This window comes from Phodopus roborovskii, unplaced genomic scaffold (genome assembly GCF_943737965.1).
Source record: "Phodopus roborovskii unplaced genomic scaffold, PHOROB, whole genome shotgun sequence".
In the NCBI taxonomy this organism is placed as follows: Eukaryota; Metazoa; Chordata; class Mammalia; order Rodentia; family Cricetidae; genus Phodopus; species Phodopus roborovskii.
This window is the reverse complement of record NW_026126448.1, coordinates 11358637-11502520: the sequence shown is the minus strand read 5'-3', so window position 1 is coordinate 11502520 and position 143884 is coordinate 11358637. Positions and strand designations below refer to the sequence as shown.

Below are 143884 nucleotides of genomic sequence, written 5' to 3'. Positions count from 1 at the left end.
GCTGGCAGACACCTATAATCCCAGCCCCTGGAAGCCGAAGCAGGATGATCGCCATTAGTTGAAGGCTGACCTCAGATGCCTGCTGGGTTCCAGCCTGAACTACACACAACTACAGACTCTCCAGTAGCAGCCTGTGTAGGGGCTCTGCTCCCCAGAGCATGTTCTAGCACCCAGCTACGATTCGGATGTTGACTCTGCCAGCAATCTCTGCATTTTCATCCCTTTGTAAAGTGGTGGTAACACAATACCTGGCCTGTTTAAGGGACCTTTATGAAGTGCACGTGTGTTTAGCCCACAATGCCCGAAACAGTGAGTGCCCAATGGAGTGTAGCCTTGACTAGGGAGGCGTGCCTTGCCGGATCCAGCCTGGCTGTCTACTGACTTCCAGGTTGGTCTTAAGGATTCACACCCTGGCAGAATTTTCCAGTCCAGTGGGAGCAAGACAGTTACAGGAGGGATGTGTCACAGCACAACAGGGACACTGAACAGACTGGTGCCACCCACCTCACTTCAGATCTCAGCCTGCCCTTAACTGCTTCCCTCAACTGTAAAACAGAGCTAATAATAGCAGTGGCTCCTTGGCTCCTCTGGGCTGTTGTGAAGTCTGAGTTAGTATGGCTAAAGATGCCTAGGATGGTGCCTGGCAGCAAGTGCTGTGGAAGTCCCCTCTAGTGTAATGTGTAAGCTGACAGTGACCACAGAGCGAGGAAAAACCATGCCGACAGCCAATTGTTGCTTTTGAACTGTGTGTGTGTGTACACATAAATACAGGTGCCCTCGGAAGCCAGAGGTGCACGGTCCCTCTGAAGCTGGAGTTACAGGCTGTTGTGAGCTGCTTGGTGTGGGTGCTGGGAACCAAACCCCGGTCCTTTGCAGGAGCAGCCAGTGCTCTTAACTGCTGCGCCATCTCTATATCCCAAGGAAAGCTTTTTCTATAGAGAGGGCATGAAATCTCAGCCTTGGAGTGTGTGCAGGTGCTCACTAGGCAAAGAATAGGGGACCATTGTAGTGAGATAGTCCTTCTGTAGCACTGACCACGCCCATTGGGGGTGGAGCCATGGGCGGAGGTGACCTGAGGAAGGAGGTCTCTTTTCTGGCATGACTCGGACAGGAGAGGATCGGGTTGAATTTCCTGGTGTTCATCTGTCTAGGTTGTAAGTTATTTCTCCCTGAATAAACATCTATTCGGCCTATTTGTTTATCCTGATCCTTATTTACCGCAATAGACCATGGCACTTCAAGTGACACAAACAGCTGGAGCCATAACTGAGACAGAGACTGAGTGGAGCAAGCAGACACTGACCAACCAACCTGGGAGGTAAGATGGAGGCATCATTTCTGGCCTTAAAGTGTTCAGTTGGCCTAGTCAGACCTTGCCCTCAATAAGTACCGTGAACTGACAACTACCATAAATCAACATGTTAGCAGCATTCACAGGGTTTCTCCAATAAAAAATACATTTAATTCATACCTACTGTTTGCTGGACACCGCAGTAACAAGTGAAGGTACTCTTCACAAATGGGCCCCGCTTGATTCTTACAATGGCCCCTGGAATGGAGAGAATTCCATTTTGTACATTAAGAGGCTACCTAACAGTTACACACAGAACAGATTAGGGAGGAGTGTGTTCAGTTCCAATTATAAGCAGTGGGGTTTCCCCCTATAAAAGAAACCCGGGGTAGTCATATCAGAGCTCAGTTCCCATCCCCCCACACCACCTCTTCAGCGCCTTGTTGGTTGACCAAAGTTTAAGGGCTTCACATTCCTATAATGTTTTTATTCTTCAATTTCCACCAGGCAGGACTTTATCATGTTCAACTTTTTGAGATAGTTGACAGTGATCTTTCTCTTTCTGGTTTGGATTTCTGAGACAGGGTTTCTCCATATAGCCCCAGCTGTCCTGGAACTCTCTCTGTAGAAGGAACGGCCTGACCTCAAACACAGAGGTCCTCCTGCCTCTGCTTCCCAAGTGTTGGAATTAAAAGCATGCACCACCATGCATGGTTTATAATTTCACAAATAGAAAAAAAGAAAGGGAGGGAGGGAAGGAGAGAGGGAAGGAGGGAGATAGGAAGAGTGAAAGAAATTGGCCCCTAGCAAGTTAACAGAGGCAATTCACTAAACAAGTCTGGAATTTAGTTTTCTATGATACTGGTTTAGTAAAGGCTACACTCTGTCTACCCAAATCTGCTTTTCTCAGTTCTTGGCATAGGACTTGGTTCATTTCTCAGTCTCTCTGGTGGGTAGGGGTGGCCACACGGATGGACAGTGAGCAACGGGCAGTCTGGCAGGGGACCCTGCAGGGTCCCAGCCTTCAGGGGGCCAGGCACACCACCGCCTCTTCTCCCTTTCCCTTCCTCCTGGCTGGGACCAGTGATGATGGGCTTCAGGCACAGATGACGACAGTGCTCCAAAGGATGCTGGAGCAACCCGATACAAGGAACCTGTGTCCTTGAATGACCACCAGGAGCAGAGCTGCCCCACTGACCTGGTCTGCTCTCCTCAGAGAGGCTAACTCAGAACCCAGAGCTGTTACATGAGGAAGAATGAACGCTTTGTTCTTTAAACCACCGCATTGTCGAGTCTCTTTGTTACAGCAGCCTAGCCTTTTGCTTTAACTAATACAACGGTGCCCCTCTCTTTGTGAATATTTAGAATGGCTTTACAAATGGCCAGTCACCATTGTAGAAAACTGTATCGAAGTAGGTCCCAATCAAACATGAAATTCCTGCCTGTAGCTACCACCCACTCCGACTTCCTCAGCTTGTGTAAAGACCATTTACTGGTTGAAACAGACCACTTATGTTAAGACTCACTTAGCTTCTATGTAAGTGACTCAATAAGCATTTGACTATTTCTCCATGCTGGGGACAGAGTCACTGTATTCACAATTCACAAAAGCTTGTTTGTGTGTGTGTGTGCATGCCTGTTGTGTTGTTAGCTTCTAATATGTTATGATTTTTTAGTTTTACTTTTTTTGGTTTTGTTATGTTGTGGCTCAAACCCAGGGCCTTACAAGTAACAGGCAAGTAATTCCAGCAGTGCACCTTACCCACCCCTCCAAAGTTTGTGTGTGCTGTGTTTTAACTGGAAAGTTCTTGTGTTGACTGTGGAAGGAGACTGTGTACAGATAATTACTGAGCATTGCATAGGAGCACACCAGGGGTGTAGATCAAAAAATCAGAAAGACGAACTCTTTCTGATTAGGCCCTAAAATATCGTTTTGTTTTTTGTTTTTTGTTTTTTTTTTAAACTTACATTTTAGAGTTTCTATCTCCTTGTATATCCATGCTCCTCCAGGTATCCATGTGGAGATCTGAGACAACTGGCTCTCCTTTACCTTGAAGGTCCCAGGAAATGAATGCTAGAAGTTGTCAGGCTTGGTTCAAGCACACTTACTGTCATCTCACAGCAAAAGCAAGACAGCCATAGAGTAAGAACTCAACTCTCTTCAAAGTACTTTAAATTTTTTTTAAAAATTTATTTATGTATGAGTGTTCTATCTGCATGTATGCCCGCATGCCAGAAGAGGGCATCAGACTCCATTACAGATGGTTGTGAGTCACCATGTGGGTGCTGGGAATTGACTTTAGGATCTCTGGAAGAACAGCTAGTATTCCTAACCACTGGGCCATCTCTCCAGCTCCAAAATACTTCTTTTTAAAAAGGATTTTTGTGACCGTGGGCATACATGGAGGTCAGAGGACTTTTCAGCTCTCTCCTTACACCTTGTTTTTTGAGGTACAGTCTCATTATTTCAAAAAATTAAATAAAATGGGGGTAGGGGGCGCTGGAGAGATGGCTCAGCTAAGACGATGCAGGGGACATGCTCACATAGTGATGCTCCTGATGACCTATAGCTCCAACTCCAGAGGCTTCAACAACTCTGGTCTCCCACATCATCTGCAGCAAAGTGTAAACACACACACACTTTAAAAAAAAAAAAAAAAAAAAAAAAAAAGCCAGGCAACGGTGGTGCACACCTTTACTCCTGGCACTCGGGAGGCAGAGGCAGCGGATCTCTGTGAGTTCAAGGCCAGCCTGGTCTCCAAGAGCTAGTTCCAGGACAGCTTCCAAAGCCACAGAGAAACCCTGTCTTGAAAACAAAAAACAAAAACAATTCTTCTTCTGCCTCCTCCTCCTCCAAGGAAGACGAGTCTAACGGTTCATTGTGTGCTGGAATTAATCACTAATCACCAAAGGCACTCAGACAACACTGCTGGTGGCGAACAGAAGCGACCTGGATGAAGGACTCTGCTTGTCTAGGATTAGCTAAAGGCCAGATGGTGCAGTCTGAGCAAACAGCTCACACTGTCTCAGTCCTTTTCGGCTAGCCAGACGTTTGCTGGGTGAAGAGACCCCAGGTGCCCTGGCTTCCCCAGACTTGCTGTGACTGGTCCACCCATGTTCTCGGCTCAGCTTCCACCTGTATAAAGGCTGACGAGTCTCTCATGTCTGATGAAACCTAAGGGCCAAAGGCTATGTACCTTCCCTGCCTTCACCAGAAAGTGGCGGGAGATGCCTGTGTTCTGCCCACGCCAGGCTTTTCTGCTATTGCTATAGCAATCTCATCTCTGATCTCACTGTTTCTAATGTGAGCAGTGGACTCAACCACCGTGCCCTGAACTTAGCAGACACCTAACAAAGCCATTAGACACTGACTGACGGGGTAAGGGAGGAAGAACATTCTCAGATTCCAACACAGAGGTGAGTTCACAGAAGTCACTGCTCCGGTATTTCAGAGGGAAGGATTAAAGGCTTTTTGAGGTAGAATTAGTAAAACTTGTTTTTCTTGATCGTCTGCTGACATTTCTAAAGCTTTAAAATATATTTAGCAACCCAAGTGAGGCATTTCAGAAACTAAGCTTCCTCCCCAAACAAAGCCAGCTCTACACAACACTCAGCAGCTAGAATCTGTAAGCCTCACAGCCAGCCCTGCCCTGCCCTGCCCAGCCCTGTCCCAGCTAGCTGGCTAGCTACACTCCTCCTGGGCCTTTATCTCCCACAGATTTCAGCCTCTTGTTCCAAGGCTGTCGGAAGATAATGTACCAGAAGTGCTTGGCACTGTTTGGCTCACTTTAAGCTCCCCAGCCTGCTAATTCCTCAAGTAGGTAATACACTGACTGGGGAATCAACGAGAACAAGATGGCAGCATGGGTGCATGGTTGGCTTCTTTGACAGGAGAATATACTTATCAAGAGGCGGTCAGTACTTTTGCTAAGAGGTCAAAGTCCTTCACTCTGATTTCTATATAGTGTCCAAAGCACATATGCCCTTCTATTTTGTGTATGTATTTGGGGGCAATGTATATGTGTATGTGCATGTGTGGGTTGAGGCCAGAGAAATGACCTTAGATATCGCTCCCCCTCAGGCACCATTTATCTTGTAGTGTGTGTGTGTGTGTGTGTGTAGGTGGGTGGACACCTGCATGTGCATGCATGTGGAGGCACTCTGCCTTTGCCTTTAAAAAAAATAATTATTATTTTGTAGGTGTGTGTGATGTACGTATGGTGGGGGACACATAGTAGCCAGAAGACAACTTTTGGGAGTCAGTTCTCTACCTCACTGAGCCAGAAAATACCTTGTTTGTGCATGCCATGCACTCCAGGCTAGCTTCAGATGATTGTCCTGTCCCTTGCTCCCATCTCTCAGGAGTTCTGGGTTACAGATGCCTACACTAATTACATCCACTTTTTAAATTTTTTTTTCACATAGGTACTTTTACCTGCTGAACAATCTCACTAACTTTCTATCTTTTTTCCCCCTCCAGACAGGGCCTCACACTGAACCTGGAGCTTACGGATTGGCTAGGCTCCAATAGGTCTGCGTATCTCTGCTCTTCCCTCTGTATCCCATCTTCCCACCTGCTGCTGAGGATCAGAACTCAGGTCCTTGTTCTTCAAAGAGAGTACTTTACTCACCAAGTCATTGATATTTTGAGACAGGGTTTCTCTGTGTAACAGTCCTGGCTGCCTGGACCTTGCTTGGTAGACCAGGCTGGCCTTGAACTCACAGATATCCGCCTGCCTCTGCCTTACCACCTTATTTTTTGCCAGTGTCTCTCACTTGCCTGCTAGCAGTGTATATGCCAGGCTAGCCAGCCAGTAGGCCCTAGATATCCTGTTTCTACTTCCCAAGCAATGAGATTAGAAGCATACTGTGGAGCCGAAGAGATGGCTCACCAGTTAAGAGCGCCTGATGCTCTTTTAGTGGTTCTGGATTTGATTTCCAAGCAAACCATACAACAGCTCACAATCATCTGGAACTTAAATTCCAGGTATGGCATGAAAGGCATACTCATGGTGTGTAGACATATATAGTAGGTAAAACAATACATGTAAAAGATCATCTTAGGTCTCATGTCAGTGTGCCAAGTAATATACAAACCAAACTTGTTCACGGTTTGCTATTGTGTGGGGGTTGTTTTGATTTCATTATGTAGCCCAGGCTGGCCTGGAACATGATTCTTATTCTTATTTTTTTTTTTTTTTTTTTGGTTTTTCCAGACAGTGTTTCTCTATATTGCTTTGGAGCCTGTCCTGGAACTAGCTCTGTAGACTAGGCTGACCTGGAACTCACAGAGATCCAGCTGCCTCTGCCTCCCGAGTGCTGGGATTAAAGGCGTGTGTGACGCTCCTCACTGTGTAATAGCCCTGGCTGTCCTCAAATTCAGAGATCCATTTGCCTCTGCATCCCCACTGCTGGGATTAAAGACGTGTGCCACCATGTCAAGTTCAAGATGCTCCTTCTTGCATGATTCCTTCCTCTCCCTTTTACACTGAAATCTGCAGCATCTCCGACCTTCAGTACTTGTTTATACTGGCTGATTGCAGGAAAATTTCTTAAGATTCCCCGAAAGCAGAATGACTCCCATCTCTGTGTTCCCTTTGGCTCACTCCAGAGTCTCTCACGTAACAGATTTGTAAAAATGCATCTGGAGAATTACAGTTTCCTGGGTGTAGAGTTCTCTAATGGGATGATGAAAATATTTTGAAAATAGTAGTGATGACTAACCAGCATTGTGAATGTGTAATGCTGAATCACACATCCAAACACACTGAATTCTATGCTAAATACAAATGAGTAAAGGTACTCCCAGAGACAGGGCTTCAGTTGGAGGTAACAGGACCCTCAGGGGATCTCTGAGGAATGTGAGTGTTCGGATACAGCCACACCTATGATGAATGCAGAGTTGGAGAAAAAAACTAACTCATGAGAACACAGCATGCCGTGTATAAAGTAGAGGGCTTTTACAAATCTTTTTATTTACATTTCAAAAGAATGTATAATTTCTGCCCTAGAAAGACAGCAGTGGCAGCCATTATGCACAGGAACAGACTCAAGATTCTTTCTCTAGTCTTCAAGACCCAGGTCACAACCACCTCAGCCTGACCCCTCTCTGCTGTGGAGCTCGCCTAACCATCTCTCAGGGCTGCTCCTTCCTGCCATTCTCTCACATCCAGAACTCCTGACTGTGCTTTACAATACTTCAGTCATTTACAAAAGCATCTGGAAGCGAGATATTTTTAGCCAGCAACAGGGACAAGAACTCTTTTAAAGGATGCACTGAATCTTGGTATTCACCACGAAAAAAGATCCTCAAGTAGAAAATGTGCAATCTGTGCCTCTTTCTAAAATAAAACCTTTAAGGTTCAAAGAAAAAAAAAAGCCTCCCACCCTGAACTGCATCATTACCAGACACAACACCCATACAGGAGCTGAAAGGCCTGCTGTTTCCACCACAGACCACACCAAAGAATAAAGAAGACTGGGGGTGGGGTGGGGCTTCTGCCCAGCCTTCCTCAGCCCAGTAGGCTACGGAGACCAACACTCCCCTCCCCTCCTGGACTTTATCCCCACATCTCTGCAAAGGCCACTAGGCATGTCTCTCAAACTCTGGCCTTCAACTCTTGATCTTGCTGCCCTGGGGACTTCCCCTCCTTAGGTTCCGGGTCATAGTCTGGGGAACTACTTTGGCTTCCTAGGGCAGGGACAGCATCTGAGTCCAACTTTCTTCTTTTCTTCAGTTGGTGCAAGTGAGATTTGGATTTTATATGTGCTGAAAAGACAAAAATCAAATAAACAAAAAGCCATCAGAATTTTCTAGAAATAATCCTAAAAAGAACAAAAATAAAACAAAAAATAATTGAAAACCCAAACCAACCAAACATTTAAATTTAACTATACAATCTTTTTCTTTAACTATTAATAAGTAACAGAGTAGACATATGTTTGCTGTTGTTTGCTTGAGACAAGGTCTTGTTATGTAGCGCAGAGTGACCTCAAACTTAAGTCTCCTCCTGCTTCACCTCGCAGGCCTTTGCTACACACTGGCTAAGGCTCTGCTGGGCAAGAACGGCAGTGAGCTCAGCCCACTGCTGCATGAATGTGCCGCTCCTCTCATTCTTACCCAACGACTACTTCATACAGGCTCAATTTTACTATCCTGGGAACATCTAAAAAGAGGCCACGCTACTTTAAATTTATTTTACTTAATTGTGCATGTATGTGGGCTAGGAGACTGCTTGCCAGCAAGCTCTCTTTACCCACAGACCTAAGCTAAACTCTTGCACACATGGTAAAACTGGCATTTTTTTTTTTTTTTTTTTTTAAAGGTTTGGAAGTGTAGGTATGGAAGAGTTTAGAAGCTGAGGAAATTTGTGTGGGAAGAAGAGGAAGCTTTATCTTCCAACTAGAGCTTAAGGCAAACCTGGGCTCTGGGCTGCTCTCCACCGCAGCAGGAGACGGGAGCAGGACTGACAGATGGCACTATAGAAGGCTCACACAGCCAAGCTCACAAAGGCTCACAAATGCTGCTTCTCTAAGGCTCTCCCCAAAGGACATTCGACAAATCGAAGCACTAAGTTTCCTTTACAAAGCAATCAGACACCCTCTCTCTTCCCCTTTCATCATTATATACCAACAACAATCAAGGCTTCTTCTGCTCAGGCACACAGCCGTCCCCAGTCTCTGACAATGGGGTTCATTTTGCCAGAGATGTCAGTTAATAGACCTAATCATTCTATGGGTTGATATGGAGAGAAACATCTACTCTGAGAATCCATGTGAAGCAGTACTCTGAGAAGGCTTCCTGTGGCTGGGTCTGGCTAGCTCAGGCTAGCTCAAGCTAGCTCAGGCTAGATCTCACAGCTTTTCATCACAGTTTGAGTCACTCACTGATTCAACAACTTAGCTTGAGAGCACTGCAAAGGCCCCTGGTTTCTGAGGACCCTGGGTACATTTTTTCATTCCCTCCCTCCCTCCCTTCCTCCTTCCAGCTGTCCCTTCCCTACAGCTGTGCTGCTGCTCAAAACCAGCTTGTAGGAATTGCCTGATGCCTCTATTTCTCTGTCCCACAAGTGAATTCTAAACATAAAGGGAGAGGGAACTCCTCTTGGTATAAAGCTCCTATTCCAGCTGCAGCTAACGTGCGATGGTCTAGGATTCAGGGTATAGTGACAACTCCTAGTCTGGAAAAAGTTCGCAGGAATCTGTCTGTCCTATTACAAAGCTGACTCCAGCATTCAACTAAGTTTTAGGAAGTGTGGCTCCCCACCCCCTGCCCACCCTAACATTGTTCCCATGACCCCACACAGTCCCATCTACACTCTACCTGCCCACTCCCGGTCCCCAATGATGATCCGGTCACAAAGATCACACATGTGGTAACTTCTCTTGTTCTCAGTTTCATTATATGGCATCTTCATTGGAGTAGCTGTAGGTTTGTGACCCTAAGAGAGCCAAGGGAGGGATGTTCAATTCAAGGAGATTTGGGGACAATTCTCTGATATTAAGGGGAATACGATTATCCCAAGATTCCCTTTTCATCCCCCAGACAGCAGGTGGGCTGTTAACAGATTTTAGCAACAACCTTTCTCAATGTGAAAATAAAAACAAGCTCAGGGGATCTAAAAGCAGCCAGTCCCAATGCTTTGCTCTACTGAAATGAGATTTGGCTCCCCAAATTAGCAGCAGAAGTGTCAATAAAAGAAAGCACTCTGCAAACCCAACATAGGAGCATGCCTCCTTAATAGTCACCTGGATGAAACTTCGTATTATATTGAGAGCAGGTTCCAGAACAGACTCCTCCCACTTTGAAACATCAGATACTTCCAAGCCATATACTGGGGGGGCACTGGGACCAGGTCCTAATGATGATAAAGAAAAATTGTGAGAGCCTGGTCTATAAAACCCAATCTATTCTGTTTCTAGGACTCTTAAAACCCCCCAGGGATACACAAGGCCAAAGGGGTGACATTTTGACCAAGCTATTCATTCTACTATAAACATGAGCAACAATCCTAAAGACCTAGAAGCTTGACTCATATGCAGCCAATATGCCTGACCATGTAAACAGGGACTCAGGAGCCCAAAATGGAATAGCAAACAGCTCTGGTGATCAAGGTGTGAGCTACTCTGATACCAGCAACACTTACAGGAGGAACTAAGCTAAGTGCTTTGATTGAGTGCCTGCACTAAATTTTATGTCATCTTAAAGTATGGTTCTCTGTGGGAAGAGAGTTCACATTCCTTGATAGCATTTGACAACCATAGTCATTAACCAACATACCACTGAAGTCAGAACTAGTCCTGGGGCTGGTCATGTTCAATCTCACTCTGCCCACCATGCTTTTTGAGTCAGACTCAGGTGGCCCAGGCTGTCCTCAAACTCACTATGTACCTGAAGTTAGTCTTGGACCCCTGATCCTCCTGCCTCTACCTTCCAAGTGATGGGATTACAGCAGTATAGTACAATGCCAGACTCCTAACACCTTCCAAGAGCCATATCTAAAGAAAGAGGATTCAAGCAATACTGTGGTAAATACTTGTGAACGGACATGTGTCATGGAGGAATAGACAGCCACCCACTGGGACAACTGTGTGGCAATACTTCAGCTTCAGTTGGCCTCTTGCAGACAGATACATCGAACTGCCCTCTACAGCCAGGTGAAGTCAGTTACTTGACAGCAAGAAGCATTGTTCCACAGACAAAAGACATCAAAGGCATTAGGATGCCAACGGCTGGCAGGTGCTGGCCCTTTGAGTGTGCCAACCACAAATAAGATTCTTCATAAACCGGACTGGCCTACACCTGCCATCACATGGAAAGGTGAGACTAGGAGGCGCAGGCAGCACCCACAGCACACCTGGCCTTAGTTAAGCTCTGCACCTGTTTCTAGGCCACTCTACATTTTCCTTTCTCCTCTAAGTCCTTTGTTGGGCCTCTGTGCCCTGTCTAAGCACCTTTCAACAAGTTCTCGGCTCCCAGCTGCTATTTTTGGCTTGGGTCCAAGGCCAAGCTGGGGTGGGGAAGTCCCTCTGGCTCTCTGCCAGGCCATGTCCCAGAAGACTAACCCTATCCAATCAAATGTGGCTCCTGACTTACAGGGCAGCTGCTCCTTTCTCTCTGGCACCACGACTGTGCCTGCACAGAATGAGGTGCAGGCATAGGACACTGTGCCATTAACCCCTCCTACCTCAGAGACAGAGTTACTATGGCCTTACCACAAGAGGAAGTTCTAAACCATCACAAAAAAAGCCTTTTGTTTCAGACTTACTGTCAGACTCGAGAAGGGAAGTGGCACTTGAAATCTGTGGTCCTGAACATCCAGTTCAGCTGAGACTAAGAAGGGAACCCTGCTACTTATCAAGAGAGGAGACAAAGGAGTGACACCATAGGTCAAGGTGTATATGGTCAAAGGCACCAAAGGGCAGGGATAGAAGCTCTAACTGAAAGCAGAAGTCTATTGGAGATGATTCAGAAGTGTATTTTAGAAGTGTTCACAAGATAAGACCGGAGTTTCACTACACTTAAATATATCTCCTTTTAGCTCCTAAGCACACAACTAGAGACGTTAGGGCCAATATGAATGCTGGCTAGCTAACAGTACAGCTAAAAGAAACAAGAGCCTAGACTTCTAGCTGGGCGTGGGGAAAGGGGGAGTTACTGGACTTCTGCTAGGTCTTCACATTCTTATCTGCAAAACCCCTTCACCTTGAAGCTCCAATACGACTATACATAACACAAAATTTAGTGACAATGAGACAGTGTGAGACTTTCCTTCCTTTTCCCTTAAGTTCTGTCCAATTAAAGTGTCAGATGAAACAATTTAAGTACGATGTATCTGACTGCAAAGATAAAGGAAAGATAAATAGTGACTGTTTTACCCTTTTTTTATTAAAGATCACCAAACCCATGACTATTTTAGCTAGGAAAGCTCCCTGCAGATTTCTGCCTGCTCTCCAGGTATAAAACTGAAGTTGGAATCACATCTAACATCCAGCCTGCTCACATGTTGCTAGCTTGTTCTTACCTCCTGCTTGTAGCCACCACCATCTGTTCAAGGAATAGGGAAAATCTTCAAGGGAAACTTAACTGTTATTTTTTTTTCTTCCTGAAACTTCACCAGAAAACACCACTGAATAATCATCTATGCGAAAAACCCACCTGTGGTCTAAATTCCTAGGACACATCTAGAGACTAATGTTCATTTACTAAGTGAGCAGAAGACGTCAATGTTTTCAAAAATGGATCCAGAAGAGGAGAAAAGTGGGACTTACTGCTCAAAAATCGGTTTTTAACCCATCGGTTTTGCTTCCGGGCGTACCTCTTAGTTACTTGTTTCAGAGCCTCAATACCTGGAAGATACAGCAGACACGGGCATCCAGGTGAGCACTTTCATCAAAAGACAGCCCCTCCCAGTTCAAGAGCAAAAGAAATCAGCACACTGTTAGACTTCACAGATAACAATCTAGGTGTTTAGCTGAGACTCTTCTAGCCTCAGTTCAGACTATCACCCAAGGAGTTCAAGACTAGGTTAAACGGAGGAATCCACACCTTTCTTTAGAAGCTGGTTACTAGTCTCTGGTGTGCATTTTCCCTCAGAGATCAGGTACTCGTGAAATTCCTTGAAGCCAATTGACTGGAAGATACCATGTTGATAGTCCTGGCTGGGAACAGGAGAGCATCAGCAATGAGCCACAGCTTCTGAAAGCTAGTAAGGGCCTCTGATGTTATCTTGTTGATGAGATTCTGAACAGTTACTGATAGAAATTCTCCCTTTCCCACCCCATCAGTCCCCAGGTTACTTCCTTAAAAGTAACTCCTGGGAATGTCTGAAAGAAAAGCGAATCACCCTTATAACAGGTATATAATAAACCTCCTTCAGCAGGTCTTGCCAATGCCAAGGCCAAAGGCTAGTAAGTAGATCCAAAGCTAGTAGTATGTCTATGGTCTTGCAACTACAGACAAGCAATGGAGGGTAGGTCAGAATAGCAGGCAAAGCCTCACCTATTTCCTGAACTGGTCTTAAGATTATAGCACCTGTGAAAGTCTCTCAGCTCTTCCAAGAGTCCAGCAGCAAGCATGTCATCCACTCTCTTATCCAAGCGTTTGTCTAGAACTTGAGTTAAAAAAGCCCATGAATGAGCAGCATGTGGCAGGTGCCTACTACACACTCACATGGTGAATTGAACAGGCTGCCACAAAGAAGGGTTTTTATCCAAATCAATGTATTCAGATTTCAGAGTATATGAAAATTCATATTGCATTTACTTGCACCTTGGAACTGTGCAAGAGCAAAGCAAAACTGAATGAAACATATGCCTCCTTATTATTTAAACAGCATATGACAGCTGGAATGAGGGGTGAGTACTTTATTGTGTAGCCTGCATACCTACTGCTTTTCAATCGGCTGAGGGTCCCCTGGTTGACTTTTCTTTTCTCTTGTCTTTTTCAAAACAGGGTCTCACTATGTAGACCAGGCTGTTCTGGAACTCACTATGTAGACTGGGTGGCCTGTAACTCACACAGATCTGGCTGCCTCTGCCTCCTGAATGCTGGGATAAAAGGTGTGTGACACATCCAGTGGGTAATTTTCTTAACTTTTGTCATATTTTTTACTCTAACTTTGTGTTCCTTCAATTTCAGAATCCCCAGGTGACGTCCTGGTGTGTACTGAACTACCAAGCTGAGTGGGACAGCATCATCATCCAGGTGCAGCAGCCAGATACAGCTCTGCCATGAGTCAAAGCCATTAGCTTATACTGAACTGTAGAGCAAGGTTTGACTCAAATATTTCATTATAGAAAAGTTACATTTTTCCATAAACTCTTAACTGAGGGCAATTTAAGAGCAAATTATCTTTATGATTCTGATTGCCTGCTTCAAATCTTTATTGTTGCTGTTTCTCAGTCTCTAATGAACACAGCTCCTTTTCATACCTTGCTAAAATTTGTTTACTGAGGACTGGTCATGTATGAAGCTCATTGCAAGTACTCTGAATTCCACTTATTTATTCATTTATTTCTCAGTGCTAGGAATTGAATAAAGAGATTTGTGCACATCAGATAACTATTCTACTACTAAGCCATATTCTCAGTCACGCAACTTTGTGTAATGTTAGTTTATTGAATAGTAATGGATACTATGAAATATGTATATTATTATCATTTCTATTTTATAGAAGAGTTGAAATACATAAAGGTAAACTAATTGGTCTTAAGAACTCACAGAACAGCCAGGCAGTGGTGGTATTGCATGCCTTTAATCCCAGCACTGGAAAGAGAGGCAGGAGGATCTCTGTGAGTTCAAGGCCAGCCTGGTGTACAAAGTAAGTTCCAGGATGGCCAGGGTTACTTACACAGAGAAACCCTGTCTCCAAACACCAAAAGAGAAAATAAATAAATAAATAAATAAATAAATAAATAAATAAATAAATAAGAGCTCATAGAATAAACTGGGCAGTGGTGGTTCACACCTGTGATCCCAGCACTCAAGAAGCAGAGGCAGGCAGATCTTTGTGAGTTTGAGGCCAGCTTCCTGGTCTACAAAGTGACTTCCAGGACAGCCAGGGCTATGCAGAGAAACCCTATCTTGAAAAAAACCAACCAACCAACCAACAAAAAACTTCACAAAACTGGGAGACAGAGAAGCAAGTGTCTTAAGTTTAATAATGTCTTTGAGCCTGGGCAATTCACCACTGTACTGCATTGCCTGCCCAGGTAGCCATTTTGTTTCCCTAATCCCCAAAGAGTGTTCATCATCTCTTTTCTTAGGTCCACAGCACTCTGAGCCGATCCTCTGTTGCAGCCCTCTCTATCATCCCACCGTCCAGGAGATCTGCAAGGGCAGGAATTCTTACTCCTTTCTACAGCACAGCAACCACAGAGTATTTGGCGCTTTATCAAATGCTCACTGAATATTTGCTGGCGAAACAGACAGGGCATCATAATACTTCGGCAACAAATGCTACCAGTTAGCTAACTAACCGTCCCACCTATTTCTCAGGCCAATTGGTAACCCAGCCTTCAGTCAACCATGAGGTCAGACCTCCATCCATGGACACATTCTCTCATGCTCATCTTTCAACCTCTTCCAAACAGCAGTCTCTTTCCCACTCTACCCATCCTACCCTACTCTGGTATCTGAGAACCAGCATTCTCTTCCATTCCTTTCCAGAAATACTTAAGGGAACAGAATAGAGCCTAAGTCATTATGACTGCCACAATAAACCTAATAGCATATTTTAGGGTTCAGTATCAGTCATGGTTCTAAGCACTAGATACACAAGAACCTAGTACTCTACGTTTTACCTTAGATGGACTCTAGATGGAAGGCATTTTACCTTTCTGGTCAGCATGAAGCCAGAGGATGCATGGGTTAGGGAACTTGAGAGGGCCTCCAAGTGGACCACCACCTTCTTCTGCATGTTGACGATGAAGAAATTCACTGTGAGAGATTCCTGTTTCTTCAAATACTTGTAAGCTCCTAAGTTGTTTAAAATAGGAGGTGGGAACGGAAACCCATTAGGAAATATTCATTCTTAACTGGAATAAAGAGAAAGACCATCTTACAGAAAGCCTCATTTGTCAACTTCATGTATAAATTCCCAAACCAAGAAGTTCCAGCTTTACTCTAATCCTAAAGCTGTTCAGAAAGGCACCTAAACTCTGGGTGAGAAATAACACTGTTCTTTTAAAAATACATTCTAGAATCAGTTAAATGGGCTCAGAAATAACAGGTTTCCTCTATACAAACAGAAGGAGACTCACTTTCAAGTGAGTAGTGAAAGCTTGTTTGGGACACTCTGTACAAGCCAGCAAGTCTGGTCTCGTTGGAGTGCCTTTCCCACAGTACTAAAGTATGCCGTACATCCAGCTCATCCACTTTCTTTTTAAATATGTCTAAAATTAATCAAGAACGCTCCTGGCTAATCCAGTACACTCTCATGGAACAAAGACCATCGAAGGCAGAGCCTCCATGCTCACTCGTGACCGGATGCCTATGTCTGTGTATACTCTGTTACATGACAACACCAGGTAACTGAGCTCCCAAAGCCACACTCTCCACTCAGGTGAGCACAGCTTTTCAGCTGGAAAGTGATCTTTCCCTTCTGACCCACTTCTGTTCCTGAAACCCCAACACCAGAGTGGGACCCCTGTCCTTCAATATCCATGGCCACTTAGAGCATCGCAAAGGAAAAACCTGGCAATACCTCACTTATCTACGGGAAGAATACAAACACTACCCCAGAGAGATGATACAAGGTTCCCATCTTCCCTGGAGCTCTTGCTTAGAACCCAGGGACTTCCTGAGGCAAAGTTCTCAAGCAGCTCAGGGGGATGCTGTAAGAAATAACGATCTGATCAGGAGAGAAAAGTAAAGGCAGGCTCTAAAATTACAGTACACAGAACTGTATACTGAATGTTCACTATGTCCCTGTGTTAAAAAAAAAAAAAAATGAAAATACTGGATTGAAATAAAGTTTGTGGAGTCGGGCATGGTGACAAATGCCTGATTCCAAGCACCGTCACACAAATCCAAGAAGACCAGGAGTCAAGGCCATCCTCAGCTAAGCCAGTCAGGACTACATGAGATCCCATCTCAACAACAGAAATAAAGTGTGCTACTTAGGCACAAACAACATTTCTCTTAGAATATCATCCTTACCAGGGTGATAATGCATTCAACAAGAAGAGAAGCACTTAAAATAGAATGTGATCCTCCAAGGACACCTCTGTATAAAAGACCTTTCTCTTTTAATGTAAAATTTCATAGGGCACAATGGGGCAGGGGTATTCTTAAATGGCTCTTTGAAGGCAGAAAAATGGAAAAGTATAAGAAACACAGGTATTAAAATATCTTTTGAGTAGAATATTCTGTAAGCCCCCAGCACCAATGTTACCATAACAAGTGATATGTGTAGCTATCACACAATAAATCAATCCTGAGATGGTCTCCTGTGCCAAACACAGGAACCACTCCAAACACTGCAGAAAAAGAAAGCAACATGTGTAATTCCAACTGCAAACAATTCGAAAGAAGCACGTGAGAGTTCATTCACCACCTCTCTTCTCTACAATCAAGTTTCCATATGCAAAGGCGAGCCGACCTATGAGACAGCTTATAAACTCCACCTCCCACTGGGAAAGCTGCTGGGGCACAACCCAGCATTACACAATCAATTATGAAACTCAAGTCACAATGTAAACGGATTGCATGCCAGAAAATTTTATATGAAAACTGTTATACAAGCAAAGATCAAATAGAAAATGAAGCAAGATTACATAGGCCCTAGGGAAAAACAATATGGTACTATGCCTTTAAAATGTAACAACAAAGTAGGGTGCAACTGTTTATTGAGGGAGTTGGACTGAGGCAGGGCCTGAGTTTTAGGGCCTCTGAGCCCACTGAACAGAACAACATATCTATCTCAACTATCACCAAGCCAAGTGCTTTACTGTCTCCCAGCTCTAAGGAACTCGGGGTAATGGAGGTTCTTACCTGGCCACTTTGCGTTTGTCATGTGGGTGTAGCTTGGCAGCCATTTCTGGGTCCACCTGGCTTAGTCGTTTATGAAGTTCATGGCCATCTTCCTTCTCAAGCTCTACTTTCCGGTCAACCACTTGCCCAGTGCCCATCTCCTGGGGCTAGTAGTACATGAAGGTTTAGAATAAATTTAATCCAACTATTTATTCAATAAACATTGAGACTATAAATGGGCCAGACATCTTGCTAAGCCTTAGAAATAAAAAACAGAGGTGATTCTGAAGATCTTAACCATCCAGTGAGGGACAGATCATAAACCAAAGATTCCAATATGCCATGTAAGTACTGAGGCCACAATAAACAAAGAGGAAGGGCAGTTTCCCTTGTAGGAAAGTACTTTGCTGCTATGCTTGACTATTTTAACTGGGCTACCGTGTCTATTTTAACATATCCAGGAATGCAGTCCAGCCTCCCTCCCCAAGGAAGACCAAAGAGTGAACTGGAACGGTCAGCACACTGCCATTTGCCAAGTCTTGCCCTACACAGTAGCACCTCCATAAGGAAGGTCAATGTTGGACATCTCTGATATACACACTGTGCTGGCAGCCAGGAAACGCTGAGTCAGACTGATGTACTGCTAACTTACACAGGGATGCTAATTAATCCACACAGAGCCTGTTTCCCACACATAACCCTTACCCTTAGGCCAGTTTGGAGGAGCACACTCATATACGGAGGTGGCATTTGTTCAGAATATTAAGTAGGAAAATTACAGCTGCTGACTATAAGAAACAGGTAAGAGTCAACCTTCCTCCCACTAAAATTATTTGGCATGAAAAAAATAGGAACCATTTCTTTAGTGAGTTACAAGTGAATTAGACTGACTTACCTTGGTATTCACAAGAACTTTCCAGAGTAGAGACTCAATATAATAATTGGTTCCTCCCACGACAATAGGAATTTTGTCTCGAGCAAAAATATCTTCAATGTAAACATTAAGAAAGCTATTTAATATCAATAAGAGAACCCTGACTCACTTGGGAAGATTATTAGCAAGAAATTACAAATGCCAGCTTGTAGATGCATACCTCAGGCCACCACCCACATATGCATTTGTGCACATGTATATACACACACATACACATTCACATACACTAACAAGCACATATACCACACAGATACACACATGCACATACTCACACTAACAAGCATATATACCACACACACACACACACACACACACACACACACACGTCAAAAAAGGGAAACAAGAAAGGGAGGACATGAGACAGATGAGGGCAACAGAGGTCTGGAGAGACCGATCTGTGACTAAGAGCACTGGCTGTTCTTCCAGAGGACTGGGCTTAATCCCCAGCACCCATGTGAGGCTCCCAACCATCTGTAACTCCAGCTCCAGGGAACCCAATGTTTTCTGACCTCCTCAAGCACCAGCCACACATGTGGCACACAGACTTATATGCAACAAAAGAGTCATACAACACATAAAACAAGAAATCACATTTGTTTGGAGAGCTAAGATTAAAAGGGAGAAAACAAAAGGATGTGGTACTGCCTTTAGTGTTTCCTATAATTTCATGGAACCATTTTCAACTAGATCTGGAGAGACTTCCATAAACCAGACACAAAATCTGAGGATGGAGTTCAGTTGGAAGATTGAGTGCTTACCATGCAGAAGACCTCGGTTTAATCTCAGCACCACATAAATCGGACATGGTGGCAAGAGGATCAGCCCACCTGGGATATATGAGTCCTTATCTCAAAAACAGCAATAACAACAAAACAAAACAAAGCAAAGCAAAAAAAAAAAAAAAAAAAAAAAAAAAAAAATGAGGGGGCTGGAGAGGCGGCTCAGTGGTTAAGAGCGCTTGCTGTTCTTGTAGAGGCCCTAGGTTCAGTTGCTAACACCCACATGGCAGCTCACAACACAACCATCTGTAACTCCAGTTCCAAGGGATCCAATGCCCTCATCTGTCCTCCACTAGCACCAGGCATGCCCATGGTGCACAAACATACATGTAGTCAAAGCATTTATACACATAAAATAAAATACACTTTTTGAAATTTAGAAACAGAAAAGGTAAACCAGACATGAATCTACAATGGTACCTGGTTCTAGAAATGCCTAGGCCTTGCTGCTAAAACACTGTTTTGTTGGTCTTCCAATTAAGTTTAATAAGGCCAAGGCAAGGATGCTTGCCAAAGGGACATCCAGTGTGGGACTTGGCCTTCTAAGATAAAGCACAGGCTGGTTCCCCCACACCATAGTTCTCAGTCAGAGTTCAGCCACCAAGACCTCACCAGACCTCAATTTCCAGGGCTTCACTCCTGGGCAAGTTACTCAATCTACATGAGCTTCAGTTTCCTCACCTGTAAAACCCCCAGAGTGCTTTAACTGTAACAGTGTGCATCAAGCCTCTACTTAATGCCTGAAACTAGTAAGTACTTAATTTACTGCAGCCACTATTGTTCTTAAGAGTTCTACTTCTTGGGCTTCTCTTTAGAATCTCCGTTGAGCAGATAATTACTTGCTTTAACTAAGACTTTGCTTTTTTAAACAGAAAGATGACTTTCAATATACAGATAATCATTTCCTTATTCCTTCCTGCCAGCCAACCTGCAGTGTCGAACTAGGAGGATTCTATCAGGTAGAGTAGAACAAAGACAGAGAGAGAGAGCTGGCCTAGGCATAGCAAGTGCTGCATAGTAAGTACAGGACCAGCCAGGGCTACATAGACCTTACCTCAAAAAACAGTGGCTAGCAAGATGGCTGAGTTAGGTAACGGTGATTGACACCAAGTCTGTTGATCTAAGCGTGGGATAGCTTTGAACTCCCCATCTTCCCATTGGATTCCCGAGTGCTGGGATTCTGGAGCTCGTTAAGATGCTTTCAGTTTGACATTATGATTTTATTCTCTTAACTAAACTTCATAAATCTAGCCTAGAGCTGACCTGATGAAGTCAGCTGCTTCTGTTCTTGCAAAACATTAAACACTCTCTACTTTGTCAGTTCTTTATCAACAATCCAGTTGTCTTATAGCAAGATCTCATATTTGGTGATAGGATTTAAACTACAAAGGGCTTTCATATATATCATCACATCTGTCACAACAGCCCTGCAGAGTAGGCAGACCTGCAATTTCTATCTGCATTTCAATCTGTCCATTTGGTAGTCAAAAACATTATCTTGTTGCCTGGATTTGCATGTCCATGATTAGCAAGGAGGGCAAACCTTTTTCACATTTCTCACTGTACCTGTACTTGTTCCTATGTGAATTATAGACAAGGCCCTGTAAGACACGAGAGAGTCCTTCATGTACTAAGAACATTAGTCACTTGTTCTCTATGCTTCAGTATTTCCCCCTAAGTTTATACTGTTCTGTTTGTCCAAAGCTGGCTTCAATTGCTGTGTGGCCAGTGGCCTTACCTTCCATTCCTAGGTGCTGGGATTACAGGTGTGCACCACCACACCAAGCAGAGCGTTTGCTTTTGTAACTTTATAATAACATAGGTAAAAACAGACATGCAACCTGTAATTCCCAACATTATTTATAAAATTTTTCTGTGTTGACAGATGCACGTGGCTACAATTTATTCATTTTTACTGAAAAAAAAAAAAAAAACAAAACTCCTACATTGGTAGTGGTGGTACACACCTTTAATCCCAGCACTCGGGAGGTAGATGCAGGCAGATCTCTGACTTTGAGGCCAGCCTGGTTTACAGAATGAGGTCCAGGACAGCCAAGACTACACAGAGAAACCCTGTCTAGGAACTCCCTCCCTACCCCAAAAGAAAAACAAACAAGAAAAAAAAAAAAAAAAAAAAAAAAGACAAAAGACAAAAAACCTATGAGCAAAGCAAATTTTGTACATTCTTCTAAGAGTGAGAATGTGGGTGTTTTTACTGATACTAAGTGCAAAACTGAGATGCTCATTTAAGAAAATCATAAACCTTTTGTTTTATTTGTTTGTTTGGGGACAAGCTTTTTAGCATAGGCTTGCATGCTGCCAGGACCTTAATCCTCTTGCTTTCCAGAGGCCAGCCTGGTCTACATAGTCTGTTCCAGGACAACCAGGGCAACACAGAAACCTTGTCTCGAAAAACAAAACAAAAAGTAAAGTTCAACCATATTTTAAAATAAAAAAAAAAAATCAAGTAAAGTTTCGTAAGTGTGTGTTATGTATTTAACACTAAAATTCATCTGGAATCTCTAATGTTTTATTAAATACAACTTATACAAGACAAGCTAATTTCACTTTCTTCCAAAACAACATGCCAAAAATAATTATAATTCCTTTTTTTCTTTTCTTTCTAGAAAGGGTCTTTCTATGTAGCCCTGAAACTTGCTATGTAGACCAGGCTGAACCCAAACTCAGAGAGATCCACCTGCCTCTGCCTCTGCAGGGGCCAAAGCCCAGAACTTCCATTCATTCTTAACGATTCTGAAATGTGTGAGATAAATGTATACATTCATTTCAATTTACACTGTATTTTCTATTCTGTTACAGGCTTTATGTGTTTGCTTTGTGTGTATATGTTTTTCTGTGTCTGTGGTGTGCACTTTTGGGAATGAATTTTTCCTTCTCTGGGATCTGGTGATCAAATGTGGGTCATCAGATTTATATGGCAAATGGCTTTACCCCCTGAGCTGTCTCACCAGCCCCAGTGTTACAAATTCACCTAGTATTTTATAACTGCTACTGTCAATGCACCCTCAAGTTAATGGCTCAAGATTTTCTCCCCCCCCCCCCCCCCGGGATTGAACTAAGACCCCATTCATTCATATTGGTCAAGTGCTCTGACAAATGGCTACATCCCCCATTGGTTATTACAACTTTTCAATGTTTGTCTTAATAGCTGGCAGTTCAGGTATTAAAGACAATCTGAATTTTAAAATATAAAGCAAGCCCCTTATATCACTCATTTTTTGATTTTGTCTTTTATGCTTTTGAGATGGTGTCACTATGTATCCCGGGCTGGCACTGAATGTCCAATCCTCCTGTCTCTGCTTCCCCTATAGCTAAAATGATAGGTGTAAACTACTTCACCAAGTTCCTTTTCTCAAAAATGTTTTATCTTATCCAGAACTATTTTTCTGAATCTTTTCCTATCCAACAATCCCTTTGAAGTTTTCAGTGACTGCATTATCATTATAAATTTATAATATAATTACAGGGCAGGAAACTGAAGCTTTACCCAGCAAAAACAACATGGTCAAAAGAGGTTATTTCAGAATTAGAACATAGACTTCCTAAATCAGTGTCCCCGTCATAAAATGTTTTTTCCTAAATATCCTCAGGAATCATGTGTAGGCTGGTGAAATGACCCGATTGGTAAAAGCACTTGTCCAGCAAGCCTGATGCCAAGTTCAGTCCCCAGGGGACCACATAAAAAGCCAGATGTGGTGCACACAGCTACAATTCCAGCATCCACACTTCAAAACAGGAGACATCAACAGGAGACTCACTTGGAAGCTCATCACAGGTCAGACAGCAGGAGTACACAGGACAGCAGAAACAACAGAGACCGTGGCTCAACAAGGTAAAATCTTTCGAAATGATAACCTGTACACATAGACGTGGTACACATACAATAATAAAAATACAGGCCTCTTGTGATAGTGCAAACTCTAACTTAGTAGGTCTAGAGTGGAGTTCAAGAGTCAGCACTTCTAATGAGTTCCCAGGGAAACTGCCTATTGGGAGTAGGTGTCCTTGCTTAGAAGAAGGCGCCACTAGAAGCCCACCAAACCTGGGTGCAGTATCTCCTTAAGGATATCAAGGCAGTTGCCCTGTTCTTGAAGTCCACCACAGTGTAGCTGGTCACGAGGGGATCCACAAAGCTGATCATGTGGTGCCGGCACATCTTCTGCTCTTGGGCAGAGACCTTATTGGTGATGATGTCTAGTCCTTCATAGACCTACGACAAAGAAAATGAATGTGAGAACGTTATTGGCCTCCACATAATACTTGGCTGACCCCCAAACAACAGGTCTAGCTTGTGTCTGGGAGCCCAGCCAGAGACAAAAGCTAAGTCATAGAAAGAAGAAAACAGACCACTGGCTTGCTTGTCACACTGTAGTTGTTAGCCTGACTTAAAGATTAAGGAAGAATGTAAACCCATGCTAGGAGAAGGAACCCCACTCTAGGCTTCAACCTTAAGCATTTAAAAATGAACAGCTTCTTTATTTATGCTACTTATCAGGTCTCCAGAAAAGGAGACAATTTGCATTGTTCATAACTCTATTCCAAAAGACTCAGTAGTTCTTGAATTTAAGGAGCTCCAAAGGCTTTTAGGATTCATGTAAGATAGGTTCTGTTTTATGAAGAAGTGGCCAGTCTACAAAGATGCATAAAACACACACATCCTCACCACTGCCTTGTGGAGACATCATGACATGCACAAATGACTGCTCAGGTCAGCACTCATAGTCTAAATACTACGGGCAATATCCTGCCAGCAAGCTCTTGATCTGCCAATTCAACTAAAAAGTTCAAGCGTTCTTTGTCTGAACATAAGGTCTCAGATGGAGACCAGATTTGAAAATACTAGTTTTCGAACAGGAATAAATGTTTGGGATGAAATGCTCTCTCTGTAATCATTGAGTCTACAAGGAGCACTGAACCAACAAAAAGCAAGTTCCACAGAGCCCACAGGATGTTAAAAGCATTTTCTATCTCACATTCCCTTTACTTACATGAGTGTGGAGTAAGTAGAGGACAGTGTTATGGCCACAAGGAAGAGCCCTGGCGCCACACTGCCTCAGTCAGTCCCTGACTCTGTCACTTACCGGCTTTCATTCTTGGAGCACACACACACACACACACACACACACACTAACTTCTCTAACCTCTATCCCTCACAAGTGCAGTGGAGATAATAACACCACCTCAGAGGGTTGTGGGGCTTAAATTACTTAATCCACATAAAATGCACTTTGTTTTTACCCGGCACTCACTAAGCATATGAGGAGTGGGTCTTTATATATCTGTATTACTCCACTCACCACATCAACTTTCTATCAGGCACGTTAAAGGGCTAACCTTCCATCTTGGGATCTGCCTTTAGGTGGTTCTCAACTTTCCAAATGCTGTAGTGACTCCTAACCATAAAATTAACTTCATTGCTACTTTATAACCGTAATTTTGCTACTGTTATGAAGCACAACATAAATATCTGATATGCAGATGGTCTTAGGTGGCCCCTATGAAAGGACCATTTGATAACCCAGGGGAGAACCACTATTCTAGAGGCCCTTAAAATGGAAAGTTTAAAAAAGCAAACACAACCATTTGTGATGGAGTATACTTTAAATCCCAGCACTCTGAAAGCAGAAGCAGGCAGATCTCTGAGTTCTGGGTCAGCCTAATCTACAGGGCGAGTTCAAGGACAGCCAGAGCTACACAGAGAAACCCTGTCTTGAATTGAAAAAGGGCAAACACATAAGTGTAATTCCACACATAAGTAGCACCAGTAGGCCCATGCTATTATAAACAAAACGCCTACCATGCGGTACATAGTATATACAAACACCAGAAATACCAGGAAAAATGAAATCACAGTTTAACTTGTAGTTATATAGAGTTAAAAACTATAACTCATATAAATATTTCAATTACCAGTATATATTATCATCTTTAAGTGATTTGCTAATCCTTTGCCTCCTATAGCATCCTATTAATCAGGACAGGACATAACGATATTGCTAAGCTGAAGGTTGTGGCACTTACTCATAATCCCAGCACTAGAGAGGCTGAGGCTAAGGTGCAAGGGTCACAAGTTTGAGGCCAGTCTGCACTGCATGGAGAGCTCCTATCTCAAAGAAACAACTAAAGGAATACATGAAATGATGCGGCACTTAAAGTCTGAGTTAGGTGGTTTCTTATGTGACTATCACAGTATATACTTCCAGCAACCTACAGACTAGGTTGCTACAGTGTCACTGGCTGATTTAAACCACCAGAGTTAACCACTCTGGGAGATGAATGAAAATACACACTGCAGGAATGGGGGGAAGGGCAGACCTGCAACACTGGCCAAGCTTCCCAAACTAAAGCTAGATGACCGACATAGGAATTTACTACTATTTTTGGTCTCCATTTCTCTGTGTCTCCATGTCTGTCAGAGTCAATCTGTCTCTCTGTCTCTCTCTGCTTGGGAACAGTCGTAGATGGGAGGGCAGGGGTGGAGAAACAGGACAGCTCAGTGAGTAACGGCACTTACCACCAAGCCTGATAACAACCTGAATTTGATACTTAGGATCCATCTTCCATCTTGCACAAGTTGTCCCCTAACCTCCACATGAAAGCCATGGCCTGTGCACCAACCCCCACACTAAAAATCAAAGCTTAAATAGGGCTGGGAATGCCATGCCTGCCTAACATGTACAGAGTCCTGGATTCGGTCATAACATCACATTGCAGGGTATGGGGGAGGAATGCGTGCTTGTTGTGATCCACACTCTGGAGGCAGAGGTAGGAGATCAGAAGCTCAAGGTCAGTCGGCCTGACAACATAGAGGCTAGGTTGGGCTGTATTAAACCTTATCTCATAATTAGCTAAACAGCAGGAAAAGTCTCACCATGCAGCCCTGGCTAGCCTTAAACTCAGAGATCATCTGCCTCTGCTTCCCAAGTTCGAAGATTTCAGGTCTGTGCCACCATGCCCAGCTTATTTATTTTTTGTTTGTTTATTTAAAGCCTCAGGTAAGGCTGGGAGTGTAACTTAGGGCTAGGCCCTTGCCTAGCAATTGAAAGGCATCTTAAATTGGATTCCTAGCATCACAAGAAACAAATAAGAAAAATAAGGCTGGTGCATGTCTTTGATCCCAGCACTTGTGAGGCAGAGATCTCTGGAAGTTTGGAGCCAGCCTAGTCTACAAAGTGAATTCCAGGACAGCCATCACTGTTACACAGAGAAATCCTGTCTCCAAAAAAAAAAAAAAAAAAAAAAAAAAGGAGGAGGAGGAGAAACAGTACAGAAAAACAAACGTTGACAAGAATGCAAAGACACTGAGACTTTTGGGACACTCAGAAATTTAAGATGGTTTATCCACCCCAGAACAGGTGAGCTCTCAGGCTCTGGGCTGGCTCTGCAGTCCCCAACTGACATCACCATGGCCTCTAAGCTGACCTTACAGACCCTTCCCTACTGCTGTTGCAGCTCACGTGTTTTGCAAACAGCCTACTCAGGTCTGGTATCATCCAATGTGTACAAAAGAAGTATCTCGGAGAGACACATCCTCAGGAGTCTATTCTTTTACCACATTATGGAATTTTCCATTTGGACAACAACCAATTTGACAACCAACTCCATCAGCAAAATAACAGCTGTGCTACTGATGAACTGTGGTGATACTTTGCTTATGATATAACAAAAAAGTCTGCCTGAAGATCAGAGTGCAAAGCTAGCCATACTAGCTAGCCATACTAGCTAGCCATAGAGGCCAGGCAGTGGTGATGCACATCTTTAATTACAGCAATCGGGAGACGGAGGCAAACGGATTTCTATTAGTTCAAGGCCACCCTAAGCTACATGAAATTGAGCCAGTCTAAAAGAGAAACAGAGCTCACACAAAGATGATCTTGGCACTTGGGATCCCACACCTTTAATCTCAGCACTAGAGATGAATATAAGGAGGAGGAGAAGACAGGAGCTCAATGCAGACTGAGGAGCAGTGCAGTCTGGAGATGCTATCTGAGGACAGGACCCCCCCCCCCTGGTCTGAGCATTGGTAGAGGTGAGAACTGTCTAGGGTCTGGCCACTTTGCTTTAACCCCAATATCTGTCTCTGGGTTTTTATTATTAATATCAATTAGAATTTGTGCTACAATGAACCCACCATCTAACTCTTCACCCACCATGCCTAAGCAGCTATCCACCTCTCTGCAGACTCTCCTTCCCACTCCTCAACCAAGCCCTCTGCACAGCACCTGTCACTCGCAGGCTCTGGAAGTGACACAGGGGAGGCCTTCATCGATTTCTCCCTGAAGCTCAATCACTCCTTCTCAGCAATAAGGAGGGCTGATACCAATGTGGTCTTTTCTCCACTCAGCACTGCCAGCCTCCACACCCAGATTCCCTGCAGACTGAAGACAGAATGAAGAAAAACCTGGAGAGCATCCTCTCTTACTGCAAGGACTCTGCCTGTATCTGGCAGGCCCCAAAGGCTTTCACATCCAAAGGCATCGCCCAGTCTCTCAGCTCTTCCACAGTGTCCACAAAGGACACTTCTATGAGTTCTCCTCATAGCCTGTACAGCAGCAGCCCCAAATTCCTAGGCAATGACAGTAATGGCAGCTAGGAGCTTGTCAGCACCAACCGCAAGATCAGACAGCTGCTAGACAGCTTCTTTCAAACACCTGCCCGTCCTTGATGCCATCTAAATGCCAAGAGGAAGAAAATACTGGTAAGAAAACATGAAATCTTTTCACTTAAAAATCTCCATAGGTAGAGTTCTTATGAGTAGTAAGATATCTGAGGCCAGGCACTTCTATAATCTTAGCACTCAAGAAGTAGAAGTTTTTCTTTTTCGATCACAAGTTAAGGCCGACCCTACATAGCAAGAGCCTGCCTCAAAACACAAAAAGGAGCCAGGAATGGTGACATATGCCTTTAAATGCAGACTGCTCTATGCATGAGTTCCAGGCCAGCCAAGACTACTTTATGAGACCCTGTCTCAAAAATTAAATAACACAAGGAGGAAAAAGAGAAGGGACAACAAAGGGTCCTTTGGTCCTCTGAACTGACTCTGAAAGCCAAGATGAGATGGCAGCAGCCCTCTGTGCCTGAGCTTTATGATTCCCCATTCAGAAGCTGAATTGCCATCAAGGGACTGCAACAGGCTCTCAGCCCACAGCCTCCAAGGCCACCATGAAGCAGAGTGGTCCACGTTCTAGTCTATTTTCCTTGGCATCCGTATAGAAAAGTGAAGAGCACGCAGGACACATGTAACTCATGGAGGGATCAGAGTTCTCTGACTTATGACCTCACCCTGCACAGGCTGACAAACAACCTACAGGCAACACCAGACCATGCTGGAGCCAACCAAGACAGGTGCAGGGGCAGCTGTGGCCTTCTCCATTCTGTGGTCTGTCAATGGGTGATCTCTGAGGTCTAACAGTCCTTCCTCTCCCTGCTCTGCAGGACTAGCAACACAAGTTCTCTGTGTTCATGGGGCTAGAGTTCAATTCTGGGCCTGGGGGGTTGGGAGTGGGTGGTAAGGGCAAGCCCTACTGCCCAAGCCTCAGCTCTTTCTTATCTCCTGCCTCAGAGATCCTCTGTCCTCCACTGAAGGGCTCCCTCAGGGTCTGAAGAAAAGTACCTGTTCCCATGAGCCCTTCTCTCTGGCCCTGTTATACTTGCTAGACCACGTTTTTGTAACTTTGATTAAAGTTCATCAGCCTCTATAAATAAAACCTGATAGACCGACACAGACTATGAAAAAAATAAAAAATAAATAAACATGGTAGAGCCAGAGGTTGGAGAGAGCCTCAGCAGTTAAGAGTACTCATTGCTCTTGCAGAGGACCTGGCTTCAGGTCTCGGGAGCCAAAGGGCAGCTTACAACCATGGTCCAATTCCAGGGGATCCAATGCCTTCTTCTGACATTCTCTGGCACCAGACATGTACACAGTGCACATACACACATGTAGAGAGTCACATCTTTAAAAATTTTAAAAAATGGTAGAGCTATAAGAATAATGTGAAAGTTCCTCAAAAAGTAAAAAATCAAACTACTATCTGACATAACAAATCTCCTTTGGGTTTATACCCAAAATAATGAAAGCAGGATATGAACACATATTACTATAATCATGTTCATAAATAACATTATTCACAAAAGCCAAAACCCATGAGCAGATGAATGGAAACACATAATGGAGTATATACATCCTGTGATGTGATATGGATATATATATATATATACACTCTGCCTTAAAGAGAGAAGAAAATGTGGCCCACGTTAGAACAAAGACAAGTCTTGAAGATGTGACTGATGAGTGAAACACGCCAGCCCTAAAAGGGCACAAGCTTCTGAGGCCCCATGAACATGGTTCCATTTACACAAGACTACTGTGGCAGACAGAAAGCAGGCTTCTGGTTAATGGACAGAGCATCAGTCCCGAAAAGACAGGAGTGTACTAGAAATGGAAGGTGGTGATGGCCACAGGGAGATGTGAATGTCCAAAGTGCCAGTAATCTGGCAGAAGTAACAGCCGAGGGATGGCTTAGCAGGTACAGGCACTTGTCATCACGGACCTTTCACTTGAGTTTGACCCCAGAATCTACATGCTGAATTGTGCAAGTTGTCCTCTAACATCCATGTGCATGCTATGGCATGGGCACCCATGTAAAATGTAAAAAAAATTTAAGTGGTCCTTGAGCTGGGTGTGGTGATACACACCTTTAACCCAGGCATTCAAGAGACAGAAGCAAAAGCAGAGGCAGGTGAATCTCTGTGAGTTCAAGGCCAGCCAGGAATACGTAATAAGATTCTGTCTCAAAAAAAGGAAAAAAAAAAAAAAATTTAAAGAGAACCTGAAATAATATGGTAAATTCAGTTTATACACTGTCATTTTGTGTGTGTTGTGTGTGTGTGCGCGCGTGTGCACGCGCATGCTGATGGAGACTGAACCCAGGATGTTGGACATGTGGAAAATGTACTTTCCCACTGACCTACGCATATTTTATCGGAATTTGATATATATATATATATATATATATATATATATATATATATATATTGTTTGAGCCAGGGTCTCACATAGTGGCCCAGGCTAAACTCAAACTCACTTTGTATCTGAGGCTAACCTTGAACTTCTAATCTTCCATCTTCTACTTCCCAAGTGCTAGGTTTATATGTGTGTGCCTCACACAAGCTTAAAAAAGAAAGCACCGATGACAGCTTTTAGACTTTTAGAGAACTGATAATATTCCATTTCTTTAACTTGTGGTTACAGAGACATTTTTTTTCCTCTGACAATTTATTGAGCTGTACGGACACAAATGATAACATTTTTTGGGATATATATATATATATATATATATATATATATTGTTAAAAATCAGCTGCAGAGCTAAAAAGTAAAAACAGGGGGCTGGACAGATGGCTCAGTGGTTAAGAGCACATGATGCTCTTGCAAAAAGACCTGAGTTCAATTCCCAGCACTCATTATCGGTTGGTTCACAACTACCTGTAATTCTAGCACCAGGGGAATCTGACGCCCTCTTCTGGCTTCTATGGGCATTGCACTCATGTTATTCACAGACATGCAGGCAGGCAAAACATGGAAAAATAGATAAATAAACAGCAAAACCACAAGAATAAGCTACTAGCCATTTACATTAAAGATAAATATTCAAACACACCCGAAAGGCACTGAGGGCATAGCTCAATAGAGAGCAAGCACTTCTAGCACACCCTGGCTTAATCCTTAGTACTGCAGAGAGGAAAAGAGAGACAAAAATACGTAACAAAACCTAGGAACAAATCATTTTGTAAAATGCTAGTTTGGGCCCAGGTTTAGGTGACATCTATATCTCAAATTCCACAGTCATGCTCAGAATTTTATAATGTATTTATTATTTATGTCTAGGACATTCTTTCACCAGGCTAGATTAGGCCTGTGGCTGAAGGCCTTGCATACAACCTCATGCACAGTTCAGTTAGCTTCAGTGTGCAGAGAACAGTCAGTCTGGAAACTGCAAGAGCTAAAAAGAAATCTTTCAAAGACAACAAGCCACTTGGCTCCATTTCCCTGCTCCCATGGGAACCTGTGATGGGAGCTTACAGAAATGGCTGTGAGGGAGATCAGCTGGCAGAGTGCTGGCCCAGCACAAATGAGGTCATGAGTTGATTCCTAGCACTACATAAACTGAGTGTGGTGGAGCATGCCTTTTATGACAGCACTCTAACATAGCACGACCAGAAGTTCAAGGTTATCCTAGGCCACATAAGGAATTCAAAGCCTGCCTGGGTTAGAGATACTGTCTAAAAAAGAAAAATGTGATCACAAGCTTCGCTCAGTATAAATTATATTTTGAAAATAGTAAGAAAACATGGGGATTTTTTTGTGTGTGATATCTGAAATGTTCTCAAAATTTAGAGTTTAAGAAGGAGAGACAATTCAGCAGGTAAAGGTGCATGCTGCCTGATGGCCTGAGTTCAGTCACTAGGACCCATGTGATAAAGAAGAAAACTAACTCCCGCTCCAAGGAGGGGCAACAACAGGATTGTTGCAGCTCACTAGTCTCCAGTCCAGCCAAGAAAGGAAGACTGTCTCAGGCACAGACTCGAACGAGAAACGAAAAGGCAGAGAGTAATAGAAAACACCTGTGCCCACTGCTAGCCACGATGTGAACATCACAGCCACCCACACAAGGCATATGTACACACACACACACACACACTCACAATTAATGTATGACCTGTAGTATTCCCTAAATACCGTATCAAACCATTGAACATTAAGCCAGGCAGTAGTATTGCACGCTTTTAATCCTAGCATGCAGGAGACAGAGGCAAGTGGATCTCTGTGAGTTCAAGGCCAGCCTGGTCTGGAGAGTAAGTTCTAGGATAGCCAGGGAGAAACTCTTTTTCAAAAATAAGACAATCAAAATAAACAATCAAACATTTAACACTGAACCAAATTTTATAGGAGAATAGATCTCTGTCTTGATTGTTGGATAGTTTATTTCCAGAGAGGAAATTTTCTGGGAAAAGGCCAGAGTTTAAGAAAGATGACCTCTAAATTGGCAGAGCTGGAGTGCCCAAAGATGGTAAATAGGGTGGAGAAACTATGACAGAAGTGAGGGGAGCTAGATGGACTAGCAAGCAGGAGCTCTCAGCTGCAAGCCATGCTGTCCAGCAAACACACCGGCTGTCTAAACTGACAGAGGGCTACTGCCTGTGGACTAGACATGCTGAATGAATAAAAACATGATAAACAGAAGAGTTCTTTGGCCCCTTCAACAAAGGATTTACCTGTCCCCAATGTCAACAGTCCTTGAATGGGAGACCCTGTCCCATAAAACCACCTGAGAATCTCTTCCAGATCTTGGGGGATCCATTAGCATTATAATCTGCTAAAGCTGCCATCCTGTAGGGTGCACCTAGGTCTGTGGTAGCCAACAGTGCCCTGGCACTAGGCACTCTGGAGCCCCAACTGACCTGGCTGGCTGGTTTTGACACTGCAGTGTAACACCTACAATAAAAGGAAATGCTTCTCCCTAAGTTTGTTCTTTCTTCCAAGTTACTGGCTCTTTATGACTTCATTTCCTTCCCATCCCACATTAGATCCTGCAGTCCTCCACCACATTCTTCTCTTCCTAGAAAACTACAGCCTCGGTTTACAGACCAATACAACCACCACTACCCTTCTCTGCTCGCTGACCCCACCTTCAAGTGTTCTGGGGCTGTCACTGAGGTCACAAGGGACCTGCTTGCCAAATACAACCCTGCAAACTCAACCTTCAAACAAATTCTGGAAAAAGCAGCACTATGCTACTGCTGAGCCCTCCAGGTCAGAAACCGCTCTCCTCTGGGCCCTGACGGCGCCATTCTCTCTGGGCGTCTCATCTCAACTAGCCCTTCCTCAGTCTCCTTTACTGCCATTCATCTATTGGCAATGCCTACTATAGGAACACTACTGACAAATGGCATTCCTAACGGCGTGTGCCTGCCATTTCAGAAACCTCTCTGGATAGCATGGCTTCTACCATTATTTTCGTGCTGACAGTTTCCAAGTCTGTATCTGCAGTCTAGGTCTTCCTTGTGGTGCCAGGCCTGTACACCAACTGGACATTTCCATCTCAATGAAAGCTGCCTGCAGTGCAATGAAGGGATCACAGCACAGGGCTCTGACTGCCCCACAGGGCTCTGCCTCACCACTCCCTAGCCCTGAGCTCAGTTATTTAACCCACTGTGCCCCAGACTCTTCACTTACAAACTGAGGAGTTGCTGTTACAATTAAACAATTCACATAAACAAAGCCTTTCCTTTAGAGGCAGCCAACCAATGTTAGCTAGCTAGCTAGTATTATTGCCTTCCTTATCTGTCACATCATCACCCCAAACCGGCACCTAAGCTGCAAACTGACCTTAACTATATCTCCTCCTGTGTTTGAGCAAATCACCTAGGTAATGAACTAAAGGCCTTAAAGGGTTCCTGGTACTCCTATTTCTCTTCACATTCCCTACTAACTCAACTCTCATCCCCATGCCAGTTCTTACTTTTTTTTTGTTTACTTATTTATTTTTTTTAACATTTTTATTTATATTACTTATGTATACAGCTTTCTGCCTGCATGTATCCATGTGAGCCACCAGGTGGTTGCTGGAAATTGAACTCAGGACCTCTGGAAGAACAGTCAGTGAACTTAACCTCTGAGCCATCTCTCCAGCACCATTAAAAGACTACTTTATTGTTGTTGTTGTTGCTTTTTAAGTTTTTTGAGATAGGGTTTTTTTTGTGTAGCCCTGGCTGTCCTGGAACTCACTTTGTAGACCAGGCTGTCCTCAAACTCACAGATATCCTCCTACCTCTGCCTCCCAAGTGCTGGGGTTAAAGGCGTGTACCACCATCACCCGTCTAAAATAATTTTTAAAATTAGCATGAGTTAGTTAGGTGTAGTAGCAAATGGCTTTAATCCCAGGTCTTAGGAGTTGAAGACTCCAGGACAGCCAGGGCTACACTGTGAGATCCTGCTTCAAAAAATAAATAGGAACCAGGCAGAGGTGACACATGCCTTTAATCCCAGCACTTGGGAGGCAGAGGTAGGCAGATCTTTGAGAGTTCAAGGCCAGCCTGGTCTACAGAGCAAGTTCCAGGACAACTAGGGCTGCACAGAGAAACCCTGTCTCGAAAGACAAAAACAAACAAACAAAAATTATCCCCACATGCCAGTGAGATGTCTTGGTGGGAAATGATGTTTGCCACTAAGCCTAATAACCTGCCTTTGAATCCCAGAACCAACATGATAAAAGGAAAGAAAAGACTTCCAGCCAGGCTTTCTCTACCTCCACAGGCACACCATGGCACAAGCACACCCACACATTCACAAACACACAAGTTAAACACAGCAAGAATCTTAACATTTACCACCATCATGTTTCCTACGGTCATTACAAACTGTGACCTGCATGATCTCTCCAATCTCTCCAAAAGAGGTCCACATTGCATTTTTCTGAAGAGAAAATCAGATTCCACCCAGCCCCAAACTCCTTAAAAGCATGTCCCTGTGAGAGCTGAGCTGTCCCCAGAGGCTCCCAGCTCCCTTCATGGCTCCCATAGAACCATGCATCTCCTACCATCACAGAACTTACTGTACAGGACTTCAGAAGCTTCCTTTTACTTCCATCTTTCTGATGTCCCTGGAGCCTCAGGTCACAACACGTGTGTTTTTAGCCATGTTGTTGTAATGCCTGATCTATCACACACAAAGTGACTTAGCATGAATAAGTCACTTTCTCCCCTGCAGCTCCCTGTTTCTCACATCTAACCATTTCAGCAGTCCACACTTCAGGGGATGGGCCGGGGTAGACATATGTACACGAGAGGAAGAAACATTCTTTAAAGAATGTTGGCACTAGAAAACCCATTTTGTTTTAATAAGATAGGGTCTCACCATGTAGCCTTGATTGACTGGCGCTCCCTCTGTGGGTCAGGCCATCATAGCTTGTGGCTAGTCTCTTGCACGAGAGTCACCAATACTGTGATTACAGGTTTAGGCTAGCAGGTCCACCTAGAAAGCTGACTTTCCTTTTATCAAATTCAACTAAGCAGATGCTCAACAGAGCATTTAAAAAAGTTAACCTTTTAAATTTACTACTTCTCTTGGTTAGAAAGAATGAGTATACTACAGAATCACAACAATTAGGCCTTGTAGCTTTATTTAGCAAAAATTCAGCTGAAGGGCTAGCTCAGCAGTTAAGAACAGGCACTGCTCTAAGACGAGAATCCAGTTCCCAGCATCCACAATAAGCAGCTCACAACCTATAACTCCAGTTCTGGGGGATCCACATGCTCTTTTGGCCTTCACTGGCACCTGCACTCAGATATCAGCACATGCATTCATGTGCATCCAGAGTAACACAACGAAAAAAAGAAATCTTTTTATAAAAATCCGGCTGTAGTCATGCTAAATCATTCCTGTATAAATAGAGAATATGTTCAGGCCAGGCGCCTTCAGTGCTACTGAGCAACTGTACACCCGGAAGTTTATGTCTTCGTTAGGGAAGGCAGTTGTGTGTACAGTATAAAGGTGCTCCTTACCTAGCTAAACCTTTCAACTGGCACGGTAAGTGTCTAATTTTTATTTTGCCTTAGGTTTCCTCATCGGTAAAGTGAGGATAATGAACACATCTTCACTGAGTATTCTGATAATTAGTTAATATATGTAAAGTGTTTAGAACAGTGCCAGCAGACGGTAAGTACTACATTAACTGCATGACATTATATTTAATATATTTAATTACTGGTGATTAAACATGATTTTCCTAGGCTCTTGGAGGTGAGCCCCCTGGCAAGCGTTTGAAAGGAAAGAACCACAATATATCAGAGCTAAAAGTATAACTGGCCTGAAAAGTGTTGGGAGGCAGAGGGCAACTTCAGAAGTTGGTTTTTTCCTTCTACCGTGTGGTCCTCTGGCTTGGCAGCAGCTCACTGGCCTCAGGAATGAGGCTATTTTAAACAGACGGCCGTGCCCTTCTTCTGGCTATCAGACTATTCAAATACTGATCCCCAAAGAACTGGAATTTCCCCAGGAATCCCATGCTGGGAGAAGGGAAAGACTGAACCCTGTGTCAACAAATGAGGAACTTGGTTGAACCCTAGTGCTACCGTACTCCTAGGACAGTATTTCAGAGCTCTCACGACTTGTCAGACCACCTGCAGGAGAGGCTGGAACAGTGAGGAGATGGCAGCACCATACCTTGACTAGAATGGGGGGAGTGTCACTGCACCCCATTCTTTATCTGTTCCTCTTCCCATTATGGCCACAGTGCAAAATCTGCTTTCCCTGCTTTTCACTACATCTGTCTGTTTAACTGGCCTATTAAAGATGACTGCAGGCTCCGGATGGTGGTGGAGCATACCTTCAAAAGAAGCAGAGGCAGGAAAATCTCCGTGAGTTCGAATGTTCCAAGCTACATAGTAAGACTGTCTCAAAAAATAAACAAAAGACAGGTGGCCAAACCCAACTATTGGGGCTGTCAGGGCCCTGGCTCTGTCTGACCCTGACAGCTCCAATAACAAAGGGGGCTTTAGACACTGAGACAATGTATGGCCCTCAGAGGTTAAAAGATTTACAAGTGTCTCTTAACAACATATTGACAGCTGCCGCTCTAACCCAGTAAATTTTCCTATCCTAACATGCCCAAAGAGGAAGGTGAAACCCAAAGAGTCATGACTTGTCCAAAGTTATACCTGTACATAGTAGCAGGGCTGAGAGTAAAGCCCAGCTTTCCAGCTAAACAAATGTGTCTGCTGGGTAAAAGGAAGACCTCGGAGTACCAACCAACTGTAGATTAGGAAAGGATGCTGCCTTTAGAAGTTTGCCATCAACAGTTGCTAGGATGCTTGCTAATTGCTGGAACCAGTAGCAGTACTATTGACTCCCCGGTGACCTGCAGTGACCCTAAAGTGCAGCAAAGGTTGAGAACCACAGTCAAGTGCTGGGCTGGGTTGTAAGATATAAACAAGGGAAGAGGAGGGCTGGGGAAACAGCTCATGAATACAGCACACAAGCATGAGGAACAGGGCTTGGATTTCCAGAACTCACATGAACTGCAGAAGTATGCAGCAAAGACGGGACCCTGAGCAAGCTGGCTAGCTAGAGTTTTGAACTGCAAGCTCCAGGTTCAGCAAACAGCCCTGACTCAATAAGTAAAGAGCAGAAGAATGAAGAGACCCAACATCAGCTTTGAGCCTCCAAACACCCCATATACATGAACACACTATCACACACATACATACAAAGGAAAATAAGAAGTAATGAAGGAAACAGGCAAAGAGAAGAGAGGGAGAGGACAGGGGGAGGGGATGAGAGTTGATAAAGAAGGGCTTCATGGTCATCTGCAACTGCCTAAAGGAATGTGTAGGGATCCCTGTGGGGTTGAATAGGAATGGCCCCAATAGGCTCATATATTTCAATGCTTGGCAATTTGGGAGTGGCCTTGTTGGAGGAAATGTACCTTGGGGGTGGCTTTGGGGTCCAAGCCAGGCCCAGTGTGTCTATCTTTCTGTCTATGTTTGCCTCACTCCCTGCCTCCCTTCTCTCTTCTCTGCTGCCTGAGAATTTTGATGCAAAACTCTTCGCTCCCTCTCCAGCATTAATCACATCTGCCTGTGTGCCGCCATGCTTCCCGCCATGATGGTAATGGACTAAACCTCTACACTGTGATCAAGCTCCAATTACTGTCCTTTGTAAGAGTTGCTATGGTCTTCTCAGCAAAAGGACACTGATTAAAGCAAACTCAAAGGGAAAGGAAGGAAAACAGATAGGGTAGCCCCAGCCCTTTTTTGAAACTCACTATGGAGTACAGTCTGGTCCAAATCCAAATAGATCCTCCTGTGGAAATCTCCAAAGTGCTGGGATTGCAGATGTGAGTCATCTGTAAATTCCACCACTTCAGAGAAGCATAAACTTCAGATGTGAAATTATTTTTAAAAGAATATTAATCTACAATAATATGCAAATTGTAAGTTTGTATGACCAAAAATGGGGGTGGGGCAAAGGACTTAAAAAACTACTACAACAAAGACAATACCAACCAGGTGTATTGGCACATATCTATAATCCCAGCTGTAAGTGGTACAGGTTTCTCAGGAGGGAAGAACTCAGGAGGGGCTACCTCTGCTCTAGAGGGAAGCCACAGGCACTGAGCAGGTGATAGGGTTATACAGGGTCTTGGGGGCAGCAGTTCTCCAGGCTGGACATTTCCACAGTGGGGATCGGTGAGATTTCAAGTCCTGAGCTTGGAGCAAACCCTTAATGGGTTTTGGTTAAGTTTTCTTTTCCTTGTTGTTTTTTTGTTTTCACCCAGAAGAAGTGGGCCAAGACCTCTTCTATACCAGCTCTGGGGAAGTAGCGATAGGAGGAATGAGTTCAAGATTTGGCTACCCAGTAAGTTTGAAGGTTGCCTGAGTTACATGAGACCGTATCTCAAAACAAAACAACAACAACAAAAACATGCCATGCAGTGGTGGCACACATCTTTAATCCCAGCACATGGGAGGCAAAGGCAGGAGGATCTCTGTGAGTTCGAGGACAGCCACAACTCTTACAAAGAGAAACCCTGCCTCAAATAGATAAATAACAAATACAAATAAAAATGAAACACACATACACCATCACCACCAACAACACAATGCCAAGCATAATACCCAGAAAGGCCTCACAAATCAATAAACAAATGAAAACATTTATACAGAAGTGAACGCAACAAATAAGAACAGCAAATTCAAAAGCAGAAAAACACAAAGGGCTAATCAATATACCCTTGAAGAGACAACTGACCTCCCACTAGAAAAAGGAGGAGGGGGAGAAAGGAGGGGAAAGCAGGCAGGCAGGCAGACTACTTGTTTACCAGACTGACAAGAATGAAAGATAGATAACATACAGGGTTATCAGCAGGGAAGCAGCAAGAAGACACACACACCATGGTACAAACTTTCTTCAAAGAAACATAATGTAATACAGACAGCTCAACAGCAAAAAGACAAACACCTCAATTTAAAAATAAGAACCAAATGATGTCTGGGGGAGGTTCATGCTTTCTAAGTAGAGCACTAGCCACTAGTAGATAGAAACAAGAGGATACCTACAACTCTGAGACCAGCCTGGGCTAGTTCAAAGTTACCCTAGGCTACAAAGAGAGATCCTGACTCAAATTAAAAACATAAACAAACAAACAAATAAATAAATAAAATGAGGGGCTACAGCTCTATAGCTCAGTGGTGCATCACTTGCCAGGCTTGCATGAGAACATGAGGCTCCCCTACACTGGAAGGAAAAAGTTAGCAGCTTTTTCAGAGTTGGGGCGAGGGGTGGGGGGGTGGGTGTTGGGGGGCAGGGCTAGGGCTTGTAGCTCAATGCTAAAACACTCACTTAGCAAGGGTTCCATCCCTATCCCTGGGGAAGAAAGTGACCAAAACCATCAAGAGTCATTAGGGAAGGATACATCAAAACCGAAGTTAGACACCACTTTCATAAGAACTAGAGTGTCTTTTAAAGGTTAATTTTTAATTCATTTAGGGGCAGGGAAGGAACATGTGCATGTCATGGTGCTTGTGTGGACTTCAGAAGACAAGTGTCCTAAGTCAGTTTTCTCCTTCCATCCAGTGTGTCATGGGGACCAAACTCAGGTTGTCAGAAAGTGTCTTAACCCACTGAGCCATCTAACTGGACCTAGAATCTCTTAAAATCTTTTCTTTTTCTCTCTTTTTTTTTTTTTTTTTTCCTTTCTCTTTCTTTCTTTGAGACAGGGCCTCACCATGTAACTCTCTGACTGTCCTGTAACTCACTCTGTAGACCAAGCTGGTCTCAAACTCACAGATCTACCTGCCTCTACCTCCCAAGTTCTGGGATTAAAAGTATGAGTCGCTACATCCAGCTTTAAAATAAAAAATTTAAAAGAAAAATAACAAGTATTAGAGAAGATATTGGAGAAATGGGCCAGATACACTATTAGTGGGAATGTAAAATTGGTGTGGTCACATGGAAAGGTTAGGAAGTTCCTGAAAGTTAAACACATAATTACCACATGACTTAGCAATGCTAGGTATATATTCAAATAACGGGGGACGGGTAATCAAAATAGGTACTTAACAAACTCATGAATATGCTTGTTCACAGCATTGTTTATAAAAGCCCAAAGGGCCAATGCCCATCACTTGCCTACTGCCTATCATATCATGTTCAGGGACCCAAGTTCAAGCCCCAGCACTTACATAATAAACATGACTGAAGGCAAACACAAAATTACACATTTAACTTGTTAGACTGACGTGTTCTGAGCTCTTCACATAAACAGGGAAGAGAAGGATGACTGGAAGATCCTGGCTGCTGGGGTAAGGGAAACGGTGAAGGTGCCTAACAGGACTGTGAAATTTTTCTAGGGGAGAATGTTTTGTAACCAGATAGAAGTATTAGTTATATAACAAGGTGAATTATGCCACAGAATCACTCATTTTAATTTAAATATAACCACAATTAAAAAACAACAACAGCATTCTCCTTAGGTCTGAGGGTGCAGTTCAGCCAGTAAAGCACTTTCTTGGCATAGACAAACTCTAGGTTGAATCCCTAGAACCACAAACAAACAATAAACAACAGAAAGAAGGCACAACAAATACCCCATAGACCTTACACAACAAAAAGTACATTTGAATCAGCAAGATGGTTCAGTGGGTAAAGATGCCTGCTGCCAAGCCTGACAGCCTGTGTTCAATCCCACATGGTGGAAGGACAGAACGACTCCCACAAAGTGTCCCCTGACCTACACACACTTTTAAGTACTTTGTTATATGCAAATTCAAACGTTATAGACTGGGGCTGGGTTAGCTGAGAGCTTGCCTTCATGCACAAGGATGTATGTATTTGGTCCACAGCACCTCACAGATGGATGTGCGGATCACTATATGGCAAATTCCAGGTCAATCTAAAATACACAAGATCTGTCTCAAAAGTAAAAACAAGGCTGGCTTGGCAGGCAAAAGTATTTGCCCCACAAGCCTGAAAACCTCACTGTGATCTTCTCAGAGCCCATGTGAAGAGCTGGAAGAGCTGGATGCCCACAGCGCACTGCATCCCAGCAGTCCTGCTGTAAGAGGAAAAGTGGAGACAGGTCAAGCTCATAAGCCAGGGAGGCCAGTTTTCCTGGCGAACCCTGCAACCAGACAGAAACAATCTGTCTCATCAAGGAAGGTAAAGCATGAGAAGTGACTCTACAAAGTTTTCTCTGACTTCATGTGACCATCCTAGCACATGGAAAACCCATCACCACACACACAAATACCACAACTATCTGGGAAACCTAGGCTAGACTATAAACTGCAACAATCCACCAATTTCAAATGTCCGCCATAACTGAAACAGGATGGGGAGTAGGGGCTGAATGCGGTGGTGCACGCCTGTAATCCCAGTATTTGGGAAGCTGAAGCAGGAGGATAACAGTTCAAGACTACCATAAGGACTTGCACATATGCGTGCATGCTCGTGCTCTCTCTATCTCCCTCTCTCACACTCACACACACACACAAAGTGAAAACAAAAGGAGCTTACTACTAAATTCTGTGGCTAAAATAAAACTACATAGCACTTGGTTTCAGGACAGCCAGGGCTACACAGAGAATCAACATCTTAGGGAGAAAAACAAAGGTCTAGAAAGAAAGCTCTTCCCAGAGCTGTGGTCAAGATCATGCCGTAAAAAATCAAGAAGCCTAAGAGGTTAACCAGGAGTTTTGATTTGGTCCCTGTTCATCCATTAAAAGATGGAAATGTTGAACAATTTCTATGGGAGATTAAAGTCAATAGAAAAACTGGAAATCTTGGAAATGCTGTTTTCATTGAAGGCTTGAAGAATAAAAAATCACAGTTTTTTCTGAGACTAAAAGGCATCTGAAATACCTTATCAAGAGATGCTTCAGAAGAATCTTGGCATCCGACAAGGAGACTATGACCTCTGCTATTTCCACATCAGCCAACATGAAGCTGGGTGAGCGTCTGAGCACTATTTGGCCTTTGTTCTTTAATAAAATGCAAGTATGCTATAGAAAGAAACCTAAAAACAGACTTCAATTATCAGTGAATCAAAATCATTGTACTCTAAAAAAAATTCTAAGGAAAAAAATGCCTAATTCATTCAGCCATGCAGAACCCAAGCTGCCTCTTTGACCCACTCTGCACTCAGTCACCAAAGTCACTCTTACTTCCCTGTTTAAACTCCAAACCTCATGGCATGACTTTTGAGAACCTCAACAATTTGTTCCTAGGGCCTGTGTTCCAGTTTCACCTCCTACAACAGTCCCTCAAGAACCCTCTCTGTCAGATGGTTGCCAGCCATCCCTGGTGTAGAAGGACATGCACTTCTAAGGAGACAGGAGACAATGCAATACCTTTGCTATGCTGTTTTCTTTTTAAAAATCAAGTTTTTGGTTTATTTATTCTAGGTGGTGAGCGTTTTGCATGCATGCATGTATGTATGTGCAGGAGGAGGTCAGAAGAGGGCATCAGATCCTCTGGAGTTACAGATGGGGATGAGCCACCTCTGACACTTAACTGTCACCGAGGCAACAGAGTAGTTAGTGCCTCAGCTCACAAGCCTCAAGCTCAAGCCTCATCTGTGCTCTCTCCCCTGTGGTTTCCTATTAGCCAGTACTCACTTCTCCTTTCTAACATCCTTTCTAACAGGCTCTCCCTGTAGCAGCAAAAAGCGACCATATATGCAGAACCTACACAAAATAAAACTACATTTAATATGGAAGTAAACCAAGTGACCTAGAAACACATTATCTACACACATGCACAACTCTCTACATGTGAAAAACATTTGATATCTCCTTCTTGGCTTCTTGTCATGTCTAGTCATTTTAGGATTGTAGCCACTGGTAGCGATAAAAAGCCTCTGGATAGCCTGTCTTTCTCCTGGTTAACAGATCTTTGTGCCTTTTATCTGAGTATGAAGCCACTATGAGGCAGCACCATCCCATCTCTCCTTTCAGATCTGTCCCCATGCCTCCCAGATCCCTTGAGCACTATCAGACAGACAGTCCTTTAGTACAAAACACAGTTCCTAAATTATGTCCCAAAGCAGACAAAAAGAACACAGAGTTCCACATCTATTAGCCGACACAGAGCCTGTTGACTAGTCTTGTCTGCCAAAAGCTGTTTGCCTCTCTCCTGCAGCTTTGGAAAAAAGGGAACTGTGCTCCTATGTCCAATATTGCTTCTCCCCAGGACTTAAGAATTAAGGTATCAGAGCCATTTCCTCTCTATAAACCCAAACAGAAGGCTCTACCTCCTCTTAGCATACACTCGGAAGTCTCTGTTTTCAAGCAGGCAGTGCACATGTTCAGCAACTGTTGCCTTCAGGTTTCAAAGCCACTGAAAGTGATGCGCTCCACCCTGGATTTGCATGCCAAGATGACAACTCAGGCTGAAAGGAAGACCTTCAGTATCATCTTCCTGCACTGGATCAGACTCTACAAATGAGTCTGAAGAGTCAGGTCCAATTTCCAGGTGTGCAGATGTCTTTCGGTGCGATCTCTTTAATCTTTCTGGACCTCAGTTTTTCCATCCTGGAAAGCAAGGATTGTGTTACTGGCCTCCCCTTGAATTCTGACTCTCACTGCAACATGAGAATACTTATGTTTCTATACATTGAGAAACATCCGGTTTTGGAAAAAAAAAAAACTGAACTATCAGTAGTACAAAAAGGGTAACTTCTGTCAGAGCCACACAAAAATGCACAGGACCCAGAAGGAATCCCCGAGACAGTGATCTCTCAAAGAGTCTCTGACACCATACTCCACAGACCACAGGCCTAAACCAGTATGAAGCAGGCATTCGGCTGCCAGATGTTCAGGTCATTGTTTATCGGGGTCTCTAGACAAAGCCCATTTCAGACCTGTAACCCTTAACAGTATGCTGTTATTTCATCTCAGTGCTTAACTTTAGCACTCACTACCTCCCGCCCTTCTTTCTATCCAAGCTGGCTCATACTCATGGGAATACTCCTGCCTCAGCAATATTAAAGCCATTAAAACACTTACTTATTCAATGCTTATTAAAAAGTCTTCCCTAGAAAAGTTACTTGCAAAAGGTTGCCATGGAATCCGCCTGCCTCAGGATCACTACTGCTGTGATAAACACCATGACCAAAAGACCTGGAGAGGAAAGGGTGTATTACATCTTCTAACTCTCGGGTCACACTCCATCACTGAGACAAGTCAAAACAGGAACCTGGAGGCAGGAACTGATCAGAAGTCATGGAGGGGTGCTGCTTATTATCTTGCTCAGTGCGCTTTCTTATAGCACCTGAGACAACCAACCCTCAGGTGCCATAGTGAGCTAGACTCTCACCCATCAATCAAGAAAAACACCTCAGGCCAATCTGGGAGTATTCTTGGATATCAAGTTGACAAAAAATTACCAAGGATAGACCCTATGGTTAAATTAGAACAACGAGTAATAAAAGTTCAACATGCAAGACAATTAAGACAAAGGGCTGAGGCTCAAGATCAGAAGAGTTTACAGGCTGAGCTCAATCCCTAGAACCATGGGGGCAGGGGACTGGAGAGATGGCTCAGAGGTTAAGAGCACTGATTGCTCTTCCAGAGGACCTGTGTTCAATTCCCAGTAACCACATGATGGCTCACAACCATCTGTAATCTGTAATGAGATCTGATGCTCTCTTCTGGCCTACAGGTGTACATGCATGCAGAACACTGTATACATAATAAATAAATCTTTTTTAAAAAAAGGAAGGTGGGGGGGGGAGGAGAAAGCAAGGGAGGAAAGAAAAGTCTTGCCAAATTCAGTAGCACATAATCTTGGCACTGCATATAATCTCAGCACTTCAGACAACTCCTAGGAGTTAAAGGAAGGAAAGTTGATGGTGTTTTGCAAGGGCTGGAGAAATGGATCAGTGGTTGCTATGCAAGCATGAGGACCTGAGTTCAGATCCAACAACCATGTACAGGCCAGGGGAGCAATACACATCTCTGACCCCAGCAATGGATGGGATCGAGACAGATGGGTTCATTGGCTAGTCAGTCTAGCAAAACTCAGCAAGCACAGGTCCAGTCAAAGACTGTCTCAAAAAATAAAGGGAATAAGAGAAGCGGCTCAGTGATTAAAAGTATTTGATACTTTTACAGAGGACCTGGGTTTGGTTCCTAGCACCCACAAGGTGGCTCAAACTATCTGCCACACCAGTTCTAGGGGATCCAGTGCCCTCTTCTGGTCTTAACAGGCACTGCATGCACATGGCATGCACATGCGAGACACACACACACACAACACACATAAAAATTAAACAAATCCTTAATATAATAATTAACAGACGAGAGGTGGTGGCTCATGTTTTTAATCCCAGCACTTGGGAGGCAGAGGCAGGTGAATCTCTTGAGTTAAAGGCCAGCCAGGTTTACAGAGTGAGTTCCAGGACAGGCTCCAAAGCTACACAGAGAACCCTGTCTCAAAAACAACAACAAAAACAAAATAAAACAAAAGGGAAAAAAAAAGCTGGAAAGCAACAAAGAAAGATGCCTGACATCAATCTGTGTGTGTGAGTGAGAGAGAGAGGGAGAGATAGAGGGAGAGAACTTTACAATTTTGTTTATTTACTGGCACATTTTTCTGAATATAAACATCCAAGGAGCTTATATTAAAATATTAAAGGAATATTAAAATGCAAAAATAATAATCACAGGGACTATAATCTAGCTACTTGGGAGGCTGAGGTAGAAGATCACTTGAATCCATGAATTTGAAACCAGCTTGGATAATACAACCAGACCCCATCTCAAAACATAAACAAATAAAAATAAATAAAACTCCACTTGGAAACTTGAAAAGCCTTTCTAATCATCACTCTCCACTTTTCTCCCTTTCATCTGTGGCTGTTAACAACAAGGAGGTTTCCAGCACTGTCTGGGCTCCCTACAGACTACATTTCTCTTTGTCTCAATAAACTCTCATCTTGGGTACCAGTCTGATGCTAAATCCTACTTTTTTGGCTCTACCAAGTTTTAGACCCTAATAACACACCCAGCTGAGGACACACTACTCTGCTCAAAATTCCATCTGACACACATCACCACGATCCACATTAAGAATTTTTTTTTTTGTGATTTAAAAAACAAAAACTCAGGAGAGTTCACATATGCCTCAGAATCTTTCAGAAGTCAGTTCTCTCTCACACCACCATGCTGGTGCCAGGGATCAAACTCAGGTTCTCAAGCCTAGCGACAAGCACTGTTACAGCTGAACCATTTCAATGGCCCTGCTGACTGTTCTTTGAGCCAGGACCTCATGTAGCCCTGACCTCAAACTCACTATACAGCTGGAAATGACTTGAATTTCTGGTCCTTCTGCTTCTGCTTCCCAGGTGTTGTTAGTTTTTACACTGCCTAAGTGTGAGGGATGAGTAGCAGCACTCTCTGTGACAGAATGCTACATCTAAAGAGGGAAATCACTACATACGTAAAGCAGAGAACTATGCTCAGTGGCAGATCGACACATCTTGGGCATAGTTCCTGGGCTGTTAAATAATGCCTACTCTATGTTACTTACTGTGACAATTTAAAGAGTGCTAAGGGACTTGAGAGATGGCACATCAGTTAAGAACATTTACTGCTCTAGCAGAAGATGAGTTCGGTTCTCAGCACCCACATGGTGGCTCACAACCACCTATAACTCCAGCTCTGGGGAATGTGAAGCCCTCGTCTTGCTTCCATGGGCACCCCCACACATTAAGCATTCACACAAACAATTATTACACATACATTGAAGCCAAGGAGCTGGAGATGGTTCAGTGGTTAAGAGCACTGGCTGCTCTTCCAAAGGACCTGGCCTTGATTCCCAGCACCGATGCAGTGGCTCAGAGCCATCTGTTACTCCAGTCTTAGGGGATCCAATGCCCTTTTTTGCCCTCCACAGACACCAGGCATGCAAGTGATATACAAATATGCATGCAGGCAAAACATCCATACACATAAAAAATCATGATAATTTTAATTTTTTTAAAGAGTATAAAGCCCTAAAGCAGTGGTAGTGTACTCCTTTAATCCCAGCATTCAGGAGGCAGAAATAGCCTCTATAGAGGGAATTGCAGGACAGCCAGATCTACACAGAGAAACCCTGCTTTGAAAAACAAATAAGCAGCTAAATAAATAGAGTGTAAAGCCAAATGTAGGAGCACACACCTATAACCCCAGAATTTAGGAGGAAGAGGCAGGGGAACAAGGAGTTCAAGATCATCCTCTTGGCTCTCCAGTTACATACTGAGTTTGAAGGCAGCCTGGGCTCCTTGAGTATTTTTCTTCAGAGACATTTTGTTTACATATTTATAAAAGATGTTCTGCTAAAATATTGAAAAGAAGTATATCCAGGGGTTGGAGAGATGGCTCAAAGGTTAAGAGCACTTGTTCTAGCAGAGAACACAAGTTCAATTCCCAGCAACCAAATTGTGGCTCACAGTCATTATTCCAGTTCCTGGGGGGAAAATCCTATGCCCCCTACTGGCCTCTGCCGGGCATTGCATACACATGGTGCACATACATATATACAAACATATAAAATATACATGTGTACATGCATACTTAAAAGAAAAATAATATACATAAAATAAAAAACTTTTTTTTGAGTAGTATCTCCATTTGAGAAGCTGAGGCAAGAAGATTGTAAGTTTGGGGCCAGCCTGGACTACACAAGGAGGAGATCCTGTTTCAAAAAACAAAATAACAACAACCAAATGCATCCTTTCCTTCTACTGGCTAGAAAATGAGCTCTAGTTTTAACAAAGCGCAGAGGTTAGCAAAGACAGAAATGAAGAACTGAGTGTAACTGGGCATACTCAGCTAATAGGACATGGTATTTTATTGTATGTATGCATTTAAAAGTTAAAAAAAAAAATCAAAGATCAGCTGAGCAGTGGTTACATACGCCTTTATTATCAGCACTTGGGAGGCAGAGGCAGGTGGATCAGAGTTCGAGGTTAGCCTGGTCTACAGAGTTAAATTCCTGGAATTCCTGGTCAGCCAAGGCTACACAGAGAAACCCTGTCTCCAAAACAAACAAGCAAACAAATCAAAGATCAGTGTTTTCTAACTGGGACAAAGAAGAAATGTTATGAACTACAAAATTAAACAGTCTAAACAGTCTAAAATTAAGCACAGTTCAGAAAGATCAAAAATCTTCTATTTTTTTACATATTAATAATCCTCAAGGATAAAGGAAATTTAATCCTCATATTCTAGTCACAATTCTAATGTGCCTGCATGTACCCAAGAACCAGAAGAGCAACAGTGTAATAAGGGAGTTTGAGAGAACTAACCAGAAAAGCACCTGGAGTCTGCCTCCCTGTCCCCACACCAGAACCCAGAAAATACTGAGGCTGCAGAAACCAACAGCCCCCATCAACAGCTCCCACTTGCCCCTCCTTAAGGCAGCACCAAATGGAGCCTGCCAGAGCCAGAGGATCTGAGAAATTCACTGTTCAGCTTAGCTCAGCTGTGCCAGCCAAGTCACTCCATAATTAATGTTCTTGTGCTTGGTCAGAGATACTTTTTTTACAGTGGGCAGGAGTCAACACATGAACTCATGAGTGAACTACTCAGTTCTAAACAAGACATCTGTATCAAGCCCCACAAGGCTCTGGGAACATCGAAGGGGTGGGGGTGGAGCAAAAAGATTGTTTAAGAGCTGAAGGATGGGATTGGACAACATGGTTAAGAGCACTGGCTGCTCTTTCAAGGACCCATTGATCAATTCCCAGCACCCACTCAGTGGCTTACAACTATCTATAACTCTAGCTCCAAGGGATCTGATTCTCTCTTCTGGCCTCCACAGACACTGTATGCATTTAGTGTGCAGACATACATGCAGGCAAAATGCTCACACACAAAAGGAAAGAAAGGAAGGAAGGAAGGAAGGAAGGAAGGAAGGAAGGAAGGAAGGAAGGAGGGAGGGAGGGAGGGAGGGAAGAATTGGAGGATTGATAGGGGAATGTCATTCTGTAAATATGTTTCTCTTATTGGTTAATGAATAAAGCATTGTTGGCCAATAGGAAAGCAAGATAGGCAGGACTAGGAGACAAGGAGGATTCGGGAAGAGGTAGGATTGAGATTCAACATGTAGAGATAATAGAGGGAGAACAACTCCGGACCCTCTCTCCGATAAGACCACATGGAAATACTTAGATTAATAGAAATGGGTTAATATTTAAGGCAGAGCTAGCCAATAAGAAACACTAGTAACAGGCCAACAGCTTTATATCTAATATAGCATCTCTGTGTTATTTGGGGCTGGTGCAGCTAATGGGACCAAGCCGGCGGGAAAACCTGCTCATAACAGAATGTCCTTCTGTGTATATGTTTCTCTTATTGGTTGATGAATAAAACACTGATTGGCCAGTAGCCAGGCAGGAAGTATAGGCGGGGCTACCAGATGAAAAGAATTCTGGGGGGAGGACAGATAGGAGCTGCCAGGGAGATTCCATGTGGCTGCTGAAGGAGTAACATACTGGAGTATTCTCTGGTAAACAAAAACCACATGGAGAGAGCTAGCCAATAAGAAGTCTGAGCCATTGGCTAAACCGTTTATAACTAATATAAGCCTCTGTGTGTTTATTAGGGACTAAAGGGCTGAGGGACCTAGGTGGAACAGAAACTGCCTACAGAGAATGGCAAAGAATGCTATCATGATGGCATCTGAACATGATATAACTGTTGCGCTCATGAACTTATAGCACCTATGATAACCTACAAAATCAATGCAGTCATTTATTGTGGATGGAGGAGACTCATAGGACTCCAACCCTAGCTGAGATGATATTTGCAAGTGGCTGCTGGGGGATGGGAGTAATTTGGGGCTATGGCCACTGATGAGTTAGCCAGACAATGCTAATTGGACTCAATGGGTTATTTAAAAAAAAAAAAAAAAAAAAAAGAAAAGAAAAAGTAAAAGAAAGAAAAAAAGAAAGAGAGAAGGAGGCTGTGAATGGGGAGGTCAGTTCTGGAAGGGCCCAGGGGAGCGGGAGTTGGGAAAGTAGTGGAGTTCTGAGACAGACTGTCTCAGAAACAAACAAAATGGATGTGCTCAAAAGATGTGCTATTGGGGACTAGGAGCGTAGTTAATGGTTATGTAACTGTCCTAGCATGCCCTAGGTTTGCTTCTTAGCACCACAAGGAAAAAAAAAAAAAAGTACCAATTTAATGAACTATTTTGTAATGTATGAAAGGTCTACCACATTGTCAGCAGTATGAAACGCAGTATCTAATGTCCTACTCTATAATGACAAAGAACCTGATTTACCCTTATACAACATAGCTTTGAGTAAATAACCATTCCTGAGACTATAAAAGCCACTACAGAGGCTACCTAACCCCCAACCCTCATTACCAGAACCCATTCAATTACTTAAAAATTAACAGAAGTTAAAATGATTAGCTAGGCATGGTAGCTTGTGCCTATAATTCCAGAACTCCAGGGACTGAGGCAGAAGGACTGCTACAAGTTTGAAGTCTGTCTGGGCTACGGAGTAAGGTCCCATCTCAGGAAAATAACAAAACAAAAAAGAAAGATTATTTAGAACGTGTCTGACAGGGTCTAGGTTTGATACATGAGGGATGATTTCTGAGAAAGGTATGAGCAAAGAAATGGAACAAGTTAGATGTTTACGAAGAAGCAGGAGGATCAAATCCAAAAGTCCTGGAATATACTCCTGTCTACAGCACTCCTTACATATCCACCAACAGACTTCACCTTGGATGCCCTGTAAAATCTTCCTGACTTGGAGGTTGCCCATTCTCCCAGGCCTAACTCTAAAATCCTGTATCACACTGGGCTTATTATTCTTTCTGCCTTAACTAGAACATCTCCACTAATGCTAAACCAGCCCAGAATTACAGAACACAAGGACTGGAATGGTTCTTAGATATATCTTAGGTTAGTGCAGCTCCATCTTACTAAATCCCTTGGTAATCATTCAACACACTTGAATTTCTTCATATGCTCCTCCCAACCATTATGCACACTGCTTACAAATCAGTGTTCCTGACACACTGCTCTTATCCTACACTCATCTCCCAGCATCTGTGATGCTGCCCTACGGAAGTCTCTTCACTGCCCTATATACACTGTTCAACCACTCTGTCATCTTTTGTGTTCCTTCGTATTACATGCCTTTTTTTTTTTTTTCCTTTTTCCATTTTTCAAGACATGTTTCTCTGTAACATTTTCCTATTTTTTCCAACTTTTACTTTATTATATTTCTGTTTTTGAGACAAGGTCTCAATATGTAGTTCTGGCCGGCCTAGAACTTCCTCTGTATACCAGCTTGACCTCCAATTTATGGTAGTTCATGTGCCTCAACCTGCCAAGAGCAAAGATTACAATGAATGCCACCTTGCCCAACTTCAAGCTCTTCTTTCTGAAAATTCGTATTTACTTAATCATTTGTTCTTTTTGAATTTATGTGTGTATAAGTGCATGTACCTGTACAGACATGCATGAGGAGGGCAGAGAGGTCAATGTCACGCATCCTCAATCACTCTCTACCTTCTGTCTTGAGACAGGGTTTCTCACTGAACTCAGCACTCACCAGCTGACTACACTAGCTGGTCAATGAGCTCTGGGGAATCCTCCAGTCTTACAGGGCCCTGTGCTAGGGTTACAGATGTGTGGTACAATATCTGGATTCTTCATATGGGTCCTGGGGATCTGAACTCGGTCTTCACACTTGTGTAGCAGACACTTTGCTGACTGAACTGCCGCCCCAGGCTTGACCCTTCTTTAGAGACTTTCCATGCCCTTCACTGATTTCTCCCGTCTCAAGAATTCTATAGCATGGAATAGTTTATCATGAAATCCAGCACTTGTTGTGTATTCTTCTGAATCTGCCTACCTGCCAATGTTCTGTAAATAGTTCTATTCATTTATTAGTTCTGCCTTGTGTCATGTTTACCCAGACTAAAATTCCCCAATATAAGGAGTATGGTCTTCTCTGCACACACAAGAAATAACAGCTGTCATATTTTTCACTATTACCATATTTTTAATACTTATCATAAGTTGTATTAAGTGCTTCAATACTGTACTTCATTTAATCATATTGATATTCTTCCTATTTTACAAAAGAAGGAGCAAAGGCATCTTTGTTCAAGTCAACCTGATGTTGGAAAAAAGAATGCTGAGATTCAAGCTAAATTTTATCAACCAACACACAAAGCAGACAGCAAACAATACATGTTGCATTATCCTACCATTTAGTATATGTTGGTTGCCTATCATTCACAAATGAAAAATGGAGGTAAAAACCATGCCAGGAGCCTTAGGAGATAGACTGGGGTAAAGAATTATCCTTTCTGATTAGTGCTCATCCGTTTAGGTTCAGTGACTGATTGTGTCTTTGAACATGCCTAACAGCCTTTGTAATCCTCGCATTCACCCAAAATGTCACCTACTCTCTAGCACAAATGCTCCCACATGAGATGAATACTACATTCCTTCTGCATGTCCTATCTCAAAGAGGACAAAAGGGTTAAAACAAACAAGCAAACAAACAAAAACCCCTCAGTTTCAGCCAATATTTACCACAACTGCTGACTTTCTTCAGAGCTGGCTACCCTGCTCTCCAATGCAACACTCAGACATCTCACTTATTTATCACTTCAGCCTTGTGACTTAGGCAAATGACATTTCTTCCACTTTACAAATAAAATCATGCTCAAATAAAGAACACTTGTTAATCTGAAGTCACGCGGCCAATGGCTGCCTCTCGATGCAATCCGGGTCGTCTGACTCTTCTGCTGTCCAGGAAGACACTCACAGGTGGCATCTGATTTATCCTGGTCTCATTGGGTTAGAATTAAAATTATGGCTAAAGTCCTGGAATAATTTTCATTTTTTGAAATTCACCGGATATATGTTAACCTTATACGTTCAAATACCTCTCCTTCGCTTATTTGCAATGTGCCACGCACGAGGTCGCTTCACCTTCCCAAGCCCCAACATTTTTCATCCATAAACAAAATTACTGGTAGTATCTATGAAATATTAACGGCCTGAGAAGTGATCACAACATGCAGTCGACACTGTCTGCCACTAGATAGGTGTCTAGCAGGTGTAGGTTCCTTTCATCTGCACCCCCACAAGCCTCGGGCTTCACTCACGCGACAAGGTGTCGATGAGGCCCGCACTCGACCTCCAGGGTTCCCAGGCCCTCGGCCAAGCACGCTGCCATACCTGCATGGAGTCAGCGCTGACGATCTCGCCGCCGAGCCGCTGGCCTAGTTGCAGAGCCAGGGTGGACTTGCCAGTGCCAGTGGCCCCGAGAATCACTACAAGTGGCAGTGTTCGCTGCAGGCCCCGGAATCCAGAGCTCACAGGAACCGCTCGTGCAGCCGCAGCCGCCGCCATCTTGAAGAGAACTGCGCATGCGCCGAAGCAGCTGTCCCCATGGCAACAGTCCGTGCGCCGGCGCGGATCTCCGGCTCTGAAGGGAGGGTGCAAAAGGGGAGGAAACTGCGGGACAAAGGTGCCAAGCTTGGGAGGCTTATGATATAACTGCCTTCGGCTAGCTGGGGTCAACTCAACGACTTGCGTTCTTAAATGAGAGATGGCAAACCACCTAAAATATTTCTGTCTACTTTGCGCCTAGGCACCCAATTCGTTTTCTTCATAGCATTAATTCCAGTATAAAACTGCATAATGGGTCTCGGGTTTATTGTCTAAGGTCTACTACAGGCTGTTAGTTTCACAAAGGCAAGCGGCAGTTCTGACTAGGCTATTGCTGTATCTTCTGTGCCTAGCACAGACACCCAATAATGATTAAATAGACAGGAAAACGACTTGCCCACTTATATGAGAGCTAATAAGTTAGAGACTGGCATTCTTCAAAACCAGATCTGTCCAGTTCTCGGGCAAGGCATGACTCTAATGTTTTAATTCCACAGTCATTCAGACACAACCAGAAAGCAGGACAAAACTTTCCATCGGTACAGCCAAAGCCGTCCAGAGGTAGGCTAAGAACAAAAGAACAAGCAAGTGAACAACGGCCACAAAATTAGAAGAGGAAGTGGGGGCGGGGGGACAAAAACGACAGAAGAGATAAAGCAGATTTAAGTTAGGAAAAGAAATATCAGAGCCAAAGATGATCAAAATTCAAAAGATTTCACACACCCATTTAAGAAATGGATTTAAGGGTCCAATAAGATGGCTCAACAGGTAATGGTGGGTGCCTGCTGCCAAATCTGACGACCTGAGTTAAATCCCCAGGATCCACATGGTGGAAGGAGAGAACTGAGCTCACTTCTGTGTACATACACAGGCAGACAGACAGATGCACACAATGAATTTTAAAATTAATTCAGAATGCCTGTGGAATCAGGGGAATCTTCATTCAAGTCCCAGCTCTCGGACTTATTATCAGCTGTATGACCTTCCATTAGCATCACTTTTCCCTCTTTGTCTGGAAATTGAACCCAGGGCCCCCTGGATGCTCAACATACACTCTAGCACAGGGCATACCCCCAGTTCCTTACTTTACCTCTTAACCTCAATGATTTTATCTTTCAATTAATTCCTCTGAGGATTGCCATAAGGAAAAGTGACATAGTGTCTGGAAAGTGCTTGCTACAAATGCCCTGGCACATAACAGCCACCATTTGTTGAACAGTTTGTATTATTTGAATTGTACAACCCCATCTGCCTCCCTAAATAAGTAAGAGCAAAAGCCTAAGGGCAGGGAATATTTCAGTAATGTGTAAAGACACTTAAATACCCCTTCTGCCAACTTCTATCTAGTTAGGCAGTTTAAGGGGTCTGAGGGTGCAGATTAATGGTAGAGCATTTGCCTAGCAAGCGTGAGGCTCAGGGTTCAATCAGCACTTGAAATGGGGAGGGAGACATAAATGTTTTTCTTCTGAGGCTGCCTCTGTCTAGCTCCCAGGTAAAGCCAGAATTCTTTGTGTCAAAGTAGTGTCCCCCCTAGAAATCCGGAGCATATGACTGGCCTTCCTATAATGACTGCCATTACATTTTTTAGTCATTTGAATCTCCTTAGGCAAAATGGCCACTCTTGCCAACCTAAGCTAAACCATGTAGCTACATGTATTGTTTGGGAGACCCTCCCATTTCTAGTTCTTGATCCCTAGTACCTCCTTTATTCAACCCAAGCTATTTTGATGAAAAGCCTGTTCTCTCTAATTTGTGGTATCTGCCTGGGGCTAAGTTTAAAATGGAGATGTGTGGCCACATATTGGCAGACACTCTCACATGATGGTTGTTAACTGTAGAGCCTTTGCCTGGAGACTTTCAGAGGGTATGGTTACCATGACAACCACTAGAAAGATGGCAGGCCAGAGGAATGATGCGCATAAAGGGAAAGGGGAGACCTGATTTCATGATGACAGTCTGATGGTGACAGACTATGCTCACTCACAGACGGGGCTAGCACTGTCCAAGTCATGACTAGGTGACTGTTACTAGAGAAAGAGAAAAACAGGAGGGTGGAATTTACCACCAAGAGACCAGAAAAGGAAGAGGCTGGTTACCAAGGCAACTGGAGAGAAAGGAATGAAAAAAATAAGCCTTCACCACAGCAGCAGAAAATTGCTTCTAGCCAAGCAACACAGGGCTGTTGCTATAGAAACAAGGAGAACAGGGATCCTGTAGACCATGGGGAGAATTATCACTGAAATGCTGAGCAGCAAAGACTCCTAAATCAGAATGGAGCCTGTGGTCCAAAACAAATGAGAAGTGAGGGGAAAGCATAGCGCTGTCTCCATTCATTGCATTTCTACTGGTCCTACCGAAAGAAAATAAGGGCATTAGCCCCCCTCTTTTTCTTTTATTTGTGATTCTACTGTAGTGATCTTCTGAACTCTGAATTATACTACAAACAGTTCCTGAAAGATATCCCGTAATTCGAAATTCAAATCAGAGGCATTGTGTTCAAGGGGGAACTAGGAAATGGAAGTCTATGACCAGGGCTTGATAAGATCTTCTGAGACAACAACAACATAAAGCCTTCCAACGGGAAGCATTGCAGGCTAATACAGAAATAAAAGAAGAGCTGTTTGTATTCACACTCAGGTATTGAACTTGACCCCTCTCTTCCGTGAGACCAGGTGGGAAGAAACTCACTCTGGTCTGCAAGGAGGCTCAAGAGAAAAGAGTATGTATGTCACCAAAAGTGTACGTTCATACTCTAAAAAGAAAGGTTGCTGCAGAAGCCCACCTCTAACATACACCATGTATCATAATCAGACTGTGCAAACAAAGAAATCCAAGAGGGTTTTTGTTTGTTTGCTTGCTTGCTTGCTTGCTTGCTTATGTGGTGCTGGAGAACAAACCCAGTGGGTTCATGTTTTCTAGGAAGGCACTCTACCACCAGACCAAAACATCCTCAGCCAAGAAATCCTATTTCTGCTTACCTATTTCAGAAGCAGATTCTCCCTATCTAGCCCAGGATGGCTTTCCACCATCCTCCTACCTCTGTCTCCCAAGTACTGACATTAGAAACATGAGCACTATGGCAGGCTTTCAGAAATCTTAGTTTTAAATTGGCACATGCCTATAATCCCAGCGCTTTGAAGTCTGAGACGGGAGAATTGTCACCAGTTTGAGGCCAGCCTGGACTACAATATCAAACCAGCCAGGCCTGCCTAGTAAGACATGGTCTGAGCACTCATCTCTACTCTTCCCCCAAAAAGAAATCTGAATTCTAATGGCAAAAATGCCAAGATAAGTTAAATTTGGAAGAGTATGTTGGAAACATAAGAATTAAGTTTTAGGGGTTGGAGGGATGGCTCAGAGGTTAAGAGCACTGGCTGCTCTTCCAGAGAACTTTGGTTCAATTCCCAGGACCCACATGGCAGCTCACAACTGTCTGTAATTCCAGTTCCAGGGGATCTAACAGACATACATGCATGCACACAATGCATACAAAAATAAATAAATCATAAAAAAAATTTGAAAAAAGAATTAGGTTCTAGGAACACCAGACTACTTTCTACCCTTCTGAAATACCAAAGATAGCCACCTAATTTTCACAGTGTGTATGTGTTTCCCTGGGGGAAGGTATATAATTAGGCTGGATCTCTCTGAACCATTCTCACCTTCTTTAAAAAAAAAAAAAAAAAAAAAAAAAAAAAAGAATAGTACACAGGATGGGGTGGGCGTGGGGAAATAGCAGACAGACAGAATGGCAGAAAGAAGAGAAAGGGTATAAGAGGGAAAGGGGGAATCTAGGAGATGATCTCATGAGTGTTCATTGCATTGTCTCTAGTTCTCTTATTGTTTAGATGTGTGGGGGAGGGGGTATGCATGTACACACACATTTGTGTGTGCAGGTGCCAAGAATGTGTGTGTTGGCCAGAGGTTGACATCAAGTGTCTTCCTTAGTTACTCTCCAACTTATTTTTTGAGACAGTCTCTCATTGAACCTAAGGCTCACCAGTTTGGCTAGACTGGCTAGCCAGCAAGCCTCAACAATCTTCCTGTCTCTGTTGGGATCGCCGGTGCATGCCATCATGCTCAGCTACTTAAGTGGGTGCTGGAATCTGAACTCGGGTCCTCATGCTTGCACAGCAAACAACTTCCTGATAGAACAATCTCCCAAGCCCCTCCCAAATCGATTTGCTTTTAATTTTGGGGGGAAGTATAAGAAGGCAAAAGGCGAAGCCAATAGAGTAGAGGGGTCTTTATATCTTTGTGAGTTTCAAGCTTGTGTCTTCTATTGAAATCCTTTTAAAGTTTGTAGTATATTTTATTTTGTAATTGTGTGTATATGCACGCACTATGGGGTGTGTGTGTGTGTGTGTGTGTGTGTGTGTGTGTGTGTGTGTGTGTATGTAAGGCAGAGGACAACTTGCAGGAAGAGTTGGTTGGTTCCTTCCACCTTGTGCGTTCAAGGGATGGAACTCAGGCCATCAGGTCTGGCAGCAAGCATCTTTACTGCCTGAACCACCTCACCACTGAGATTTTTTTTTGGTTTGTCTTTTGAGACTTGGTCTTGCCATGTAGCTTTGGCTAGTCTCAAACTCTTGGCAACCCAACTGCCTCATCCTGCCATATGCTCAGTCAAACCCTTTCTAAGATGGTATTTCCAGCATTCTGTTGGGAGTTTCAGTTTTATTGTGCTTCAAACCACAATCAGTTTTCAGTTTTCTTTGCTTGACTTCCCTATCTCTGTGAGTGTGTGTGTGTGTGTGTGTGTGTGCGTGCATGTATTCACTGCTTAGGACAAAGCTGAGAACTTTGTGCATGCTCAGCAAATGGTCCTATTGAGCTGCAACCCTAGCTCTGACTTCCCTTTCAAAGAATTTCAAAAGGATGTTTGCTTCTGACAGGATCCCTTCAAAAACCTCCTGTGACTCTAATTTGTGAAAATGGGAGTGCTTAACTGGTAAATCAGACCAGATTGCTCCCCTCTTCCTAGATCTGACACAGTCTTCCCAATTTGTTCTCTTGAAGTTATCCCTGGTCCCAGAACATCTTTCTCTCCAAGGATACTTACTTAAATACACTACCTGTGCAAGGACTTTATTAACAAGATAACCACTGACACTTTTCTCTTTCAGAGTCTGCAGCCCTGGTCTGTGACACAGGCTCCTGAACAGAGTGGCTGGCTAGTTTTCTGTCAACTTGACATCTGAGAGGAAGGAACCTCATTTGAGAAAATGCTGCCATAAGATAGAGCTGTAGACAAACTTGTACAGCATTTTTTTTTAGTGATTGATGAGGGAGGGCCAGGACATTGTAGATAGTATTACCCTAGGCTGATGATCCTGGGTTCTATAAGAAAGCAGGCTGAGCAAGCAATGATGAGCAAGCCAGTAAACAGCATCCTCCATCAGCTCCTGCCCCCAGGTTCCTGCCCTGTGTGAGTTCCTGCCCTGACTTCCTTCAGTGATGAACAGTGATGTGGAAGCATAAACCAAATAAAACCTTTCCTACCCAACTTGGTTTTTGGTCATGGTATGTTGTTGCAGCAATAGAACCCCTAACTGTTGTGACACAGGACAAATTCAGGACCCTATTCTGACCTTCTGTGACAGTCTTGGGGGGTGAGGAGAAACACAGAAGTTTGAGAACCATTTGCTTCAGCCAGGCCTGATAAGGCAGACCTGCAATCCCAGCTTCTCAGGAGACTAAGGCAGGGGAATGGCAAGAGACCTGCCCGGTCAACTTGGGTGGACATACCTCAAAATAAAAGTTTTAAAAGAGCATCCGGCATGGTTGAGAACCCTCCTGTAACCCTAGCACTTTGGGAAGCTGATGCAAGAGGATTCTTGCAAATTCTGGGCCAATTTGGCCTAATAGTAAATTCTGACTAGACCAGGCTACTGAGCAAGATCTTGCCTCAAAGAAATTAAGAGTGTAGACAGAATAATGGAATGGGATCAGTTTGCTATGTCTGTCTAAAGGCACCACAATGCCCTGTGAGGTATGATGAAGGGTTTAAAATAGATTTATAGACATACAACATCTGCCCACCATGGGTGCTAGATGCTGGCAGCCAGTCAAAGTCTCCAGATTTTGCTCTCATCCTTTTCTGCCTGTGTCTTCCAAAGACTTGGTGGTGATTTACCCCCCATCACATGAACACACCCATATGGACACTACAGTCTAAAAACTCATTCATGAAAATGTATGTAAGGGGTGGGGTGAGGGTGTGTGTAAGGGGAGGGGGCAGAGATGTTAGAGAATGTGTAGAAGCTAGAGGTCAGTTCCCCTCAGATACCATTCACCTTTTTCTTTTGAGACAGGATCTCTCACTGAGACACCCCACCCCGCCAGCAATGGGACTACAAGCAGACTCCACAATGCATGGCTTTTTGCTTTGAAATGGGCTCTAAAGATTGAACCCACATCCCCATGTTTGTGGGGCACGTGCTTTACCAACTGAGACATTTCCCCATCCCTTCTGTCCATCACCTTTCAAGCATGACTAATCTGTTGTCTAACTGTGGCTTGTTTAAAAAAATTTTATGTCTATGTGTGTTTTGCTTGAATGTAGTGTGTGCACCATGTGAGTGTATGCCTGGTGCCTTTGGAAGCCAAGAGATTCCCTGGAACTGGAGTTACTGACAGTTCTGAGCTGTCATGTAGGTGCTGGGAATGCAACCTAGGTCCTCTGGAAAAGCAGCCAGTGCCCTTAACCTCCTGAGCTATCTTTCCAGCCCATTAAATTGGCTTGTTAATATGGTTTCAATAATACCAATCATTTACTGAATAGCTACCGTTGTTCACAACAACCCAATTAGGAAGGTGCTATTATTTTTTACCTTTTTAAAATTTTAATAGTTGGGGAAATTGGAGCCAGGCAAGGTAACTTGCCAAGAATCATACAGCTAGAAAAATGCAGACCCAACTGTTGAGTCTGAGTGACCCCTTAACTATTCTGTTTTCCTCAAGTTTAAAGGCAATCCAGTATTTGCCAGGCTCCCAGTAGACCCCTGGCTCTGAGCCTAATCGTTTAATAGCACACCTGATTAGAGACTTTAAGAACATATTTACATTTCCTTGCCAAGAGAATGGTAACATTAATATAGTTGATCCCTTTGGCAGAGTAGTTCTAAATAAACAGACATTAACAAACGGCCGCCCACTGAATTTGCAATAGCAATGTCCATGGGTAAGGGAACATAAAGCTGACACATTTAGATACTTTGCTCTCCCCTCACTAGTCATTCAATCACAATGATCTCTGGCTATCTAATCCTTAGAAAGAAACACCTCCAGCATGCCTGTCACCTTTCAGATCATTACAGACATCCTGATCTCTTTCCTCCTCTAAAGTGAACATCCTGGAACACCCGGATCTCAGGTGTACCTTTGACCACTTCAGATCAAATAAGACAGTAAAAGGTGTCTCAGTTCCCTTATAACTGCCAACTGGAGCAGGAGTTACACATGCATGGCATGCACCTCAGTCTGTTATTGTTGTCAAAAGAGGATGACCTGTTTACTATGCTGAGTGTAGCTTTTCCATGACCCTTTGATGTGTGCACATGCCAAGACAGGTGTGCAGTCCTTCAGGTATACCTTTCAGAGGCAAACCTAATTTGTAGGAACTGCTCTCTGAAATCCAGGAATAAACTCAGAGTTATTCTCGGGCAAAGATGCAAAGACAGAGGTAGGAGTTTGAAGAAATGAGCTAGGAAGGAGCTTAAAATACTTCACATTCCAGAGACACCCCCCACCCCATCCCCACCCAGGCCCCCACCCTGCCCCCAGGAGATGGCTTTATTCCCTGGACTTTTCTCAGTCTGACTCAGGAGCTGAAGCTTGATCCAGCTGGTACTGTGTGTGAGTTTAGATGATTTACCGCCTCAGAATTGTCCAGTTTGCTTTTCTGTGAAATGGGGCCACCACTCCCCCCTTCTCTCTAGGTTACTGTAAAGATGAAGATCTGCAAAGAAGCTAGCATTTGTCATCTTTTCCCTGGGTTCTAATCAGTCTAGGGATGCCCAAGGATTGTGTGTATGGGGGGGAGGAGGGGGGATAGTCATCCTACAAATCAGTTTCTTGACAAATGGCCTCAGAAGAGCATATATATACTTAGAATGTACCCTGGGTTCCATTTCTAGCACCATCAAATACACCAAAACAAATAAAGAAGCAATTAGGAGTTTTAAGAAACTCCTGTAACCCCAACATTCTAGAGGTGGAGGCAGGGAGGTCAGGAGTTCAAGATCATTCTTGACTACATAGTTAATTCAAGACCAGCCTTGGCTGAATGAGATCCTATCACAAAATAACAACAACAACAACAACAAAAGGACAAGAAGAAAAAAAAAAAAGAAACCTAAGGAACATGTTCCAGTAATCCCAGTCTCTCTCATAAACCATCCCGAGGCTTGGAGAGAGAGATAGATGGCTCAGTAGTTAAGATGCTGGGTGCTCTTTTTCCAGAGGACCCATGTTCAGTTCCCAGCACCACACATGGCTGCTCACAACTGTCTGTGACTCCAGTTTCAGGGTGTTCGAAGCCCTCTTCTGGCCTTTGTGGGCCCAGACCTGAAAGTGGTGCAGACATACATGTAGGCAAACAGCCATTCACACAAAATAAAAACAATAAATAAATCTTTAAAAATTGAAAAGTTTTCTGAAATATCTTCTTAGGTTCTAGGTGTGTAACAGAGGGGCAATCAGTCCAGAGGGAGAGGCAGTCAGATGGGAAGTTCACTTGATAAAAGATCAGGCTTGCAAACTTGATTTTACTATATGAGTTTGGGCAAGAAAACACAATATGGAAGCTATTGCTGCCATTGCTCACCTTGGAGATCTGAGGAGCTAGGAGGTTTTCTGTTCAATTTTGATGCTGCCTGAGATTGAACTCAGGGTTTTGCATATGCCAGGCAGGTGCTCTACTACTGAACTATGTCCCAAGCACCCAAGAGAAGCTTCTAGAAGTTGCTTGACCCTATTCTGGCTCCGCAGGCATCCAGGCACCAGGCAGGCAATAATGCACCAACTGAAAGGTAGGATTAGTGGAGGCTCAAGCAGCCTTCTCTCACCATGACGTTCATGGCATTTTGAACAGCAACTGTTTTCTTTTCCTAGAGGGCATCTTTGGAGTAAAATTATCCAACCCAGTCCACAGATGCTGTGGTATGGCAGACTGGTCCTGGAACATTTGTTGCACTTCATCCCAGAAAGGGCCAGGCACAGTGGCCCCAAACAGGCAGTTCCAAGAAGCAAGTTATGGTAGAATTGCTGATGACTTCTCAGCACAGCCCATTTTAATCAAACAAGCTGATTATAACCATGTAATGGTAAAGACCACTGGCTCTAGGGATAGGCTGGCCTCCACTCAAATCCTAATGTACTCCTTTACTAGATGGCTGGTTTTGCTTAGCTCTGTTTCCTTGTAGAACTTCATCATCTTCATTTGTAGCCCTGGCAAAATGGGATTGCCTTAATACACCGTGAGGTAATGAGCAGTGTCCCCAGGAGGAAGGACCACTGACAAATTCTCTCACCTTTTATTTGCATCAAATTAATGGGAGAACTCTGGAGAGCCTTAATTTTCCTTTCATTAACTGAGAGAGAAAAACAAAGACAAATCACTACACCAGAAATTCCCAGAGAATTACTTTTAAAACCATCCTACAACCAGGCAGTGGTGGTGCACACCTTTGATCCCAGCACTCGGGAGGCAGATGCAGGCAGATCTCTGAGTTTGAGGCCAGCTTGGTCTACAGAGAAAAGTACAGAACAGCCAGGGCTACATAGAGTAACCCTGTCTCGAGAAGATAGATAGATAGATAGATAGATAGATAGATAGATAGATAGATAGATAGATAAAACCATCCTACAAATGGTCTTAAGAGACTGGGTATGGTGTCACACACCTTTAGTACCAGTACCTGAGATGTGCAGGTAGACTCTGAGTTCAAGGCCAGCCTAGTCTACATAGGCTTACCAAAGCTATATAAGAAGACCGGGTCTCAAAAGACCAAAAACAAGGTGGGCATGATGGCTCATGCCTTTAATCTGAGAGTTTAATTTGAGAATTCCAGGCCAGCCTGGTTTACATAGTGAGTTGCAGGACTGCCAGGATTATGTAGAGAGACAGATCCTATCTCAGAATAAAATAATTAACAACCCTCTTACACAAAAAGATGATAAACCAAATAAAACAAGAACTTTATAAGAATAGTTCCAATATTAAAGGCTAAAGCTACATAACTTAGAAAGAAGTTCAAAAATCTACAACTTCACTTGAAACCTGCAAAGTGAAATATTTCCACTTACCTCGTAGATAAGGCATCATGAACCCAGAAAGGCAAAAAAAAAAAAAAAAAAAAAAAGAAAAAAGAAAAAAGGTCACAGGAATAGTAGAGCTGGGATTTCAAGCCTTGAAATACAGTTCAGCTCTCCACAATTCACAAGAGTAGTTTTGTTTTCACTGAGCCCTGAGCTGACAGGACATTGTTTAGACATGTCTGGAAGGGCATTCAGGGACCCAGAGTGGAATGACCAGGTTAGCAACATGGTAGAAAAATGCAGACACCCAGATTGCTTGTGGATACTCTGAAATAGTTTTCTCTGGTTCAGGAGGACTCAGATGGCATATGCTAACCCCACTCTGACATTTTTGAGAAATCTTTTATTAGAAGATGTCCCAGAAGGCAACAGTTTAAAATCAAGCAATTAATGATTACAACTAAATACAAAATTTCAGGTAAACTTGCCTTTCAAAATAAACCAGACCCTTGCAACAGGAGGTTTTGTTTTTTCTTATACAAAAACCGTTAACACCACTTTGCAAAAAGCATACAAAAATACAGTATTAAAAAAAAAAAAAAAAAAGACTCCCGCAATACATAACCCAGCAGCAGCTTATAAAATACAAGTCATTCAGATGAGTCTTCAGTAGCCTGTTCCCCGCTTGTCCTCCCAACATAGTCCCAGGAGTCCCTTGGTGCCTGAAAGTCCTGCCCCAGCAAGCAGAATAGCTATTTCCAAAGCTTCCTCTAGAACTCTCTGAGGCCAGGAAGCAATGTGAAGCCATCATGGTCAGCAAATTTGGAAGTGGTAGTTGGTTTTTGAGAGCCACAGGTAGCATTTACTATCTGTCTGTTCTCCTACTTCCAAACCCAGGGCCAGCAGGAAAGAATCTGCTTTCCTCGGCAGAGTTCTGAGAAGGTTGACTCTTCTTTCAGGCAAAGCTTAGGATCGCCTGAGGATGCCCACAGGACCGCTGCTAGCTTGGGTGACTTTCCCTATTGAGGACCGTACCTAGATTCCATCTGGTGCTGCTGAACACAGCTGGAACAAAACCTATGGTAGTTGGCTGAGCAGTACTCCTAGAGGCACCGTGACAACCCACAGGGAAGTAAGTGTATCTTCTGGGGCACCCGATGAATCCAAGCAGCACTCCTCAGAGTACTTATATGGCCCAGATTCAAGGGGAAAGGACCAGAATGGCTGTAGAGCCTGCAAACTCCTTGAAGCTGCTTGAGAAGGACAGGTTTGCACTGTTCCAGCAGAATTTAGACAAAGTCAAGGACAGACTTGAGTGGCAGTTGGGAAAGAGGAAGTGGTTAGGCACTTCCTTCTGGGGTGCCTTATATCTGCCTTGAGAGAAGGTTCCAAGCTGGGCTTCAAATGGCCCTGCACAAAACACCCAGGCAAGGAACATGTTCATGAGCCAGGATGCCAAGCCTTCCCCATGACCCATTTTCCTACATCCTGGAGAAATATTTCTGATCTGTATAGAAGGGTGCTGTGGTGCCCATTGCATAACAAAGGCAGAAAGAAACAAAAAAGTCTCTTGTAAGGATAGACAGGTCCTTCTCTGAGAAGGCCCAGAGAGCTCTGAGACAAAGACTCTACAGGCCAAGCCCTTTAAATGTTTTCAAAGTCATAGCATTGAGAGTGGAGGGAGGGGTGTGGCCTAATATCCTAAAGGTTTCCACTCCTCAGCTACTGTAAAGTGTCTGACAGTGAGGTAATGGTCCATGCTGATCAAGTCTGTGAGCTTGTCTTCACCCAGGACAGCTCACTTGTCTCCTGGAAAACAGAGCCTTGGGACAATATCCAGGCCCAGCTGTCCTTGCTTCATCCCCAGAGACACCAGTGGGAGCAGCATCCTTTCCTAGCCTAAAGCTCTAGCACAGTGTGAGATTTCATGCAGGCTGCAGCTCCTGACATCGTCCACCACCTGTTGCATAGCATCTGTCAGCCTTTTCTCTGGTGCTAGTGAGTGAGGCAGACCCAAAGTCTCCTCAGTCAGCTGCCTGCTGAGAAGCCAAAGGCGCCAGAGAAGACAGCACTCTCATGAGTCAGGGAAGAGGGAGAGCTAGGTTTCGAAGTTTCCAAGAATGCAAGCCCTTATTGTGTGTGCACTGGCTGCAATGCATTCTGGGATCTACTGTCCAGACTGCCCGGCTGTAACCAAAATGTGCAAATTACTAAAAGGGAGAGAGAGGTTAAAAAATAAACGTGTGTGTGTGTGTGTGTGTGTGTGTGTGTGTGTGTGTGTGTGTTAGAGAGAGAGAGAGAAAGAAGTCAGGCTTTTTGGTCGGTTAGTAGCCACTGAGGTACGCGATTCTTTTCTGCAGTTGCTGCTGCCGACACCGGAGCTGCCGTTTCTCTGTAGCCATCTTCTTTTCAGCTCCCACCAGAGCTTGCAAGTACTCTAAGGCTTTGCTTAGGATCACGACTTTGGGAGCCTTAGAACAGCTGGCCAGGGTGGGCACCTGGTCCCGCAGGGCCAGGAACCGCGAACGGAGGTCATTCCTCCTTTTTCGTTCCAAGAAGTTATGGTTCTTCCTCTTGGTCACGTCCTCAGTATCAGAACTGACAGGTTTGGGGTGGCAGGACTGGGGAGCCTCGCTTTCTACAAGTGGGGGACTTACAATCTCTTCCTCTTCCTCCTCCTCCTGTTTCTCCTTGGGAGCTTCTATCTCTGTAGCCTCTTCCTGGGGACCCCTCTCTGGAGCCTCCTCCTGAGAGCAACTTTCTGGGGGAAAGCGGGCAGCATAGTTATGCTGTTGTTGGTGGATAGAGATGTGGAAATGTTTCATACAGGGGTCCAGAGGGTCTGCTCGCACTGTGATGGTCACTGGCTTACGGATATCCAGAGATCGTCTCTTCTCCACTGTCACCACGTCAATTTCTTCGCCTTCTGTCCAAGAAGAGATATGAAGAGAAGAAACACACCCCATGAGCAACATGTATACACACACCCTACAGCCTCAGTTCTCAATGTCCTGGCTTGTGAGAGTAGGTGGCATGCCACGATGTAGATATCACGAGAGGCCACCAATTCATTTGTGCTGGGGAAATGGCAGAGTGAAGGGGGAAATAAACAAGGAAAATAGTCTCCAGTTTCCTTCTGTACAAGAAGGCTTGGATAAGAACAAAAGGCAGACCCAAGCTAACAGCTCCCAGTCTGCAGAGCTCCCTCCTCCCCCACTGAGGGGAGGGAAAGAGCTCCTGGCCTGGGACAAAGTTTAGCTATAAAGATCTTCCCCATTCGGGCTCTTTCATGCCCCATCAGAATTGTAAATGAGGGGTCTGTGGGCAGAGTTGCCCTTTGTTCCTGCCCAGCACAGCCTGCGCTTGGGAATTGTTACTTTTCACAAGTTATAAATCCTATTATTCCCCAACCTCTCTATTCTACCATCCTTTCAGCCGAAGATGCAGAGGAGGGCTACAAGGGGTTCTCTTCAGCCACAGAGGGGAGGGGAAGGGCTTCCCTCAGGAGCATTTTGTTCCCGGGTTCAATGGGTTTCTAAAGCCATCCATCATTTATAGGTCATCTGCCCCACCCCCACCTCTGGACCAGAAGAGGGTTGGATTTATAATCACAGGTCACAAGAGCCTCAGGAACTTCACAAAGGTACAAAAACACGACCATTTCCCAACAAGCTGCACCAGGGACAGAAAAGGAACAGCAGAGTGACCCAGATAAAAGGACCAACATGCCAGGAACTCAGAGACACCAAGAAGTATCCGTACTGTTCCCTAGCTGGAAGGTTTGTGAGATGAACCCAACCTGGCCAGGCAATTAGGGGAAGACTTCCTGTTCCTCACATTTTGTAGTCCTCAACACAGAAGGCAACCTTTAAAGCATTCTGGCCAGCAACAGACGAGCTCCCGTTTTCTGCCTCTTTTGCATATCAGGACGCTTGAGCCCCTTTGTCAGGAAGGTTTCCATTGTGTGGACAATCGCATTATTTCTCCATTAATAAAACCTGACCATTCAGCCCCCTGGCCTCAAAGCCTGTGATTGGCTGGCTAAGCAGTGTTTGGAATGCTGTTTTCCCAAGCCCCTAACCCCTATTGGCTAATCTGTGCTGTCAGTCACACTCCCCACCCCACCCCCTCATTGTTTGCAATCTGTTGCATTTTGTTCTAGGCCATGTGGCCAGAGAGTGAACCAGGGAGCCCACAAACAGGTTCAGGTTAAAGGGCAGGTCAGAAAATAATTCAAGTTTGTGTACATCCCAAAGCTTTAATTTTCATTGTTAAATCTCACCACACAGAAGGCTGCCTCTAAGGAAGGTATCATTTAAGACACCATTCTCCTCTGCAGAAAGCAGTATCGGATTCTACCAGATAAGGGATGTCCTCAAGCTGGACAACTAAGTTCATTCCTCCTCATTTTCAAAACAAGAAATGGAGGCCCACATCAGACTTGCTCCCTGTCTCTTTTATGACGGTCCAGACTGCAAATAAAGAACTCCAAAATTACAAAATGATGACCTTTCTGCTGTAACTCCCCTGGCTAAAGGTGACTCTTCATTAGTCTCTTGATCTCAAGATTCCCATTTGAGCAGTTAGACAGACACAAGCACTTGTTGCAGGTTAAAAATGACTTTAACACAATGCATCGAAGAAAAGGTGATTTTAATTTTGTACTCATTTCCTCCATAAATGTACAACACCTTCCACAGCCAGTTCCTTCTCAAATATCCATTAAGTTATTCTTTATCGCTGCAGTGACTTTTCACTGTGCACTTTTCTTAGTGAATGTGTCCAAAGCCTCTGTCTGCACCTGCCACAGCACCCTCTCCAGGGTTTCTCATGAGTAGGGGCTAAGAGGCTGGGTGGTCTGATCTCAGGAAGTCTGCCCTTCATCAGGATGGAGGCAGGCCTGGGGCACTATGACCATCACCTCAACACCAGCTCTTCTCCCAGAGATGGGACAAAGTAGGAATCACTGAACATTTGTTGAATGTAGACGAACAGCTGAAGCCCACAGATGTACTGGGAGGCAGCTTGGACACTAGCTAAATCCAAAGCAACAGGCATGGTGGAGCTTTTTTCAAATAAGCTTCGAGGAAGACCCTCCAAATAACAGAGGACTGGGGTAGAGGGTAGGGAAAAGAAGCTGGCTAGACAGCGGGAGGCTGGGGCTCATGCTTCTGATTTCCTGTCTCTAAGCCTCGGTTTCCCCATCCGTTTGGAAGAGGGTTTAGTCTTCTCCCACCAGTCTCACAGGTCACTGGTGAGGGACCAGGATAAGATTAGAGAATTAGCAACTTAAAAGTAAAGCAGGCAGGAGATGGATGTTTTTGAGAGGATGAGAGCTTTGGTTCTGCACAAAAGGTTCCTCGGTCTTTTCTCCCTTAGGAAAGTGTGAGTTTCCCAGGGAAAGAGGCAGCAACAAAAAAGCTTCACGCTAGGAGCGACTCTTAAGGGAACCCTTTCAACCTCCCAAGGACAGAAATCCCCTACAGTCCAACCCTAGCATTGTCCTCTCGAAGCGCCAACCCTCACCACGTCGCCCCTGTCCCCTGGGGCTCCAATCATCATCAGAGGGACGCTGGCTCCCTCCCTACTTCTCCAAACTGTTTACCAACACACCCACGTGCCAGACAGACACAGCTGGGGGCTACACCGACAGCTCCAGTCAGAAAATGGGGAGGTGAATAGGAAGGTTTAAGACCCAATGCTTGACCTCAGACAGCTGTAGAGCTCTGGCCACCCATGGGGTGCCTCCCTCTTAGCTAGCCCGGGGTGGTCCTTACCGGAGTCGCTGGGGCTCTCGGACCCAGAGCAGGCCTGAGTTTTGGGCTCACCCAGCTGACACGGGGTGGCGGGCGCAGGGTTACTGGCTTCCAGACTGGGAGTGCAGTCCGGGATGGCGGGAGCTTTGGGCGGGTTCCCTCGGGGTGCGCCTGGGGTGAGTCGATCGCTCACTACTCTCTCCAGTCGTTCCCGGGCAGAGAAGCCGCTCCACATGCAGTCACGGCGGATGATGGAAGCATAATTCCTGCCCCAAGCTTTCGAATGGCCTCGAGATTCCACCTCGTCCCCGATACCCCCTCCGGGCCAAGGCTCTCCGGGACTAATCCCAGAGGCTGGGTCCCCGGCGCCGGGACCGGAGCCCCAGGGCGGCGACGTGGGGGGCGACGGCACCAGCTCGAATTTCTTCCAGATGTCCTCGCTGGGCGCCGTGGAGCGGTAGAAATCCTCTCCGCAGTCATAGTCGTAGAAATAGTGCTGGTACGAGTCGAAGTCCATGTCCGCTCCCTGCGGGAGGGAAGGGGAGACGTTGATGATTGCGGTGCGGGGAAGAGGCGGCTCCGAGTCCCTCGCCGCAGCCGGCTGCAGGGCTCTAGTCCCTCCCCAGGCCCACCGGCTTGCCGCCTGGTCCCTGGCCCCTGGTCCCGGGAAGCCTGGCCTAGGGTCAGCACACCAGGGGCAGCTCGTAGAGGGCCGACCAAGCTGCGGGGAGCGAGTTCAAAGCAAACTTTGCCAGCACCGCCCGGAGCGCAGCTCCCGGGGCACTGCAGGGCCGGGCGGGGGCGCGCTGTCTCGAAGGCAGCCTGCAGCCTTGCAGCCCGCCCGTCCCCCGGGGATCCGCGCCGGGGCCACCCGCAGCCTCACCTCGTTCCCGCCGCCCGCCACCTGGAGCGGAGCGGCTCCCCGCCGGCTCGGGGAAGCCCGGCAGCCCGCACACACACACATGCGCGCTACCGAGCGCGCGCCCCGCACTCACGAGCGTGCCCCCCGCGCGCGCTCCCCCCGCCTCGCTCGCACACGGCAGCCAGGACGCTCCCGGGATCGACGCGGGAGCGCGATCTGCAGGCGCATTGTTTCCCGACTGCTTTATATCTCGTCGCGTGCCCGGGGCTTGGGGACCAGGAGGGGGGGTGGTCCCTAGGAGACAAGCCCCTCCCCCTCCCGCCCCTCTCTCCGCTGGCGACAGGTGGGGCCTGCCCCACCTCCTGGCTGCACTGGTCGCTTCTATTCTATTCCTTGAAGCCCCCCTAATAAATTGCACGCTGGGGAGCGCAGAGCAGAAGAGCTGATGCAGCCCTGCAGTCTCCTGGTGGAGGCGTGACTCTTCAGAGAGGCTCCTGTGGTCCCGGAGACCTAACTAAAGCCGCTCTCTCCGCCTACTCAGAATCAGGGACTAGAGCTGCTCCCCGCCCCACCCTGCTAGCCTACTTCCCAGGGCGCGCCCCAAAGGGTTCAGGTGCGTCCCACCCTTGACAGAGGTGGAGTAGGGGTGGGGGGAGGACACACAACACCTCTACCGCGCCACCTGGCGGCCCTGGGCACTGAACCCGGACTTCTTCAACAACTGTTATCGCCCATTTCTTAGCTCTGTGATTCTAACCTGAATAGCAAGGAAAGAGTCCGGATTATGAAGCCTGCAGCACAAAACCTCTTTGAGCCTCGGTTTTCACCTGTGAGATGAAGGGATGGTCATAACCTCATAGGGTCGCCTGGGAGAATTTGTTTACTAAAAAGAGCATCTTGGGAAGGGATATGCGAGGATGCAAAAAGCACCAGCGCCGGTTTAGCCCCGGGGAGGGTAATGAGACGCCCCCTCCAGGTCACAGAGGACACTTGACCCCCCCCCTTCACTGCCCTAACTCCCAATAGTCATCCTGTACACAGCACTCTCCTAGTGCTGTTCTAGAAATTAGGGTCTAGGGGTGTGGTAACTTCATTCTTGTCCCTGTTTTGCACTTCCTAGCAGTGGGATCAAGGTATTTGAAGCTTTGCCTGGAATCCCTGGCCAAGATAATGGCTATGTAATTCCTTTGTGTTATCGTACACAGGCCACCTTTGAAGAAGGAAGAAACTTACTGTACAGCCTGAGATTTAGGTCCAGGGAACTTGGGATAGCAGCCAATACATCTAGAGTCTTCCACCTGGCATCAAGGTCTGGTGTCTGGTCGTCTGCCATCTTTCTCTTCCTCCCACCCTTTTTGTCTAACTAGTCCAAACTCTACACTGTTGCCATCCTCACAGACTAAAGCCAGAAAGAAGTACAAACACTTCCCTTTGTTTTGGGGGGGGGGATAGGAGGTGTGAGATGACCCATGAGTTGGGTGAGAAGGCAGGGGTGTGTGTGACTGTTTTCCGTTTGTTGTGTCTAAGGTGTGTGTGTGACATCCTTGAAAGCAGTAATTGGCTCTCAGTTGCTTTGTAATCCCTGCACCTAAAATGACTCCTGGCAATATTTATGCATTGACTTCCGAGTGACCTAGCCAACCAGACTTTATTGAGACTGTGTGCCCTGTTCTGGGCTGTACCAAGAGGCCAGGCCCAGAAAAGGCTCCAAGTTTGATTGCAGCTCTGGTGCAGAGGGATTAGACTGCCTTTTGGTGTCTCATTCTCAGGCTTGCTATTGTCTGAGGTGGTTGCAGTATTGGCCAGGGGCTTTGGTTTCAATGGCAGAAACCAATATAAGCAGAACAATAACTTTATAGGGAGAATTTGTTGCACAGAATTCATAGAAGATTGGGGATCTATGTTTGGAAAAATGAGCTTACTTGGTTATTCATTTTCTTTCTTTCTTTCTTTCTTTTCTTTCTTTCTTTCTTCCTTTTTTTTTTTTTTTTTTTTTTTTTTTTTTAACAAAATCTCATTCTGTTGCCCAGGCTGGCCTAGAACTGACTATATAGGGCTAGGTATGGTGGTTTATTCTGTAATCCCAACACAACTTTTAATGCTGTAACACCAGGATGTGTCAATTCCCTTGCTGGGACAATCTAGACTATTGCCTGATTAAAGATTTCAGTGTAATGAGGCCACAATGGCACACACCTGTAATCATAGCTACTTAGGAAGCTAACCACAGGAGGATCACTTGGGCATTGGGCAACATATTGAAACCCTGTCTCAAAAATAAAATGATTTTTCTTCAGGGGTAGGAATTGAACCTAGGGCTTGATATAGGCTGGGCAAAGGCTCTATCCCTGAGCCATATCCCCAGACCAAAATGATTAATATAGCTAAGAAAATATTGATGCTAGTTAAAAGGGTGTGAGCAGCAGAGAAAGCCAGAGACCAAGGAGAGTTGCCACGCGGTAATCACCAACATTATCCATTAAGATTGTCTCTGGCTACAAAAATGCTGGTCCAGAGACCGGGGAGATGGAGACATCATGCTTTGAAGCCACCCAGTTCATCCCTGATCTCACTATGCTTTGGATCACCTAACAATTCTCTGAAAGCCATTCTGCTCCCCATGTAAATCCGCCCACTGGGAGAGAATGCACTCAACAACAAACAGAGAAATCCAGTCTGTTCCAAAGCCCCACTTCCCCTTATAAATTAATGAATTGGCATCTGATTTGATATATCAGTCTCATGAGTCTGGTTAATGTGTGTCTGTTCCAAGGAGACACTGCTGCTTTTAGGACTAATAACTGTGGTTTTTGAGTTAATGTCTGGACCCAGAATGGTGATACATTCACCAAGGTAACAAATGCTACCCTAGAGACATCCAGATTATCTGCAATTTTGCTGTTGTTGTTCTAATTCATTTTTTAAAATAGACACGTGCGCGCGCAAACACACACACACACACACACACACACACACAAGCAGGGGGGATGTGGAAGTCAGAAGACAACTTGTGGGAATCAGTACTTGATTTCCACCATGTGGGTTCCAGGGATTAAACTCTGGTTATTGGGTTTGGCAGTAGATGCCTTTACCCACTGAGCCATCTCACCAGCCCTGATGCTTTGCTTTTACATCTTTGAAACACAGTCTCATTTAGCACAGGTTGTCCTTTGAACTCACTATGTAATAAAGACTGTGTTGAACTCCTGATCCTCTTGCTTCTAGGCATGGTCTGCCTTTTTAAAAATATTACTTATTCACCTAGGTGGGATATTTTTTTGTTTTTGTTTTGAAAAAGGGTCTTATTTAACCCAAGCTGGCCTGCAACTCATGTCAATTCTCTGTCTCAACCTCCCAAATGTTTACTTACTTATTTTTGTTTTGTTTTGAGACAGGGTCTCACTCTGTAGCCCAGGCTGGCTTTGAACTCATGGCAATCCTAGGGAAAGTGTGTGTGTGTGTGTGTGTGTGTGTGTGTGTGTGTGTGTGTGTGTGTTGACTTATGCATTTAGCTGCAGTATAGACATATAGTCAAAATAACATGGGTATTGACTATTTGTTTACTTAAAAACTGAGGGCTGGGTGGGGCGGTGGTGGAGCATGCCTTTAGTCCCAGCACTCAGGAGGCAGAAGCAGGTGGATCTTTGTGAGTTCAAGACCAGCCTGGTTACAAGAGCTAGTTCCAGGACAGCCTCCAAAGCCACAGAGAAACCCTGTCTCAAAAAACCAAAACCAAAACCAAAACCAAAAACAAACAAACAAAAAAAAACAAAAAAACAAAAAAGCAAAAAACAAAAACAAAAACAAAAACAAAAACAAAAACAAACTGAGGGCTGGTTAGGTAACTCAGAGTGTAAAAGCATTGGCCTTCAAGCCTGAGGACCTGAAGACCATATTTAATTTAATTTAATCTTACTATTGCTTGTACAGTTGGGGCTATGTGTGTGAGTGCTAGCATGTTTGCCACTGCCTCTGAGTGTGCAGGTCAAAGGACAGCTTTTGAGGATCAGTTTACTTCTTCCACTGTGGACTCCTGGGTATCAAATTCAGGTGGTCAGGTTTGCACAGAGTGCTGTTAACTACTGAACTTTCTTGCCCACTTGGATCAGTGTTTTGTGAGTGTGTGAGTGTGTGTGTGTGTGTTACCAGCCCAACTTTACCATTTCTTTTTAAACATTTCTTCAGCATTGAATTGCTTTATTTTTCCTTTGTTTCTATGTATCTATTAGGTATTGAAACACACACCTCCCATTCACACCAGCTACAACATACCAGGTTATCAATCTGTCAGTTACATTTCTCTTTTCTTGGAATCACTGTCTGAGAACAATTTGTCTTCCTATTGGAATCTTAGTGGTTTCTGGGCCAGCTTTACCCCTGTCAGGTTAGAACTTCCCTTCTCTCTGATCCTGGAAATCCCCGCTGCTTCTCTCCTGTGTTGATGGCCTGTCATCTAGGGCTCATTTCTTCCTCTTTCTTGATTTACTTCCTCACTCTGGTGAAGCATGTCATCCAATGTCTGCCTGAGAAAGTGTACTTGGAAAGAAAAGATTCTGAGATGCAGCCTTTCTGAAATGGTGTTTATCATACCCTCAATTTTGGTGGATAGTTTGGCTTGGTATAAAATTTTAGATTTCCCCCTGAGAATTGTACAGGTGCTGCTTTCTTGTTTCCTGGCAACCAGTGGTGTACTGAGAAGACTGACGTCATTTGTTCTACAAGCCTTTGTGTGTCACATGTTTCTGAATACTTTGAGGTTGTATTCTGTCTCTGGAATTCTGAATTCAACAAATGTGCTCTTGTGTGGGTCTACTGTAATAAAGAATTTGATTAGACTTTGTCCTTGGGAGGCAGGAGGTAAGTCTTGGCATTCCCCCAAGTATCAGAAGTGTCTTCATTATTCACAGTGGCCCCAATAGCTTGTTCTAATAAGGTGATTCGTGGTAGACTCTTATATAGTTTAAGATGAGTCATGCTGGAGAGACCAACCATGTGATTAAAAGCTGGTGCTTTGAGCCATCGGATATCAATCTGATCTCTGGAAGAGGTGATATAGAGCTAGAATTGAGTTCAATCATTTAGATAATAATTGCAGTGATCAAGACCATCACTTTATGGACCCCACCCCCATAGTTTATGAATGCTGAAGGTCAGGATTTTTGTTGGGTTGCTATTTTTTTTAATCATTATAGTTTTTATTTCCTAAATGTTTTTCTTTATTCCTAAATGTCCCCTCTCCTCCTTTTCTCTCCCCAATTCCTCTTTCTGTTTCTGTTTTGTTTTTATTTGTTTCAGACAGAGTTTGACTTTATAATCCTAGCTCACACCAAACTCATGATGTAGCCCAGGTTGGTTTTGAACTTGTAATACTCTGCATGCTGAGACTGCAGATGTGGAAAATAATGCTACACCTTTCTAAACATTCTTTTTGTAGCTTCTTGTCCCCTGTTCCCCCTGCCCCAGGCTACTTTTGAGTTTGATATTAATTATAAAGCTTGAAATTTTTCTTTTCCCTCTTGTTGACTGATTATTCAAAATTTACTACAAATAATTAGATTTTTTTTATTTTATTTTATGTATATGAGTGTTTGCTTGTGTGTATGAGTATGCCCCACATACATGCCTGGTACCCAAAAGAGGTCAGAAGAGGGTGGATCCCCTAGAACTGAAGTTATAGATAGTTGTGAATTACCATGTTGATGCTGGGGATTGAACCTGGATCCTCTGCAAGAACAGTGATTGCTCCTTACGCAGAGCCATCTCTCTAGCCCCCTCCCACTTCTGAATTTCCCCATAGTGTCTTGGATTCATAAAAACTATGTTAATTATGAAAAATTGGCTTCATATCTTAATTTTTTTTATTTATTTTAAAATTTTACTTTCAATTATTTTATTTTTGTCTGTGGGTGTTTTGCCTGCATGTCTCTCTGTGCATGTGTGTCTGGTGCCCTTATAGGCCAGAAGACAGCATCAGATTCCCCAGAACTGGGATTACAGATGTTTGTGAGCCATCATGTGGGCCTTGGGAATTGAGCCTCTGATGCCAGGAAGAACGGCTAGTGCTCTTAATTGTTGAGCCACCTCTCCAGCCCCTTTTACTCTATGTAACAGTGAGGCAGTGACAGTGGATGAACACGTGTGCCAGAACATGTGTACCAGAGCACATGTGTGGAGATCAGGGTTGTTCTCTTACACCTTCGTGTGGGTTTAATGGATAAATTCAGGCTTTCAGGCTTGTGTGGCAAGAAATGACCTGAGGGCTTTTTTTTTTTTTTTTTTTTTTTTTATCCATATCTTTTTACTCTCTGTTTTTCTTTTCTTTAAAATCTATTTTCATTTTGAGATAGGGTCCTGCCTGAGACTGGCCTTGAACTCCTTATTCTCTTGCTCCAACTCCCAAGTTTCAGAGTTACAGCCACCCATCATTGCACCCTGATTTTGTGCATCTTTAAAAATGTGTATGTGTGATTTTTTTTTTTTTTCCTGATTTGTTGTCTGTCACTGTTTGGTTTTTGAACATACTTTATAGAGCTACATACCCAGGGTCATTCATGCATAAATTTCTCAGATGAAGTTAGGTATGCTAGCACATGCCTTTAATTCCAGCACTTAGGAGGCATAGGCAGGCCAGCCTGATCTACACAGTAAGCTCCAGGCTAGCCAAGGCTGTGTCATAAGATCCTGTCCCAGAACAAAAATTCAGGTGAAAGGTGCTGAGAATGGAAAGAGTTTAAAGGAGCCTTGGCACAAAAGTTTTTAATGCCCCTCTGTAGCCCAGGCTAGCCAGCAATGCCCATGTAGCCCAGACTGGTCATGAACTCAAAATTCCTCTAAGGAATGTGGCCTTGCTCTAAACCCAGTGGGAAGAGGGTCCCGGGGACTTTGTGTTTAGCTTTGTATAGACAATGATGGTGAGGAGGCAGCCAGGCCCAGCAGGAAAACAACAGCTTTCCTGAAGAGAAGTGTGTTGTGCATAAGATGTCTTTCTTTGGAAGCTGTGTCAAACTAGACCAGTGTGTACTCATCTTCAGTTTCTCCATCTGTAAGGTGGTTGGTTACCCCCAGCTTCTGGGCAGTGCAGGATTAATGCGCAGTCTGTTCAGCCTTGCCCAGACAACTTCCAAAGTGTCAGTTTCTGCTCTTCCCACCCCACCCCCACACCGGGGGAATTGAGGCAAATGATCTGCTGATGTCCCAGTCAAGGGCTTGACTCCTTGGCAGAGAAGCTGAAAAGGAAAATGATGGACAGTCACAGGTTTGGGGACAGAGGAAGCCAGGTGGATCCCACTTTGGGAAGATCACAGTGAGGGAAGGGTGTTCTGAGCTAAGCTTGGTATCTGATTGGCTCCTTTTCCTGCTGTGTGGACATCCAGCCTTGCTTCCCAAAGTGGCTCTTCCAGTTTGCCTTCTTAGAAAGACCTGATAACCAGAAAGGGAGGGTGGGCGGACCTCCAAACCTGAAGGGCTGATGTGGCCATCTTGAACTGCTACCCAGGATACAAGATTTTGTGTGTGTGTACATGGCATGCTATTTGTATGGAGGCCAGAGATCACCTTGAGTGTCAGTCACCTTCCATCTTCTTTGAGACGGTGTCTGTTGTTGCACATAACCGTATTTAGCTCAGACTAGCTGGCCTTTGGCCTTCTGGGGCTTTGCTTGTTTCTACCCTCTTCTCCTCATTGGTGTTCTGGGAAATCAGAAAAATACAATTGTCTCTGGCTTTACCTGGGTCCTAGGGATCTGAGTTCCTATCCTCAAAGTGTATGGCAAAAGCTTTGTGCACTGAGCCATTTTTTCCAGCTGGGAGATATGGTTTGAGAAACCCTGGAGATAATGCCTTTCACAGGGATGGAACACAGGGTGTGTAATGCCTCAGGATGATTGAGAAACTATTGCCTTTTTGTTTTGTTTTGAGACAAGGTATCTCTGTGTAACCCTGGCTGTCCTGGAACTCCTTCTGTAGACCAGGCTGGCCTCGAACTCACAGAGAGTCTCCTACCTCTGCCACCCAACTGCTGGGATTAAAGGTGTGAGCCACCCCTGCCCCACACTATGGTCTTTCTTGAAGGGACTTTGTTATGCACATACATTCATACAGAGAGACACAAAGATACATAGATAAATAATATTTTAAAGGAAAGAAACTCTTGTGCTTGAGTCTTGGTTGCTCTGGGCACAGGTGAAGAATTACGTGGAAATGACTCTTCTGTCCACTAGAGGGAAACCCAGGCTAGAGAGATAGCAAACCAGCAGGAGGCTGATAAAGCCAGGGAGACCGCAGCAGAGCGGAGCAGAGCTGAGTGGTGATGAAAGCCCAGTGCTGTGTGGGAGCTGGCTTGTATCAGCTTGATGAGAGCCACTTGTTGCATTATCAGAGCTCATGGGAGCTGGTTGTTAAACACAGTCATTAAAAATTAAGCTATACAAGCTTACACTTAAATCAACTGTATTAAAAATGACTGCAGCTGGGCATGGTAGCACATGCCTGTAATCTCAGCACTTGGGAGGTAAAAGCAAGAAGATCTGGAGTTCAAGGTCCTTCTTGGCATGTAGTGAGTTCAAGACCAGCCTGAACCACATGAGACCCTATCTCAAAATAAATAATATAATGACTCCAAACATAAAATTTCAGTTTTTACTCTATTTTACTGGTACCATCATTCTGTTATGAATGGAGAATTACATAGTAGTGTGCTATTGTCTATCTTTAAAACTGACAACTTGGAATTGGCCACAGAAGAATATTTACTGCATGGAAATTCACACATGCTATAAACCAGGGTTTCCCACCCCTGACTACCCTCCAGTGCAGGCTGATCTAAATGCCTGCTATAATATCCCTGCTTAGACCTTGCTCACACCAGCTGCTGCACTGAGGGGCTGGGCTTTTCCAGGTCTGGCCAGAAACACATTCACAGATACCTGTGTGGAGGAACTGGTCCATTTTATCAGGCCAGGCTGTTGGGGGCTCCTTGGATGTGTCATCACTGTGCTATTGTCTAAGCTTGGCCTGAAGGTGCTAGCCTCAGGCTCAAGCTCTGTAGCAGCTGCTGCCTACTCCAGAGATCTGTTTGGACTCAACCATGCTTTCCTGCCTGCCTCTTGGCCATCTCCTGGGATGAAGCATGTCTCTCCATTAGAAGGGGAGCTTCATGAGGGTCAGGGTTGGCTTCCACCTTCATCTGTACCCTCCAAGTTGGCTTCAAAACAGCAGTACTGGTAGTGTGTCTTCAATCCCAGGGAGGCAGAGGCAGGCAGATTTCCGAGTTCCAAACCAGCCTACAGAGTGAGTTCCAGGACAGCCAGGGCTACACAGAGACCCTGTCTTGAACCCTGCCTCCCCCAAACCTTAACAAAAAACAAACAAACAAACAAACAAACAAACAAAAAAAAAACCACACAGCATACAAGAAGCCAGTGAAGTGGGAACTGAGCTTGTGCCACCTTCCAGCAGTAGTATGACCAGAGATGACCAGAGAAAGGCACTTTAACCAACAGATCTGGTTTTCTGACGTTCAGCTTGGAAAACAAGTCGAACACTTAAAAAAAAAAAAATCGTGTGTGTGTGTGGGGGGGGGTTAGGGAGGGAGAGATAGAGACTTGTGGAAGTCTCCTTCTGACATGTGAGATCCTGGGATTAAACTCAATGGAAACAGACTTTGAGACAGGCACCCTTTCCTGTTGAGTCATCTCTCAGGTAAATACTTGTTTATCATCAGGTCTGGCTTCTCGGTAGAAACAATGAGTTCATCCGAGCAAACTCTCAGCCGGCTATTTCCATACCCAAGAAGGTGCCCCATGATGTAAACGGTGCTAAATTTAAGGGACACGCCTCACTACCGTGATACTGTGTGTCAAGGAAGGAAATAGGGAGGTGGTGGAGTAAGACAAGGGGTTAACAAATCCAGTAGTGGGTACATTCAGGGTCACACAGCTGGGAAAGTGTACCCTCGACTGGACACCAGTTCTCCGATCCAAGCCAAGCTCTGTGCCTGGTAAGGGGCACCTCTTCCCCTGGGCCACCTTTGCCTGGGTCTCTGAGGCTGGGATGCAGGCAACCGGATGTGGCAGGCCCAGGGCTGCCTGCAGGAAGCAGCGGCCAGGGCTGTCCTGAGCCTCAAAGCAACGGAAGGGAGGGAGCAGCCAGCACCTGCATTGTGTGAGCCCCGCTCCCCGCTGAGCCGCCGAGGACCCCCCTAAGCACATTCTTGGCGACAGCACCCTGGTCAGGGCCATGGTTCTCAAGCAGATAGAGACCGAACCAGAAGAGGATTTCTGTGCTTTCACTCACCGAGTTATTCGTTTGTTATTTTGCCCATCAATCACTGAGCAGAGGCACTACTAGTAAAACAGCCCATGATCCCACAGCTCTTTGGCTTTTCGAAATTGGAGGCGCTCTCTGAAGAGTAAGTTGAATTTCTCTGAGCTGTTCGAAGTGTCTCTGTGTTGTATTAGAAGTGTGAAGGGAGCTCCATTGCTCTGGACAGTGCTGGAGTCAATGAATTCAGCAGCTAGTACATTAGTGAAGGATTTTTAAAAACTAAGTTTTATTTTTATTATGACAAAAGACTATTGGAAGGAGAGCCCAAAACCTTCAAATTGACTGGTGGTGGTGGCACATGCCTTTAATCTCAGCACTTGAAGGCAGAGGCAGGCAGGTTTCAGTGAGTTCGAGGCCAACCTGGTCTATAAATCGAGTTCCAAGACAGCCAGGAAAAGAAAAAAAAAAAAAGAAGAAGAAGAAGAAGAACTTCAAATTAATTCGCAACATTTAAAAGTTGTGAAATTTCAACTCAGAGTTTGGGGTCTTTTGGGAAAAAAAAAATGACAATCTGGGAGGCTGTGTTTTATAAATTGTTGGGTTATCCTAGAGGCCTAGAGGTAGGCTTGCTCTCTCTCTCTTGTATTTTTGTGTGCCCTCTTGCAAAGCGGTGTTAATTGTTGTATAAGTTTAAAGAAAACCTCTTGGGCAATTCCCTATTTGAAAGACAAATTTATTTTGAAACAGGTTTTTTTTTTTTTTTTTTTTTTTTTTTTTTTTTTTAATTTAGTTGGGATCCTTGATTGGTTGATCTTTTTCAAAAATGGCCTTCTGGGACAATCTTCTAATAAAAGAATTTTAAAATATGTCACAATGGAGCAATGTGTGTACCCATGGGAGTATCCAAACCAATGAAAGGATTTGAGTTGGCACAACTGGGCCCGAGGCCAGTAGTCAGTAACTGGGAAGATGTAGCCATCTCACGTGGGTGGAGTGGTGTGGACAGGTGACAGTTGCTTAAAACAATGGGATTGACAGAACACGGAGCTGGATGTTTCTGTTTCTGGCCTGGGAGAATGGTAGGAGGTGGTCCCATTCACTGTTTCGAGGGTCTAAAGGAGGGTCTGCCCCTTTAGCCTGTTGGGTCAGGGAGTATGGGTCAGTCACAAGAGGCTGATGGGCCACGGGACTTCTCGTGGCCCAGGAAGGGAGCTGGGTTTAAGATTCATTGTTGGTGAGGCAAGAGACCTGGGGAGGTACCACTAGCCCCAGCACTGTGTGCAGAGTCAGATAGGACCAGCTATGAGGATCTGTTTATTGCTAAGAATTTATGTTTAAGAGAATTGAAAGGATGTCAAAGGAGAAGAGGCATCTGAAAAACTCACCTCCAACTTGTAGGAATGGGCCGCTCCCAGGATCTCACCACAGAGGTGGACTGAGATCAGGGAGTCAAGGGGACTTCGGTTGGATCCTGTTGTAGTCAGATAAAGGATGAAGCCAGGAAAAGGTTCCAGGCAAGTTCAAGACCTCTGAATACCCTTCAGTGCAGCTTCCCGCTCTCCAGGGCCACTTGATGGGCCCCTGGAACACCGCTGGGAAGAGGAGGAAGGGCCCATTGTCTGGAAAGTGACAAGTAGGACTCCAGGACATTCTTCTCAACCAGGAATGATAGGACTGCCATGCCAGCTGTTCAGAGTGCTCCTGCCTCACTCCCTGGAGCGATCAGAACCATCGCGGAAGTCAGCCAGCATCTTGCTTGGGAGCCGGAGACCAGATGTGACGACTGAATGTGAACAGCTCACCCTTCAAAATGTTTTATCTAGCCCTGGTATATTTCCTCTGGAGGAAATAGAACTTTCCCCATTCTGTAGAAGAGGAAACTGAGGCTTGGAGAACAGAAGTCACCTTCCAAGGTCACACAGCTGGTGAAAGGCAGAGCTGGAAGGACAAACTCGTCCCTCTAGTTTCTCCTGATGTGGCCCCATTCTGCAATGGTCTTTCAGCCTTCCTGGTGTTCTGCTAGGCTCCACCTCTCCCTCACACCCCACCTTCAGATGATCACCACATCCTGTAGACCCTGCCCCTCTACAGACCCAGCATCTGGCCTCTTTCCCTTTAGTTATGGGTCACTCTCCATCTGGGGCTCCTGGCCTGGCTGTGCCGCTGTGCCTCTCTGGTCTCCCCACCTCCAGGCTCTTGTTCCTATCAGCAGCCCCAGGACTCTTCTACAGCACGATTCTGACCACGTCACCACCCTTCACATCTGTCGATGATATCCCCTTGCCCTCTGAATAAAGTTCACATTTCTAACCAACTCACCAGAGTCTTATCACCAGAGCTAGTGCCACTGTGCTGGGCCCGGCTGTGCACATTAGCCAGAGAGCTTGCCTGCCTCTTCTGAACAGACCCTGTCCTGGGCTTTTCTGCTTTTGGGTCTTTGCTCCCACCCCCTCCCTGTTCTACCTGTCACAATTTCTCCCCATTTTGATCTCTCTTACCAAGGCTGCCAACTGATGTTTGGCCCACCCTGCAGGGTCCTTTGCCAGAACATGATAAACCTGTTACCTCTGCAGACAGGTGAGCCCCGCATTGCTCCCTCTGCCCAGCGCTGTACCTTACAGACCAGCCAGGCTCTGCTAACACTAGGTGGGACTGCCTATCTCTCCGCTTCCATCTCCTCCCTCCCAGGTCTGGTTCAGCCCCTTGTCCTGGCCTGCATCTCTTCCAGCCAGCCGCAGTAGCTTCAGGTCTGATTCTTGATTTAGTTCCAACTCTGATTCTAGCCCTGACCTGCCTCAAACCGTGGCTCTAGTTCTTGGCCTGCTGCCAGCTTTGGCTCAATATCCCAGTCTATTAAGAGCTTAACTTAGCCAAGTGTTTCCCCACTCTCCTGATCCCCAATTTTACTTCCCTTAGGAGAAGGCTCTTGCCTTGGTATTCCTAGTGGAAGTATAAAACAGTGCCTCCCACAGCCTGCAATCACTACCCTGGCCTAAGACCACCTAGCTGCAGCATCCTAACCCTCAGGACACTTTTGGTGAGTGCTATGGGAGCCGACAAACCCTAGTTCAATGCAAAACAACTACCATCTCCAGGCTTGGTGGTGCCTTTAATCACACACAACAACACTAAAGAAACAGAAGTAGGTGGATCTCTGTGAGTTCGCCCCATGCCGCCCAAGACCTGCTGGGCGACCCCCCCGCGGGGGGTCCCCCCCCCCGCCCCCCGGGGGCGGGGGGGCGGGTGTTTCCGGCCAACAAGGCCCTGGGTTCTATCCTTGATGGCTTAAGAGAATAAGATGAAAAAGACGTCTGATGTGAGAATGGCAGGAAACAAAGTTGTGGATGTCCAGGTTTAGTGCCCTGAACATGAGGTCTATGAGACCTTTTGCCCTTTTCCTCAGGTCCCCTGGGTCAACTGCTATTGCACAAGGACTTTTTCTGCCCCATGGCATTGGTGGGCCTGGCACAGCTTGGCTTCCAGGCAGTTGGCTTAGACTGTTGTCTCCAGGGTATCTTGTGTAGTAGATACAGAGCCCAGGCATCATGCTGGATCTCTTGCCAGAACTCCATGTCCCTGACGTCAGAAACACACAATGGTTCATAGGGTAGTAGGGAAAAGGCCAGTCTTCCTTCTTTCCTATGGGCCATGTAGATGTGTTTGGGTTGGAGTAATGGAGACTATCTCTTTTCCAGCTTCCTCTCTGAGTCTCTGTCTCCTTATGGCTCAAAAGGCAAAGATTCCTATGGATATAAGAACTTTGGTGCCAGGAGTGGTGGTGCATGCATTCCAGCAATCCAGAGGCTCTCTGTGAGTTTGAGGCCAACTTGGTATACATAGGGTGTTCCAGGACAACAGGGTTCCATGCTACACAAAAAGATGCTTTCTCAAAAATAAAGCAACAAAAAGAAGAATGCCAGGTGATGGTGGCACAGTCTTTCAATCCCAGCACTCAGAAGGCAGAGACAGGTGTTTCTCTGTGAATTTGAGGCCAACCTGGTCTATAGAGAGAGTTTCAGGATAGTCAGGACTATGCACAGAAAACCTGTCTGAGAAGAAGAAGAAGAAGAAGAAGAAGAAGAAGAAGAAGAAGGAGAAGGAGAAGGAGAAGGAGAAGGAGAAGGAGAAGGAGAAGGAGAAGGAGAAGGAGAAGGAGAAGGAGAAGAAGAAGAAGAAGAAGAACAACAACAACAGCAACAACAGCAGCAACAACTTGGGTTCTTGCTTTGAAAACATGGGGACCAACATTGGTGGAGGCCTGGATATGATGTATGGGTGAATGAGTAGCTATAGGTGCATGTGTGGTATGCATACACATAGCATTAAGTATATATATATATAGAGAGAGAGGAGTATGGACATGTTAGAATATCATATATTTAGGGTGCCTATGTCTGTAATGTGTGTGCCATGGGGTTAGGGTATATACGGGCTATATGTGATATGCATCGTGGGAGGGGTCTGCCTATATGTCATGTGTTTGGCAGATGAAACTTATATGTGAGAATAAGTATGTATATGGAGACAGATAAGGACATGGATGTTCATGTTCATTAAGTCACAGGTTGTAATTTATGTTTGTTGTGGAAGGGGGTCAGGGGAACAGTGAGTTGTGGACAGTGAGCAGATGTTAGAATATTTGAGATTTCCAGTTGAACTCTTTGGGGTGACCTGGGTCAAAGTCATTGTCTACTTGCTATGGGAACAAAGAAGGACAGCAGAGATAGAGCTGTGGAGACTACTGAGTCCATTTCTACAGAGTCAGTCACCATGCCCAGCTGGCTGCCCTCTCCCCGCACATCTGTAGCCACATCAGAGAAATAAACACAACCTTTGGAAGGCTTGTGATATGTCTGGGGAGGAGGCCCCAGCTGGCAGTTTGTGTGGCCTCAGCACCCCACAAATTGCCCTGCTATTGACCAGAAGTTGAGGTGTTAGGGCCAATGGCCGCCCTGCCAAGGACCAGTCCTGGGTTCTTGGTTCAGCACTTCTGGCCAGCTTCAGGCTTCCCAGAGCTTCCTTGCCCAGGACACTTGGTCTCACTGCGAATTGACAGCTCTTGGAACTCAAGCCTGTGCCAGGAAAGTCTAGGGACACTTTTTGGGCTGCTTTCCACAGGAATCTAATTTCAGCTGAGGTGTCCCCTTCTACTCCACCCCTAAGTGTGCCTCTTTCCCAGCAGGGACCATTCCTCTCTTCTCAAGATGACTAAAATGTGTGATGCGGGGGCCTGGAGAGATAACTCAGTGTATGAATGCTTGCTCTAACACAAGGGCCTCCCCCCCCCCAAATCTCAGCAAGCCATAAAAAGCTGGAGTGGCCACATGTGTTCCTGTAACCCCAGCAGTGTTGGAGATAGCTCTAGGATTAGAAGAAGATTCTATCTAAAGGGATTAAGGCAGAAGAAAGAGTGGGACACCTGGCACCATCCTAGTGTACACATGCCCCCACCGTTCAAGCACCTGCACGTTCAAATGCGCTCCCTGTGGCTGGGGTTGTGGTGCACTCGGGGGAGTGTTTTTCTAACATGCACAGAACCCTGGGTTGGATCTGCAGCAAAGCACAAACAGGGCATTGTGGTACATACCTGTAATCTTAGCACTTGGGAGGTAGAAGTAGGAGGATCAACGATTCAAGGTCATCCTTGGCTGCAGATCTAATTCAAGGCTAGCCTGGGATGCACGAGGCTGTCTCCATGAAAACAAAATACCTACATGCCTGTGTAGCCCAAACAGCCTTTCTGCCTGGTTAACTCAGACTCATATCTCAATTTCAGGGTAAGGGTCAACTCATCAGGAGCTTTCTGAAATTGCAACTACTCTCTTTTCCCTTAATGTCCCTTACTATGCTTGCCACTGAAGCTTATTTTTTTTTTTTTAGCTGTCCCCATGGCTGGCTTGGAGGGAAAAAAAATCTTTTCCAGAATTCCTTGCAGTTAGGTGTGGCTGTGTGACTAAGTGCTGGCCCAACAGCTTAGGCAGCAGTAATTTGTGCCACTTTAGGAAAGTGGTGTTAAGGAGGGAGTGTGTTGTTTCTCACTCCATCTTCCTTTAGGTTGGCTGACTGACTCTACTGGGCCGTGGAGGTAGAAGTGTCTTTCAGGATGGCAGGGGGTGGAAGACACATATAATGAAAAACACAAGGGTTTTTACAACCTTGGATCTATTGCACTAGTTCTGGACTAATTATTTCCAGACTTATAACTAGATAAAGTGTATTAGTGTGTGCGTGTGTGCACACATGCATGTGAAAATGTGAGTGTACTTTTGGAAGTTGGTTCTCTCCTTCTTCCATATGATTTCTGGGGATCAAACTCATGTTATCAGCCAGGCTTGTTGGAAAGCTCATTTACCACTGAGCCAGTGAGCTGGCCTGGATTTGAGCTCTTCTGTCACCTATAGCCAAATCTAACAGATACAATGCCCTTAGATTAGCCATCTTTTCTTGTGTTCCCCAGCTTTCTCTGCAGACACTCTATTCTGATTCCTTGATATATTGTTTATTAGGTCATGAGCTCATAAGGATAGGGTTCTTGTTGCCTTCTAGACATGTGGTCTATCAAATAACTTGCTAATTGTATGAATAAAAGTATGAAATACGCATTTAAGCACCTGTATATAAATGGGCTATTTAGATCCGGTTATTGATCTTATACAAGATGACCATTGAAGTAGTAGAAGAGGGTGACATAGGTAAGGATTAAGAGAATAGCCCCCCTGAATGCTATCATTTAAGGGCATCTTGAGGCAGGAAACCCTTGAATAAGGCTGGGTCGGGGGAGTCAGTGAGTGGACAAGGACCAGGCAAAAGGCTACAGAGTATGTGTGACCCGGTCATTTATCCTAGCAGTTCACAGTGGCCTGGAGCTGAGAAAAGAACCATTTGAAACTGGCCCAAGTTGGAAGAAGGGCAGGTACGTCAGCATCTTGGGAAAAAGGATCAGGATAAAAATAATCTTGAAGACAGGCTGAGTGTGGTGGTGCATGCCTTTGATCCCAGCACTTGGCACTTGGGAGGCAGAGGCAGGCAGATCTCTGAGTTCAAGGCTAGCTTGATCTACAAAGTGAGTTCCAGGACAGCCAGGGCTGTTATACAGAGAAACCCTGTCTTTAAAAACCAGAAAGAAAGAAAGAAAGAAAGAAAGAAAGAAAGAAAGAAAGAAAGAAAGAAAGAGAGAGAAAGAGAGAGAGAGAAAGACAGACAGAAAGAAAGAAAGACTGAAAGACAGAAAGACAGAAAGACAGAAAGGAAGGGAAAAACCTTGAAGACAGAGGGATAGAGGGCTGGTAAGTCCAGACATCTTAAGAAGCAGGTGATGCGGGAAGGAATGCACACATGTGTAAGCTGAGGAGAACTAGACAGATCTTTTTCAAGCATAATGAGGTCTCACCTTATCTAGGATTCAAAATAAACTTGCCAAATAGTTGTTGAGTCTTTTGCTTGTTTTGTGTCTTATGCAGGATTCCAGCCTCTCTCAGATTTCTCTTGTAGAGTGCCAAGAATCCTAGGGGCATTTCCCTAGGGACCAGTCATATGGACCTCCAGGGCTGTGCAATATAGCAATTTTATTCATATCACTCCTGTTTCCTTCTGTCAGCATTTTTATTATTCTTACTCCAGTGATTTATTTGTAAGTTTACCCTCCCTCAGACTCTGAACTGAGGGACTCTGGCTGACACAGGGCTCAGCAAATGCTGTCTGATGTGAGGGCATCCTCCAGTAGTTATTGCATGGTGGAGCTCCTATACTAGCTGAGAAGACAGAATGACCAACATGAGACATGTCAAAAACTAAATGCAAAATCTGGGCCTGTGATCCCAGCTACTGCAAAGGTAGAAACAGAAGGGTTGAAAGCTCAAGGCCTGCCTGGGCTACAGGAGCAAGTTCAAAGACCACCTGGGTAACTTACTAAATAGTCTCAAAATAACAAATAAAAACAAAGGGTTGTGGGTGGGGAAATGGCTTGGTGGATAAAGTGCTTGTGGCACAAGGGTGAAGACTTGAGTTCAAACGATCAGCATCCATGTAAAATCAGGTACAGCAGCCCAAATCTATAACCAAATACTCCTATGAGAAGATGGAAGACAGAGCTAGAGAATCCTCTGAAACTCGAGATGACAGCTGGTTATGTAGCTATGAACAACAAAATACACTCTGCAAACGAGGTGGAAGACGTGTGTGTCCATCTAAATATGTGTGTGTGTGCGTGCACACACATATACATACAAGTTAAACAGGGCCAAGAAGGGTGAGATGGCTCAATGAGTAAAGGCACTTGCTACCAAGCCTGTCAAGCTGAGTTCAATTCCTGAAACCCACATGGAGAGGAAATAACCAACTGTCACAAGTTGTCATCTAACCTCTACTAGTGTGCAATGGCATGTATACCCTCAAGGCAGTAAATAAATAAATGTAATTTAAAGAAAGAGGGCTCTGGGATATAAGTCAGTTGTAGGGTTCCTGCCCTAGCGTGTGTGAAGCCTTGGTTCAATCCCCAATGCTAAAAGGAAGACAGAAAAGAAGGAAGAACAAAAACAAAACAAGAGCAAAAGCTCACAGCCTTGAGGCTTTAAAGAATATATAAACAAGGCTGCCAGGACCATGGAACAGAGGCAAATGGAAGAGAGATGTGCTTGGACAACCAAAGGCCCACACTTGTGGATTTCTGTGCTAAGGACTACAAAGAATTCCAGTCCTAACCCGTGATTTACACCTAGTCTGTGGTAAAGACAATTATTTCGAAGCTCTTATAGGAACACTATGCACCTGAAATAAACCATTATGGGTCCATGCTCTCTGCCAAGTCTTTTGCTGTTGCATGGTACACAGTGGCACAAACTCAGAACAGAAGGACACGTGCAGAGGCTTTGACATTGCTGTGAAAATGTGTGGAGCCTAAGCATTTCCGTAGGCAGGTGCCAGATCATAAGGCCTTTCAGAAAGTACCTCTTCTTCAGTATGGATTTGGTCTGTACTGTTGTACAGAATAAGCACTTTCAAAGTGTGTGTTTGAGCCACACTTAGCCACCTTATTGCCATCTCCACTTGTTCTAAAAGACCAAGTCTGAACAATGAGGGGCAGGCATAGTTTGTCACTTCTCATGTGCAGAAAGACTTTAAAGGGATAGCTCTTTGAAGTTCAAAACTGCCACACCTGCCCCAAGCTGTCTGCTACAACCTGTCCCATATACTCCTCCATCTTGCTTCCATGTGACTCTGGGCTGAATAACAAATTTGGAAGTTTTAGACTGTTTCTTCTCCTGTTGATCTTGCCCTATATGTCTTGGGGAATGTGGTTTTCTGTACAGAGACAACTGGAGATTTTGCTGGTGATATCTTTCTGTGATTGGAAGGAAGATCTGGGACAGGGAACGATCAGATTAGTAACTGAATGTACACCTAAAAAGATAGCTGTGAAAAAAAACTGACCAGGTGATGTTGTAAACCCTTTAGGGAGTAATGACATGTGTTTTTGTTTGTTTTGAAACAGGGTCTCTCTGTTTCAAACAGCCCTGGCTGTCCTGGAACTCACTGTGTAAACCAGGCTAACTTCAAACTCACAGAGATCTGCCGGCCTCTGCCCCTCATGTGCGGAGGTTAAAGGTGTGCATCACTACACCTGGATGGCGTATACAGTTTGAGATCTCTCATCGGTAGCATTTCCCTGCACTGATTTTTGTCACATCAGTGAAGGTGGCTGCCTCAGGTCCCCGTGCTTGAAGGAATTGTAGGGGAAGCATTGAAGCTACCTTTTCCATTCCTTGTTCTAGAAGTCACTGTGAAGGAAGGGAGTCCACAGGACCAGCAAAGGGAATCTCACTGGGCAGGAGGCTTTGGAGCACCTGAAAGGAGGAAGGGGGCAGCTAAGGGAACAAATACTTAGAATACTACTAGAAGCAGTAAAGGGCTTGCTATGTAAGCATGGGACTTGAGAAAGCCAGGCACTGTGACATATGTCTGTCCTCCCAGTGCTCATATGTAAAATGGCAGGCAGAGACAAGAAACTGCCCTGAAACTTTCATACCAGTTAGCCTGCTTCACAGAACTGTGAACAACAGAAAGGCCCTGTCTCAAATGAGGTGAAAGGTGACCTTCATGTGTGTGCATCTGCATGTGTGCCTGGACATCCCAACACACACACACACACACACACACACACACACACACACACACGTAGTCTGTTATGCGGGAGAAGTGATCCAGGTATGAGTATGTCCTGGGAATAGCCTCTTGTGAAACGTGAACTATTTAATGCCCTCTTGCAGCTAGAGGGTAGGACAAGGGCAACATCTCTGGGAATGGGGTTGGAATGGATACTCCCTGCCCAGACTCAGATTTAAACCCTGCATATACTGCCGCTCTCTCATGCTGGTCCCCAAGAAGCCAGGCTGTGGATTAGACTAAGGTTTCCTCACTATTCTCTGCTTGGTGGAAGGATCCTGATAACAGGTGGGATGATGGCCTGTGGTCACCCAACGACACGCCACATGCTACTTGTCCTACCCTTTACCTTCTTCTTCCTTCTGGCAACTCAATGAACCTCTAGTATCTTCGTTTGGCCTCACTGTTCCAGGAGGAGCAAAGCTGAGCTTCTGAGAGGATGAGCAGGATGAAAGGCCTTGCTCCCTTTGGGAACAATCTGCTGTAACCAACATAAGCTGCACTTCAGAGACCACAGTGGACTACCTCAGTCTAGAACCTGCCCAGCATCCAAGTTCATCTAGAGATGAGACCCAGAGACCAGACCTCAAAACTATCCCAGTGCTAATATATAACCCAGAGCCCAGAACCCAGAGCCCAAGCCAAACCAACCCTAGTCCAAAGTCTCAAGCTTGGAACCCAGCTTACAGAACTCAGAAAACCACCTGTACTAGGCCCAAAGTCCAGCCCAAGCCAAAGACCAAGGCTCAGAACTTTCATTCATTCCCAGGACTAGACCCAGCTCAGAGACTCAAAGCCTAGGGCTCAGAAGGCCTAAGCTCTGGTGCTTCAGACCAAAGCTAAACCATAGCAGAGTAGTGCAGTCCAGTTTAGAACACTCAAAGACCTAGAGTCCAGGTCAGGCCAGGTCCCATCTTATTTGTTTTTTGGGACAGGGTTTCTCTGTGTGTGTAGCCCTGGTTGTCCTAGAACTTGCTCTGTAGACCATGCTGGCCTCAAACTCAGAGATCTACCTGCTCCTGCCTCCAGATTAAATCATGTGCCACCACTCCCAGGCTTGCCAGGCCCCATCTTAACTCCAGAGTTAACTTTAGCTCCAAAGCCACACAGAGAAACCCTGCCTCAAACACACACACACACACACACACACACACACACACACACACACACACACACACAAGTCCGACTTTAAGCTGGACATAATGGCACATGCCTTTAATCCCAACACTCAGAGGCAGGAGGATCTCTGTGGGTTTGAGGCTAGCCTGCTCTACAGATCCAGTTCCAGGACAACCATGGCTACATGGACAAATCCTGTCTTGAAAAAACAAAAACAAGAGAGTCCAACTTGAATGGGATTTGAACCTAGCACTCTACACCTAGCTCAGAAGATACCCACACTCTTCCTAGCACCAGTCAAAAACAGTTCAAGGATAGAAGCCAAGGAGGAAATTTCACATGCCAAGCTAACCCCTGGCTAGAGCTCCTGGGAGGGAGGTGCAGAAGGGCAGGCAGGTGTTCTATGGTCTGGACAATCCACTGTGAGTATTTAGAGACCAGACAAAGCAGACTGCTTTTTCTGGACGGATGCTTCTCAGAACCTGATGGATAGGACAGGAAGCTGCAGCTGCAGCTGCTGCTTCTGCTGCTGCTGTTTAACTTCAGGCAAGTCCTGTGTCTCTCTGGCCTCAGCACTCATGGGAAATTAGGAGATGCTTACAGAGACTGAAAGCCCAGAGTCAGGAGACAAGACTACCACTGAAGACCATTCTTCTGGCTTTTCTCTTGGGCAGGGTCGGGAGACTTTTAGTCTCATGTAGCCCAGTCTGGCCTTGAGGCTGATGTGTAGCCAGTGATGGCCCTGGACTCCTGATCCTCCTGCTTCTGGCTTTCCAGGGATGAAAATATAGGGGTTCGCCACAAGCCCCACTTAACTTATTCCTTACTCATCAACACTTATTGAATGTTTAAAATAGGTTGCTTCAAATGGGGATAAAACAGGTTTTTTTGGACCAGGTCTCCTGTAGCCCAGACTGGTCTCAAACTTGATATATATCTGAACTTCTCTTGCTCCTGCCTCTACCTCCCAAATAGTGACATTACTGGCATGCACCACCCTGGCTAGATAATGCTGCCCTGGGGACTGAACCCAGCATTTTAGGCATACTAGATAAGCACTCTATCAACAACTATATATTTTAGCCCAAAGTCTGTGTGTGCATGTGCATGTTGTATGTGTGTGTACATGTGCACATGTGTGGACATACATGTGGAGACCAGAAGCCAATGCTAGGTGTCTTCCTCAATTATTCTCCACCTTACTTTTAATTTTTACAATTATTTATTTTTGTGTGTCTGTGTGTGCGTGTAAGCCAGTGTACAACTGGTGGGGGTCAGTTCTGTCCTTCTACCCCGTGGATGCCAGGGATTGAATGCAGGTCATCGGGCTTGTCAACAAGTGCCTTTCCTTACTGAACCACCTCACTGATCCTCCACTTCACTTTTGAGACCTGTCTCTTACTGAACTTGGAGTTCATCAGTTGGGCTAGACTCACTAGCCTCCTTTCTCAGAACTGGGATTAGAGGAACATGTTCAGGTTTTTACATGACACAGCCTGGGATCTGAATTCAAATTCTTCTTCTTTTTTTTGGTGTTGTTATTTCTTTGTTTTTTGTCGTTTTCAAGACAAGGTTTCTCTGTGTAGCTCCGGCTGTCCTGGAACTTAATCTGTAGAACAGGTTGGCCTCAAACTCAGGGATCCACCTGCCTCTTCCTCCTAAGTGCTGGGATTGAAGACATGAGCCACCATCGCCCAGCTTGAGTTCAGATTCGTATGTGTGAGCTCTTTAGCAATTGAGCTATACCCCCAGTCCAGTTTTTTGTTTATTTGGTTGTTTTTGTTGTTTTGTGGCAGGGTTTCACTATGTTGCCCTGACTGGCCTGGAGCTCACTAGATAAACCAAGTTGGATCACAGAGATTCTCCTGCCTCTGCCTCCCAATAATTGGGATTAAAGATGTGCACCACCATGCCTGGCTCAGATTTTAATTTTAATCCTTTGATTATTATTAAGAACTGAGGTGGGCATGGTGATGGCACATGCCTTTAGTCCCAGGACTTGGGAGTCAAAAGCAGGTTGATCTCTGTGAGTTTGAGGCCAGCCTGGTCTACAGGGCGAGTTCCTGCACTACACAGGGAAACTGTGTCTCAAGAAGGCAAAAAGAGGGAGGAGGGGGAGAATGGAGGAAGTGGGAGGAGAGAGGAGAGGAGGGAGGGGGACTGGGAATGTAAAAAATAAATTAATAAAAAAAGAAAAGAGAAATGGACTTAGACTGAAGTGCTGCATATCTCATCTGGGAGGATGGAATGGCAGTCTGAGGACGATGAGCAAGTGTTGTTACTGAGCACACAATTAAGGCCCAGCAGTTCCCATCACCCAGCTCAGGCCCCAAACTCTGCAGGGAAAACCTCCAATCACTTCACTCTTCTGCTCAGAGCTCTTCCCAGGGCTCCCATCTGCCTGTAGGAAGAAGCTGCAAAGCTCCTACCATTGGAGCTTCACAGACCACCAATTTCCACACTAGCCAGTGCTAGCTGCTTACTGCTCCTGCACTCTGAACCCATCAGCTCTGTGTCCCAGGCATTCCCTTGGTCTCACATCCTACTTCCTCACCTCACCCTACAGCACTCCATCACTACCTCCTCCGTGAAGTCTTTCAAGACTTAATGTCCCTCAAACAGAATCTGGGGTTCTCAATTCTGGGCACCAGACAAAGTTCTACAGGCCTTAGTCATATCATGTGGTCATATTCTGCCTGTATCTCCCTCCACAACTAGACATGCTCTCTTCAAAAGACAAGATGGACCATACCTTGTTCAGCTCTGTGCTGGTCCAAAGGAGACTTTCATGACTGCATCCACAAGGACCCCTGATTCCCTTAAGTATCCTTTTGTACTATCCAGCTCCCTCCCGTTCCTCCTCTACCCATCCATCCACAGCACTGTACACTAAGTTCTACGTTCTCCCAGCACCTATTCATCAAACGAGCACATCTTGACAATCAGGAGCAGGTGAAGAAAAGAAGCTATCATGTGTTGTGACCTGTAAAGTTTGTTTTGAATACACACCTTGTCTCACTAGATCATCAGGATAGCAACATGAAGCGTAAATACAGATTAGATATATCGTTGTAATTTAAGAAAAGCAGTGCCAGAAAGATGCCATGCAACAGGATTCAAGCAGAGGGTTTTTGGTTTTTTTGTTTTTGTTTTATTATTACTATTATTATTAGGGAAAGGGATCATAAAAAGGGGAAAGAGGAGTTGGGAGACTGGCTTCCTGGGCAGGAGCAGCAGGAGGAAAGAGGGGCAGAGGTGGGGGGGGGGAGGAAGAGAAAGAGAGAGGATGGGAGATGGGCAGGGTCCTTTTAAAAGGGAACATAGTGAACGTGCACAGCACATTCTTAGTACAGCTGAGGGTGTACCCTGTCAGAACCCAAGAACAGGCCAGTACAGATGACTGAATACTAATACACATGAGATGCAGAGAAGTTGTGCCCTGCCCCAAGTCACACATGTAACCAGAGACGGAACCCTGGCGAACCTGGCTAGGTTCCAGCTATGCTGTTATCTCTTCTTGCCTTTAATCAATATGAATGAGATCAAACATTATCATAAGGTCCTGGCATGCCACAGTAGAGATGGGAAGCAGCTATCTGTTCAGATGGATAAAAAGGAAGCCCAAAGAGGGGGCAGGACTCTGGGAACAAGGCAAGCTCTGTTCCTTCCTGTCCAATTAACCTGAATCTAGGCTCTTCCAACTATGAATGGGTCAAGGCTATCAGAGTAAAGCAGGGCCTCCTTCCAGAAATATGGTGTGAGTATGAGGAGGGCCTCGTACTGGCTAGCCAGGAAGGGAGAGGTTGCTCAGGCACTCATCCTCACCCTCTCTTCTGACACTACCTGCCTGGGCTCTTGCTCAAGGAGCTCTTTACTTGATCTCATGAGCCCTGAGGGTACCTGGTAGTTTGGCCCAAACCACTGCTGCTTTCCCAGAACTGTATGGTCTTAGTGTGTCTTTGTGAGCCAAGGGTAACATCTTCCAGCTTCTGTTATTCCTTCATCTTTATATCTCCTCAGCAGTGGGAGTGGGCTGTCTCTTTTGTCTGGGGACAGGGATCTTGAACTTGTGAGAGTGCAGAATGAGAATACCCTTTGCCACTAGTTGGAAGCAGGGGTACCAGTAGTGCCACGGAATCTCTGTGCACTCTCCATGTTCCTCAGTTTCCCGAGAACTGGGGGTTAGAGTCACCATCCATCCATCCAGGTTAGGAAGTATTTCTGTGGAGTGATCCATAGCCTTATGAGAGCAGATGGATCAGTCTTGAGGCCTCTCCTGATCCATAATTACCTAACCAATATTCCAGTAAGTAGCAGACTCAAGTGACTTCAAGGGCCCTTGGATATACTTCCTCTACAAGGAGAAGGAGTCTCTCTTGGGACCTTCATAGTTCTCTCTTCCTACTATTCTGCCCCACCTCTTCTTCACAGGGTGAAAAAGAGACAAGATCAGAAACAAGATGAGACATCCCTATCCCAGCATCTACTCCAGGAAGCCCTTGCTCCAGGACTCACCCATTCCCTACAGCATCACCACCCATGATGTAAATTGGCCAGTGAGTTGTTGAGCCAAGTATGGGCTTGACCCTTTCTCCAGAAGTCAGGGTCATAGATCTGATAGGTTGGGACTATAGGTCAATCTTACTACTGAGTGACAGATTGCAAATACTCCAGCTGGCAGCAATAGTATTCAACAACACTTTTCCTCAACAATAATATGCAAGCACCAACTTCCAAGTCGTTCCTCCTGGTAACCTGCCTTGGCAGCATCTCGCTGGGTCAGAAATACCATCCTGAGTCATTAGATGTAATCTAGGCCCCAACCATTTACAACAATTTTTTTTCTTGTTGAGACAAAGTCTTTCTATAGCCCTGTCTGTCCTGGAACTCAGTCTGTCCCAGGCTGGCCTCAAACTCACAGAGATCTGCCTGCCTCTGCTTCCCCAGTACTGGGATTAAAGATGCACAGCTAGTTACAAGCAAATTTTATCTCCTTGGCAAAAAGAGTCTTACTTGGTGAGTTTTTGCCCACTATAGAAATAATGATAACAACAATAACAGCAACAAGGAAGCACTTCATAAAGTGCTTAGAGCAGTGGTCCCCAACCTTCCTAACATTGAGCCTCATGTTGTAGTGAGCCCAACCATAAAATTATTTTCTTGTGACTTCATAACTGTAAGTTTGTACTGTTATGAACTGTAACATAAATATCTGATATTCAGGATATCTGATATGTGAACCCCAAAAGGGTCACAATCCACGAGTTGAGAACCACTGGATTGTAAGCCAGTGTGTCAAGCTCACTATTTTAAGCATTCCACTTAATCTTCATATACTCATGCCAACCCAGTGAGGTAGGTATTGTGTATGTGAGGCGATACATTGTTTATGATTTAATAAAGCTTGCTTGAAGATCAGAAAAGCAAAGCAGCCAGCCAGTAGTTCTTACCTCTACCAAGGCTGAAATGGAGATCCTGTCTTCCCTGTGACTGGAAACTGAATCTCACATGAGACCCTTTGCCTCGTCCTTATATGCCTCTCTAGTGCTGGGATTAAAGGAGTGAATTCTGTTTCTCTTTTAGACTGAGCCACTCTCGAGTAGCCCAGGGTGTTCTTGGACTCACAGAGATACATCTGTCTCTGTCTCCTTACTCCTGGGATTAAAGATGTGTGCCACCACTGCCCAGCTTCTATGGAAAATTAGTATGGCTGGCTTTGTATTCTGATCCCCAGTGCCTTTATTAAATCATAAACAATGTATCACTACATGTATGTATATGCACCCACATGCGTGTGTGCATGCACGTGGAAGGAGAGTGTACATTTACTCATGTGCACATGTGTGGAAGCCAGATGTCAACATTTGGTGTTTTCCTCTATGGCTTTCTACCCTCTCAGCTTTTTTGTTTTGTGAGGCAGGGTTTCTCTATGTAGCTCTCACTGTTCTGGAATTTTCTCTGAAGACCAGAGACTCACCTACTTCTGCTTCCTGAGTGCAGGGATTAAAAGTGTGCACCACCCACTGGCACCCCTTCCCCGGCTAGGCTAGCTAGTCTTCTAAATGCTAGGCTAACAGGCATGCACCCCCATGCTAGTTACTGGGAATCAAACATGGGACTTTATGTATTCTAGACCAGTACTCTACTAAGGCACCCATATTACTATCCCCTCTGAGACATTTGTATATACTCTACTTCTCTACTTCCAGAAAGGTCAGGGGACCTAGAAGTTCTCTGGAGGAGACGCCAGTAGCATCTTTGTGTGGATGCAGAGAGATGCAGAACAACACAGAGAATGTACACTCATTTGTCCTTAACTGAGAGCCTGAGCTAGACCCAGAAAGGACAGTCCTCCCACTGGATGGCTAGCTGCATACCCACTAGGGAGAAGTTCTTTCAAGAGAAGATGGTGGCTGTGAAGAAGGGGCCAGTGAGTTTTCCAGAGCTTCAGCAAAGATACCTGGGCTGTGGGGCTGGATATGGATGTGAGGAGGTAGAAAGGAGAATGTCTACAGGACTAGTGGAGTCACATGATCAGGACTGTAGGTCCCTGAAGGATGACAACCAAGTCTGTCATCAAGTTTATAAAACCAAACCCTGGCTTCTCTTCTTTTAGTCTCCAGTTTCTCTTTAGGATGGAGGTGATAAAAACACCCTAGTTAGTATCGGAAGAAGTGAACTAGATGGTCCGTTCAAGGGGAAACACTTAGCACAGTGCTCACACACACACGGTGGGTATGTGGTCCTCGGGAAACTTTGTGTGGGTGCTGCTCTGACTCAGCTCATGGCACATGAGTGTCTCTAGTGGTGTGTTACCATGCTCTGTCCTGACCCACATGACTAGAGCTGAAATTGTAAGGACAAGCTGGACCTGAATTTAGAGTGGAAGAAAACTGTGGACAATAGAGTCGGAATTCAAAACAGTTTCTACAGGCTGAAATAAGCAAGATGACATTATTCTGCCAAGAGCTTGATGGCATTACACAAAGTGGAGGATGATGAAGAAACTTGACTTGACCCCCAAGCTCTGGTGCAAAGGACCTGAATGATTTAGTTAACCACAACCTTATGGGAACTGATCATGGGAGAGAGAGGCTCTGAAGCCTAGCAGTCTTAGGCTGTATTAACAATGTGTCGTGTCCAGACTGGGGGAAATAATAGGCCTATTGTGCTGGCTTGGTCAGGCCATATCTGGAATCTTGCATTCCTGCACTGACAGACTGGAATCAGGCCAGGAGGGGACCAGCCCAGCCTCAGCTCCCGAGTTCTTGTGTTAAATGCTTCCTGTATAATTTCTTGTCATGTCCCCTAAGCAACCCTAGTAGGTAGGTACCTACTTTGTACACAAGAAGGCTATCAGAATGTCCAGAATCAACTGTATAGCTGGTACATGGAAGTGCCTGTGACTTTTCTGAATGGGCTTCTCTGGTGTTTCAACATTCACTCACTGTGTTAGTGGGATGTGGAAGTAAAAGAGATAGATAGTTTTTATTTTCAAGGAGGGCATGGTCTGGTCTGGTGATTCAGATCATTTATGGAATGCTGTGATTCAAGGGAGTAAAGCATTTAGGGCTGAAAGAGACCAGAGATGACTCCTTAGTCAAATCAAGACAAGAGCAGGGAAGAGAGACAGGGTAGCGTCACATGGCTCGCAGTGGGGACACGGAGTCCCACCTGTGCCTTCTTATGGGACAGGGTAGTGTCACACAGCTCACGGTGGAGACATGGAGTTCCGTCTCCACTTTCTTATGGGACAGGGCAATGACACACAGCTCACAGTGGGGACACAGAGCCTTGCCCTTGCCTTCTGATGGCTTGTTTTCTATACATTGATCTGCCCAGGGCAAACCAGGAAGCGTGCTGTGGTCATCGTGGGGGAGGCACATCTCCATATCTCTTCCCTGCAATTTGAATTAAAAATAAAATAAAATAAAATAAAAAGGACCCCAGCATGGAGAAGCGCAGGTCCTGAGTGAGTGGTCTCTGAGAATCTTAGCAGTAACTTCGCTGATGAGGGAGGAACTGGACTCCACCCAGGTTGCTGAGGACCTGGGAAGCCTGGGGTGACGTTGGTAGAGGTGGGAGAAAGGGCTGTTCTTTACTGGCAGCCATGCCTGGCCTGTTTAGATGAAGGCCCTCCCTTCTTTCAAAAACCACACTCCTCTGTATTCTCTTTCTCAAAGATTCCCCCCCCCCCTTTTTTTTTGACACTGAGGGCTGTTGAAGTCTTGTCTTGTAGCTCCCGGAGCTTCCTGTCTGGGAGCACTTATACTCAGTGCAACCTTCTGTAATTTATGCTGCGTGGCTGAGCAGGAGAGTTATGAGCAAAGACTTAGCAACTGGACAAAACCGTCCTGGCCTGTACACCCTGTCATAACAGCTGTTCTTCTGTGGTACCCCTTTCCTAGGCTGTAAAATGGGGATAATAATAGTACTACCCTCAGATGGAGTTCCTGAGCACCCAATGAGATCCTGTCAAGCCTGCTAGAAGCTATCCATAAAAGGCTGCTGTGGCCACGACTCCTCGAGAGCTTCCTTGTTGGAAGGGGCAGCCACTGGACTAATTTTTCTGTCCCATTGAAAAAGATTCCCTAAATATCAAAGGCAAAAACAAGGAATGGCCAATCTTGAGACTTGAGAGAGGGACATTGATAGTGAAAGTTGCAGCCTATGACCTCATATTGGGGGGAGGGGATAAGCCACCTGACTCCAGATTTTAAAGTGGGCAGATCGGGGTTCATGGGCTAGCAGGCTCGACTCAGGGAGAACTCACTCTGGGGGACCTCGGGCAGGTCACTTTCAGCCTTGGGCTTCAGTTTCTCCGGGCGAGTCAGGTGGGCTTCTCAGCCTTGTTTAGGTGGTAAGGAGCACGCGTTGCCAAATGCCGGCTTTGAGAACGTGGCTGAGCCGTGAGGCTCCGCCAGACGAGTAGGGCAGGCGCGTGCAGGGATTGGCTGGAGGCTCAGGACCGAACCTTTAAGAGGCGCGGAGGGGGCATTCAAGGGAGTTTTCCTTGCCGGCGATCTTGGTTTGTTCAGTGCTGGTCGCTGCGGCTGCGCCTAGGACCGGGAGCCCAAGGCGAGCGCGGGCGGACAGAACACAGGAGCATCTCGGCGTCCCGGTTCCAGACGGCGTGGCCCGCGGGTCATGGCCAAAGGAGAGGGCGCCGAGAGCGGTTCCGCGGCGGGGCTGCTCCCCACCGGCATCCTCCAAGCCAGTGAACGGCCGGTCCAGGTGAAGGTGAGGTCCCGAGAGGAGGGCAAGGGGATGGGGGGTGAGCAGGCCGAGAGGTGGGCACAGGGGCTTCTGGGATTAGGGCTGGTCTTGGGACACTGTAGGGTGGCAGGGTAAAGCGAGGCTTGGAAAAGAAGAAAGTTCAAGGGGTGCGCTGGGACCGCGGAGTGATGGAGAAAGTCTGTAGCTCCTTTGCTCACCCCTACACTGGGTTTGCGCCCAGATCGGCGCTGGCAACTCTACATGGCATGGGGCTCTCCCCAGAGCTCTAAGTTCCCCTGTCCTGAGCCACGCTAGTTTCTCTCCTTAGATCTGGAGAGACCCCAAAAATCTAAGAGTCCCCCATGGTTCTCCATCTTTTACCCCTCCACTCTCACTCTTTAACTCTGAGAAGGGCCGCTCAAGTTCATTCATAAGAACAAGGGCTCTGCTCTTAAAGGAGCCGCGTGCCAAAGCGTTTGTGTGACTATGAGGATTCACATGCACAGCCTTCTGCGTGCCTCGACCCTCTCTCTCTCTCTCCCTCTCTCCTTCTGCGAGTCTCGACCCCCCCTTCTCTCCCTCTCTCCCTCTCTCCCTCTCTCCCACCCTCCCCCTCCCCCCCATCGGTCCTAGCACCGTGGGTCTATTTTACAACCCAATGAAACCAAGCGGCCCCCAGGAAAGGGATCGCTGACAATAGGTCTACTTAGGAGGTGCTTAACTTTTCCTTTTAATTTTAATAACTGATCTTGGAAAGAGCGAGTGAGCAATTATGCTGATACCATGTATGACTAATCTCTACTTTCCCCGGGCAACCTCAGCCTCCCCAAGTGCTCCACCCGGAGAAGGCCGAGCCCTGCACCTGGAGCCCTTTCACCCCTCTCCAAGGTCCCCTAGGTGCTGGAAGGGTTTTGTGTCAGGGAGCTGTAGGGTAGGACTGCTCAAGGGTTTGCCTGGAGCTGAAGATTGCCTACAGGGGCCCAGGAACTTTGAGACAGATGGAAGAAACAGCTGTGGCTGCGATGAGCTAGGCTGTGGCCTCCCGAAGCCTTGGTGCCTTCACCCAGTAGGCAGGTGGATCCTGGCTCCTGCAGGGCATCAGGGAGGGATGGGATGGGCTCAGGCATCCTTTGGCAGCAAGAGGATTTTCAGGTTGTGGCAGTTAGTGCGGGACAGGAACAGGTCCACTCCTGCTACACGCTCTCTCTGGGTAACTTGGAAAGGAGCAATGGCTGGAGGCCTGGGAGATTTTTATATTTGTTTGGTTTTGTTTATTTGAGACAGGGTTTCTCTGTGCATTCTTGGCTGTCTAGGAACTCTCTCTGTAGATCAGGCTGGCCTAAAGCTCAGGGACCTGCCTGGCTCTGCCTCCCAAGAGCTGGGATTAAATGCATGTGACACCACACCTGGCCTGGGAGAAGATCTTTAAAGATGGAGGGGGATAGGTTTCCTCGGAGTCTGGAGGAGGTAGGGGGATACATCTAAGTTTCAGGGCAACTTCCACTGGGGTCGGGGAGGTGGGATTTCCCTAAGTGGGAACTGGGCAAGGTGGGGCTGTTCCTCTTGGCCCAGTTGGCCTCTGGCACCTTCTAGGTTGCCATATCCAGGCTTTCCTTTTATCCCCAGAAGGGACCAAAGAAGAAACAGCAATTGTCCATTTGCAACAAACTTTGCTATGCGGTTGGAGGGGCTCCATACCAGCTGACAGGCTGTGCCCTGGGGTTCTTCCTGCAGATCTACCTGCTGGATGTGGCTAAGGTGAGTAACTAAGCACCAGAGGTGCCTCCAGTATCCAGAGGTGGGAGGTGGTAGGCTCCTGTTGGTAGGTTCACTCAGTTTTCCCCTGTGGTAAAACAGGACCAGAACACGCTCCTTGGCTGCTACTCAGGGTCACAGGGGATGAGAACTAAGGTTTTAGGAAGTGTCTTGGGGGGGGGGTGTCTATCTGTCCCAGGAACCATAGCTGGCAACTCTCCCTTGCCTGGCAGAAGCAATAGAGCCTGGAGGACTAAGCGGCTGTGAGGGAGAATGGGACCCGTTGGTGACGCTGTTCTTAGAAGAGACTGGCACACCATGTCCCTGGCTGAAAGAGAGTCAGCTGGCTTGGCTCAGGGTTTTAATGGATGTTGCCAGGCTCTTGGAAGAACTGTACTCACCCTCACCTGAGAAGTGTCAGCTTGGTGGTGGGTAAGGAAACCTGCAGGTGTGGGCATGTTAGAGACCCCATTACGTGGGGTCTCTGCTGGGGAGGGGTAGTTTGGGTGAAGCAGGGCTACTGTGTGTATTTGAGAAGCCTTGGCCAGCAGCCTGGCATCCAAAGAATCTGCCCTGTCTGGATGAGAGAGTGGGAGACTAAGTAACCATGGCTCCAGGGTGCGTGCCCTCACTGGCTCTTTTCTGTGTAGCATCCCTGGGCAAGTGAAGCATATTAGTTTCCATTTGCAGGTGTGGGACACTGAGCCCCAGAAAGTACAGAAGACTCATTCAGTAACTAGGTTTCAAATAGTTCCCATGGCTGGGTCTCCAGAGGGTTATAAATAAGAGGAACCTGCAGTTGAGCATAAAATGGGGTTAGAGTAAGTGGGGTGAGTGTAGGGTAGGGAGTACAGTTTGTGAAGGGCCGCCAGCTTTCCAGTGCAGGGTTTTGACAACTGGACAGGGCAGCATATGCCTGTTATCCCAGCACTTAGGATTGCAACTTCAAAAATTATCCTGGGGACCCTGTCTCAAAACAAACAAACAAACAAACAAATAAAAGTTTTATGGATAAGGTTGAAGCCAGAAAAAAAATCTGTATTTAGAACCTAGAGTGTTTGGAGGTGACTGGCCTCTTTCTAAAACACATCTACAGGACAGGCATAGGGGCACACTTCTGTAACTCCAGCACTGGCCAGTCAGGACTACAAATGAGACCTTGTCTGTCTGTCTGTCTCTCTCTCTTTCTCTCTCTCTCACACACACACAGTGTGTCATGGTGGGGGAAGTCACTGGAGAGATTGCTCAGTGGTTAAGGGCTTATGACTTTTTTCCAGAATACCTGAGTTGTAAGTACCCATCCCAGGCCACTCACAACCACAACCACCTATAACTCCAGGTCTAGGGGACCTAATGCCCATGGCCTCCTATATCCATTCAAAAACCAAACCAACACAAAACAAAACCCACACATAATCAATCACATAATTTAAAATAATGAAATAAATCCTAAAAACAAAAAGATGATGAAAGAAATCATCTATCCATTCCTATTTCCATATCAAGGATGAAGACTGACTTCAAAAAATATACTACAACCCATAACTCTTATACAGATGGGGAAACTGAGGCTCATTGTGGTTGTCCAGGGAACAAATACTACCTCTGTTATTAAGTGGTCGGGGCTCAGAACTGTGAGATGGAAGGAAGGAAATGATTCTGTGTCCATTCTGTTCGGTGAGATGTTTTTAAGTGTAGCAGAGGGGAAGGAAAGGTCCAGAAAAGCTTTGGACAGTCCTACTCTGATAACACAGTTGTCAGAGAAATGCTGTTGCCATCATCATAATTATTATTATTAATGATATTACTATTATTTTGTCTTTTGGAGACTGGGTGTCTCTATGTAGTCTTGACTGTCCTGGAACTCATTATGTAGACCAGGCTGGCCTTGAACTCACACAGATCTGACTGCCTCTGTCTACTGGGTGCTGGAATTAAAGGCACGCACCACCACACCCAGCTGCTGTTGTCATTATTGTTTTTCACAACGTGGGGGAATTGAACCCAATACCTCATCCATTCCAGGCAAATAATCATCCATTCCAGGCAGGCAATCATCCATTCCAGGCAGGCAATCATCCATTCCAGGCAAGCAATCTTGCTCCCACTGAGCTAACCCCTTGGATCTGTTATTGTCATTCTCAAGAAAGTGAGTGGAACTGGGCTGTGTTGGCACATGCCTTTAATCCCATCACTCAGGAGACAGAGGCAGGCGGATCTCTGTGAGTTTGAGACCAGCCTGGTCTACAAGAGTTAGTTTCAGAAATAGACTCCAAAACCACAGAGAAACCCTGTCTCAAAAAAACAACTAAATAAATCAGTGGGGGAAAGTGAGTGAAAATGGTAAAGATCCCAGTGGGAACAGGTCACACTGGCCTGGCTGTGGCAGTGAGGGAAACCCTGCAGAGGTGAATGAAAGGTTGAAGGACGTCTTCTTTGGGCTCTTCCCTGTGGTAGGTGGAACCACTCCCTGCTTCCATTATCCTTTTTGTGGGCCGAGCCTGGGATGCCTTCACTGACCCTCTGGTGGGCTTCTGTATCAGCAAGTCCTCCTGGACCCGCCTGGGCCGCCTCATGCCCTGGTAAGTAGAGACACTCCTTAAACATGCTGAGGGCCAGGTTTATGGTTCATCTTTCCCTCAGTCCTTCTATCTCTTGTCACAGGCTGAGGCTTGGGGGGAAGGGGTGACACACAAGCTCAAAGGCATTGAAAATCAACCTGAGGCCTTACCCGCCCCAGACATGGGCACTGGGACACCTAGCCAGTTCATTTTTGGCCTGGGCAAAGTGCGGAGCTAGTTACCCTCCCACAGCTTAGGCCTCAGGGTCCCCCAAGGTCCATCCACCTCTGGTGAAGCTGGAACCTCCTTCCTCCCACTGGTCAGTGCTATAGTGGCAGAAGTTGGTTTTCAGAACTGTGCAAAGGCTGCCTGGGTTTGAATGGCAGCTTCATAGTCACAGCTGTGCTGTCTTGAGCAAGTTACTTAACAGCTCTAAACCTTAGGTGAGATGGAGGTATGGTGAGGATTTTAACATGTAAACCACTCAGAATGGAGCCTGGCAGGTATTGATACCCAATGTGACATTCCTTCAAGGCAGTCAATGGCAGGAGCCGGTAGGGGCAATCCTGAGAAGGGGATTGCAGACGCATCATTTCCAATGCCATGAGTGAAGGCACTCTTTCTTCCCTTGGTTCTATTCAGCCTCAGCCTGTGGGGCAAGGTTGGGGGAGGCAGTTGCCATAGATCAGACAGTGATGGAGACACACAAGACAGGCCAAGCCGGGGCTCTGGTTCCCTCCAGGACATCCTGCTTCAGGAGGTGGGGGAGTGTACCCCTTTCATCTCCAGCCCATCCAAGCTTAAGTGGGCGCCTTCCTGCCCCAGGGGCGCCCATACCTGGTCTCCGGCCTTCAAAGCTCTTCCAGCAGCCTCTGCACCTCCACAGTTTCCTTTCCCACGAGGCCCCCCACCCACCCCAATCCTGCCAGCCCCTGGCAAAAGCCCAGCTTGGAGCCTTTGATCCAGGCTTCATGGCCAAGGGGATGGAGGGGAGGGCAGGAGAGCCTCCTTTACCTGGGCAAGCAGTTCAGGGAGTTCCTAGCGCCAGCCTGTGAGACTTGGCCCGGTGCCGGCCTCCTGGCAGCTGGTGGAGGGCGGGGCCCTGCTCCCACATCGCCTCATGAGGCCCAGCCAATAGGAGGCCGCTGTCTGCTGCGCTGCCGCACTGGGGTTACTCCCAGTCACTCGGGTTCCTGGGCCAGCATCCCTGTTCAGCTGCCCGCCTAAGAGGATGGAGTGTTTGGGGAAGGCTGAGAAGGAGCCCTGTTCTCTGAGGAGACAACGTGGAGGGGTGGAAGGAGAAGAAGAGCCAGCAAGGCCTCCCTGTGGGAGGGAGATTTGATGATTTTTGCTTGGTCCTTGTGAGAGCTACTCCAGCATAGCTCCTGGGGATCCCTTAGGTTGCTTTCTGGGTGACAAGTGCTTGGATATGTGTCAGAACACACATGGGATGGCTCATAGGTTGAAGGGCCCTTGTGTTCAGCCCAGGTTGCCTCTCCTCGGGTCCAGACACCATAAAGAGGCTGGATCTCTCCTGGTTGGTTAGTGTTAGCTCTAGTCTTCTCCCAGCGTCAGCGCAGCCCCTACTTCAAGCCCCTCCTGCAAATTACAAGGATGTTGACATTCTGTGTCCCAGGACTTCCTAAGGCCACCTGTGAGACCCTGTCATCAGGGACACCTGAGAGGCTGGGATGCAGCAGGCTGCCCCTGAGGCTGACTACCAGGCATTGCCCACTTGTGGCCCAGGCCTGTAGTGGTTCCCGAAGGCCACTTCTCTTGTTGAACCCTCCTGATATGATCACAGCAAACACTTTAATGTCCCAAGTACTGTTCAACATTTTTTCTGTCAACCTATTTAACATTGGCGCCTACTTCAACCCACAGAGTTGAAGTCCTTACACTTGCCTGTGAGGTGTTCTATTTTCTCCATATTATCTCCTAATTCCATCTCCCTTGCTCACTGCACTCCAGCCCGTGGGCCCTGCCTGCTGATCCATACTCTGGCCCAAGACCTTTGCACTGACTGCCCCCTGCCTGGGCCCACACTTGCCTCAGAGGTCTGTAATGCAGACTCCCTGACCATATCCACACCTCAGTTCCTGCCCTCTCAACTGACTGTGAACTGCAACCTCAGTCTTGTGTCTGCTTAGCCTGCTTTAGCTTTAGCCTACTCTAACCTGCTTATTTTTCTTCATAGCATTTTCTACCTTTTAATATGTTCTATAACTGTATAAAGACCATAACTCTGTGTGTGTGTGTGTGTGTGTGTATAAAATTTGCCTTATCATGGCTTATTTGTGGTAGAATCCAAATGCAGAGCCTTTCATATGCCAGGCAATTGTTCTATAGCCTTGATCTTTGTTTGGTTTTGTTCTTTGAAGACTAGGTTTCCTGTAGCCCAGGCTGGCCTCCAGCTCCCAATTCTCCACCTCCTAATGCTCAGATTATAATCATGTACCAACACCTCCAGCTCAACCCTTACTTGTTTTGTTTTTGAGACAGGGTCTCATTATGTAGCCCAGGCTGCCCTGCAACTTGTTATGTAGACCAGATTGCCCTCAAGCACACAGAAATCAATCTGTTTCTACCTGTTGAGAGCAGAGGCAGGGATTCCCCAAATTTGAGGTCAGCTTAGTCTACATGGTTGCATAGAGAGACCATGTCTCAGGTTAAAAAACAAAACAAAACAAAAAAAATCAACAATGTAAAAACTCCAAAAAGCAAACATATATATATATGTGTGTGTGTGTGTGTATATATATATATATACACATATGTGTGTGTGTGTGTGTGTGTGTGTATACATACATATATGCACATATTTATATATATCACATACACATATGTATTAGTGTATGAATATTTTGCTTACATGTATACCTGTGCCTGGTACCTGAGGAAGTCAGAAGAGGATGTTGGATCTCTTGAAACTGGTTAGAAAGGGTGTAAGGTACTGAAAATTTAACCTAGGTCTTATGCAAGAGCAAGTGCTCTTAAGTGCTGAGCCATCCCTCCAGCCCCCATGCCCTTCATTAAAAAAAAAAAAAATCAGATCTCACTATGCAGGCCAGGTTGACTTTGAACTCATGGTCTTTTTGCCTCTGTCTTTTGAATGTGGAGACCACAGTCCTGTACCACCATGCCCAGCTCATTGTAACCTTTTTTTTTTTTTTTTTTTTTTTATTCAAGACAGGCTATCTCTCTGTAGCCCTCGATATCCTGGAACTCACTATGTAGAGCAGGCTGGCCTCAAACTCACAGAGATCTGCTGGCCTCTGCCTCACAAATGCTGGGATTGAAGGTGCCATCACTGCCTGGTGCATTCCAATACTTTTTCATCTTTCAAACCAAAATTTTGAGTTTACCAAGAGATAATTCCTACTCCCTCCAACCCCCGTCAACAACCTTTTTGTTGTTCAAGAGTGAAATGTTGTGTGTGCGGTCAAGGGACAACTTTCAGGAGTTCACTCTTTCTGCCATATGGGTTCGGTGAATTTGAAACTGGATTTGGTGACCCCACCCATGTTAAACTGTATGATACATGTCTTTTAGAGACAGTTCTATTTTACTTGGCCATCCCTCAAGGTTCTGTGTTGTAGTGTGTGTTCAGATTTTCATTTTTAGGGCTGAATAACATGTAATTTATGGTGTTTACCACCTAAAGTGTGAATTCTATGAGAGCAATGATGTCTTTTTCTTCAACAGTCAGAATAGTTCTAGCACATCTTTGAGCTTCATAATATTTGGGTAAATGTTGAATGTAGGCAGTGTACTATTTCTTATTTCCATTTTATATATGAGGAAACGAGTCTCAGAGAACTTAAATTACTTGCCCAAGACCAAGTTTTTATAGTGACAGACTCAGGATTAGATCCCAGAAGTGTATGTACCTCAGCCTTCCTCTTTTTAAAAAATATTTGTTGTGCATGTGTGAGAGCATGTGTTGATACACTCGAGTATGTCACAATACATGTGGCAACATGTGGGAGTTGGTGCATGTTCCAGGAAAAAATACCAGGTTGTTAGGCCTGGCAGCTGCAGAGCCATCTTGCTGGCCTGAGACCTCTTCCCATTATCCTTTGTACTCAGCTTTGTATGCTAATGTGTGAAGTTGATCCATCCTGAGGAATTACCTCTCATGATAGGTTGGACTTGAACGTGGGCCAGACTTTTGTCCCCCCCCCCCTTAGAATTCTGTGACTGAGTTCATTTTGCTTCCGTGGTTCCTCTCTCCTCCTCCACCTGAAGCTGGCTTCTCCCATCCGTGTATGAAAGAAAAGCATGGAGGGTAGAGGACAGGTATTGGGACCTCCCCCTTCACTGGAACTCTTGCTCCAGGAAAGACGGGCATGAGACTTGCTCTCTAAGACTTTGGTCCAGGAGCTTGCCCCAGCCTGTCCTTCAGGCATGGCCATCAGTCCCTTGAGGCTGTGGGTTGGGAGGGTTCAGAACAGAAACTTGCTTCTCCATTGATTAGCACCTGTGGAACAGATTGGGGCTCTTGAAATTCTCCTGCCTCCTCTCAGACCCTTCCCTTCCTTAGGATCATCTTCTCCACTCCCCTGGCCATCATCGCCTACTTCCTCATCTGGTTCGTGCCTGACTTCCCACTAGGGATGCAAAGGTCACATGGGTTCCTTTGGTACCTGCTTTTCTACTGCCTCTTTGAGACACTCGTTACGGTGAGTGTGGTCTCCTCCCCTTGGTACCTTGGCAAGGGGCAGGGTCAAGGGTGATCCCTGGGGCTGCTGCATGTCCCTCCATACATCTAACTGGCCGAGAGCTTCTTCTCTTCCATGACAGTGTTTCCACGTTCCCTACTCAGCACTCACCATGTTCATCAGCACAGAGCAAAGTGAGCGAGACTCTGCCACTGCCTATAGTAAGTCCTTCCCCCATCTTCTCAGTCCTGCCCACAGGGGGACTCTAGAGCTCTCTGCTCCCAGCCTCCCTCCCACACTTTGTACTTTGTGGGCCCTAGCTCTTTGCTCAACTCTTCAGTGTGTGTGTGTGAGAGACAGTGTAACCCCTCTGTGAGTGTGTGTGTGTGTGTGTGTGTGTAATCCTCCTCCCTCTGCCCCGTCTCTTGTAATACTGGGAACTGACCCCAGGGCCATGTGTCTGATAAGCAGTTACTTAAACATTGAATTATAATCCCATTCATGAAAGCATGTTAAAAATAACTCAACCCCTTTGTTGATCAAGTGGGACCCAGCAGGGTACAGGGACTGAAGTGAAGGTTGCACAGAGAAAGACCATGAATGTGGGTTGAAATGTCATCACCCTGCCCCTGAGCCCACTTACCAGGAGCCAAGAGTGGCTCCCATCTGACCTGCCTCCCCAGTCCTATGGGCCATGAAGTACATCCAAAAAGACCCTTTCCCTGCCTAGGGATGACCGTGGAGGTGCTTGGTACAGTGATAGGCACAGCGATCCAAGGGCAAATTGTGGGCCAAGCCAATGCTCCTTGTCTCCAGGATCAGAATGGCTCTGCAGGGGCCTTAGAAGTTGTCAATCGTACACAGAGCACCACCTCCCTCAAAGAAACGGTGAGGCCCCTGGTGGGACAGGGGTGTTGGGGGAGGGAAAATAAATGGGGTGCCTTGCAGTTATCTTAAAGTAGTAAAATAGCTAGTGTTTATTAATTAGTGGTCATCTGGTAAATGTAAATATTAGTATGTACATAAATACTTTGTAGACATGGAAAGTGAAGCCTGGGAGGCCGAGTAACTCTCCTAGGGTCTCAGCGTGTGGCAGAGATGGGGGAAGAGTTGGGCTGTGGGCTCATACACTACATAGTCTGGCCGTATAACATTTTGTATACTTGGACTTAGCCCAGCCTTGGGAAGCAACAGCAGGTCCAGGATGACCCTCCTGGTTCACAGATGGAGACAGTGAGGCCCCCACAGGAGAAAGGCCTGGCCTGAGATCGTGGAGTGGGGCTGCTGGGATGAGATCAGACTGACCCTGTCTCTGTATGTCATAGCAAAATGCATACCTGCTGGCAGCAGGCATCATTGCCTCCATCTACGTCATCTGCGCTATCATTCTGGCTCTAGGCGTGCGGGAGCAGAGAGGTGAGAGGTGTGCCAGGGGAGGGTTCAGCCCGAAGCCCAGGGGAGCTGTGGTCCCTTTCTGCCTGGTCCTCTGGCTTTGGGACAGACTTCTGCTCCCTCTTCACTGTGCTCTCTGATCTCTAGAGCCCTACGAGGCCCAGCAGGCCGAGTCGATGCCCTTCTTTCAGGGCCTCCGGCTGGTCATGAGTCATGGCCCCTATGTCAAGCTGATTGCAGGGTTCCTTTTCACCTCGCTGGCTTTCATGGTGAGTGGGGCCTGAGAGGCTCATCCTGAGGGTAGGTCTAATAGGAGTGGGGCAAGGAGTGGTCTCTGGAATCCCCACGTCACCTTCTCCCTTTCATTTCCTTGTCCTGCCCCATCTCCCAGCTGGTGGAGGGCAACTTCGCCTTGTTCTGTACCTATACCTTGGGCTTCCGAAACGAGTTCCAGAACCTCCTCCTGGCCATCATGGTGAGTACAGGGCACATGGCTGGCTGATGAACCACCGTCAGAGGATACCTTCAGGCTGGTCCCTAGTTGTGATGGGATGAAGGAGGTTTCCCTGGACCTCACCTACAAAATCGCTTAGGGAGGGACGAGGAAGGAGGGTTTGAGGCTGGATGGGTACAGCAGAAACAAGGATGCTAACAACTCTGGGCAGTTTGCATTTGGAGGATGGCTTATTCTCAGCTCCCCTGGGAAGCCATCAGACATGCCTGTCAACTTGCTCGCTGCCAGTGGCTGACCTGGGAAGGTCTTTGGGGGCCTGGGAAGGACAGGAAGGTTCTCTGGGGCATTCACCCACCTGCTTCCCCTTTTCTGCCACTCCTAGCTCTCGGCCACATTTACCATCCCCATCTGGCAGTGGTTCCTAACCCGGTTTGGCAAGAAGACAGCTGTCTATGTTGGGATCTCAGTGAGTGGGGCTCAAGGGGTAGAGTTCGGGTTGGGTTGGCTCTGTGTGGTGGGGTTGCAGATGGGAACCTCCTAGGTGACCCATCTTCCTCATCCTCTGTCCTAGTCAGCAGTTCCTTTTCTCATCTTGGTGGCCCTCATGAAGAGTAATCTAATCGTCACTTATGTGGTGGCCATAGCAGCTGGCGTCAGTGTAGCAGCTGCTTTCTTACTGCCCTGGTAGGTATATATGGACTCACTGAGTTTATTCCCCAGCCAACACCCTCCATCCGGGGACTGTGAGCTGATGGCTCCTCTCCTGTCTTTCTATGGGTCTGGGATGAGGTGGGTCTGCAAGTTCCCGGAAGGTAGTTTCTTTTCATGGACCTGGCTGGTGGCTAGGTGAGGGGTAACTCATGGCTACCACTACCCACTCTGCGTAGGTCCATGCTGCCTGATGTCATCGATGACTTCCACCTGAAGCACCCTCATTCCCCTGGCACAGAGCCCATCTTCTTTTCCTTCTATGTCTTCTTCACCAAGTTTGCCTCTGGAGTCTCCCTGGGTGTCTCTACCCTCAGTCTCGAGTGAGTGGCCTGTGAGTCCTGGGCAAGGCTGGGGACAGGGGCAGGGTCCAGGCACTCCATCCTCACCACTCTTTGCCCACTGGGTCCCACAGCTTTGCTGAGTACCAGACACAGGGGTGCTCCCAGCCTGAACAGGTCAAGTTTACACTGAAGATGCTGGTGACCATGGCTCCCATCATCCTCATTCTACTGGGCTTGCTACTCTTCAAGCTGTATCCCATCGATGAAGAGAAGCGGCGACAGAATAAGAAAGCTCTGCAGGCTCTACGGTGAGAGTTGGGGGAAGGGGTGTGTGTGTGTATGCACACCCATGCATGCATGCCAGTCTAAGTTCTTAACTTGTGCCACTGGTGAACACATCCAGATAATTCTTAGTTACATGTTAGGTGCTACACTGACTGCCTTTGTATGTATTTACTCAACAAGCAACAAACACTTTCTGAGTGCCAGCATTGTGGTAGGAAAAACAAATACAAAACAAAACAAAAAACAAATGACAAACAGAAAGTGGACAGGCCTGGTGATGCATGCCTTTAATTCCAGAACTCTAGGAGGCAGAGGCAGGTAGATCTTTGTGAGTTTGAGACCAGCCTGGTCTACGTAGTGAGTTCCAGGACAGCCAGAGCTTTGTAGAGAAACCCTATCTCTAAAACCAAACCAAACTCCCTGTTCTGAAGGAGCTTGTATTTAGAAGTTTGCTTCCAGGACACTACCCTCCTCCCCACCCTCAACCTTGTAACAAACCCATCTTAGGCAGCTGAGGTGTTTTTTTGACGCAGAGTCTCATTTAGCGCAGGCTGGTATCAAAATAGTTGTGTAGCCAAGGCTACCCTGGCTCTCCTCCTAAGTGCTGGTGCTGGCAGCCACTCCCATAGCAAGATTCTTATGATTCCTAGCCTGCAGATGGAGAAAATTGAAGTTTAGCCAGGAGTTGTGGATAAGGCTTTGAGCCCTGCCCTGTGCTCTAGCTGCAACCTGTACTCTGATGCCCTCCTGGCACACAAGCCCTCCGGCGTGGCCAGAAATGATAGGGCAGAATGGAATGACTCATGGCACCTTGTCAGCCCGCCAGAGCCAGTGGCTCTCTGAGGTTCAGCAGGAACAGCAACCGCAGTTTCTGGGCCAACAGTGGGAGGGAGCAAACCATCCTGTGGTGTAGACAAGACTGACAGCTGGCTTGGACTCCAGGGCCAAGATTGCGAAGGCAGGTGGCAGCTGAGGAGGGTAAAGCTATTTCCTCTAACCTGTCTTTTCTGTTGCAGAGACGAAGCCAGCAGCTCAGGTTGCTCTGATACAGACTCCACAGAGCTGGCCAGCATTCTCTAGGACCTGCCGTGTCACCTGCATCCATCACACAAAGGACCTGGGGCACCAGGTTGCATGAGGCACGAGATCTTTTTGTCCTCACACTGAACAGCTGTTCTTCCCGTGTCAAGACAGGGACCAAGGACTGGATGGAGGGTGAGCGGCCCAGGACATCTGTGCTCACTGAAGGGCTGGCCGCTCGGTAGCCTCCTCACTGCCTGCCCACAGGGCCAAGCCCTAGGGCTGCTACTGTGAATATGCCAAGGACTGACTGGGCCTAGCTCAGAACACTAATGTAGAAACATTTTATACAGAGACTAATTAATAACTTAATGACTATGTATATAGTGATGTGTGTGTATGTATATGTCTGTGAACTATTAATGTTATTAATTTTCATAAAAACTGGAGAACAAGCCTGCTTCCTTTCCATCTATGTTCTTAGCCACCCACGAAGCCTTTTGGTGAGGTCCAGATAGTCAATGGACTCACAAAGCCACAGGTGCCAGTGAGTGGGACAGTGCGCCCGAGGGCGTGAGAGCTGACCTCCCTGACGTTTACTCTGTACAAGTGCCTTATGCTGGCTTGGCACATAGTTCATGGTGATCTCATTGTACCTGTGGAACCCTTGTGTCATGGCAAGACTGCCCCTGTCGAAAAATGAAAACCCAAGCTACTCTAGCGTTAAAAAGGATGTGGTAGAGTCACATGGCAAAGAATGATGTAAGTGGGGCTCCATCTCCTCCCTGAGACTCTTAATTAACACTTTAACCACTGCTTCCCATGTCCCCATGGGAGAAAGGCTAAGGAAACAGAGCGCCACTGTTTTTTGTTTGTTTGTTTGTTTTTATTAATTTTTATTTTCTTGGTGCTTTGCCATGGGTGTCAAGTCCCTTGGAACTGGAATTACAGACAGTTGTGAGCTGCCATGTGGGGGCTGGGAATTGAACTCAGGACCCCTGAAAGAGCAGTCAGTGCCTTTAACCACTGAGCCGTCTCTCCAGACCCGAGGCCACTGTTTTCTGTGGGTCACCGTGTATATACCTGAATCGGTGGGGCTAGGTGTACGGGTGGGGGGGGGTCTGTACTGTCCCTGGAGACTTATCCCATTACTGTTGGCAGAAATGTTGAAAGTGTCCAGGTGTGGGTGTCAGGTAGTGGTGAGTCTGGGGGGGGGGGCTGGTTAAAGTATTCGTCCCATTCCTGCAGTGTAAACATTCCCATTGTAGCCCATTCAAGTGACTCTTGCTTGTACCATCTTGTAAATTCCTGAGAACCTAATAGTTAGCTCTTATAAGTTTGCACGGGTCACCCCACCATTCCACTGGGCTGCACCTAAGTCAAGCTCCAGACACACAGGGAAGTAAAACTGGCAGGGCCAGGAAGTGACTAGTCCAACCTCCTTGTTTTGCACCCAGATGAATGAGACCCTGAGAGAAGTGTTGGGACCATTTGGGATTGCTTTGTCCTTGAATTCGGATAAACTTTTGGTCATTTTCAAAGTGTTTCTAACAGGCACTGTTATGCATATTCTTACATACTAATTTAGTTATGAGTTCCCTACAAGGAAGGTACTATTATTATTCTGGCTTTACAGATAAGGAAACCAAGGCATGGGAAAGCTAAGTGACTTAACAAAGGTCATTAGTAAGTGGGTGGGTTGATTTAAGTCCAAGCTGTTTGGCTGTAAGCCCTATGTCTTTCACCACTTTAATGATGACTGGTTTGATCCTACTAGGCCAACCCCATGGCCTTTATAATTGCCATCTTCAGCTGGAGGCTGCCTGACAAGACAGGAGCCACAGGGGCCTAAATTGGCCCCTGCATCTGAGTCCTCAGGGATTTTTCCCCCTCCCCCTGCTCAGGGATTTTTTTAAAAAAATAATGTTTACACATTCCCACTCCTGTTTTCCCTTCCCTCACTTTTAACCAACAGTCAGCAAGGCTGGTCTTTATTTTCTATTTTATTTTATTTATTTACTTTTGGTATCCCTGGGACACAAACCCCAGACTTTGCTCAAGCTAATTGGATGCTCTGACTCTGAACCACACCCATAGCCCAAAGCTTATCTTTAAAACAACACTAACAGTAATAATAAAATAACAATTATTATTATTACTTGGGGCTGTGCATATAATTCAGTAGTAGAGTGTTTGTCTGCCATGTATGAGGCACTGTGTTCAATCCCCACTGATGCAAAACAAAAACCTTTTTTTCTATTGCTCCTTTTCTATTGCTGCAGTTATTTCTCAGATCTTGTCTCACCTAGGTCTTCATGCAGAGGATCTCTGGCGATCTCTATGGCCTACAACCACCCCAGCCTGAGATCTGGTGCAGTCCTTTCTTTAGCCACCCTTGATCCAAGATACTCTCCTACCTGCAAATGCTCACCCAACAGGTCTTGCTTGGTTTCAGCAAGCCTCTTTGAGGCTGCTCTGGAGCCTCTGCTCCATAAGCCGGCTCCAGAGCCTTGCCTCCCTTATCGAGGTCTCTTACACACAGCCTGTGGCTAAGAATGGGAGGGTGGGGTGGGCATATGGAACCGAATGAATGAAAGCTGACTGGAGAATGCTTAGTTAAGGACAGACCTGGTTCCCACTGAACCTCTGATTTAGTTCCGTCTGGATATTTCCTCAAATGTCTTATAGAGAGTTAAACAGATAAGCCTTGCCTCTCTTCAGTGGTGTGCTCATAGAAAAGCACCTTCTCCAAAGGCCCTCTTCTGTATTCGTAAGAGTGACTTGGCCCGATGCAGAACACAGGGGAACGGGGAAAGTGATCTAGGATTCCAGAGCTGTACTTATTCCAGAAATCTCACTAATGACCTTTAGGGGCATTGGCTACCCCAGGCCAATTCTAGATTCTTCACATTTACCCTTCCTCCTGCTTGCTTTACCATCCATTGGAAGACATGTTATTTGACTTTAATCAGCCTGGATCCTGCCATTACTGCAGCCACCTCTGTCTTTTCCCAGATTCTAGCCCTCAGCTATGCCCACTCAACTCCCACCATTGCAGAGGACCATGTGTGCTTTTGGCGCCACCTACTGGGAGATAAGGACAAGACCAACATTGTTTAAAAAAAAAAAAACGAAGTCCAGATTAATCATGATCTCAGATATTATTCCATATTTACAGTGAGTCTGTCATATGTCACACACCTGAGAACATTGGTGGACAATGACAGAGCTTGAATTCTTAGTGGAGAACCATGATGAATAGACAGAATGTAATAAATAATCACAGAACGCAAGGCCTGAAAGATGACTAAGTGGGTAACAGTTCTTGCTACCAAGCCCGGCCTGAATTTGATCCTCAGGAACCCATGGTGGAAAAAGGGACCTGATTGCCACACTTTGTCCTCTGACTTCAACATATGTGCCATGGTGTATGTCCCTCGAAGTACATATTAACAGGCAAACCAATAAACCAATTAATTAAAAATAAAATTAAACAATTTTGGAGGACTAGAGAGATGGCTTAGCAGTTAAGAACACTTGCTGCTCTTCCAGAGGACATAAGTTTGGACCCAGCACCCACAGGATTCACAGCCCTCTTCTGGACTCTTCAGGTACCTGCATACATGTGACATTCACTCACATAGACACACACACATCCCAATTAAGAAAAACAAATCTTTATCTGGGTGTGGTGGTACACACCTTTCATCCCAGCACTCAGGAGGTAGAAGCAAGCAGATCTGTGAGTTTAAGGCCAACTTGATCTACCTAGCTATTTCAAGGCCAATCTGGGCTATATAATAAGACCTTATATCAAGAAAAAAAAATTTTTTTTTAAAACAAACCCAATTAAAAATAATTTCAGAATGTACTAAGCACTTGGAAAAAAAAAAGGAGAGATGTGACCAAGGAAGATTAGGATAGACTGTTCTGAAACATTTGTTGACATTTGACTTAAATTAGGAAGGAAAATTAGCCAGATGTTTACAGATCTTGGAGTAAAGTAGTGTGTGGAATACAGGCCCTGAACTACAAAAAATCTTGGTGTATTTGAAGGACAGAAAGCTGAGTGCTTCAGAGTGGAAAGAACCAGACTGTGGGGAGCCTAATCTTCAGTGGTGTGTGTGTGTGTGTGTGTGTGTGTCTGTGTGTGTGTCTGTGTCTCTGTGTGTGTGTGTGTGTGGCGGGGTATCCAGAACCTCCAGGGTCTGGAAAGCCATGTGAGAATTTGAATTTAATTTCCAGAAATATCAAAATACCACTGAAAACATTTAAACAGGGAAGCCATTTACATTTGAGAATAAAGTCTGCTGAGTCCTTGAGCACTGCATTATAAAAGAGAAAACCTTGCTAGGCCTGGTGGCAGTGTAGGCCCTTAGTTCCAGCACTCTGAGTTTGAGGCCAGCCTGGCCTATATAGTGGGCCCTAGACAACCAGGACTATGTAGAGAGACCTTGTCAAAAAAAAAAAAAAAAAAAAAAAAAAAAAAAGAAAAAGAAAGAAAGAAACCTTGAGGGGATGGGAACACAAGGATGGATGTGTGGTACATATCCTGCATCACCAGTTGAAGGTTCCTAAGTGTGGTCCTTACACCTGCCGCCATCAAATCAGAGGAAGTATATGCCAAAGCAGTTTATGCGCTAGGTCTCCAAGGGCAGACACGCTAATTTATTGGACATAGTATTGAATGAACCCTCCTTTTGCCAGGCCCTGTTCTAAGAGTAGGGACTACAACAGAATGCTACCTTTGTGGACTTTTCCTGTGCTTTGAAAAACTGGGACTGAGTAAGCATATTCATGCATGTTACCAGGAAGAGGGAGCAAGTTTGGAAGTGCAGGATGAGATCAGGTTGAAGAAAGGCAAAGAGGGAGAACAGACAGTCTGTGCTAAAGCGGGGAGGCCAGGGATGGGGCATAGGAACGAGAGGAGTGTGATTAGAGCACCAAGACAAGCCAGCCAACAGTGGCCCACACCTTTAATGCCAGCACTCGGAAGGCAGAGGCAGGTGGGTGGATCTCTGAGTTCGAGGCCAGCCTGGTCTACAGAGTTCCGGGACAGCCAGAGCTGTTCCACAGAGAAATACTGTAAGGCAGAAGAGGGTGGGCGTGGGTGCGAGCACACACGTGCGGCTTTCAATCCTATTCTAAAAAGAGCACAAGTGCTGTTAATTTTAAGCAGATGAGCCATGTGGCAGATGAAGGATTTAGAAGGGCTGTATAAACTTCTCTGAGGGTAAAGTGTAAGAAATATCAAACACAGCAGTATAAAACTTGTGTTTAGGTCAAGTATTTAAAATCTTTTTCTTTTTCTTGCCCTGCAAAACTTGGATGCTAACGGTTTTCACTCCCTCTCACGCCTTAAAGGCTCCTATTGTGTTCCAGGAATTTGATGGCCTAGAACAGAGATCCCTTTTCCTTCCTCCTTTTTTCCCTGTTCCTTCCAGACTAGCCAATCGGATAAGAAGACTGTGGATGATAGCCAATGGGGAAAAGAAAGAGAAGCTCCTGCCCTAAATTCGAATTAAAACCAAGGACTTACTCATCCTGTCTCTGTGCGTGTGCTCTTGTGAGCATGCTCTCTTGAACACTAGTAAAGTGTGCCTTGTCCGGGCACTTGAGTTGGAATTGTGGTCTCTTTCATTTCTTTTCGACCCCAAACTATTTTCTAACAAAAGACTCAAAGAAGCCAGAGTACAAGAATAGAAAGCAAGACCCACCCCCCAATTTTTTAAAAGTGTTTTTAAAATGATGATTATCATGGTGTGTTTGTGTATGTGTGTGTGTGTGTGTGTGTGTGTACCTATGCATGTATGTGAAGATCAGAGGACAATTTTGTGTTGTCTGTTCTTTCCTTCTGCCTTTATAGAACCCAGTAAGTGTCCTTACCTGCTCACACATCTCACCAGCCCAGTAGGAAGCCTTTTTTTTTTTTTTTTTTTTTTTTTTTGTAATGAAGAAGCTGATTGTGTAATGTTCCCAGAATGAATGAAGTTCTAATGTGCCACCTGGGTGCTGAGGAGAGAACAGAGAGGATGACTTAGCAGCAATTTAGCCTGGAACAGATGGAGGGAGCAAAGAGAGAGGGGAAGATAGGGAAAAGGTGATGCCTAGAGTTCTAACTTGGGAGACAGTGAGACTCCTATTCAGCAACACAGAAGTCACCAGAAGAGCAGCAAGCATGGAGGGAAGAAGATATGGTAAAACAGACAACTTTATTTCTGAGAGAAAAAGCAAAATAAATCAAGGCATCACCGGACAACAGGAAAGAAATAGTCCTTTGCTATACCACATGACTTTGTTTTGGGACTTCATGCACAGACCTCCCTGAGCATTGGGACACAGTCGGAGGGCAATCTTTTTGAGATTCTTCTCTGACTCCTTCAGCCTGGGTGAAAGGTTCCTCCAGGGCCCTGCATTAGTCAGACCAGTTATCACCATGACAAATACCTGACATTAGACCTGTGGCAGAAAGGGTTAGTTTCCTCCGGGGTTTCAGTCCTCAGCTGTTTCCTCTGTTTATGCTGGGCCTGTGACAAAGCTGAACACCAAGGCAGTAGGAACAAGTGTGAGAGAATATTTCCCTCATGGTGGACAGGAAGCAGAGAGAGAGAGAAAGAGAGAGAGGCAGGTACACCCCTCATCAAAGGCATACCGAGAGAGAGAGAGAGAGAGAGAGAGAGAGAGAGAGAGAGAGAGAGAGGAGCAGGTCCACTCTTCATCAAATGCATACCCCAAGTCACCTACTTCCTCCAGATAAGCACACCTTGGAAAGTTCCCACAGCCTCCTGAATAGCATCATACATTCAACAGGTGCATTTTACATTCAAGTCACAACACCATCTGGGGAGATACACAGTAACCCTCACTACTCATGGATTCCATATTTGTGAAATTGCTTACTTGCAAAAACTAATAGCAACTCCAAAATCACTACTTTGTGTGTGTGGGGGGGGAGCATGGTTTCAAAGACAGGGTTTCTTTGTGTAGCTCCAAACCAAACTTAAAATCACTCATGGACCAGCACAGAATAGCCAAACTTTTTCATAGCCTGATGTGCACATCCCAGCTGCATTAGTGGCCTTTCCTTCCTTTGTGAGTTGTCTTTTTGCAAGGTTATATTCACTCCTTTTGCCTAGCATTCTAACTTTTTTTTTCCAAGACAGGGTTTCTCTGTGTAGCCCTGGTTGTCCTGGAGCTCACTATGTAAACCAGGCTGGCCTTGAACTCAGAGACCTGCCTTCCTCTGCCTCAGAATGCTCGGATTAAAAGCATACATCACCACCACCTGGTTGCATTCTAACTTCTAAAGAGAAGCTGCACCAAAGAGATTAAGATGTTCACTGTTGTGTGATCTTTCTTCAGTTATGCAGAATCTAGACAAAAGACCTTCAATAGCATCAGAATGTGTAACATGTTGGAAGCTGTCTTTGCGGGACTGCAATCGGAACCAGCCAAGCAGCCCCAAGTTCATACCTGAGTGTGTGAATGAAAGAAAGGCCAGCTACAGACGATAAAGAAAAGACAGAGACACAGAATAAAATCAGGAGGGCAGATTCAGTTAATACTGAATCTCTAGGAGTTTATTTTTCATCACTCCTATATACCTTAACCAAAAAGGGGAACATAATATTATGTATATGGAACAAACAGACTTTTCTTCCTCCTTTCTCTAAGGATTCAATAACCACACCTTAGATTCACCTTCTTGTTCCCTAGCCTTGAGGGTCATGAGTAGCCACACCTCAGACCAGGTCTGTTGTTATTTAGAGTAAGACAGACACCCTACTGTAGCCACACCTTTGAACTTTAGGTTTTATGAGTTGTTGAGGACAGTTTTGAACTCTCTGCCCTTGTGCCAAGATGGAGTGCAGCCATCTTTATGGGCACCAACAAACTTCCTCTTCTTAATATAATTAAATAATACCTGTGATTCTGCTACAGGACAGGTGACTGTGTCTGTCTTAGGTTGTTTCCTTCCACCTTTCAGCCTTATTCATCATCTGAAAACACATTCTGTTGTGTGTGACCTGTCTTAGGTTGCCTGGAGGTAAAAAGACCTTGCCCATCCCTGACTACCAGCCTCTATAATAAAGAACATTAGGGGATAGTGCATAGCTTGATGCCACGTGCCTCTGAGCCAACTTTTCATCAAGAGTTCCCAAGCAAGCTTGATAATGCTTATACTTTTGTGGCTACAGCATCTCCTGCAAAAGGAGAGGATAAATTAAAATAAAATGGCCTCTTAAAATTGGTCTGGGATGTCCCGAGTGGCTTTAGCTATACCAAAATCTAAAGCTGCCTATTGAATTACATTGTATCTAATGATTCATAAGCATCATGTCCAATTCCTAACAGAGAGCTCTGACTTTTTCATCCATAGTTACCTAGTATAGTAAAGGTTGTAAACATTGACTCCAGTATGATTATTAACAATTAACACATAATTGACTAAATTACAATTCTCATAATTTCAATTCAGTCAAAGCACAATAAAATGTTCTCATGGTGAATGAAGTATGAATAACTAACTCCACAATTCTGAATCTTTTCTTTTTCCCTCTCTAACATCCAATACACTGTTGCTTGTAACTCAAAGATAAGTTTGAGATACCACAGTCCTTTAGTACTAAATATTAACTGTAAAACTTTTGTCCATGTCTTCATCAAATACTGAAGAGGGTCTTTAGCCACACATCACCTTCATAATAGTGTTCAATTATCCTAGATGAGTCATTTTTTTCTCCCCAAAGGGAAAAACTGGCAAAATGAGTTCTGTGTCCCAGAATGTGGTGCCCTTGACTGCTAAAAGTTCAGTCTTTGACTGGATTTGGGATGAAAACTCACGGGTCTGGGGAGTTGATGCAGCAGGCTTGTTGCGCAGCAGGTTTGTTGAGAAACTGGAAATCTTGAATCAAATGAGCCGATTGTTTTCTTTCTTTCTCAGATTGTAGTCAATGACATCAGGGAGTCAGGAACACAGGTTCAGAGGGTCCCACTCGAACTGACATGGGCAGGTCTCAGATCCAGTTTTCCTCTGTACCACGAATCTCACTAAATGGTCTGGCAGCCACCAGGTCTCATTTTCTTCCTCTGAGAAAACACAATTATGCCCTTCACCCCATATTAGGACAGGATCAGTCCCTTTCCATAGTCTGGTCATAGATCTTTCCACTTGAATGAACTCTCCTTAGAGTTTTAGTAAAAATCTAGGGATTTGACATGGGCTGAGTTCCACCATGCCAGAATCTGTCCATAGCAGATTGCTCATGGGCATCTACATTAAAAAAATTTAAGATGAAGAGTGCATGATTTAATGCATTATGTGGAGACTGGAGGCACAACTCCCCTCTCCTTGCTTTTAGAAGTTGAGTTTTCAAGGAGCTATAAGCACACTCCACAACTTCTTGCCCTTGAGGGTTATAAGGAATGCCTGTTCTATGATTAGTTTTCTACTGAGTACAAAATTGCTAAAATGTTTTACTAGTATACCCAGATCCATTGTCTGTTTTATAATTTTTGGAACTCCTGTGTAAGTAAAACATTTTAAACAGTGACTTACCACATGCTTAGTGGCTTCTCTAGTTTGTTTAGTAGCTGTTAAGAAATCTGAATATGTATCAACTGCCACATGCACATATTTTAATCTGCCAAATTCTGAAATATGAATAATATCCATTTGCCACAAATGATTAGGAAACAGGCCTGAGAATTTACTCCTACATTAGTTACAGGTAAATATTGTGGGCATACAGCACATTGTTTGACAATATGATGAGCAGTCTCTCTAGTTAAACCAAATTGCTTTCTTAGACTATTACTATTTTGATGATGAAAGCTATATGACTGCCAAGCTAGTTCTACCTGAGATAAAGCAACCATTTTTGTTAATCTATCTGCTGACTTGTTCCCTTTAGCCAGTGGGCCAGGAAGGTTTGAATGACCTGCAAAGCACAGTGACTCTCTTTGATGAATGGCACTCTGAATTTGCTTAAACAGTATTTTAACCTGATTATTACTAGTTCCAATGTATGGAACTGTCTCTGTAACTTGAAGAGCTCTAAAAACGTAATGACTATCAGTATATAAGTTAAATGAATCATTTATTAGAAGCTGGAAAACTATTGCAATAGCTCATAACTCAACTATTTGAGCTGAATCTGGATCTGTCTGTACTACATATTCTTTGCCATCAATAACATAAGCTGCTTTTCCATTAGAAGAACCATCAGTAAAAACTAACAGCATTTTTCACAGGATTACTCCTTACAATTTTAGGGAATTTAAAAGAATGCATTATTGCAAATTGTAACAGTCCATGAGCTGGAGAACTGATTATCAATTTTTCCCAAAAACTGAACAAAAGCAATTGTCCATGAATCACTGTTTTGAAATAATCAATTCAACCAGCCTGCTGTTTGGTATAGGGAACATGTATTATGCTTGGTTCCCTGCCAAAATATTTCCTGGACTCCATATGGCATTTCTATACCATACAAGATACTGCTTCAAAATAAGGATTTAACACTCTGGCTGGGGAAACAGGCAAGTGCAACCATAACAATGGTCCCCCTTGTCATAAGGCAGAAGTCAGACTGTGCTGCTTGGAAAGCACATAAGCCTCCCACGGTTTTGCATAGTCAATACAGCATATCTGCCGATGCTGGATTGCATTCTCCAACTTGTCCGTCCTCTTTAGTTAGCTGTCTAGATGAATATCTTTCAGAATATCACTTAAGAGTTTCAAATTGCCAGTAGATGCTTTAAAAAAAAAAAGACATAACCATTGAATATTTCCCCAAAACTTCTGAAAATCATTCCATGATTGCAAGCTATCTTTTCTAATTTCTAGTTTTTGATGCTTAATTTCTTTAGGATGTAACATATGTCCCAATACTGAAAAGGCGGCTGCCTCTGCACCTTTTCAGGGGTAATTACTAATCTTGCTCTGGCAAGGTTCTGTTGAAGCTGTCCTTATGTTACAAGCAAAACCTCCTTACTCTTATGAACAAGCAAAATATCATCCATATAATGAACAATATAGACCTGTGGAAATTCATCCCTTATAACTTGTATAGCTTGAGCCACAAACTTCTGCCACAATGTTGCACTATTAGCCATGCCCTGGGGCAAGACCTTCCAATGGTACCTCCTCATGCGTTCCTTAAAATTAACTGATGGAACACTAAATGCAAATCTATGACAATCTTGGGGAGCCAAAGGGATGGTGTAAAAACAATCCTTTAAGTCTACAATAATCTTATAAGTATCTTTCGGTATAGCTGTGGGAATAGACAACCCTGGCTGTAAAGTTCCCATCAACTGCATGGTCTCATCCACTTTTCTCAAATCTTGTATCAGTCTCCATTTCCCTGACTTTTTCTTAATCACAAAAATAGGAGAATTCCATGGGGAATTAGAAGGTACAATATGACCACTGTCCAGCTGTTCCTATACTAACTGCTAAGCAACTTCTATTTTTTTTTCTGATAGAGGCCACTGATCTATCCATACCGATTCATCACTTTTCCATAATAGGGTCTGCATGGAGTGCAGGCTTCTCAGTGACCTCTGCTAAAAATGCTCTAATCCTGTTCTGGGATGTCTCTCACTAGGCAAGATAAGAACAACTCTCCCCTCATTCTTCCTGCCTAGTCCTTGATTGGGCAACAATCCCTGCCCGAACATTTAATTAGTAACAACTGCATTGATGCTATACAAATACACTCCCATTCAGGTCATAATGTCTTGGCCCCACAAACTTAGAGGCAAATGAGGAACAATGAATGGCTGAAAAGTCCCTTCATGATCTTCCTCATCTTTCCAAGCAAGTTCATTGCTACTCTGTTCAATATTCTGAGTCTGACCAATTCCTTGCAGCTGTGTAATGGTCACTGTCTTCAGCCATATTGAAGGCCATTGGCTGGCTGTAATAACTGACCTATCCAAGCCCGTGTCTAGGAGGCTGGAAAAGGGCCTGCCATTTATATATAGGGTGATTTCTGGGTGCTGTGGACCGATGGCTTCTAGCCAATAGGCATCAGATGAGCCAAACCCAAATTTCCCTCTCTTACCTCTCTTAACCTGGTTCTTTGTTTCCACCTGGGGGAGTAAAATCAATTGAGCAAGTCTCTGACCTGATTTAACAACTGAAATTCCACTTGGAAAATGAGTCATAACTTTTATTTCCCCCCCTCAAAAACAGCATCAATCACTCAAGGAGTGACAAAAATTCCCTGCATGGTTGTGCTACTTCTTCCCAAACAACCGTCCTGCCATGCCCTTTGGTAAAGGACCATAAACACCAGTGGGAAGAGCTAGCACCCCCATCTCTGGGATTCTCCATTTGCTGCTCTGTTAGGACACTGCCTGACCTGGTACCCTTTCTGACCACATCCAAAGTAACCTCCAGAAGGCTTTGTGCCCTTCTTCCTTGCTATGTTTTCTCTGTAGGAGTAACATATCCTTAACTGAAATCCTTTGTAAAGCAACAGCCATAGCTAAACTCTGAGTGTATGCTGGTCCAATATCTGGACAAATTCATCTATGCCATCTTTCTTTCTATAGGGTCTTCGAGCGGCCTGGCATGCTGTACTAATTTTTCCATACACCTGACTGGTCATCAGCCACGGCAGCAGCTCTCAAGGCTGCGGGCTTCTAGGCCTGGCCTTATCTTGCCTTTGCTCTCTGGGCCCAGGCTGGCCCACTGCAGCTCATCTGTGACTGCAGCTGCTTGAAGTCAACAACCATCATTGTAGCAACTCTAAGCTCTTGGCACCCATGGCTCCTGCTGACCTAGTGCATATGCAGGGCCATACCTTCCTTCCCTTCCCCGAAACCCTGCTGCAGTGACTTCTGCGAGGGGGAAGGATCCTTACAAAGCTTACAAATTCTAAAAACTTCTGGACTTGCTTCTGCTTCACTGCAGTTCTCCTGGCTATTAAAATATACCAAGTAAATATACAACCATCTGACTAATATTTTTCTGTCTCCTATCTCCAGTTACATACCCTTTTTACTCTCAAGGTTAACTCACTCACTTACTTCTTTATCATCTGGCTAATATTTCTGTTTCACATCTACAATTATATGCATTTTTACTCTAGAGGCCAATTTATCACATTTCACTTCTTTATCATCTGACTAATACTTTTCTGTTTCATATCTACAATTATACACATTTTCATTCTCAAGGTTAACCCACCATGCTTCACTTCTTTATCAACTGACTAACGTTTTCCTGTTTCACACCTACACTTACTTATATATGGTTTTACTCCCAACGTTCACTCACCACACTTTACTTTTTTCTGAGTGCTCTCTTCACACTTGTACGCACGCGGTATCTATTCCTCTGCGGTGCCCATCACTTTTCTTCCCGGTACTCAGTCCCGCATTCAGCGCCATATGTTGGAAGTTGTCTGTGTGGGGCTGCAATCGGAACTAGCCAAGCAGCCCCAAGTTCATACCGGAGTGGAGAAGTGTAGATGAGGGAAAGGCTAGGTATAGATGATAAAGAAAAGACAGAGACACAGAATAAAACCAGGAGGACAGATTCATTAATCTGAATCTCCATGAGTTTATTTTTCATCACTCCTATAAACCTTAACCAATAAGGGGAACATGGTATCATGTATACAGAACAAACAGACATTTTTTTTCCTCCTTTCTCTAAGAGTTCAGTAGTCATACCTTAGATTCACCTTCTTGTTCCCCAGCTTTGAGGGTCAGGAGTAGCTACACCCCAGACCATGTTTGTTGTTATTTAGAGTAAGACATACACCCTACTGTAGCCACACTTTTGACCTTTAGGTCTTATGAGTTGTTGAGGGCAGTTTTGAACTCTCTGCCCTTGTGCCAAGATGGAGTGCAGCCATCTTTATGGACACCTACAGTAACAGCTTTCTTTCTTTTTCAATTCTGTACATCAACAGAAGGAAAGCATTTAAAACACTGAGTTTTAACATGCAGAAAACACTGTGTTTGTCTAACAGGAACCAGCACAAAAGGTGAAGGACAATTGAAAAGTTCTTGCCAGACAAGCCCTGAATGATGAGTATCTTAGTGAACAATTAGTCTTCTGACCCTGGTCCTCTTTCCTTTCTATCAAAAGGTTTTCTTGTACCAGTGTTCCAAAAGATGGAGTGGGGAGGATGATAGTCCCTTGTCTTAGTGAGGGTCACTATTACTGTGACGAAACACCATAACCAAAAGCAACTTGAGGAGTGTAGTGGTTTGAAAGTAAATGGTCCTAAAGGGAGTAGGAACTATTAAGAGGTGTGGCTTTGAGCCGGTTGTTGTTGGTGGTGGTGATGGTGGCAGCACATGCCTTTAGTCCCAGCACTCAGGACTGCCTGCAGAGGCAGGCAGATTTCTGTGAGTTCCAGACCAGCCTGGTCTACAAGAGCTAGTTCCAGGACAGCTTCCAAAGCAAAAACAAAACAAAACATGTTTGGCCTTGTTAGAGGAAGTGTGTCACAATGACATTGGGCTTTGAGGTCTCCTATGCTCAAGCTACTCCCAGTGAGACAGACCACTTCCTGTTGCCTGCAAGATGTAGGACTCTCAGCACCATGTCTGACTGCATACCACTATGTCCCATCATGATGATAATGGATTGAACCGCTGAACTCTAAGCCATCACAATGAAATGTTTTCCTTTATAAGAGTTGCTGTGGGCATGGCGTCTCTTCACAACAATAGAAATCATAGGACAGGAAGGAAAGGAGTTTTTTTGGGCTTTACACTTCCATATTGTAGTCCATTGATGAAAAAGTCAAGACAGGAACTCAAAGAGGGCAGGAACTGGAAGCAGGGGCTGATGCAGAGGCCATGGAGGAGGATGCTTATTGGCTTGCTCCTAATGGCCTGCTTAGCCTGCCTTCTTATAGAACCTAGGACCAACAGCCCAGGGATAGCAGCATCTACAATGGGCTTGGTCTCCCTTCAATCACTAATTTAAAAAATGCCTTACAAGCTTGCCTAAAGCCTGGTTTTATGGAGGCATTTTCTCAATGCCTTGTGTCAAGTTGACATAAAGCTAGTCAGCACATGCCTCCATCTTTTCATAATTCTGGCTCTTGAATAAAACTGCCTTCCTACGCAACTCTCATTTCTCTGGTGTTGGTTTTAAAAACATTTTTTAAATTAGCATATACTGTATCAACCTTCTTTCTGATATTTTCAAACAGAATTTGTTTTGTTGGGCTGGAAAGATGGCTCAGTGATTAAGAACACTTGTTGCTCTTGCAGAAGACCTGGTTTTGACTCCCAGCATGCACATGTTGACTCACAACCAACCATCTCTTAACTCCAGTCCTGGGAGTGCCAATTCCCTCTTCTGATTTCCCTGGGGACCAGGCACACATGTGGTCTACATACATACATGCTGGCAAAACACTCAAACATATAAAATACATGTTTTTTTGTTTGTTTGTTTTGTTGGTTTGGTTTTTCAATACAGGGTTTCTCTGTAAAACAGTTCTGGCTGATCTGGAAATCATTCTCTAGACCAGGCTTGCCTTGAACCCACAGAGATCCACCTACCTCTGTCTCCCAAGTGCCAGAATTAAAGGTATGTACCACCACTAACTGGCTCAATAAATACGTTTTTAAAAATTAAAAATAAATTAGCTAGGTGGTGGTGCATACCTTTAATCCCAGCACTTGGGAGGCAGAGGCAGGCAGATCTCTGTGAGTTCAGGGCCAGCCTGATCTACAAAGTGAGTTCCAGGACAGCCTCCAAAGCCATGGGAGGAAACCCTGTCTCAAAAAAACAAAAATAAATAAATAGTTTTGCTGATTCTCCTCCTCCATCCCCAACTCACTTGTCTACTTCTACCCCACCGTAGCCCCCTTTGTGTCTTCATGTGAAATCTCCCATCCTAGCTTCATTTCTGTTGCTGTGATAAAATACCCTGATAAAAGTGATTTGGGGAGAAAGGGATTCACTTCCGTTTATAATTCCAGATTACAGTCCTTCATGAGAAAAATGGAGGGAAGAACTTCAGTCATATCACACCCACAGTCAAGAGCAAAGGGAAATGAATACACATATTCATTGGCTTGCTTGTGCTCTGAGTTCTCCATTTTTATGTAGTTCCGGATCCCCTGCCTAGGGAATGTACCACCCACATTCCATCTCAGTTAATTTAATTAAGATAATCCTGTACAGATATGCCCATGGGCTAACCCGATGTAGATAATCCTTTGTTGAGAGTCTCTACTCAGCTGACCACTTCCTGTCAAATTGACAATTAAAGTTAACTGCCGCATCCCCTTCTTCAACAAGGTTTCATAGTCTATACCCAGTCTCACCCTTATCTATATACATGCATATACAAAGTAACATATGACATTGTAAATTGAATCTGCATTATTAGAAAATGGGACAAATGACTATCTGTAGTGCATATTAGCATACTAAAGCATATGCTAGGCTTTCTGAGTGTCACAACTACATGTGGCTTTTCTCAGTTCTTCTCACCCTGCCCCTTCCCCTGAACTCCTCCAGCTCCTCATTCCTATATAATCATGTCATTAAGGCCATGCTCTCTTGGTCTTCTGTCTTCCTCTCTTGCTCCCCCCCTCCATGGTCTAGTCCATTATGCTTGCCTAGTGTAGGGTACTACTTTTCTCCCTGCTGCGGACTCTTTCAGGTGCTGCTGGCTGTTCTCTCCCTCACCTTCATTTCTACAATAGAAGCCTTCTCTCCCAACCATGTCTTGAGTGGTTTCCTCCTCACTTTATACGTGCATATGAGAAAGAACATGGCTGGGTTTTGAGTGGCAACTAGACACACCTGACCTTAGTAACGAGTTACAATAGAAAATGGCCATTCTTTGGACTTCTTTCTTTCTGACCAATCATGTTAACAAATGTCCTATGTGTGGTCTATTTAGTGTCATGGTGTGATTTGCATCTTTGTGCTTATCTTGGTGATTTCACTATTTAAAACAGCTCTCTACTACAATATCAAAGGTTGTTGACAAGAAGATTGTGATAATGCCTTACAGAGAGAATTCATGTGTTAAGTAAGCTTCATTCAAGCACAAAATCAATGTTAATGAGTCAACAGTGAGTTTAAATAGAAGCACACATGTTATGCATTGATCAGTTGACAATAATACTGCAAGCAGAAGCTTTCAGGAATCTAACCTTGTGTTTCTCCAGAAATCAATAATAGTAGTATTTGCAAATTTATTATTTGTAGAGACTGTAGAGCATAGCCAGGAGGAGTAATGAAAACCAATTGTACAGGTCTATCTCTCAGACCTGCAATATTTAGGGTGAGGTCTAGAGAAATTGTCCTTAGGATATAAACCTGTGCCTGGCAATCGGAGTCCGGGAAAGGAGAAAGATAAGAAGCAGAGATATGGGAGAAGAGGTGGGGAGGTAGAGCTGTGTTCAGATCAGATCTAGACTCCAGATTCTAGGGCCTCGCCCCTTTCTTCTCCAGAGTGGACTGGATGGGGCTCATATCTCCAGAGCAATCAAGGAAGTCCCTGATTGCTGTGGCCTCAGGCTAGTTCCTGGAGGGGCCTGGCCCTGGGTGAGCCCTGACTGCTCACCACCCAGGGAAGTTGCCCTTCCTCTGACACAAATCCCTTTAAAACTAGCTTGGGGTGGGTGTGCCAGGTCCTTGCCATCTAGGTGATCCAATGTGGCCAAGTGATTTGACAAGAATCTTAGATATGCTAAAGGGACCCGAGAGAGGGAAGTACAGAATGACAGGAATATCTGCCTTCCTGGTGGTTTCCTGAATCAAAACTCAGAGCCTCTGTGACTCTCTCATCTGTCAGGATAGTCACCACAACCACTGTCATAATATCTTCCTTTCAGGAACTCCCAGACAGCATCAAAGGACCCCAGAACTTGGAAAACCTCCAGGTTCTAAGAAGAGAAGAGGACAGAAACAGAATGTCAGATAGTTTTAGGGGAGAATCCCTGTCCAAATCTAACCCACTTCTTTCACTAGAATTTTGTGTTTTTTCCCTGTATCTGCTATTTATTTGAGTTGAGTACCAAGCAAGACTTGTGTCTTACTTGTAAAGAATGTGACATTGGAATCTGGTCTGTGCATAAACTGATGATGTGACCAGTCCACACATGGTATGGTTGGAAGGAAGGTCTTTATTGTACATATGAGAATAGCCTAGAGGCATCTGTAAGAGTCCAGAGCAGAGAGCAGAAGATGCAGACTGGACGTGGCCAGGGCTTTCTGTGAGAGGAGAGAGCATATTGAGGACATGGGAGCGGAGCCGAGAGAACACAGCAAGCATAGCAGGGTTATAAGGAGATGAGTAGCTGAGGGGAAGGAGCTTAGAGTACAGAGAAGTATTAGGTTTCAAACCTGGAACATGTGGCTGAGGTCCTATTCAGCATGTCAAAGCAGACACTGGCTGCCAGGATGTCTCTGCATCCCTCAGTCCCTTCCTGTTACAGGGTCCCCTGGATGCATACCTGCCCCCTACCCCGAACCCTCCAGCCAAAGGGCCTGGGCTATTCTTCCTTATCTAATCCGATCATTTTTCTTACCCACTCCCTTTGTACCTTTGCATCTCCTGGCTGCTTTGCCTGGTGCCCATCTCTCCCCTCCCCCACTCCCTCCTCCTCTCCTCACACGACACAGCTCAGTCTGGCCATGTCCACTTGGGACTCTTCCAGATGTCCCTGCCTCCCTGCCTCTGGGTATGCTCTCCCACACATCTCTAACCAACTTTCTTCTCTACCATACTGCGGAGTTGTCATGTTCCTTTCCTCTCTCTCTCTCTCTCTCTCTCTCTCTTTTCATTCAGTAAGAAAGGATAGGATGCTAGCTAGCCTGGCTCTGCAATGTATAACAGGTACTTGTGATACTGCAGGAGCCTAGAGGCCAGCATGGGCTTTGACACGTTGACAGGTGCCACACATGGGTGCCATATGACCCTTGTGCCAGAGCTAAGGGAAATGACTTCTTTTGTAGTCAGGAACCAGCTTCATAAGTTGTGAGGTGTGCTGGCTTTGATCTAACTACCAGAAATCCTCCTATAGTCCAAGCTGAGAACATTTCTGGATATTTGGACTGCATTTTGGAGTTTGGGGAACTGGAGTTTTCTTTGATTCTGGCAGTCTGTGCTGAGACCACAATGTCTGCAGCAGAGTTCTGTCCCTCATAGGTGCCTGCAGGCTCCGCGCTGAAACTGCCTGAGATAACCCTGGCACCAGGTATCTCAGCTGGGAAGTGAGTTCATGCTGTAAGAAACATTACCAGCCCTTCTGTCAAACACTGAAAAACTTTTTGTTTATAGCATGAGTTCAATTCTTTTTATCACCCCTACCTTGTAATGCCTTCAAAAAAATTTTTAATCCCCCTGCCCAGTAAAAATTTATATTACAGAGTCCCTGTAGCATTCTCGGAGCTCCTGTCTGACTCCTTCCTGATTTCCTTCAGATTCTTTTAAATCTAGCCAATTAGGAAAGACTGTGAGGTCAGATCCCAGCCAGAGCAGAAAAGACTCGGTTACCACCTGCCTTAGAATAAAAACCAAGGGCGTTTTTTTTTTTTTCTGTGTGCTTCCTGTTTGTGAGTTGAGTCAGCAACTTTTTTTTTTTTTTTTTTTTTTTTTTTTTTGGCAGGGTCTCATGATACAGCTCTGGCTGGCCTGAAACTCCCTATGTAGACCAGGCTGTCCTTGAACTCATAAAGGGATCTGCCTGCCTGCCTCTGCTTCCTGAGTGCTGAATTAAAGGCATACATAACCATGCCTGGCTTGGTTTGTGCATCTATCAGAAGTGGCTTTGCCTGGTTGAGATACTTTAATTGGAGTGGTGCACTCTTCCTTTGCAACCCTGAACTTCATTCTAACAACATCAAAGCGAGAATAGGCATAGCACATCCTGCTTCCAACTCCCTTCACTGCCTCCTGTCAGGGACTCAGAGAGCCTGGTCTGCGCTCTTGCTGTGAAGCACCCACCATCCTTAGAGGACTGGAAGAGAAGGCTCCTTCTTCTGTCGGGGCACCCTAGCTCCACTTCAGAGACCTGTCTATTCTCTATCTCTGGTGCTGGGGCCTGAACTTCCTCAGAGCCTCTGACCATCTGTCCAGCGTTAATAATTCTTCTAATAAACTCCTTTCTCCCCAGTAACCCATCTTAATGTCTCCTTGACTTCCACCCACCCCACTTCCCAAACCTAAAGCCCTTCAGCCCTTCACTTCCTTCAAGGCCCAGACTTCTGAGTTAATTCCCAGAAGTCTGATTTCTAGCAAATGGGCTTGGTCGCTTGGGAGGAGCTGAACCTGCTCTATAATCCTTCAGTAGATTCAGTCAGTGGCCAAGGAAGAGGCCTGGGCTGTCTAATGTGACCTTTGCCTGATCAAACATCCCTTCCTGGTAGCTGGTTGGCTCTATTTGCATATGTCAATGGCAGACAGCTCATTGGGGTCTAAGGTTGACTTTTGTTTTTGGAGAATGGTATTAAAAAGACTGTCCTGTATTGAGTATTACATATTTCTGTTACTTGAAAATTTGGGGGAAATCCTTTTAGAGTCACTAATACTCAGGAAAACAGGGTTCCCTCATTTATTTATTTATTCATTTTGTCTCCTTATTAAGAGAATTTAAAGGCAGACTAAAATGGAAGCTCAGGAACAATTTTATTAGAATGTAAAAGAACAACCTGTACATTTCGTCAAATGCTAGGAGGAGGAAGGTGGGGTTGAGCCAGCTGGGAGTTTGATTGAAGATTGCATTAAACTGACCATTTTGGAAACAAAATATCTGACTACTTACTATTGAGCCCTCTAACTCACGAGTATGTAAAGTCTATGCATTTATTTAGGTCATGTGTAATTTACTCAAGAATGTTTTATTGAGAGTTGGAGACATGGCTCAGGGTTAGAAGTACTTTTTGCTCTTGCAGAGGATCTAAGCGTTGTTTCCAGAACCTATATGGTGGCTCACAATGCTTATAACTCCAAGTCTAGGACATCTAATGCCTTCTTCTGACTTTGTTGGGCACCAAGTGTGCAAGTAGTACACAGGCATACATACAGGCAGAATACCCACGTACACATAAAATAAAAAGTAGCAAAGAGAATATTTATTGTTTTCAGCATTGGGTGCAGAGACAAAGCAAGGTTCCCACACTTTAACAGGCAGCAACTACTTTTTTAATGTCTATTTTATGTTATGATGTTTTATGATCTATAATATGTTACATTATGATTTTTTTTACATAGGCATCTGAAGTGTAACCCAATAAAATTTATGCTATTAAATTTGTAATTTCATAAGAGAGTGGGATGCCCATGTTGTTATAATAAAGCTTGAGGGGGACCTTGGCAGATTCCATGGGGGGGGGTGAAGGACAAATATGCCAGGCAGACAGAGCTCAAGTGAGAAGTTTTATTAGAAAGGGAAGCGAGTAGGGAGGGAAAGAAGAGGAGGTGGAGGGGCAGGAGTGGAGAAGGGAGAGACAGGAAAAGTCCTGTCTGTCCCTACAGAGGAACAGTGGGGGAAGAGAGCAGAAGTGGGTGGGGTTTTTTCTTTTTAAAGTGTCCTTTGCACCTGCGTGCAGACTGCATAGTGATATAGCGGCCATGGAACCCTGGGCTGACCAGGGTTAGCCCTCCTGAGTGCATGCTGCCAGGTGACAGGGGGCAGGCCAGCATAATGCCTGAGTCCTGACATATGTACCTACCTGGATACAGTTACACCCCCCACACACATACACACAAAGTCTCCTGATGATTAGACCAAGTAACCTCCCCTTTAACTGCTACAGATGAGCCTCCACCCCTCTCCAAGGCATGGCCTGCTGTCTGGGACGGTGCCTGTTGCCTTCCTGCAGTGTATTTCAATTAATTCTCCCTGGTAAACTCTTTATAACACCGTGTTACTTCCAACAGCATTGAGAACTCCCATGTTTTTCAATGGACTTATTTCTAAATACTTGCTATTTTTCCCTTAGCTGGGCTAGAGGAGGCTTTAGTCATGGTTATGTGAGGCAAGAACTTTGCCATGAGTTTGCACCCAGCCAGCATTTGATGTTTTTGATATGGTTGTAATAATACATACATACATACATACATACATACATACATACATGCATACTTGCATACATACACACACATACATACATATGTAAATACATAAGAATTTTTTGTGTTTTTGAAACAATGTGTCCTAGTCAGTGTTTTATTGCTGTGAAGAGACACCGTGACTACAGCAGCTCTTATAAGGGAAAATACTGAATTTGGGTTTGCTTACCATTTCAGAGGTTTAGCCCATTATCATGGTGGGTAACATTACAGCATGCAGACAGACATGGTGCTGGAGAAGTATCTGAGAGTTCTACATCTGGATCCACAGACAGTGGGAAGAGTGACTTATTGGTACTGGCTTGGGCTTTTGAAACCTCAAAGCCCACCCCAGTGATACATTTTCTCCAATAAAGCCACACCTCCTAATCCTTTCAAATGGCGTTCCTCCCTGGTTCCCAAGCATTCAAATCTATAAGCTATGGAGACCATTCTTATTCAAACTGCCACAAAGGTTTCCATGTCTATATACCTCAAGTATACCTTGAGCTCATGATGATTCTCCTGTCTCAATCTCCCAAATGCTATGATTACAGGCATGTACCACCACACCCAACTATGATATTGTTTTGTAAATTTCATTTCCCAACTACTCATTGTTACTACATAGAAATGTATTTGCTTGATTGCATATTCAGTAGACTTTTAAAATTCACTTTGTGATTCTATGCAACTTCCACATTTTTAAATTAGGAAACATTTTTTTTCTTCTCTTTCTCTCTCTTGATATTTTAAGACAGGGTTTCCGTGTAGCTTTGTAGACCAGGCTGGCTTGGAATTCACAGAGATCTGCCTGCCTCTGCCTCCCGAGTGCTCAGACTAAAGATGTGCACCAACACCACCTGGCTAGTATATATTTTTATTGATCTTTAAGTCTGTATGTTTGATAACCTCTTGCTTAAATTCAAATCTTGGACAAAACATGATTTTCTTAGTTTTCTGAGATTGTCATAGCAAAATGCCATGGATATAGTGGCGTAAATAATAGCCATTGCTTTCTCATGGTTCCAAAGACTGGGAAGCACAAGATTCGCTCCTGGGTGAGGACCTTCTGCCTGGCTTGCAGATAGCCATCTTTTCTCTGTGTCCATGTAAGGGAGGGGGAAATAGGGGAGAGGAAGTGGGGGGGGGGAGAGATCACTCTGATCTCTCTTCTACTTGCTATAAGTCACAGATTCGATCATGGAGACCCTACCTTCATAACCTCCTCAAAATCTCAGTGTCTCCTGGCTTTACCTCCCATCTTTCCAACGTCTACCTGAAGTTTCTAGGTCCCTACCTCAAGTGCCTTTTTCATACATGTTTCTTTCTCAAATCAATCACACCAAAGTTCCTTTGACTCCATGTTCTTTTATTTTGTAAATTTATTTTATTTTATTTTCATTTCCAGAATATCTTTTTGAAAGTTATTTTGTGTGTATGCAGGATTTGCCAGTGTGCATGTATGTACATGTACCATATGTGTGCCTGCTGCTTCCAGACACCAGAAGAAGGGGACAGATCCTTAAGAGCTGCAGTTACAGTTAGAAATGAGCCACTGTGTGGGTTCTGGGAACCAAATCCAGGACCTCTGTAAGAGCAGTCAGTGCTCTTAATCAGTGGGACTCTTCTCCAGTTCCTGTTTTTAGAATATCAATTCCTGACTAATTTAATACATGCATACAATGTTTCTTGATCGTTCCCACACCCAGCTTTCTCCTCCAACTTTCCTAGGACACCCCTCAACAACAGCCCTTTCCACATTCATGTTCTTTCCTTTGTTTTAAAATAGCCCACCAAGCCCCTTGCATACTGCCTGCTGGGATGTTGGCTGACATACCTTGAAGGGCTTGACTTTGTTCACTTCTTGTGTAGGTAACAGCTGTGAGTTCATAAGTACCACATGATGTCAGAAGTCAGCCTTTTACAACCCTCCTTCCTACCCCCTGGCTCTAACATTCTTCCCATACCCCCTCTTCCTCCATGAACCTGGGGGAGTTGTTGATACAGATGTCCCATTTAGGGTTGACTATCCAAAGGTCACTTATTCTCAGCACTCTGACCTAAGTGTCTGCATTGATGTCCATGTCCACTGCAGACATGCTTCTCCACAGCACTGATCTCCGGGGATGTAGTGATTTGAATAGGAATGGCCCTCAGAGGCTCATAGATTTGAATGTGTGGTTACCAGAGGATGGCTCTATTAGGAGGTGTGTCTCTGTGGAAGGAAGTGTGTCACTGGGGGGGCGGTGCTTTGAGGTTTCAAATGCTCAAGCCAGGCCCAGTGTCTCTTCTTGTCCCACTGCCTGCAGATCCAGATGTAGAGCTCTTGGCTCCCTCTCTAGCACCACGTCTGCCTGCATGCTTCCATGCTTCCTGACATGATGATAATAGACCAAACCTCTGAACCTGTGATCCAGCCCCACTTAAATGTCCATAAGAGTTGCTGTGGTTATGGTGTCTCTTCACAGCAACAGAAGCCCTAACAAGACAAGGAACAAACAAATATTCAGAAGGTGGTTTGGTAACATGTCTATCTAGCAAAACAATAGCAGTGGGTTCCTCCAGGCCTCCAGGGCCTCCCCAGCCATGGATGTTTGACCAGGTTTATAGAAGCAGATATGAATTACTTCACTGGAGCAGGCCTCAGATCCAGTCAGAGAATGTTTGGTTTGTAAACTATTTTTGAATGATGTACATACAAAACGAAAGAAAACAATACAATGTGTTCATAGGTATGGACGCCTAGATTTAGTGTTTAACTATAGCTCCACCTGTGGTGGTCTGCATGAGAAGGGCCCCCATTGGCTCATATGTTTCAATGCTTGGTCCTCAGTTGGTGGAACTGTTTAGGAAGGATTAGGAGGTGTGGCCTTATTGGAGGTGTGTCACTAGGGAGGGTTGGGGGTGGGCTTTGAGGTTTTAAAAGTCCATGTTAATTCTCTCTCTCTCCCCCTCCCTCTACTATGCGCCTAAGGATCCAGATGTGAGCTCTCAGCTACTGCTCCAGCACCATGCCTGCCTGTCTGCTGCCAAGCTCTTCACTATGATGAGCATGGACTCCTACCCTCTGAAACTGTGAGCCCCACAAATTAAATGTTTTCTTTTATACGTTACCTTGGTCATGGTGTGTTAATCTCAGCCATAGAAAAATAAGTAAGACACCACCCATTTCCATTATTTCTATTTCTTTTGTTACAATGTTGTAAAGTAAATCCTGGGTAGTGTCTTATTTCACTCTGCGTATCTCAGTATGCATTTCTTTTTTGTTTGTTTGTTTTTTGTTATAGGACTTCTCTGTGTAACAACCCTGGCTGTCCTGGAACTTGCTTTGTAGAACAGGCTAGTCTTGAGCTTACGGAGATTCACTTGACTCTGCCTCTGTAGTGTTGGGATTTAAGGTATGTGCCACCACTGCCCAGCTCAGTATGTGTTTCTTAAAGACAATTTTCTTACCTACCTATGGTGACACTGTCAAATTTAACAAAATTTAAGTTAGTTCTTTGGTGTTATTGAATGACCAGTCCATCATTGCTGAATGTCTCAGGTCCTATTACGGCTGGGTTTGTTCACATTTAGATTTGGGAAAGGTCTATATATTACAACACGTTGCATTGAACCTTGCAGCTTCTTTAATCTGTAGTCCTTTCCCCCTCATTGCTTTTTAAATCACAGGTTTACTACTACTGACCTGTAAAATGCTCCACTTTCTGGACCAACTCCCCCCTTTTTTATAACAGGTCTTTTGTAACTTGGTTCAGGACTGTTCTGAAAAGAAATGCAAAGGTAATAAATATGTCTACTGTGTTAGTGAGGGCCTGGCAGGAAACAGATGGCACAGTCTAACCCAGTGTGACTGAGACCTGTATAATGAAGGGAGTATTGTCAAAAAAATATTGGCAAACTTATGGGAATCAACAAGGAACGAGGAAGCGCCAGAGCGTCTCGGCCTCCCACAGGCCTGAAAGGACAAGATAAGGGAGTGGTAACCTCTTTTGGCTGAACCCAACTGCAAGCCACTGGACAAGTGATCTGGTTGATGTCATTCTTAAACAGAGTCCCTGAGGGCAGGGAGTGGAGTGTAAAAGAACAGAGTGGACCAGGAGGGACAAATGGAGAACACCCACAAACATCTCTACACGTGAAATTTCACACTAATGAACTGTATAAAGCATTATACATTTAAACAAGTACAAACTACACACAGCTTCATCAGAGGCCCGGGCATCACTGTCAGATGCTTAAAGCCATTCCTAGAGTCACACTATTGATGACAATAATTGTGCGTGTGGACCAATCCAGAAGACCTGGACTGGGGAGATGGCTTGTTGGCTCGATGGGTCAATAGAAAATAAACAAGAAAATAAAAATAAAGTGAAATCAAGATCAGAAAGCTGAGTAGGTGGCCCAGGGTCTGAGCAGTCATGGAAGAGACTTTGGCTCTAATGCTGAGTGAAGTAGGGAATTGTTGCAGGCATGAGCTGACCCAGCTCACATTTAGGGGTCTCTCATGCTGTCATCTCTCCACTGTCCCCTTCCCTGGATGCTCACTGCCCTCTCTCTCTGGTCTAGACAACAATCAGTTTTGAGCTACTTTGACTCTCCTTGCCTTCTGACTTGACCACTTCAATCTGTTTTTCACATGATCTCCATAAAAACTTGTCATTTCTCTTTTTTATTTACTTTGGGAGGGTAGGGGTCAAACCCAGTGCCCCCATGCAAGCTGGACAAATGATCTACCTGAGAGATTATCCTAAAGCACAGATCTGACCTTGAGGTTCCCCCCATTTTAAGTGTGTCATCAGTCCCCCCTTTCCAGAGGGTCTCTACCCATGGACTCTGAGACCAAGCGTGCTCCAATCTTAGGCCAACCTCTCTACCTGTGCACTAGAATCTCTTTCCTCTTCCATAGTCAAGATCAAGGCCATTGCTTTTAACGTTACTACTTTCCTGCAACATTATCGTTCCCCAGATGAGGGTGAAATCACGTTGACACATCTCATTAATAAAAGGGAAAGTTGTTCTGCCAGGCGGTGGTGGCGCACACCTTGAATCGCAGCACTCGGGAGGCAGTGGCAGGAGGATCTCTGTGAGTTCAAGGCCAGCCTGGTCTACAGAGCTAGTACCAGGACAGCCAGGACTACACAGAGAAATCTTGTCTCGAAACCTCCCATCCCCACCCAAAAAGGAAAAAGAAAAGTCTTTCTTCAGAGGCTGAGTCCTATCTCTGCTGCCACTGTTCTCCCAGTGGCTAGCCTGGTAAGTCCTGGTCCTCAAAGTGACTGGCTGAACGCAAAGAGAATATGGAATAGAAAGGAGGGGAAGTAAGTTATCATCTAACGATGGTCATGTGACTTCATATGGAAACGGAGAGTATCACGGTGCATCTTTTCTCCTTTGTTCTCTGTGTGTAGATATTTTTCTTTTAGCTTTTTGAAACCAAAACATTTATGACTGTTGAAATCGCTACAGCCACACCCTCTTGGTTTTAGGTGTTGCTCCTTCACAAAATTCCTGTCTGAATCTGACAATCTTTAGGTGCCTCATTCAACAGTTCTGGTAGGGTTTGGTCTGTCAGCCTTTGCATTCCACTTATACTTTATCTTGCACCTGACAGGTCTCACACATTTACTAGACTGAGTCCTGAAGGTGGTGAGACTCAACTTTGGCACAGTGTGTACACCTGACCAAGGTGCTTTCCAAGTGATGACGTTCCTTTCATCAACTTGCTTCTGTGGCTGAAGCCAAAGAGACATTCTGTATATATTCACACACACACACACACACACACACACACACACACACACTTAAAATTAATAAATATATTTTTTAAAGAAAAGTTGAGCATGGATACAAGAACATGTATATATGAATATGACCAAATCACGTGAGGTGTAGATCCCATCACACTGCTGACATTTCATAAGCATGCTCATTCCTCCCATGCTTTCCCTTCCCATGTGAGAGCTGGAAGCCTGAGACTTCACCTCCCAGCTTCCCTGACATCAGGATTCTCACTGTGTTCTGTCATTGAGAGAGAGAGAGATTCAAGACCAGAAGGAAAACAGAAGCCATCAATTCTGCCATCGGTGGGGAGGGGAGGGAGGCCCAGGTCTTCAGCAACCAGCAGCCAGGAATTTAGGGTGTAGACTCCAGGCATGACCATGAATCACCCTCATTGGTGTTTTTTGCAGATGAGATCATTGGTGGCTGAGCCTCATCAGCTCCATAACAACTATCTTTGGCTGGAGATTCTTTTTCCATTCAAAATACTTCTTAAATCTGTTATTACTATTACGAAGTGTTCTTCCTCTTCCTTAGTTACAAAGCATGGAGGCCCAGTAGAGCAGGCCAGGGCAGCTTGGCCCCCTTTTCCAATCTGGAGTAGAGGCATGGAGCTACACTAGGTCTCCCAGTACCCTACCACAGCTGGAATGTGTCCTGAAAGTTCATGTGTTAGAAACTCAATTCTTGGGCTGGAAATATGACCTTGCAGTTAAGAGCACTGGTTGCTCTTTCAGAGGACCAAGGTTCAATTCCCAGCACCCACATGACAGCTCGTAACTGTAATTCCAGTTTCAGGGGATCTGACACCTCCACACCAATACACAAAAGAAAGGAAGAAAGAAAGAAAGTCAATTCTTGCCAGGCTTGGTGGTCCATGTCTTTAATCCCAGCACTGAGGAGGCAGAGGCAGGAGGCAGATCCCAGAGTTCAAGGCCAGCCTGGTCTTCAGAGTGAGTTCCAGGACAGTCTGGGCTGTTACACAGAGAAACTGTCTTGAAAAAACAAAAACAAACCAAAACAAACAACAACAACAAAAACAAAAAAAGAAGAAAGAAAGAAACTCAGTTCTTGATGTGTCCATGTTGCTGAGGACCTTTAAAAGGCTAGCAAGATGGCTCTGTGGATAAAGGTACTTGCTATTTAAGTCTAATGGGCTGAGTTTGATTCCAAAGAGCCCTTGTAAAAGTGCAGGGAGGAGAAAACCAACTCCATAATGTTGGCCTCTGGTCTGTACACGTGCCTTCCCAACATACATCATGCATCCCCACAAAATAACAATAATAAATAAACAGTTTTAACTAGGTGTATCAAAG

General features: G+C 45.1%; 3 protein-coding genes across 6 annotated transcripts; 1 reads left to right on the top strand and 2 right to left on the bottom strand.

Moving 5' to 3' along the window:
• Positions 1-7241: 7241 nt before the first annotated feature.
• Trit1 (tRNA isopentenyltransferase 1) lies at positions 7242-53964 on the bottom strand. The gene is made up of 13 exons (XM_051188709.1): positions 53758-53964; positions 23542-23709; positions 20091-20109; positions 19209-19211; positions 18661-18752; positions 17787-17932; positions 15628-15770; positions 13293-13404; positions 12840-12952; positions 12563-12640; positions 10040-10149; positions 9615-9732; positions 7242-8060 (listed from the first exon to the last, which is right to left on the bottom strand). Exons 1-13 carry the CDS (start codon positions 53929-53931, stop codon positions 7891-7893), a joined length of 1446 nt encoding a protein of 481 aa, XP_051044666.1. The 5' UTR covers positions 53932-53964; the 3' UTR covers positions 7242-7890.
• Positions 53965-65430: 11466 nt separating this feature from the next.
• On the bottom strand, positions 65431-71363 carry Mycl (MYCL proto-oncogene, bHLH transcription factor). 4 transcript variants are annotated; one of them, XM_051188708.1, is made up of 3 exons: positions 71208-71363; positions 70008-70512; positions 65431-67156 (listed from the first exon to the last, which is right to left on the bottom strand). In XM_051188708.1, exons 2-3 carry the CDS (start codon positions 70501-70503, stop codon positions 66555-66557), a joined length of 1098 nt encoding a protein of 365 aa, XP_051044665.1. In that variant the 5' UTR covers positions 70504-70512; positions 71208-71363; the 3' UTR covers positions 65431-66554. The 4 variants fall into 4 exon arrangements, with proteins under 4 accessions (XP_051044665.1, XP_051044663.1, XP_051044664.1 ...); XM_051188706.1 differs by lacking the exon at positions 71208-71363 and adding an exon at positions 70870-71127 and having other exon boundaries at positions 65431-67153; XM_051188707.1 differs by lacking the exon at positions 71208-71363 and adding an exon at positions 71023-71127.
• Positions 71364-101424: 30061 nt separating this feature from the next.
• Positions 101425-115181, top strand: Mfsd2a (MFSD2 lysolipid transporter A, lysophospholipid). Its single transcript, XM_051188704.1, has 14 exons — positions 101425-101630; positions 103233-103364; positions 105819-105943; positions 110466-110604; positions 110726-110804; positions 111314-111471; positions 111909-111999; positions 112123-112244; positions 112367-112450; positions 112812-112895; positions 113001-113113; positions 113317-113460; positions 113553-113729; positions 114723-115181. Exons 1-14 carry the CDS (start codon positions 101538-101540, stop codon positions 114784-114786), a joined length of 1605 nt encoding a protein of 534 aa, XP_051044661.1. The 5' UTR covers positions 101425-101537; the 3' UTR covers positions 114787-115181.
• The last annotated feature ends 28703 nt before the right edge of the window (positions 115182-143884 follow it).

Coding starts and splice junctions, on each gene's coding strand:
- Trit1 (XM_051188709.1), bottom strand. CDS start 53,931: ATGGCGGCGGCTGCGGCTGCACGAGCGGTTCCTGTGAGCTCTGGATTC. Junction 23,710..53,757: donor TCAGCGCTGACTCCATGCAG/GTATGGCAGCGT, acceptor TCTTTGTCGTAG/GTCTATGAAGGACTAGACAT. Junction 17,933..18,660: donor AAGTTCTTGTGAATACCAAG/GTAAGTCAGTCT, acceptor ATGTACTACTAG/CCCCAGGAGATGGGCACTGG.
- Mycl (XM_051188705.1), bottom strand. CDS start 70,950: ATGTGTGTGTGTGCGGGCTGCCGGGCTTCCCCGAGCCGGCGGGGAGCC. Junction 70,513..70,869: donor TGGCGGGCGGCGGGAACGAG/GTGAGGCTGCGG, acceptor TCCCTCCCGCAG/GGAGCGGACATGGACTTCGA. Junction 67,157..70,007: donor CGAGAGCCCCAGCGACTCCG/GTAAGGACCACC, acceptor CTTCTTGGACAG/AAGGCGAAGAAATTGACGTG.
- Mfsd2a (XM_051188704.1), top strand. CDS start 101,538: ATGGCCAAAGGAGAGGGCGCCGAGAGCGGTTCCGCGGCGGGGCTGCTC. Junction 112,000..112,122: donor AGGCGTGCGGGAGCAGAGAG/GTGAGAGGTGTG, acceptor TCTGATCTCTAG/AGCCCTACGAGGCCCAGCAG. Junction 112,451..112,811: donor ACCTCCTCCTGGCCATCATG/GTGAGTACAGGG, acceptor TGCCACTCCTAG/CTCTCGGCCACATTTACCAT.